Source organism: Pseudophryne corroboree, chromosome 10, assembly GCF_028390025.1.
Source record: "Pseudophryne corroboree isolate aPseCor3 chromosome 10, aPseCor3.hap2, whole genome shotgun sequence".
NCBI lineage: Eukaryota > Metazoa > Chordata > Amphibia > Anura > Myobatrachidae > Pseudophryne > Pseudophryne corroboree.
Window position 1 is genome coordinate 37,317,228 of NC_086453.1, and position 144,179 is coordinate 37,461,406.

The 144,179-nt window shown below is 44.9% G+C and overlaps 1 protein-coding gene across 1 annotated transcript; it reads right to left on the bottom strand.

Annotated features, from left to right (window-relative positions):
- Window positions 1-17,379: 17,379 nt before the first annotated feature.
- LOC134965148 (B-cell receptor CD22-like) lies at window positions 17,380-90,591 on the bottom strand. The gene is made up of 8 exons (XM_063941671.1): window positions 90,279-90,591; window positions 77,248-77,538; window positions 73,607-73,861; window positions 66,939-67,184; window positions 30,618-30,714; window positions 29,529-29,562; window positions 20,915-20,989; window positions 17,380-17,484 (listed from the first exon to the last, which is right to left on the bottom strand). Exons 1-8 carry the CDS (start codon window positions 90,589-90,591, stop codon window positions 17,419-17,421), a joined length of 1,377 nt encoding a protein of 458 aa, XP_063797741.1. The 3' UTR covers window positions 17,380-17,418.
- Between the last annotated feature and the right edge of the window lie 53,588 nt (window positions 90,592-144,179).

Here is a 144,179-nt window from a genome sequence, read left to right on the forward strand (position 1 = left end):
TAGATTTACGGATCTTTTCCTAGGCAGTAAGTAACCGTGCGGTGTTGTTAAACCTGGGGGACTTAAAACATTTATTCGACCTTTGTTAAGGGTTTGTAACGACATGGGCGATGTCACAGCGCCATCAGAGTCATCCTGCTTCTCAGCTTTTAATCGTTCTAAACACATTCTATTCCCCGCATTGGCTATGATGGTTGAGGGAATATTCAATTCAGACATTGCCCGCATAAATTCAGGCCAACCATTCGGTATATTACGGATCGACACACCGTTACTTTGCGTGATGCTTCTTATTAAATCTAACATGTTGGAACCAGGCACAGTGACGCCTTTGTACAGAAACTCCCCTTTACTGTTCCAGTCTGTGATGTGTTTAGAGCGTGTCATTTTACTCAATAGTATTTCACAGTTTTTCTTATACCGGTCATTAACACCGCTCAAAAGCTCATGATAAACAGCATCGGGGGCAATAGGCTGTGTCGTATTATTTGATTCATCAACAGATTTTGCAAAGGGTGATAAAAGAGCTAAAGTTGACATTTCACTATCAGCCTGCTTACTCAACACCAGGTATCTCTGCAACAACATTGTATATCGCTTTGCTTTTTCATATTCTGATAAATCATTATTCTGTAGTATTTTCACGATCTCTACATCTAGACCGTGCGTTGCTGTTTTACGTATGTCGTCGCTGTTCGGTTTATTATGTAAACGTTCTATCTGATTCTGAGGCACCAGATACATTTTCTCAGCGTACTCCATCAGCGATTAGACAATAGTCCTGTAATTAGCGGTATAGCAAAACCAAGCAGCGAACCGATAAAACCACCCGACTGTTTAACCAACCTCTTCTTTTTTCCAATGGCACATTTCTTATTACAAAGTGATTTTATAAGCGCACGCTTCTTTTTAAGGTAGTTCAGCTGCCGTTGAGACAGCGGTATTTTGCCTTTAAGCGTGTTGAGCGCTATCTCACAAATAGCCGTGACTAAATCGTTTGAAGCGTTGGATAAAATAGCATTTCTTTGGATTGGTGTTGCTTTAATTAACGTTTTTAAAAGCACCCAATTACGTCTTATCCGCCCCGACATGTTCACCGTTGTTAGAATGACAACAAATGACTAAAGGTTGTACTGTTATAGCTTTATAGAACCACGCTTCTTAATGACAAAAGCGACAGGCGTGTCTGGTGGGAATAAGCCGCTTCGTAAACGATAATCGTCAAGAGCGTTGTTTCTTAAATCAACCAGCAAATACCCATAAGGGGCCGCCGTTGCGGATTCATAGGATTCGAGAAAAAAACGATGTTTCGATGGGTACATTTGTCTAGCCAGAATGCCCACCTGCATTTTATCCCTGGGGTTTTTGAACAGGACCATATATTTTGTGTTTAAATGTATAGTTCTGCTCTTTTTACCTTGACAAAATATGTTTTGGACAAGGTACAGGATACTGAGATTACGATGATGTACATACTTTGTGAAAGCCTTCTCAACCTCAGAATTATTACTTGCCGCGTCCATCAAATCATCAATCACTGTTAAATTAACCTTATCAGGGGGAAAAAGTTGATCATCGCTAAAAGACTATGGTAACCCCTCTATAAAGCGCGTACCGGGGTAATCACGCAGAAGTTGGTCGTATATAGGTTGCCAACAGGTGTAAAACCAAACAACATTATCAGGTACATGAGTCATATGTGTTGCAGCGTGTTGCAACAGCGTTTTGACAAAATAACTTTTACCCGAATTGGACGGCCCCGCTAAAATACATGAGAAAGGGTGTTGAAATCTGGTGTCCATCTTAATAGCCGAACGGCAGTGTTGTGAAGTTGTCCGTAAGAGACCGTTTAGTATAAACACACCTTTGCGTCTTCTGCAAAGTACGCGTCTCTATCTGCCAGCACTTTTTCACACGTACTATACCGGGTTGACGGATCACAACCTTTTTCTGGTCATCGCCTTCGGGGTTTAAAGGATAATCTAAGACCAGTTCTTTCAGGCTGTCAAAGTTAACGTGCTGCGCATTATCAACATTGAGCGTTATACCTTTAACTTTTAAACAGGTCTTTCCGTTGTTTAGTCGATAGCCGTATGACTTGGGACCGGCTGAGACAAATTCTGTTATATGGGTGCCTGTGGGCAGTTCGCTGGTCAACTCACCTAAATAATCACCCAATGGCGGGCTCCAGTCACCGGGTCTACTGACAAAAATTACAGAATCGGTGTCGTGATAAAGACATCTATCTTGTAATCTATACAGTAGTTTGTACAGTTCAACACGTGCATAAGCCGTTGTAAAGATGGCTATAGTTACATTTGAAATTGCACCCCTGGTGTAATGATCTTTGGCATACTTCCAATTTACCATAACTGTATCATCGTCAATAAAATCCAAAGCGGACACGTCATAGTACGGTAAGAACGCGTATTCAAAAAGTTTGTCGGGGTCGGTCACTAGACACGTATTGGGCATGTTGCTACGTTGACCAAATTTACCCCATAAGGAATTTAAAAACAATTTTGAAATTTGTCTTTTAGCGGGGTTGATTTCTATGTGTTCGGGTCGTAAAGACACGCCTTCATTTTTTTGATAGGCGTCTATATACTCTTGGCGTTTCTCGGCGTCTGTACACCATTCGGGATAACCAGAGGCCTCTTGTTTATCCCTGAGGTGCGTTTTAATGTAGCCTGAAAACAATTTGTCAGATCTCTCATCAAAATGCCACACCTCATAGATTTTACATACCTTGTACCCCATTTCTACAGCCAAGTTTAGTTCCACGGTACACCATGTACCGATGAGCGCACGTTTTTCTGAATCATGAACGCACGGCTCAGTCTGTCCAGACTCAGCGCATGTGCGACATAATGGAAACATTAACTTGCCGCCCATTTTAACCTGCAGAACCGGAAAGAATAGGCCACGAGGTGGGTAAACTTTAACCCTGGCAAAACCGAAATACTTTGTGACATCACCAAAGTCCTTATAAATAATGCGTGGGTGCTGTATAGGATACGTTTTGGTTTTATTAACATACGGATAGAGGCTGGTGAAATCAAAATAGTGTATTTTTTCATCACAGCCTGTTTTGTGATACAGCTTTATGGCGTTTGTGCGCCCGCCATAAAGAGCATCACGTGGCTCCAAGGGTTCGGGTAATTCTTTACCCTTCAGAAAAGCCTGTAGATCCGCATCAGAATCTAGCATAGACTTCCATTCACAACCCCAGATTTCACGTATCTGAAATCCACAACGTTTAAGGTAGTGCAACTTTACCTGCGTCTTGTGGTGTAATTGACCGTAGGTCGTTTTAGTCAGTTTGTTTTTATCATCGGCGTTGTAACAAGCACCACAGCCGTGATAAAAACAACCTTGGAATTCAAATGCAGTGGGTGTTCCGTTAATCACGGCATAACCATCCAGGCTGTATTTACCAACTTTCTTCTCACCCCCTTGTAAAGCGTGTCTTATACTCACCCCTTCTTTGTGTTCTATGTACATTAACCACTGTATGGCGGGCGTTGAGTAACGCTTCTGCGTCTTGTGATAGTTATCACCCGGTACAAGCGCCAGTGTCTTTTCCTGTAAAAATTTACACCGGTACATGGCCATGCATACGCTCGCCAACGTAACTAATTGAAAAGCCTCGATGTGACGTTTAACCACAACCTTTTTTTTTTTCTTTGTTATTAGAAACTCCTGTTCTGTCATGGCTATAACAGCAGATCTGAAAGCATCACAAGCTTTTTGTAATATTTTCACATCGTCTTTACAATATCGTACGAGCTCTTTTTGAAAGTTAAACGGTTTGTGTACACACTGTTTATACCAAGCTGTAAACTCAGATAATTCATCAGGCATCATGTATTGTGGACCAAAATACTCTATTGACGGCATAGCTCCTATGTAATTTTGGTTATCAGCTGTGTTAAAAAAATGTGGGAAATAACCTTTGGTACCGTCAAATCCCATCGCCTTTGGTAACTTGCTAAGCCGCATGGGTAAAAAATTTAAAGAGTCGATAAATCTTATCTTCAAATCTTTTACCGTGATGCACATTATGTTGCCGCCTCTAGATAATAATTCCATCTTTAATTTCTCCTTAATCAGCTGGCGCAGCACAAAATACGCATCATAGCGACCCGCATTATGGGCTATGAATGTGTAATGCGCAAATTTTGGTTTCATGAACGTCTTTACAAAGTCTTCGATACACACAACACCCTTAAACTCCCAGTCTTTCTCCCCCGTTAATGTTAAAGCGTAACAGTAGTTTGGTATGTGCACACCCGTCTCCTGCATACACTCAAAATCATAAAAGATGTATTTCTTTGTGGGCTCTTCCGACTTGATGGTTTGTATATAGCACAAATGGTTCGAAAACCCATCAACGAATACCTTACAAATGGGGCACTTTAGGCCTCGGCAGTTATGATCTGTTCGCCTGTAGAGACAACACTTGTCACAATATACATGTTCAAGACAGGATATTTTGTGATCAAGAGCTAAAGCTTTGTGTTGCTCTAAACACTCGTTTGATCGACAAAATACCCTACACACCGAACACCTTAACGCCGTCACACCGTCGTCAATACAAGCCGGCCTGTGACAAGCCTTACAAAAGAAAAGACAATCGTGATTATTTCTATGATGGTAAGCGCTATGACAACGGACGCAATAATATCGGGCTCCAAGAAACGCTTTGATATCGAGTATCCCATAAAAGTGACAATCGTGATATAACACAAACAGTGTGTCTTTGTAACGTTTGTCCGTACAGTAATATTTCCAATCCCCTTGATTATAATAGAGGATATTGATAGAAGCGTTTAAATAATTTTCAAAAATTGCAACACGCTAAAGCTGACCGCTTTATCAAGCGGAAGATTCAAAGCTTTATGTAGTTGGATCGCTCTCTCCTGTATTACATGGTCATCGGCATTGTTGCCTTTATCCAGAAGTTTACAGACGCTAGCGGCCAAACACAGGTTATTACCTATGCTTCTGTAGTCATAGAGGTATCTCTTTCTCTTATTTATTATTAAACTTTGGGGCAGGCGTTGTAAACTCCTCCCAGTCAAGCCAGACCCTGCCCTGTTCCTAAAAATACTGATCACAAATCTTAAGCCTGTGGATAATAAGAATTCAGCGTTACTTTGAAGCGTGTTTGTAATCTGATTCAAAAAACTGGCAGCGTCTAATGTTTCTTGCGGCTTACGATGCGAATATATGGCATTGTGTAACCCACCACCCTCCAATCTAAGCTGAACACGGTCAGCAGGATCCGCACCTGCGAGGACGCCATCGAGCATGGACTGTATCGCAGTATGAATGGCTCGCACCCCCTCTACAAATGATGTAACCCTGTCCAAATTAACAAACCGATAGTGATTGTGGTACTCAACGGCTCTGAAATTCGGTCGTTGTCGTTCATAGCGGTTAATTGCTTCTAAGTATACATGTTGCCGACCTTCGTCATTACCGGGTGACTCAACACTGCCTGCATCATCATATATGGGGCTTGCATTGCGCTCAATATTGTCAGCCTGTGATTCGTCATTCGGTAATGCATGGGGTGGGGATTGATCTAAATCTACATGCCTCGCACTGTGCTGACCGCCTACCACATGTTCCCTGTGCCGCTTGCGCTTTCTCAATTGACCACCTACCGCATGTTCCCTGTGCCGCTTGCGCTTTCTCGATCTGGTTAATGTTGCTACAGCCTGTTTCACCTTTGCGCGTCGGAATAACTGTGAGATCTTGTATGTTAAACAAGGTTTAATTCGTGGTTTTTTTTTACAGGCATTTAAATTTAAAACACGTTTCAAACCATTGCCTAGCATGCCTAGTCACGGCTCAGTTTCATTTATTTCTGCAAAATGATGTATGTTGGCTTTAATAAATTCAGTTGTCTTAACCGACCGATCTATGTATTTTGACATGACATTCATATACGTCTCAACAACTTCTTTAACAATGTCTTGTTTACATTTACTACCGTGGCACACACCTTTAATGTGTTTTAACAAATATCCGGCTTTTACGCCCATGTTCTCAACATCTTCCCGTATCTTACCCAACAACGCGTAAAATTGTATTTCAGCGTCTTGGCCTAATTGTTCTGAATTTTGACATTCATCAACTATGTCGGGCGCTAGCCCTCGCGCCGGTACACAAGCATCAGCCGATGCGTGTACCAGGGCTGTCGTTGTAAAAATATTGGGCATTGATGTTACACAATCAACCGTTGTAGTATTACCAGGTATTCCTGCAACGGCTGATAATACTTCATCAGAACTATTCTGCGGATCTTGTGTCGTTGACTCTACACAGCTTGTAATAAGCTCTTGCCCATTTATGTCATCAATATCTGATATCACAGGATTACCAGCTATGTGTCTTGTTTCTGTTTCAGAGCAATCCTGTGTATCGGTAATAGTAATGACATCGGATTGCGACAATTGCTTAACATTACTTCTTGAGTCAATATTTGATAACAAACCAATGCCTGCTATGTGCCTTGTTTCTGTTTCAGAACAAACCTGTGTATCTGGAATTGTGATTACAGCTGATTGCGACAATTGCTTAACATTACTTCTTGAGAGACGCGATGCCCTCTTAACCTTTACAGTCTTTGTATTACCAGCGACATCCCGGTCTGCAGTGTTAAACGCTGTGTGTTTTGATGTTACAGCAACATCATTACTTACGCATGATACAGTTTGTAACGCGATCCTTCTCCGTTGCGGCTTATCATTTTCGGAATATGACCATTTTCTTTTCAGATCTGTAAATGCTGAATTATGACTTCTCTCATTCGTTCTTGGTCGAGCAGGCTTTCGTTTGTTCGGGTTGATACAACCGTTATGCACCGCCATAACTGATGACCTAGCAACGTCCTTATGTACAATTGCCGGCGTTACGAATTGATGGTTCTCCGCTTCAGCGGCGGTTGTGCGTTTTGATATTTTCCCGCTTGTACTAGGCCTGTGTATTTGCGCGACTGTATCACGGCCTGTTGGTATCAAAGGAGCATATCGTCTTGCTACAGCGTCATCTGTAATACATATATAATAAAATAAATATAAACGCCTCTGCCTGTAAATCAGTATTTAAATCACTGCATAACAATATACCATATAACAGTGTTTGATTACACACCTGCTGCTGCGAATTGATGGCTTTCCGTTTCAGCGGCGGTTGTGCGTTTTGATATTTTCCCGCTTGTACTAAGCCTGTGTATTTGCGCGACTGTATCACTGCCTGTTGGTATCGTAGGATCATATCGCCTTGCTACAGCGTCATCTGTAATACATATATTATAAAATAAATATAAACACCGCTCCCTATAAATCAGCATTTAAAACACAGCATAACAATATGCCATATAACAGTGTTTGATTACACACCTGCTGCTGCGAATTGATGGCTCTCCGTTTCAGCTGCGGTTGTGCGTTTTGATATTTTCCCGCTTGTACTAAGCCTGTGTATTTGCGCGACTGTATCACGGGCTGTTGGTATCGTAGGATCATATCGCCTTGCTACAGCGTCATCTGTAATACATATATTATAAAATAAATATAAACGACGCTGCCTGTAAATCAGCATTTAAATCACCGCATAACAATATACCATATAACAGTGCTTGATTACACACCAGCTTTATATTCAAATGTTTTAGCCCGACCCCCTGTCGCGTGTGGGAAAAACGGTTGCTCATCAACAACATTGCTGTTCTGTATAGAGGCGTTGTGACAATAATCAGGTTTGTTCAATATATCCCGTAGAATACCGTCAGCCGTCGCATCATCCATTTTTGTGGCATCTTTAGCCGGTGAAAAAATAAATATTACATACGGTATAAAATTAGAATAACATGAAAAAGCGATTCATTACTGAGAATATAAAGTGTGTACAGTTGACAACAATTCAGCACAACTGTACAAGGTTTATCTTTAATTCTTTAGCCGTGGAAAAATAAATAAATAAATAAAAAATAAATAAAAATAAATAAAGATATCATGTTACTCACAGTCTGGCGCCAATTCCAAAATATTAGTAAAATCGGGTATAATGCTGAAATCTAAACCAAATGGGCTATCTTCAACCGAATCGAAATTCTCTGTATTTGTGATTACTGTCAAATCGGGGGAAATAAAAATGAGAAAATAATAATTATTTAATAATTACTATTTAATAATTACTTATCAATGTATCCAGACTGTTGTACGTTCATACTATTTAAACTTTTAAAAATGAACAAATTGTAGACCTTGACTATAATTTCATACTATTTAAACTTGAAATATAAATAAAAACGTGTCAATGTCATTTATAGACATAGCTTACCATGAGACGTTTGATAACTTGGCAAAGCATCATCATCATCATCAGAAGAAGATCTGGTTCTAACCATGAAAGCGTCTTTGCTGTTGATGTTCTGCATTGTCTGTCTCTGAACCAATAATGAAAATGAGAGATGATTAATATCTATCAAACGAATTAGATGAAATACTGTGTCGGCGCATTCCCAAAATGAACCACTAGATGTCGCTATTACCACATATTTAAATAACCTTCAGACAGTCACATTAATTAAAAACCAAAAGAAAACCCTGGTGCTCGTATGATCAACTACCCTGCACGTTTTATCATACACAAAATTAATTAATTTAATCAATACTAAGCGGATCCCAATGGTGCTTCCTAACATTTTATACAACTTGTTTGCACTTTAATCACATTAATTCATAGCTATATGTTCTATGTGTTACAATGCATCGCTAAACAGCAACATCAATGTGGGTATACCCCCACAAAAAGAAGGAGTAAAAACGTAGCATTACACATATGAGTTCATACTGCGCTTTGCAACTGTCCAATAGGTTTGAAATATTAACATATTATGCATGTATGCCTAAAAACAAAGGATGCAATGGCAGGGCAGAATCGTGTAACAGTGTGTATATCGCGGCATAGAGTCCACATATTTAAACAGCCTTCAGAGCCATATTTGTAAAATAAAAAAATAAAAAAAAATAAAAAATAAAAAATGCAATATGTATAAATATTATAATAATAATAATAATAATAATAATAATAATTATGATAATAATATTAATAATAATAATAAAAAAGAATATCATATTTACCATTATGACTTCAAGTGTGTATAGCGGTACAGCTTCAGTTGAAATTTCTTCTCAGTGCACTTCAGTGATGTGTCCTGTTCTTATAGTCATGGCTGTGAGCCAAATGGCCCCCACCACTCTGTGCTATGCCGTCCCACATTTCCAATCTGCTGGGGCGGGACTTTTAAACATATAAACTCTAGTCTATAATTTAGTAATTGTGATAATTCTTTTCAGTTACAATAAAGATATAATCTTTTAGCTGGTTCTTAAATGTCATACACAGCGCATCAAACGCATACCAAATACATTTATATTATATATACAGAAGAAAAAAAAGAAAAAAAAAAATTCCTGAGTGGTCTAAACTACTTGTATAGATTGAACGGAAGTCCTTCCAAATGGGTATATCTTATACTGTAGAATATGAGGTTCATAAAAAGCTCATAAAATTATTTAATAATAAAATTAATTCATAAAAAGCATTATACAGAAGTTCTTATGAACTAATGTACATGAATACAAAATTATTTTATGATTCCATAAATATACACTCGCTTACTGATTTTGTAGCTAAAATTACTTTCAGGCTTTGTGTACATGTAACATAAATGAATTGTGTGAATGTAGACACAATTTGTTTAATGCACAAAGTTATAAAAAATATTGTCTAAAATTACTTTCAGGTTGTGTGTATAAGGCGCACATGCAATATAAATGCATTCTGTGCTTAGATTTAGGACCCCATCACCATGATATCTCATTATGGTATGTAATTAATCCAAAAGATGGAAAAATCCGATTTGAGTCAACACATAACCCTGTAGGTGGTGCTAATGTTCCTCTACAGAGATAACAATCGAAAATGGTCATGGTCAAATTGTACATCGTACTTCTGAGAGCTTCTGTGACATTTTAAAATGACCTGTGATGAACCCGAGCGTCTAAGAAATGGACATGGTCAAATTGCACATCGTACTTCAGAGAGCTTCTGTGACATTTTAAAATGACCTTTTAAATTAGTGCCATGTGTGATGATCCCGTGCGTCTAAGAAATGGACATGGTCAAATTGTACATCGTACTTCTGAGGGCTTCTGTGACATTTAAAATGACCTGTAATCATGCTTTTTAAATCTGTACCACGTGTACCAAGCTTGATGTTTAAACTGCTGGAATGTGTGATGTTTGAATGTGTACAGCCTAATCAAAATAGTGAAATAAGACTGCCTGGTTTTAACACTGTGTAATATGCATCTTTCATCCGCCTGATTTGACGCGCTGCGTTGCGTGACATTCTGCGACTGGTGTTACGCAACAATTTTTAATGCGGTTTAATATCGAACACTATAAATTTATATTAAATTTAATATTAAGCGATATAAAACACTATCATTTAATATTAAAAGGGGGTGGAGCCTAGGAGAAAGGGGGTGTGGTACCTGTCAAGTTTGACAGAAAGGTCTTTATCTACTTAGCTACACCCTGTATATAACACAAGGAACTGTGACAGGGAAGGTGGGCCCCTCTCTGCTCTGGTCCCCATAGCAGCTGCACTCCCAGCACCTATGGTAGCTACACCCTGTATATAACACATGTAACTGTGACAGGGAAGGTGGCTCCTCTCAGCTCTGGGCCCCATAGCAGCTGCACTCCCTGCACCTATGGTAGCTACACCCTGTATATAACACATGTAACTGTGACAGGGAAGGTGGCCCCTCTCAGCTCTGGAACCCATAGCAGCTGCACTGTCTGCACCTATGGTAGCTACGCCCTGTATATAACACATGTAACTGTGACAGGGAATGTGGCCCCTCTCAGCTCTGGGTGCCATAGCAGCGGCACTCCCTGCATCTATGGTAGCTATACCCTGTATATGACACATGTAACTGTGACAGGGAAGGTAGCCCCTCTCAGCTCTGGGTCCCATAGCAGCTGCACTCCCTGCACCTATGGTAGCTACACCCTATATATAACCCATGTAACTGTGACAGGGAAGGTGGCCCCTCTCAGCTCTGGGCCCCATAGCAGCTGCACTCCATGCACCTATGGTAGCTACACCATGTATATAACACATGTAACTGTGACAGGGAAGGTGGCCCCTCTCAGCTCTGGGCCCCATAGCAGCTGTACTCCATGCACCTATGGTAGCTACACCCTGTATACAACACATGTAACTGTGACAGGGAAGGAGGCCCTCTCAGCTCTCGGCCCCATAGCAGCTGCACTCCCTGCACCTATGGTAGCTACACCCTGTATATAACACATGTAACTGTGACAGGGAAGGTGGCTCCTCTCAGCTCTGGGCCCCATAGCAGCTGCACTCCCTGCACCTATGGTAGCTACACCCTGCATATAACACATGTAACTGTGACAGGGAAGGAGGCCCTCTCAGCTCTGGGCCCCATAGCAGCTGTACTTCATGCACCTATGGTAGCTACACCCTGTATATAACACATGTAACTGTGACAGGGAATGAGGCCCCTCTCAGCTCTGGGCCCCATAGCAGCTGCACTCCCTGCACCTATGGTAGCTACATCCTGTATACAACACATGTAACTGTGACAGGCAGGGCCGGATTGGCCACCACAACGACCGGGGAGATTACCGGTGGGCCGATGGGTGCGCGGGGCCGACTGTCATCTGTTTCCCCGCCCCCTTAGCGCATCACTCGGTCACATCTTTTGTGCATTACAGCCAGCCAGCGGGTGAGGTACGAAGGGGGCGGGGAAACAGATGACAGGCGGCCCCGCACACCAATCAAAGCTACTAGTGCGGCCGCAGTCAGCAGAAGAGGCCACCGCCAACCTGAAGGGAGGTACGAGCGCCACAACGCCAGCGAGTGACGTCACGTACCTCGGAGGAAGAGAGGCTGTGATCAGTTCTGCAGCCTGCACTGTGCTCCCCGGGCCGCCATCAGCTGCAACTTTCCAGACTGTGCAGCGAGGAAGGGGGGCAAAATGGGGAAAGTCGGGGCTGACAGGGAGATGTCCTCTGATTGCGCCGTTAATGGCTCCTGCTGCAGTTTGTTTTGAAAAAACCAACAATATTCATGCAGCTTTCAGCACATTTATTTTGAAAAGACTGTCAGGCTGCCTGCTGAGCTGTACTGGATGATAGGGAGAAATAGAGCTCAGCAGCAGTTCCAGGTGCAGGCAAGCTGGGTGCCGTCCAGGGCGCTGCGACCTGAATGAGCGGCCGCAGTCACCACACATGGCACTTGCCTGAACCCCAGCTGCAGCAGGCGCCATGGGCACCCCACTGCAGCTGATGCCATTGAGAGAAACACTACTTGATCTCTAGCAACTGGAGGAGAGAAAGGAGATAGACACTAGAGGTTGAGTAGGACCTCTAGCATCTGAGTGTTTCGTGCAATGGTATCGGCTGCAGCGGGACCCCATGTAGACCAGGGCACCTGCTGCAGAAGAAGTGCAGGGGAGCAAGTGGGTTGGGTGCATATAAACCCATTGCCAATGAGCATGAATCCCATGGCAGTGAGAATTAAACCCTTGGCATTGAGCATGAGACCATTGGCAGCGAGCTTGAGACCCCCTGGGAATGAGCATGAGACCTGGGAACAAGCATGAGACTGCTGGCAGTAAACATGAGACCCTTGGCAGCAAGCATGAGACCCCCTGGGAATAAGCATGAGACCCCCTGGGAGCAAGCATGAGGCCCCTGGCAACAAGCGAGAGACACTTGCCACTGTGCATGAGACCCTTGGCAATGAACATGAGACCCCTGGCAGCGAGCAGGTAATTAAAAAAGAATTAGATGCTGTGGGACATCATTTGTAAGAGATATTGTGTGTGGGGCGTAAAATGGAGTTGGGGGCATTACGGTGAGTGGCATAACGTGTAATGGGCATTACAGTGTATGGCGTAATGTGTAATGAACAGTACGGTGTGTTGCACAACAGTGTGTTGCGCAACGCGTAATCGGCATTACAATGTGTGGCGTAATGTGTAGTGGGCATTATGGTATGTGGCGTAACATGTAATCGGCATTATGGTGCGTGGCGTAATATGTAAAGGATATTACGGTGTGTTGCCAAATATGTTATAGACATTACTGTGTGTGCATAAGTTGAAATAGGTGGGTCGGTGTGTGGCATAATGTATAATAGGTATTATGGTGTGTGGCATAATATATAATGGGCATTACGGTGTGTGGCATAATGTGTCTATGGGGTACTACTGTGCGGTGTAATGTGACTGACGGACACTGTTGTGCGGTGTAATGTGACTGACGGATGCTACTATGCGGTGTAATGTGACTGACAGACGCTACTGTGCGGTGTAATGTGACTGACAGACGCTACTGTGCGGTGCAATGTGACTGACGGACACTACTGTGCGGTGTAATGTGACTGACGGACACTACTGTGCGGTGTAATGTGACTGACGGACGCTACTGTGCGGTGTAATGTGACTGACAGACACTACTGTGCGGTGTAATGTGACTGACGGACGCTACTATGCGGTGTAATGTGACTGACGGACGCTACTATGCGGAGTAATGTGACTGACAGACGCTACTGTGCGGTGTAATGTGACTGACAGACGCTACTGTGCAGTGTAATGTGACTGACAGACACTACTGTGCGGTGTATTGTGACTGACAGACACTACTTTGCGGTGTAATGTGACTGACGGACACTACTGTGCTGTGTAATGTGACTGACGGACGCTACTGTGCGGTGTAATGTGACTGACAGACACTACTGTGCGGTGTAATGTGACTGACAGACACTACTGTGCAGTGTAATGTGACTGACGGACGCTACTGTGCGGTGTAATGTGAACTGTTACTGTTCTATGGTAACGCCCCTTCCCTATGAAGCCAAATTTTCCTTGAGCACGCCTAAGTTTTTCCAACCACACCCTAAAAACGGTTAGTTGACACCCACAAACGCCTTCTTCCTGTCAATCTGCTTGCGAGTGTCTGTGCGAATGGATTCTTCGCACAAACCCATCGCTGAGCAGTGATCTGCTTTGTACCTGTGCGACGCGCCTGTGCACTGCAGTGCATACACATGCGCAGTTTAGACCTGATCGCAGGTTGTATGAAAATGCAGCATAGCAATCAGGTCTGAATTAGGCCCAATATGTTTTCGGTTAATCCAGTAAGGGTGTGTTGAGGAAAATGCAACCAAGACAGGGCTGAAAAACAGAAGCATATTTGTCTCTTGCTCAACCTACAGTATGCGTTAAAATATGATGATGATGATGATGATGTCCGGTGGGGGTGGTAGTGGTAGGTCGGGGGAAGTGTTAGGGGTGTTGGCATTCCTTGTTTTTTAATAGAGCATATTTTCTCAAACTCAGGACTCCAAACAGTGCATGTTTTCAGGTCTCCTCACAGAATGACAAATGAAATAATTAGCTCCACCTTTTAAAATGTGTTAGTGAGTAATGAAGACAGCTGCGCATCTGCTAGGTGACCTGGATAACATGAGCTGTTTGTGGTCTTGAGGACCAAGTTTGCGAATCACTGTAATAGAGTATAGCATAAAGTAGCTATAATTGCTTTAAAATGTATTTAGTGAGTGTGCACAGGATTAAATGTCACCTCAAGTTTAATTGCTTAACTACTTCTGCTACAATACAATACTTTCTAAATGTTTTAATGTGTTATATCCAGCTAATATGCCATGCTCTGCCTTTTGTTGGTGTAACTCCGCCTATATTACATTTTAAAGTAGTAATCCCGCCTACATTGGTATTGGTTCCGCCTACAGTTGATTTGGTGCCGCCCACATGAGGCCACTTCTAGAAATTTTTCCAGGGCCACTTTTATTTCCCAATCCGGCCCTGGTGACAGGGAAGGTAGCCCCTCTCAGCTCTGGCCCCTTAGCAGCTGCACTCCCTGCACCTATGGTAGCTACACCCTGTATATAACACATGTAACTGTGACAGGGAAGGTAGCCCCTCTCAGCTCTGGCCCCTTAGCAGCTGCACTCCATGCACCTATGGTAGCTACACCCTGTATATAACACATGTAACTGTGACAGGGAAGGTGGCCCCTCTCAGCTCTGGGCCCCATAGCATCTGCACTCCATGCACCTATGGTAGCTACACCCTTGCTGCAGTGTGATAGTCTTACCACCCTACTTGCTTGCATAAAGACACTTATGCCCCTTTCAGACTACCAAAATAGCCAGGGTTATTGCAGAGTTAACCCAAGTAGTGGCTCAGTCTAAAATAGTCTCAAAAAAATAATAGTCGAACGGCCCAGCAATCAAACACAGGCAGTGGCCAGGGTTGGACCCAGGAATGACTCAGGGTACGGGGCAGTGTAAACAGAAGACCCAGGTCATCCGTCCCAGGACCTATCTACTGCATAGAAAGAGCTGGCACACCTATGCTTGGAGATAATATCATCTACAAGGAGGAAGAGTTTACATTAAACAGGCTGACTCTGGAATAACCCAGGGTTTGAGACGCATTGTGAAAGTGGGTACGACCCAGATTGGAACCGTGTTCAAAATCTCGGGTCAAACACGGCATTTGTAATCTGAAAGATGTACTGTATAAAATTGATTAAAGAAAAAAAAAAAAAAAGATTCCTTAGTGCTATTAGAGGGAAATCCCAAATATGTGGTAATTATAATAAATATACATAATTTTAAATAAATATCTTATATGCCGCTTTTTCTTACATGTTGAATCGGCGACCAAATTCCATCACAATATTCCATCCAATTTATATCCAATGAAACAGCGCTAAAAACAATATAAAAAATTAAAAATATATGTGTACACCACAGGTATGGAAGGTAAGCCAGAACACAGTTAATAAATATAATTTATTTATTTATTAGCTGTGAATCAGCATAGACAATATTATCTGTATTCATATAAAAAAAAACCTCAATAAAAAATAATCAATGAAATAAAAAAACAAAAACGATACTGTATAATGTAAAACTTTACTATATCATCAATGTGTTTTAACCTTCCTCTTTTTCTGTGCAATATATTGGTAGCCACACCCACATTCCAGGAGGTAGTTTTCACCTTCCATTCACATGAGATGTGGTGCTCAATTTGATAAATCTTATTTGTTTGACTTGATTTAAATTCAGTTGTTAGTTTGGAACTTTTCTTTCCTAAGTTTTTGCAGACTGCAGACAATAATGGTGCCCTTTTGTTATGCCTGTTTTTTCGTGTTTTCATTGGTAATGTAACTTCTTACTAATTCTTGTTGAAGATTCTTGGCTTTTTTTATAAATAATTTTTGGCTTATTTGGGATGAACGTTTTGAGTTTATCACCTATTAATAATATGTTCCAATTTTTATTGTACGATTGGGTAGAAGTTTTTGTTTTATGTACAGATACTGTACATTGTAATCTCCTGAATTGTCTTTCAGGTATGTTTGCTATCCATTTTCTATGGTGGTTACTAGTTGTTTGTAATATGTTGTTCCCATCTACCTCTTTAATATAAGTTATTGTGTGTATTTTACCTTTATTAATGAATATCTTTAGATCAAGAAATAAGACTTATTCTTTGTTGTTTTTCAAATTTTAATTACTACTTGTTTGTTTTTGTTTTGTTTTCTCTCCAACTCACAAGTGCTTATACTGCCTTTTATCTATTAGAAATATAGCTTTTATATTTTAACTGGACATTAACAAAATTTTTATTTTTATTTTAGATTTTTGCCCATATATACACGGTTGACTCACATTATTATAACCACCTCCTACATTTGTTGTTGGCAGCATGTAGGCGATGAAGTAACACCTGCTGTGATTAAGTTTAATGCAATATTATAGTGTAAATACGAGATATTTTTCTGATTCATCTAGAAGCGTCCTCTGCTCCTTTCTGCCATATTAATCCAATAAAACTACACTATTAAGCGCAGATTCCCTCAGTTTCTTAAATTGAAGTTTGGTTTCTATAATAAGATTTGGTAAAAAAAAGAACACATGCAAATAATTATGTCATGTCATAGACAGAGAAGAAACAGAAAACGGTGACGTTCAAATGTTTGAATACATCAAAATTACATATTCCCAATAATTATATTTGCTTTGTATTCTAGAACAAACAACAAATTAAAAATCTATGGTATGTATCAAATAATGCAAAAAGGAAAAACAGGTGTATTGCACTAATGTAAGAGTATAAGGGAAAGAAGAGAATACAATGACATTTTTAATATCAGACAATGTGTTAGTTCCGGTGTGAGGGTTTCAAGTATATATGGATTGTGATAGACAACCTGTCCTCAGTATACTGTAGTTGTAAGAAACGTGTTTTATTTATTTATTTTTCAAACGTTGACATTTTCATATTCGGGAATTGTGGCTCTGATCCTTCCTGTGACTGTGATTACAGGCTGTAAGAGAAAATTAGAAATATTGGACTGTTTATTGTTTTTACTGCATCATGATGTCAGGTAGTAAAACATTTAAAGAACCATTTTTGTGTCATTTTGATGTTCATCTACAGATGTTACAGCACCTCACCTACAATGGTCCTCTATGCCCACTGCTGGGTTCAGCTAACACCATCCTGGGGAAGTATTCGCTTATGGTGAAATTCTAAACTTCATAAACTATGGCCACCTAACACAGAAGTCTATGGAGATGGCGGTAAGTGGAGTAATATGAGGTAGTGCAGAAATAAATAAATCAGTGATTGATTTGTGGTATACCTTATGTAATATTATATCACGCTCTGACATAGGGCCTGATTCAAAGCTGACATTATTGCGATGGCAGTAGTAGTGGGAGCGATAATATGCAAATGCTAATCTTAGCCTTTTCCTTGTGCGACAGAGAGTTAGAGGCATATTTGCTAATGTACATGTTTATAATAGTGGAGATGTTTGCCATGGCAACCAATCAGATTATAGCTATTATCTTCTAGATAGAAGGTGCTAGATAAATGCTAAGTATAATATGATTGGTTGCTATGGACAACATCTCCTCTTTAGTATACTCACGCTTTACTAAATATACCACTAAAAGTGCTGAGATGCCCATTTTTAGTGTCCATCATCACTTGCAACAGCCTATAGGATGCCAGACCCTTGATAAAGGTTGTTACACACCAAAACAGCTGTTGCGATGGGGATCTGACTACATGCGGTTCCCACTGCCTGTGCCTTGATGCTGATACATATTGTAATGATATGTTGTTATTGGATGGTGAAAGAGACAGCATTATGTTAAATCAGACATCAGCCATTTTGTATAATGGCAGCCATTCAAGATGTATTTCAAGCTCTTTTTTATAGGTTTATAAGTAATGCTGACATTAATATGATATATGCATGAGACCCTTAGCCCTAGCAACCTGTATAAGAAATATGCATTCCAACATATTGATAATGGTCAAAGATCAGCTCAGGTGCATATATGGGTTATTAATCCTACCTACCCCTTTAAGAGTTTATTAAGTGAATTTTTGTACTTGCATAAACAAAACTTATTGATAAGAAATAGTAGCTTGTTAGAAAGATAATTTTTAAGGGCAAGCAACTCCCTATTAGCTTGTTAGGCTAATAAGCCTAAAGAAATTCACTCCTGCAGATTTATAGTTGCTAGATAGTATTTTTTTTTGGCAAGATTCCCAGATATTGGCAAGACACCCAGAAAAAGACCTTCAAGAGTTTTGAAGGAATTAGAACAGTTTTAAATATAAAATCATCTTTATAACTGTTGTAAGCTTTGTATTTAATAACTAAAAGCATGTATAATGCTATATAATTTTCAACCCAATAAGCAGTTATGTGATTCTACGTTTCATAATTTGGTATTGATATTTGGTATAATTAATGAACATAGCCAGCTATATGTTAGTATATGTAATTTCCTTAAATTAATAACATAGATATTTCTGTGAGAAACTATTTGTTAAGAGCAATATGATTTCTCCAGCTGCAGTCACAAGGACATTTAGTTAACTCCCAGGCTAAGATAAAACTATAATTGCATGATGAGAACATTAAAGGAGTATGTTTTGGAATGTCCCGGTGACAATGGAAAGAAGGCTTTCAAGATTAATGTCCAGATAACGATAAGAGAAAGGCCTTCTCATTAAATTAATGAGCAAACAGTGATGAGAATATATATATACAGGAATGCTATAATTGGTTTCATTAAATCATTGTTTATCTTTGCACACGGTGTACTTTGATTGGCTAACACACTGCCATACCGTTATTCCTTTGTTCATTTGTGTATAAATAAAGGCTCCTAAAGCAATGAGTCAGATCAGAAATGATTTGCTGAGCTTCTATCTCCTGTGTGTTGTCCAATTATTTCTGGTCTCCAGCCGGCTGCTCAGTACAGAACCACTGACTGATGTTCAAGTGTATTAAACAGACGACCAAAGGATGTTGATATACGGAGTCTATCTCCCACAATGGCTTTGCTTGCCCATAATTAAAGGCATTGATAAGTTTTGGGATATATATTGGAGTGACAGTTTTTGCTTTCTCATGGGCCTCTGGTGGTGTTGATATTTTATTGGCCACCAAAAGATATTTTATCTACTGGAAACCATTTCTTTGTCAGTTTTGTAAGTTTCCAATCTGATGACGCAGGCTGTGACCCACAAAACACATAGTTTAGCTTAATTCCATGTAAACTGTCAATTTTATGATCTGATACCAGTGCAAAATTGGAGAAATGCATACAGTATTTCAGCATTGATCAGAGACTGATACATCAGCAAGGCTGTACCGGTGTGAGCAGTTTGGGAGGAAGTCACATAAGTTTTAGAGAGATTATTTAAAACAGTGTTTCCCAATATCAGTCCTCAAAGCACGCTAACCAGGAGCGTCACTTACCCCTATGACACCTGCTGCAGCGGTCAGTGATCTATGCGCGTGCCTGTAAAAAGGGTGTGTGGCTTCATGGGAGGGGGCATGGCTTCTCAGGCTGGGGCACGGCTTTAGATCCTGAACCCCTTTTTTATCACTCCGGGTATCCAGAAGATGCGGGTTGACTAAGGAGACTGCTGTGGCTGCAGTACCAGCTCCTACACAGTGACAGAAGCCGGGTGCTGCACGTAATGTGACGGTCACTGAGCAGGAGCTGGCATTTCGGTGTCAGCCCTTGGCAAGTGACAACTGGTTGCGGCCTGCACCCACATAGTGATGCCACTGACACTAGCACTCCATGTTTTAAGGATACTCATGCTTAAGTACAGATGCGTAAATCAAAATAAATGAGGTACAAATTAATTCACGTGTTCAAGTGTGGGTAAACTTAAAACTTGGCCTTATAGTGTCCCTTGAAGCTACACGCCCTGTTTGCAGGTGCATGCATAGATCACTTACAGCTGCACCAGGTGTCATAGGGTTAAGTGACGCCCCTGGTTAGTGTGCCTTGAGGACTGAGGTTCGGAAACACGGATTTAAATGCTATATGAAAATCTCCCTCTTAAACTTATGTAACTTCCTCCCATACTGCTCACACTGGTGCAGCCATACTGATGTATCAATGGGCAGAGGTTAAGAAGCACTGATTTAAAGACTTGAAGAGTGAAGTAGGATCTGCCACGCATGACAGGAATAACATGTTATCAGAGAATTGGCAGAAATGTTGTAGAAGCCAAACCGCAGGCACATCTAAGGGAGCACTACGACAAGAATGTTTAGATGAGGTTAATGATATATGATTATGTCCATGTATTACTATTAATTTTAATTAAATCGGTTTTCATTTGGAGATAATATAGTTTACCATTCAGCCAGCAAAACAAATAAGTATTACATATTTCCTGTACAATCATACAGCATCTAATGGTGTAATTACCTTTAAAGTGTCATAAGGAGCTGACATACCACTTTTCACTAGATCCGTGTATGTGGCTTCTTGGAGTTCTGTGGTCTAAAAAAATATTTAAATGTCAGAATAAAGTATTGGGAGAATTTGTTCTCAAAAGTACTGTAAATGAGCTAAAGAGCAAAGTAGGAGGGTAATTCCAAGTTTGTTCGCAGCAGGATTTTTGTTAGCAGTTGGGCAAAACCATGTGCACTGCAGGTGGGGCAGATGTTTGCAGAGAGAGATAGATTTGGGTGTGGTGTGTTCAATCTGCAATCTAAATTGCAGTGTAAAAATAAAGCAGCCAGTATTTACCCTGCACAGAAACAAAATAACCCACCCAAATCTAACTCTCTCTGCAAATGTTATATCTGCCCCCCGCCCCCCCCCCCCATCCTGCAGTGCACATGGTTTTGCCCAACAGCTAAAAAATTTCCTGCTGCGATCAACTCGGAATTAGCCCCTATGTACGGTACAATGCAAAAGGGACCTTTCAAGGTGATTGGTATTGGCCGACAGCAATATGTTCAAATCAATCTAAATAAAGTACCCTTTGCTATGCATGGAATACATTAACACCTCTCCACTTGCACAGAGCACTACTGTAATGACGAACCATTAACCAGAACTTATAGACACAATGGCCCAGATTTCTCAAGCCTTGGAGAGTGATAAATTGCATTGTAATAAAGTACCAGCCAATCAGCTCCTAACTGCCATGTGACAGGCTGTAATTGAAAAATGATTGGTTGGTGCTTTATCACTGTCACAACTGAGGGCCTGAGCTGACGGGAGGCAGCCTCAGTTGTAGGGGCTGAGATGTACCGGAACCTGGGAGGTTGTATCAGACCCCTGGACATGTAAGTAACATGAAGAATAACCGCCCGAAGGCGTGACCACGACAACTTGAGTAAAAGTCAATGATGTTTATTTATGACAAACTCCATGCATCACAGTAGCAGTAAAAGAAACATAAAATCAGCAGAGAAATAATACAGTTCCTGGGTACTACAGGGTGGCAGGGGCCACAGAGCTCTGGTGGTATGAGACAGTTCTTATTATCTGCAAGTTGGAAAGTCCTTACCAGGCCCGACTGTAGAAATGAGGAAAGCCCAGGATCGTACCAGCTGGTGTTCCAGGGAAAGCTGGACTGCTGCAAATAAAATAGCTGCTGTGGGTTCTGGTTGGCACCAGACAGATGTTGGCATGGAGTAGATACTGGCTGGAACCAGTTAATAATAAATGAAGCTTGAGAGCGATGCAATATGGATGAATTGTAGAGTTTGAGAGCGGAGAAATAATAATACCGGTGGAGAGTGGTAAACTGTAGAAAAGGACACCGGCCCTTTAAGAGAAGCTGTACTCTGCTGGAAGCTGGGCTGGAAGCAGGTAATGTTGTAGATGGTAACAGATGAATCCAAGAAGGATCGGAGAGTCAGGCTACACTGCAGGTGGAATGCTGGTGCAGGGCTCTATGATGGAAGTCTTGAGACAGGAGCTGGAACCTGGAAGACAATCACAGGAGAGAGACAAACAGGAACTAGGTTTGACAACCAAAGCACTGACGCCTTCCTTGCTCAGGCACAGTGTATTTATACCTGCAGCAAGGAAGGGATTGGCTAGGCAATTATGCAGATTATCAATACTGAAAACAGATTGGTGGAAATGATCAGCTGACAGAATCCAAGATGGCTGCGCCCATGCAGACACTTGGAGGGAAGTTTGGTTTGTAATCCATGTGGTAATGAAAACAGTAATGGCGGCGCCGGCCACCGGAGACGGGAGACGCCAGGCTGACAGGTGCACATCCAACCACGCGGACACAGTGGAGGCCGCGGCTGACGTCATCGCCACTCAGACACTCTGCATGCAGAAGCTCAGGGACGGCGGCGGAGGCCGCGGGAGACGCCATGCCAGGTGTAATATGGCGTTTACTGTGACAGCGTCTCAGAGTGACAGGAGAGGATACAGGAATGTATACATCAGGATAACAGATGGGATCCGGTCCTGGAGCGCTGAGCCAGCCTTAGGAGGCATCTGATGGGTAAGAAATGGCGTCCAGATACCCGGATCGTGACAGCACCCCCCCTTTAGGAGTGGCCCCAGGACACTTCTTTGGCTTTTGAGGAAACTTTGAATGGAAACTCCGGACCAAGGCAGGAGCATGGACATCAGAAGCATTGGTCTATGAACGTTCCTCAGGGCCATAACCCTTCCAGTCAATAAGATATTGTAGTTGACCGTAACGGTGACGAGAGTCCAGGATCTTGGCCACTTCATACTCAACGCCTCGTTGAGTTTGGACTTTCGGAGTTGGAGGAAGTGAGGAATGAAACCGATTCAAGATCAGCGGTTTCAACAGGGAAACATGGAATGTCCTGGGTATCTTTAAGAAGGGAGGCAACTGGAGTCTGTAAGCAACAGGATTGATGACTTGTTCAATCTTGAAAGGACCGATATAGCGAGGTGCAAACTTCATACTGGGAACTCTTAACCTCAAATTCTTTGTGGATAACCATACCCGATCACCCACCTTGAGAGCAGGGACTGCTCGACGCTTCTTATCCGCAAACTTCTTGTACCTGAACGATGCCTTGAGCAGAGCTGATCGTACGCTCTTCCAGATATTGGCAAACTGATGCAAGGTGATATCCACTGCGGGAACAGAAGTTGCTGGAAGCGGTTGGAACTCAGGGACTTTAGGGTGGAATCCAAAGTTAGTGAAGAATGGTGTTGAAGCAGATGAAGAATGATACTGGTTGTTATGACAGAACTCGTCCCAGGGAAGTAATTCAACCCAGTCATCTTGAGAGGAGGACACATAGATGCGGAGGAAGGCCTCCAAGTCCTGATTCACCCTCTCGGTTTGACCATTGGTCTGAGGATGGTAAGCCGTGGAAAACTTTAGCTTGACTTGGAGGACTTGACATAAACTTCGCCAGAATTTGGCTGTGAATTGAACTCCTCGATCTGAGATAATTTCTTCAGGAAGACCGTGGAGTCGGAAGATCTCTTGTATGAATATTTGAGCCAACTTGGAAGCTGACGGAAGACCGGTGAGAGGAATGAAGTGTGCCATCTTGGTGAACCGGTCAACTACCACCCAGATGGTATTGAACTTGTTGCACATGGGTAAATCTGTAATAAAATCCATTGACAAATGGGTCCATGGTCGACGGGGAACAGACAGTGGAACCAGTTGCCCCGCAGGCGACTGGCGGGATACCTTATGTTGGGCACACTTTGGGCAAGATGCAATGAACTCCAAGACGTCCTTTTTCAGAGTTGGCCACCAATAGGACCTAGAGATATACTCCAGGGTTTTTTGGATACCTGTATGTCCGGCAAAACGGGAAGCATGGGCCCAATGCATGAGCTTCTTCCTTAGCATCGGCTTCACAAAACTTTTCCCTGATGGGGGCGTAGAGTCCATCCCTACCGTGGAGAATACCAACGGATTTATAATAGGATGCTTGTCTGAAGACTCTGACTCATTTTCTTGCTCCCATGAGCGGGAAAGGGCATCGGCCTTGCGATTCTGAGAGCCCGGACAGAACTGGAGTTTAAAGTCAAATCTGGAAAAGAAAAGTGCCCATCTGGCCTGACGAGTGTTGAGACATTGTGCGCCCTTCAGATATAAAAGGTTCTTGTGGTCTGTAAGTATGGTGATTGAATGAGAAGCTCCCTCCAACAGATATCTCCACTCCTCTAGAGCGAGCTTGATGGCTAGCAACTCCTGGTCGCCAATGGCATAGTTGCGCTCCGCTGGGGAGAACTTCCGGGAGAAGAAACTGCAAGGATGTAAATGGCCATCTTTAGCCCTCTGAGATAACACCGCTCCTACTCCAACGGAGGAGGCATCCACCTCTAAGATGAAAGGAGAGTCGATGTCAGGCTGTTTCAGAACAGGTGCAGAGATGAACCTTTGTTTTAAAAGATGAAATGCTTGCATGGCTTCTTCAGACCACTTGGACGGGTTAGCACCCTTCTTGGTGAAAGCAGTAATAGGCGCCACAATGGTGGAAAAGTCTCGTATAAACTTTCGGTAATAGTTGGCGAACCCTAAGAACCTCTGGACCCCTTTGAGGGTTAAGGGTTCCGGACAATTTTGGATTGCTTGTAGTTTCTCAGGATCCATCTCTAGTCTGGAACCGGACACAATGTACCCTAGAAACGGAATGGACTTGACTTCAAAGACGCATTTCTCTAATTTGCAGTAGAGATGATTGACACGGAGACGGGACAGAACCTCTTTAACCCAAAAACGATGTTCCTCTAAATCGTTGGCAAAAATGAGGATATCGTCTAGATAAACCACGACATGACGGTATAGAATGTCTCTGAAGATCTCATTGACAAAATGCTGGAAGACAGCTGGAGCATTGCTCAATCCGAAGGGCATGACGAGGTACTCATAATGTCCGTCACGGGTGTTAAAGGCGGTCTTCCACTCGTCACCCTCACGGATCCGGATGAGATTGTATGCACCTCTCAAGTCCAGCTTTGTAAAGATGGTAGCTCCGCTAACTCTGTCAAAGAGCTCAGTAATCAGGGGTAAAGGATAACGGTTCTTGATGGTAATGTCGTTCAAACCTCTGTAGTCGATGCACGGCCGCAGACCACCATCTTTCTTCTTTACAAAAAAGAAGCCTGCGCCGGCTGGAGAAGAAGAAAGTCGAATGAACCCCTTTGCAAGGTTCTCTTTAATGTATTCCTCCATAGAATGCGTCTCAGGCAGAGACAACGGATAAGTTCGGCCTCGAGGTGGAACCTTCCCTGGAACGAGATCAATCGGACAATCCCATTCTCTATGAGGAGGAAGGATATCAGCAGAAGCTTTACTGAACACATCCGTGAAATCTTGATATGGAGGAGGTGGAACATCAGACGACCTGGGGGAGGAAGAACAGACAAGCAATACTTTAAACAAACATGTCTCAGCACAGGAGGAGCCCCATGCCAGGATTTGCGTAGTCGTCCAATCAATTGTAGGATTGTGAAGACGGAGCCATGGAAGGCCCAGGACCACAGGATGTGTGGCTCTTGGAATCACTAAAAAAGAAATTAGTTCGGAATGAAGAACTCCCACTCTCAGACGAACTGGTAGAGTCCTTAAAGAAATAACTGCATCAAAAATCTTGCTGCCATCCACGGCAGTTAAAGAAATGGACGAAGGAAGTCTCTCAGTGGGTAGGGACCACCGTTTAACATAGGCTTCAGAAATAAAGTTCCCAGCTGCTCCGGAATCAAGGAGGGCAATGACGTTCCGATAACGTTGAGCAACTTGAAGCGAGACTGGGAGATTACAATCTTGAGGAGATGGAGAGGAGATCATTACTCCTAGCCGGCCCTCTCCTTGGCGAGCTAGGATTTGGAGTTTCCCGAACGTTTGGGACAGGCATTAATGGTGAGACGGAGCTGCACAATACAGACAGAGAGACTCGGAGAGACGTCTTCGGCGCTCAGCAGGAGTTAAACGGGAACGGCCAATTTGCATGGGCTCATCTTTAGTTGGTGACAGTTGGCGAGGAGGAGGAGCAGAAGATTTTGGAGCAGATGATCTTCCACGCTCAGTTGCTCTCTCTAAAACGTAAGTCAACTTTCGTGCAGAGTGAGATTAGCTCATCTAACTTAGAGGGTAAGTCTCTAGTAGCTAACTCATCCTTAATACGCTCAGATAAGCCATGCCAGAATGCAGCATACAGGGCCTCGTCGTTCCATGCCAGTTCGGATGCCAGGATCTGGAACTGTATCAGATATTGTCCTACAGTACGTGATCCCTGGCGTAAACGGAGAATCTCGGATGAAGCTGAGGTTACCCGGCCTGGCTCGTCGAAGATGCGCCTGAATGTTGACACGAATGCAGTGTAAGAAGATAGCAGGGTGTCGGACCTCTCCCATAACGGTGATGCCCAATCGAGGGCTGAGCCACTGAGAAGAGAAATAATGTAGGCAATTTTTGTACGGTCACTGGGAAAATTGCCAGGTTGTAGCTCAAACTGAATCTCACACTGGTTGAGAAATCCCCTGCAGAATCTTGGAGATCCGTCAAATTTTGCTGGCGTTGGAAGATGAAGACGTGGAGCAGAAATGGGTAAGGTGGGTGGGGTTATAGCTGGAGTCACTGTGGTTGACGCACCGGACGCGCCTGATCCACGGAGAGTTGTCTGAATCCCATCCAGCCGAGTAGAGAGATCCTGGAGACAGCGGATGATGTGGCCCTGTGCAGCCTCCTGATGTTCAAGTCGGGCTGCCAGTTCTTGCATCGGCCTGGCCGCTTGATCCTGGTCTCCGGCTGGATTCATTAGGTCAGTGCTTACTGTCACAACTGAGGGCCTGAGCTGACGGGAGGCAGCCTCAGTTGTAGGGGCTGAGATGTACCGGAACCTGGGAGGTTGTATCAGACCCCTGGACATGTAAGTAACATGAAGAATAACCGCCCGAAGGCGTGACCACGACAACTTGAGTAAAAGTCAATGATGTTTATTTATGACAAACTCCATGCATCACAGTAGCAGTAAAAGAAACATAAAATCAGCAGAGAAATAATACAGTTCCTGGGTACTACAGGGTGGCAGGGGCCACAGAGCTCTGGTGGTATGAGACAGTTCTTATTATCTGCAAGTTGGAAAGTCCTTACCAGGCCCGACTGTAGAAATGAGGAAAGCCCAGGATCGTACCAGCTGGTGTTCCAGGGAAAGCTGGACTGCTGCAAATAAAATAGCTGCTGTGGGTTCTGGTTGGCACCAGACAGATGTTGGCATGGAGTAGATACTGGCTGGAACCAGTTAATAATAAATGAAGCTTGAGAGCGATGCAATATGGATGAATTGTAGAGTTTGAGAGCGGAGAAATAATAATACCGGTGGAGAGTGGTAAACTGTAGAAAAGGACACCGGCCCTTTAAGAGAAGCTGTACTCTGCTGGAAGCTGGGCTGGAAGCAGGTAATGTTGTAGATGGTAACAGATGAATCCAAGAAGGATCGGAGAGTCAGGCTACACCGCAGGTGGAATGCTGGTGCGGGTCTCTATGATGGAAGTCTTGAGACAGGAGCTGGAACCTGGAAGACAATCACAGGAGAGAGACAAACAGGAACTAGGTTTGACAACCAAAGCACTGACGCCTTCCTTGCTCAGGCACAGTGTATTTATACCTGCAGCAAGGAAGGGATTGGCTAGGCAATTATGCAGATTATCAATACTGAAAACAGATTGGTGGAAATGATCAGCTGACAGAATCCAAGATGGCTGCGCCCATGCAGACACTTGGAGGGAAGTTTGGTTTGTAATCCATGTGGTAATGAAAACAGTAATGGCGGCGCCGGCCACCGGAGACAGGAGACGCCAGGCTGACAGGTGCACATCCAACCACGCGGACACAGTGGAGGCCGCGGCTGACGTCATCGCCACTCAGACACTCTGCATGCAGAAGCTCAGGGACGGCGGCGGAGGCCGCGGGAGACGCCATGCCAGGTGTAATATGGCGTTTACTGTGACAGCGTCTCAGAGTGACAGGAGAGGATACAGGAATGTATACATCAGGATAACAGATGGGATCCGGTCCTGGAGCGCTGAGCCAGCCTTAGGAGGCATCTGATGGGTAAGAAATGGCGTCCAGATACCCGGATCGTGACAATCACCATGCAATTTATCACTCTCCAAACCTTGATAAATCTGGGCCAATGAATGGTCCACAATGTCCTCGGTTACCTACGGAAAATAATGACGAACTAAAGGTATAAACTGCATGGGAACATTGCTGCTGGGATTCTATTGTATTCCAAGCCTGACAAAAGTTGAAAACATTCTGTAAGACCATTGACTAAGTTGGTCTGTTAAAGGCCTATAAGCAAGATATTAAAGTGACCAACCAGATTACAGGAAAGAAACATATAATAAAACATACATATAATAAAACAAAGGTGCGTGGAGGTATGGAAATAAACTGAAACAAAAAGAAGAGAAGGAAAAGGAGTGAAGGGGAGGAGGAGGAAGTGATTATAGCCCACTACAAGTAAAACTCCTTGGTAGGCCTGCAGAGATCCAGGGAGGACTGAGAACATCATTCACACAATTTATGACATTTAGGCAGAGCCTTTCGGCTAGTGTAAACATATCGCTCATGGTGCTCGCCATTTATAAATATCTGGCGGATCAGAAGCACACCATGAGCAAGCAATATATAAAACTTTGGCTAAAGTGCACATGCCCAGGACATAGCGGTAGACAGAAGCATTGAATCATTCCTTAATATCCACGCTGAATAAGCACAATTTAACCTCCGCAGGTAGAAGCCTCAGGAGATAGGTTGTATAACCAACCGAACCAGCAGCTAGAAATTGTGAACCCCCCGCACACTCTGTACTCCCCCCTGCACACTTTGGACGGCGCTGGTAATTTATCACGCGATCTTGGGCTGTGTACAATATAAGCTTAACAGTTTGATGGTGCCAGCACCCGATTGGTCACAGGCATTTATTGCTTTGCTGCCAATAAATCAGATTTGAATGACTGAATGAGAAACACTACTGTTGTATTCATTGCTTCACAATTGTTTCATTATATCACAATAATGTATAAATGTTTGCTATCAGTAAGTACATACCTCATTGCTTGGTGACTGCTGACATTTGTTCTTTCTGTTAAAAAATATAACACGGTAAGTAAGGGAACATTGTATTGCATCTCATTAGGATAAATGTTTACCTGTCACCTACATACAGGGGTAACAGCCAGATTGTGGGGCACATCAGTATCATGGAAGCAGCATATATAGTCAATATAAATTAATAACCGCAATTAGACATGAACTCTGCAATCCTCTAACTATAAGTTTAGGCTACAAAATTCTGCTTCCTCCATGTTCAGTCAATGAATAAATAGTATGAATGGTCAAACAAGAATCTCCTACTGTATGATCATTCCTTTAGAATGTAAGCTCTCACGAGCAGGGTCCTCTTCCCTCATGTGCTTATCCTATTCTTACTTTAATAATCCTCAACTGCCTGCAAATTCTGCAGTTTTCGGCCACCCTGATACTTATTTCAGTGTCATCTTCTGATGAAGTTATATTTAGTTACCCTGTACTTGTCCTGTACTGTCTTCAACTGTGAGTCACTGTTTTCCTGTTTTGATTATGTGCATACAGTATGTACTCTGCAATTGGGTGCTGCGGAACCCTTGTGGTGCCATATAAATGAAGGATAATAATAATAATAATAATAATAATAATAACAATAATCAACACTTCTCAAAAATTACCAGACCTGTGAGGGCCACACATCAGGGTACCAATCACTGATCAAAAAAGCCAATTGTCAGCCAACAATGATTGGCATTCCATTGGGCACTGTATAAAATCCCAGATTTGCCTACTGTGACCATTATTTAGTCTGGATTGTCTAATCGTAGAATTCCAACATGCTGGTTGTAGTATGTACTGGTTCAGGACAAGAGAGGACAGTATCACTTTAATCATGTTAGCACAGGCAGCAGAACCTTGTTCCTTGTATGAATGTTCTAGCAGAGTATACACCACAGGGGGACACTCTCACCCTACAACTTCTCATTTCCAGAACCTGTGTCACATTCATTTGACATTCTGTTCGGGAAGTTTAAAATCTATGTTACAACTGGATACATCTGTCAATTCATATTATATCATATTATAATTAAAAAGAAAAAACTTTTTTACCTCCAACAAAAGTAGATAATGAGTAAAAACAGAAGAAGACAGATTATTCCAGATATTGCCAAATAAACAACAATGTTTGTCTGTTCTTCAGCCTTTCCTGTTGGAAATATAAACGGAGATTAAATGATTCAATATAAATTTGAAATGTGATACTAAAAGTGCTGTTCCAATATAAAGGAGGAATAGTAAGATGTGTTATTTTCTCATCAATGCAGGAAACATGAACAAAACTATTCCTGGAGGGGGGGGGGGTTATGGGGGATAAGCCCTTGTGTGATTTTCCCACACACACTTAGCAGTTAGTGTTGGGTAAATAATAAAAATAATAATAATAATAATAATAATAATAGTGCGGCATACCAAAATGTTGCATACCACAGTAACAATCTATGAGGACAAATCTGTAGTAATAGTTGCAGTATTGATCTTTACTGGCACACTACAGGTGAGTGCAAACCATGTGATGATCATGTTGTAGTTTAATTGGAAGATCTTACCTACTATAGGGGCTGGCAGACAGGTTAGTATGTGACTGAACATTGGAGGCACTTTCTGTTCTGCTAATCAAGCACTGGATAGAAAATCTGGGAATGGGGTGTTTTCTCCTCCTGGGACTAATAGTCTGAACCCCCGATTAGTAGAAAGCACTTCCATTGACTTTAGTGTTATCTGATGGCTTTCCTGTCAGAGTTAGTGCATGCCTCACGTTTACTGAGTGATAATACATTCTATTAGTCCTATAGTGTTTTGGAGATTAAATACATTGCATTATAATACTTTCTGATACAGGTCATCCTTGCCACATAAGGTGAAAGATGTCCCTAACGCAAGGGAAAATACTTATCTTAGTTGTATGTATGTAAACGCCAGAAGCATTACTGGTAAAAAGGGTGAACTAGAAATACTTGCAGCAAGCAAACAGTATGATATTATAGGCATTACTGAAACTTGGTGGGATGAATCTCATGATTGGACAGTCAATCTAGAGGGCTATACACTGTTTAGGAGAGACAGACTAAATAAAAAGGGTGGAGGGGTGTGTCTGTATGTAAAGCCGTTTTTAAAACCTAATATATGGGAAGATCGTCAGGAGGGGACTGTAGACACTGTTGAGACATTATGGGTAGAAATTGCATGCTGGGAAAAAGGAACAAAAAAGTTAGTATTGGGTGTATGCTATAGGCCGCCTGGTATCAACGCATCTGATGATGAATTGTCACTAAAGCAAATTGAAAAAGCAGCAGGAGTAGGAGACATAGTAGTGATGGGAGATTTTAACTATCCAGAGATAAACTGGAAAAACGATTCATGTGATACTGCTAGGGGCAGTATGTTTTTAAACACACTAAATGATAACTACCTAGTCCAACTAATTGAGGAACCAACTAGGTACAATGCAATCTTAGACCTGGTATTAACAAACAATCAGGATTTGGTATCGGGTATTATAGTAGGGGAACCCATAGGAAACAGCGACCACAATATGGTCACATTCAATATCAGTTTCTACAAACAGCCCTATACTGGCTCAACTAGGACTTTAAACTTTAGCAAAGCCAACTTTGAAATGATGAGGGTATTTTTCAGGGATATTGAATGGGAAGGTTTGTTTTTAGGAAAAAGTACTACGGAGAAATGGGAGGTACTAAAATTCCTGCTAGCTAAAAATACACTCAAATATATTCCTATGAGTAGCAAAAAAGGGAATAAAAATCATAAACCGATGTGGCTTAACAAAAAGATTAAGGAACTTATGGGCAAGAAAAGGCGAGCATTTAAAAAATACAAATCTGACGGGGATGCAGAGTCATTTCAGCAATATAAGGAATGTAACAAAAATTGCAAAAAGGAAATAAGAGCGGCTAAAGTAGAAACTGAAAAACTAGTAGCAAAGGAAAGCAAAGCGAATCCCAAAAAAATCTTTAAATACATTAATAGCAAGAGATTAAAAAAGGAGAGTATAGGCCCTTTGAAAGACAAGTTGGGAGTCTTAAGCAAAAATGATAATGACATAGCGGACACACTAAATGAGTTTTTTTCAACAGTATTCACTAGAGAGGACCCAATTCAGGGACTGACACACAATCTCAATAATGACAATATCACACTGATAGGTACTTATTTAAGCGAGGAAGTAGTCTTTGACCGATTAAAACATTTAAAGATTAATAAATCACCAGGGCCCGATGGTATTCATCCAAGGGTTCTAATGGAGCTTCACTCTGAACTGGCAAAACCACTATCTTTGATCTTTGAGGATTCAGTTATATCAGGTATGGTTCCCAAAGACTGGCGTATAGCGGAAGTAGTGCCTATATTCAAAAAGGGAAGTAAAGCTGAACCAGGTAATTATAGACCAGTTAGTCTTACATCTATAGTGGGGAAAGTATTGGAAGGTATTCTAAGAGATAGTATTCAGAAGTTCCTTGAAACCAATAAGGTCATTAAAAGGAATCAACATGGGTTTATGAAGGACAGATCCTGTCAAACCAACTTACTTGGCTTTTATGAAACAGTAAGCGCAAACCTAGATCAGGGTAAAGACGTGGATGTAATCTTTTTAGACTTTGCCAAAGCGTTCGATACTGTACCACACATGCGACTTATATACAAGCTACAAGAATCAGGGCTAGGAAGCACAATATGCACTTGGGTCAAAAACTGGTTAGATAATAGGAAGCAGCGCGTTGTGGTTAATGGATCTTTTTCAACTTGGACTGAAGTGCTAAGTGGTGTGCCGCAAGGCTCAGTATTAGGACCGCTATTGTTCAATATTTTCATTAACGACCTAACAGAAGGTCTAGAGAGCATGGTGTCAATTTTTGCAGATGATACCAAATTGTGTAAGGCTATAAATACAGAGGAGGATGCCGAGTCTCTTCAGAACGACTTAGTTAAATTAGAAGCATGGGCAGCCAAATGGAGAATGCGCTTCAACACAGACAAGTGTAAGGTAATGCACTGTGGTAACAAGAACAAAAATTACACCTACCTACTAAATGGGGTAAAATTAGGGGATTCTGTACTGGAAAAGGACTTAGGTGTCCTCATAGATAGCAAGCTAAGAAGTAGTATCCAAAGTAGGACTGCAGCAAAGAAGGCTAATAAGATATTAGCATGCATAAAACGGGGTATTGATGCTAGGGACGAGAGTATTATACTCCCGTTATATAAATCACTAGTGAGGCCACACCTTGAATACTGTGTACAGTTCTGGGCACCGTACTACAAAAAGGATATCCTGGAGCTTGAAAAGGTACAGAGGAGGGCGACCAAACTAATTAAGGGCATGGAGACGATGGAATACAAGGAAAGGCTTGAAAGACTAGGCATGTTTACATTGGAAAAGCGGAGACTAAGAGGGGATATGATCAACATCTACAAATATATATAAGGGGACAATACACAGAGCTTGCGCGGGACCTGTTTTTGGTTAGATCAACACAGAGGACTCGTGGACACTCGCTCAGGTTAGAGGAGAGGAGATTCCGCACAATACAGCGTAAAGGCTTTTTCACAGTAAGGACAATACGTGTTTGGAATTCCCTGCCCGAGGGAGTTGTAATGGCGGAATCTGTCAACACCTTTAAGAATGGGTTGGATAAATTCCTATTGGAAAAGGATATCCAGGGGTATGGTGCATAGTCATGCATTATAGTTACAATAAATAGGGATAAAATCAATGGCTGACAGCAGCATCAGTCAGAAATTTTAGTCAAATCATCATGCATAGGACACCACAAATAGGTTGAACTCGATGGACAATTGTCTTTTTTCAACCTCAGATATTATGATATGTTGTTTGTCTTTTTGGGAGTGTTTATCTCTACTGAATTAAAGTCCTGTGAGGAGTGTTACTGTAATGCATATTATTGCAATGTTTTGTTACATACTGCATATTTATAGTATCTTTATACTACAATAATAAAGCTGCACTGTATTTACAGATATCCTGGCTGCAATTTAATTACCAACATTTGTTTTATATACCACCTGAATCATGTATCTTTGTGTCTGTCGAAGGTACTGTTCTTACCTCTCTGCTGGGGTGTGGTACAAAACTAGTGAATCTCAGATGAGAAGCAGACCAAGGGGGTCATTCCGAGTTGTTCGCTCGTTATTTTTTTCTCGCAACGGAGCGATTAGTCGCTAATGCGCATGCGCAATGTCCGCAGTGCGACTTCGCCAAGTAAATTTGCTATGCAGTTAGGTATTTTACTCACGGCATTACAAGGTTTTTTCTTCGTTCTGGTGATCGTAATATGATTGACAGGAAGCAGGTGTTTCTGGGCGGAAACTGGCCGTTTTATGGGAGTGTTGGAGAAAACGCTACCGTTTCTGGGAAAAACGCGGGAGTGGCTGGAGAAACGGAGGAGTGCCTGGGCGAACGCTGGGTGCGTTTGTGACGTCAAACCAGGAACGACAAGCACTGAACTGATCGCAGATGCCGAGTAAGTCTGGAGCTACTCAGAAACTGCTAAGAAGTGTCTATTTGCAATTCTGCTAATTGTTCGTTCGCAATTTTGAAAAGCTAAGATTCACTCCCAGTAGGCGGCGGCTTAGCGTGTGCAAAGCTGCTAAAAGCGGCTTGCGAGCGAACAACTCGGAATGAGGGCCCAAGAACCAGGTATTACCAAGTTGTATGCAAGGCACCCACTACAGTACACCCTCACCACACTGGGGTGCCACATACAGTATACATAAAGTGTTATAGCTAAAACATTAGTTGATTGCATCTTCGTGGTTTTAGTTTGCTTGATTTCTCTCTGGTTGAGTCAACTTGTATTATTTCAATAACTTTGGTTTAATAGATTTATTTTTAGTGCTTTTGCTGTTTTTTTTTTTAATTATTATTAATTTCATGTTTCTTTACTTATAAAGTGTACCTGGCTGCTGTACTGTATATAGGGGGTAATTCCAAGTTGATCGCAGCATCAAGTTTGTTAGCAGTTGGGCAAAACCATGGCCCTCATTCCGAGTTGATCGGTCGCAATGCGAATTTAGCAGAGTTACACACGCTTAGTCTACGCCTACTGGGAGTGTATCTTAGCATCTTAAAAGTGCGAACGAAGTATACGCAATATTGCGAACAAAAAAAACTTAGCAGTTTTAGAGTAGCTCCAGACTTACTCTGCCTGTGCGATCAGTTCAGTGCTTGTCGTTCCTGGTTTGACGTCAGAAACACTCCCAGCGTTCGCCCAGACACTCCCCCGTTTCTCCGGCCACTCCTGCGTTTTTTCCGGAAACGGTAGCGTTTTCAGCCACACGCCCATAAAACGCAGTGTTTCCGCCCAGTAACACCCATTTCCTGTCAATCACACTACGTTCGCCGGTGCGAACAAAAAGCCGTGAGTAAAAATCCTTTCTTCATAGCAGAATTACTTAGCGCAGTCGCAGTGCGAACATTGCGCATGCGCTCTAAGCTGATTTTCACTGCAATGCGAAAAAAAAGAACGAGCGATCAACTCGGAATGAGGGCCCATGTGCAGTGCAGGGAGTACAAATGTAACATGTGCAGAGAGAGTTAGATCTGGGTGGGTTATTTTGTTTCTGTGCAGGGTAAATACTGGCTGCTTTATTTTTACAATGCAATTTAGATTTCAGTTTGAATACACCCCACCCAAATCTAACTCTCTCTACACATGTTACATCTGTCCCTCCTGCAGTGCACATAGGCCCTCATTCCGAGTTGTTCGCTCGCTAGCTGCTTTTAGCAGCATTGCACACGCTAGGCCGAGGCCCTCTGGGAGTGTATCTTAGCATAGCAGAATAGCGAATGAAAGAGTAGCAGAACTGCTAATAAATAATTCTTTGCAGTTTCTGAGTAGCTCCAGACCTACTCACAGATTGCGATCAGCTCAGTCCGTTTAGTTCCTGGTTTGACGTCACAAACACGCCCTGCGTTCGGCCAGCCACTCCCCCGTTTCTCCAGACACTCCCGCGTTTTCCCTTGACAAGCCTACGTTTTTTTATAGTGATGAGTGGGTTCGGTTCCTCGGAATCCGAACCCGCCCGAACTTCACCTTTTTTTACACGGGTCCGAGCGACTCGGATCCTCCCGCCTTGCTCGGTTAACCCGAGCGCGCCCGAACGTCATCATCCCGCTGTCGGATTCTCGCGAGACTCGGATTCTATATAAGGAGTTGCGCGTCGCCGCCATTTTCACACGTGCATTGAGATTGATAGGGAGAGGACGTGGCTGGCGTCCTCTCCGTTTAGATTAGAAGAGAGAGAGTGACATTTGATTTACTACTAATTTTGGGGAGCAGTTGTTAGGAGTACTCAGTACAGTGCAGACTTTTGCTGATAGTGACCACCAGTTTTATTTTAATCCGTTCTCTGCCTGAAAAAAATGCTCCATATACCATATCTGTGCTCAGCCTCAGTGTGCTGCATGATATATCTATGTATATCTGACTGTGCTGAGCGCTCATTGCTCACACAGCTTAATTGTGGGGGAGACTGGGGAGCAGTTATAGCAGGAGTACAGTGCACACTTTTGCTGCCAGTGACCACCAGTATAGTGTCTGCCTGAAAAAGTTAAACACTCCTGTGGTGTTTTTTTTTTTATTCTATAAACGCATTCTGCTGACAATGTCCAGCAGGTCCGTCATTATATTATATACCTACAGTAGTAATATATTTATTATATTATCTATACTAGCAGATGCAGTACGGTAGTCCACGGCTGTAGCTACCTCTGTGTCGTCAGTGCTCGTCCATAATTGTATACCTACCTGTGGTGGTTTTTTTTTTCTATCTTCTTCATACTAGTAGTTTAGCAGTCTGCTGACAGTATCCACCAGGTCCGTCATTATATTATATACCTACAGTAGTAATATATTTATTATATTATCTATACTAGCAGACGCAGTACGGTAGTCCACAGCTGTAGCTACCTCTGTGTCATCAGTGCTCGTCCATAATTGTATACCTACCTGTGGTGGGGTTTTTTTTCTATCTTCTTCATACTAGTAGTTTAGCAGTCTGCTGACAGTGTCCACCAGGTCCATCATTATATTATATACCTACAGTAGTAATATATTTATTATATTATCTATACTAGCAGACGCAGTACGGTAGTCCACGGCTGTAGCTACCTCTGTGTCGTCAGTGCTCGTCCATAATTGTATACCTACCTGCGGTGGGGTTTTTTTTTCTATCTTCTTCATACTAGTAGTTTAGCAGTCTGCTGACAGTGTCCACCAGGTCCGTCATTATATTATATACCTACAGTAGTAATATATTTATTATATTATCTATACTAGCAGACGCAGTACGGTAGGCCACGGCTGTACCTACCTCTGTGTCGACTTGTCGTCCATAAGTATAAGTAATACTATCCATCCATCTACATTATACCTGTGGTGGCTTTTAGTTGTGCACAAAATATGGAGAACAAAAATATGGAGGTTAAAAAAATAGGGAAAGATCAACTTCCCTTCCACCTCATGCTGAAGCTGCTGCCACTAGTCATGGCCGAGATGATGAAATGCCATCAACGTCGTCTGCCAAGGCCAATGCCCAATGTCATAGTACAGAGCATGTAAAATCCAAAACACAAAAGATCAGTAAAAAAATGACCCAAAAATCAAAATTAAAAGCGTCTGAGGAGAAGCGTAAACTTGCCAATATGCCATTTACGACACGGAGTGGCAAGGAACGGCTGAGGCCCTGGCCTATGTTCATGGCTAGTGGTTCAGCTTCATATGAGGATGGAAGCACTCATCCTCTCGCTAGAAAAAAGAAAAGACTTGCGGCAAAAGCACAGCAAAGAACTGTGCGTTCTTCGAAATCCCAAATCCCAAAGGAGAGTCCAATTGTGTCGGTTGCGATGCCTGACCTTCCCAACACTGGACGGGAAGAGCTTGCGCCTTCCACCATTTGCACGCCCCCTGCAAGTGTTGAAAGGAGCACCCGCAGTCCAGTTCCTAATAGTGAAATTGAAGATGTCAGTGTTGAAGTACACCAGGATGAGGATATGGGTGTTGCTTGGGCTGGGGAGGAAATTGACAAGGAGGATTCTGATGGTGAGGTGGTTTGTTTAAGTCAGGCACCCGGGGAGACACCTGTTGTCCGTGGGAGGAATATGGCCATTGACATGCCTGGTGAAAATACCAAAAAAATCAGCTCTTCGGTGTGGAAGTATTTCAACAGAAATGCTGACAACAGGTGTCAAGCCGTGTGTTGCCTTTGTCAAGCTGTAATAAGTAGGGGTAAGGACGTTAACCACCTCGGAACATACTCCCTTATACGTCACCTGCAGCGCATTCATAATAAGTCAGTGACAAGTTCAAAAACTTTTGGTGACAGCGGAAGCAGTCCACTGACCAGTAAATCCCTTCCTCTTGTAACCAAGCTCGCGCAAACCACACCACCAACTCCCTCAGTGTCAATTTCCTCCTTACCCAGGAAAGCCAATAGTCCTGCAGGCCATGTCACTGGCAAGTCTGACGAGTGCTCTCCTGCCTGGGATTCCTCCGATGCATCCTTGAGTGTAATGCCTACTGCTGCTGGCGCTGCTGTTGTTGCTGCTGGGAGTCGATGGTCATCCCAGAGGGGAAGTCGGAAGACCACTTGTACTACTTCCAGTAAGCAATTGACTGTCCAACAGTCCTTTGCGAGGAAGATGAAATATCACAGCAGTCATCCTGCTGCAAAGCGGATAACTGAGGCCTTGACAACTATGTTGGTGTTAGACGTGCGTCCGGTATCCGCCGTTAGTTCACAGGGAACTAGACAATTTATTGAGGCAGTGTACCCCCGTTACCAAATACCATCTAGGTTCCACTTCTCTAGGCAGGCGATACTGAGAATGTACACGGACGTCAGAAAAAGACTCACCAGTGTCCTAAAAAATGCAGTTGTACCCAATGTCCACTTAACCACTGACATGTGGACAAGTGGAGCAGGGCAGACTCAGGACTACATGATTGTGACAGCCCACTGGGTAGATGTATTGCCTCCCGCTGCAAGAACAGCAGCGGCGGCACCAGTAGCAGGATCTCGCAAACGCCAACTCGTTCCTAGGCAGGCTACGCTTTGTATCACCGCTTTCCAGAATACGCACACAGCTGAAAACCTCTTACGGCAACTGAGGAAGATCATCGCAGAATGGCTTACTCCAATTGGACTCTCCTGGGGATTTGTGATATCGGACAACGCCAGCAATATTTTGCGCGCATTACATCTGGGAAAATTCCAGCACGTCCCATGTTTTGCACATACCTTGAATTTGGTGGTGCAGAATTATTTAAAAAACGACAGGGGCGTGCAAGAGATGCTGTCGGTGGCCAGAAGAATTGCGGGCCACTTTCAGCGTGCAGGCACCGCGTACAGAAGACTGGAGCACCACCAAAAAAAACTGAACCTGCCCTGCCATCATCTGAAGCAGGAGGTGGTAACGAGGTGGAATTCAACTCTCTATATGCTTCAGAGGATGGAGGAGCAGCAAAAGGCCATTCAAGCCTATACATCTTCCCATGATATAGGCAAAGGAGGTGGAATGCACCTGTCTCACGCGCAGTGGAGAATGATTTCAACGTTGTGCAAGGTTCTGCTGCCCTTTGAACTTGCCACACGTGAAGTCAGTTCAGACACTGCCAGCCTGAGTCAGGTCATTCCCCTCATCAGGCTTTTGCAGAAGAAGCTGGAGGCATTGAAGGAGTAGCTAAAACAGAGCGATTCCGCTAGGCATGTGGGACTTGTGGATGGAGCCCTTCATTCGTTTAACCAGGATTCACGGGTGGTCATTCTGTTGAAATCAGAGCACTACATTTTTGCCACTGTGCTCGATCCTAGATTTAAAACCTACGTTGGATCTCTCTTTCCACAAGTCTGCAGGTGTTCAAAGAACTGCTGGTGAGAAAATTGTCAAGTCAAGCGGAACGCGACCTGTCAACATCTCCTCCTTCACATTCTCCCGCAACTGGGGGTGCGAGGAAAAGGCTACGAATTCCGAGCCCACCCACTGGCGGTGATGCAGGGCAGTCTGATGCTGACATCTGGTCCGGACTGAAGGACCTGCCAACGATTACTGACATGTCGTCTACTGTCACTGCCTATGATTCTCTCACCATTGAAAGAATGGTGGAGGATTATATGAGTGACCGCATCCAAGTAGGCACGTCAGACAGTCCGTACGTATACTGGCAGGGAAAAGAGGCAATTTGGAGGCCATTGCACAAACTGGCTTTATTCTACCTAAGTTGCCCTCCCTCCAGTGTGTACTCCGAAAGAGTGTTTAGTGCAGCCGCTCACCTTGTCAGCAATCGGCGTACGAGGCTTCTTCCAGAAAATGTGGAGAAGATGATATTCATTAAAATGAATTATAATCAATGACTCCTTGGAGACATTCCCCAGCAGCAATTGCCTCCAGAAAGTACACAGGGATCTGAGATGGTGGATTCCAGTGGGGACGAATTAATAATCTGTGAGGAGGGGGATGTACACAGTGAAAGGAGTGATGAATCGGATGATGATGATGAGGTGGACATCTTGCATCTGTAAAGCCAGTTTGTGCAAGGAGAGATTGATTGCTTCTTTTTTGGTGGGGGCCAAAACCAACCAGTCATTTCAGTCACAGTTGTGTGGCAGACCCTGTCGCTGAAATGATGGGTTGGTTAAAGTGTGCATGTCCTGTTTATACAACATAAGGGTGGGTGGGAGGGCCCAAGGACAATTCCATCTTGCACTTCTTTTTTCTTTCATTTTTCTTTGCGTCATGTACTGTTTGGGGAGTATTTTTTGGAAGGGCCATCCTGCGTGACACTGCAGTGCCACTCCTAGATGGGCCAGGTGTTTGTGTCGGCCACTAGGGTCGCTTAGTTTACTCACACAGCTACCTAATTGCGCCTCTTTTTTTTCTTCTTTGCGTCATGTGCTGTTTGGGGAGTAGTTTTTAGAAGGGCCATCCTGCGTGACACTGCAGTGCCACTCCTAGATGGGCCAGGTGTTTGTGTTGACCACTAGGGTCGCTTAGTTTACTCACACAGCTACCTCATTGCGCCTCTTTTTTTTCTTCTTTGCGTCATGTGCTGTTTGGGGAGTAGTTTTTGGAAGTGCCATCCTGCGTGACACTGCAGTGCCACTCCTAGATGGGCCAGGTGTTTGTGTCGGCCACTAGGGTCGCTTAGTTTACTCACACAGCTACCTCATTGCGCCTCTTTTTTTTCTTCTTTGCGTCATGTGCTGTTTGGGGAGTAGTTTTTTTGGAAGGGCCATCCTGCGTGACACTGCAGTGCCACTCCTAGATGGGCCAGGTGTTGTGTCGTCCACTAGGGTCGCTTAGTTTACTCACACAGCTACCTCATTGCGCCTCTTTTTTTCTTCTTTGCATCATGTGCTGTTTGGGGAGTATTTTTTGGAAGGGCCATCCTGCGTGACACTGCAGTGCCACTCCTAGATGGGCCAGGTGTTTGTGTCGCCACTAGGGTCGCTTAACTTACTCACACAGCTACCTCATTGCGCCTCTTTATTTCTTTGCGTCATGTGCTGTTTGGGGAGTATTTTTTGGAAGGGCCATCCTGCGTGACACTGCAGTGCCACTCCTAGATGGGCCAGGTGTTTGTGTCGCCACTAGGGTCGCTTAACTTACTCACACAGCTACCTCATTGCGCCTCTTTTTTTCTTTGCGTCATGTGCTGTTTGGGGAGTATTTTTTGGAAGGGCCATCCTGCGTGACACTGCAGTGCCACTCCTAGATGGGCCAGGTGTTTGTGTCGGCCACTAGGGTCGCTTAGCTTACTCACACAGCTACCTCATTGCGCCTCTTTTTTTCTTCTTTGTGTCATGTGCTGTTTGGGGAGTATTTTTTGGAAGGGCCATCCTGCGTGACACTGCAGTGCCACTCCTAGATGGGCCAGGAGTTTGTGTCGCCACTAGGGTCGCTTAACTTACTCACACAGCTACCTCATTGCGCCTCTTTTATTCTTTGCGTCATGTGCTGTTTGGGGAGTATTTTTTGGAAGGGCCATCCTGCGTGACACTGCAGTGCCACTCCTAGATGGGCCAGGTGTTTGTGTCGGCCACTAGGGTCGCTTAGTTTACTCACACAGCTACCTCATTGCGCCTCTTTTTTTTTCTTCTTTGCGTCATGTGCTGTTTGGGGAGTATTTTTTGGAAGGGCCATCCTGCGTGACACTGCAGTGCCACTCCTAGATGGGCCAGGTGTTTGTGTCGGCCACTAGGGTCGCTTAGCTTACTCACACAGCTACCTCATTGCGCCTCTTTATTTCTTTGCGTCATGTGCTGTTTGGGGAGTATTTTTTGGAAGGGCCATCCTGCGTGACACTGCAGTGCCACTCCTAGATGGGCCAGGTGTTTGTGTCACCACTACGGTCGCTTAACTTACTCACACAGCTACCTCATTGCGCCTCTTTATTTCTTTGCGTCATGTGCTGTTTTTGGAGTATTTTTTGGTAGGGCCATCCTGCGTGACACTGCAGTGCCACTCCTAGATGGGCCAGGTGTTTGTGTCGCCACTAGGGTCGCTTAACTTACTCACACAGCTACCTCATTGCGCCTCTTTTTTTCTTTGCGTCATGTGCTGTTTGGGGAGTATTTTTTGGAAGGGCCATCCTGCGTGACACTGCAGTGCCACTCCTAGATGGGCCAGGTGTTTGTGTCGGCCACTAGGGTCGCTTAGCTTACTCACACAGCTACCTCATTGCGCCTCTTTTTTTCTTCTTTGCGTCATGTGCTGTTTGGGGAGTATTTTTTGGAAGGGCCATCCTGCGTGACACTGCAGTGCCACTCCTAGATGGGCCAGGAGTTTGTGTCGCCACTAGGGTCGCTTAACTTACTCACACAGCTACCTCATTGCGCCTCTTTTTTTCTTTGCATCATATGCTGTTTGGGGAGTATTTCTTGGAAGGGCCATCCTGCGTGACACTGCAGTGCCACTCCTAGATGGGCCAGGTGTTTGTGTCGGCCACTAGGGTCGCTTAGTTTACTCACACAGCTACCTCATTGCGCCTCTTTTTTTTTCTTCTTTGCATCATGTGCTGTTTGGGGAGTAGTTTTTGGAAGGGCCATCCTGCGTGACACTGCAGTGCCACTCCTAGATGGGCCAGGTGTTTGTGTCGACCACTAGGGTCGCTTAGTTTACTCACACAGCTACCTCATTGCGCCTCTTTTTTTCTTCTTTGCGTCATGTGCTGTTTGGGGAGTAGTTTTTAGAAGGGCCATCCTGCGTGACACTGCAGTGCCACTCCTAGATGGGCCAGGTGTTTGTGTTGACCACTAGGGTCGCTTAGTTTACTCACACAGCTACCTCATTGCGCCTCTTATTTTCTTCTTTGCGTCATGTGCTGTTTGGGGAGTAGTTTTTTGGAATGGCCATCCTGCGTGACACTGCAGTGCCACTCCTAGATGGGCCAGATGTTTGTGTCGCCCACTAGGGTCGCTTAGTTTACTCACACAGCTACCTCATTGCGCCTCTTTTTTTCTTCTTTGCGTCATGTGCTGTTTGGGGAGTATTTTTTGGAAGGGCCATCCTGCGTGACACTGCAGTGCCACTCCTAGATGGGCCAGATGTTTGTGTCGCCCACTAGGGTTGCTTAGTTTACTCACACAGCTACCTCATTGCGCCTCTTTTTTTTCTTCTTTGCGTCATGTGCTGTTTCTGGAGTATTTTTTGGAAGGGCCATCCTGCGTGACACTGCAGTGACACTCCTAGATGGGCCAGGTGTTTGTGTCGCCCACTAGGGTCGCTTAGTTTACTCACACAGCTACCTCATTGCACCTCTTTTTTTCTTCTTTGCGTCATGTGCTGTTTGGGGAGTATTTTTTGGAAGGGCCATCCTGCGTGACACTGCAGTGCCACTCCTAGATGGGCCAGGTGTTTGTGTCGGCCACTAGGGTCGCTTAGCTTACTCACACAGCTACCTCATTGCGCCTCTTTATTTCTTTGCGTCATGTGCTGTTTGGGGAGTATTTTTTGGAAGGGCCATCCTGCGTGACACTGCAGTGCCACTCCTAGATGGGCCAGGTGTTTGTGTCGGCCACTAGGGTCGCTTAGTTTACTCACACAGCTACCTCATTGCGCCTCTTTTTTTTCTTCTTTGCATCATGTGCTGTTTGGGGAGTAGTTTTTGGAAGGGCCATCCTGCGTGACACTGCAGTGCCACTCCTAGATGGGCCAGGTGTTTGTGTCGACCACTAGGGTCGCTTAGTTTACTCACACAGCTACCTCATTGCGCCTCTTTTTTTTCTTCTTTGCGTCATGTGCTGTTTGGGGAGTAGTTTTTGGAAGTGCCATCCTGCGTGACACTGCAGTGCCACTCCTAGATGGGCCAGGTGTTTGTGTTGACCACTAGGGTCGCTTAGTTTACTCACACAGCTACCTCATTGCGCCTTTTTTTTTTCTTCTTTGCGTCATGTGCTGTTTGGGTAGTAGTTTTTGGAAGTGCCATCCTGCGTGACACTGCAGTGCCACTCCTAGATGGGCCAGGTGTTTGTGTCGGCCACTAGGGTCGCTTAGTTTACTCACACAGCTACCTCATTGCGCCTCTTTTTTTTCTTCTTTGCGTCATGTGCTGTTTGGGGAGTAGTTTTTTGGAAGGGCCATCCTGCGTGACACTGCAGTGCCACTCCTAGATGGGCCAGGTGTTTGTGTCGCCCACTAGGGTCGCTTAGTTTACTCACACAGCTACCTCATTGCGCCTCTTTTTTTCTTCTTTGCGTCATGTGCTGTTTGGGGAGTATTTTTTGGAAGGGCCATCCTGCGTGACACTGCAGTGCCACTCCTAGATGGGCCAGGTGTTTGTGTCGCCACTAGGGTCGCTTAACTTACTCACACAGCTACCTCATTGCGCCTCTTTTCTTCTTTACTTCATGTGCTGTTTTTGGAGTATTTTTTGGAAGGGCCATCCTGCGTGACACTGCAGTGCCACTCCTAGATGGGCCAGGTGTTTGTGTTGACCACTAGGGTCGCTTAATTTACTCACACAGCTACCTCATTGCGCCTTTTTTTTTCTTCTTTGCGTCATGTGCTGTTTGGGTAGTAGTTTTTGGAAGTGCCATCCTGCGTGACACTGCAGTGCCACTCCTAGATGGGCCAGGTGTTTGTGTCGGCAACTAGGGTCGCTTAGTTTACTCACACAGCTACCTCATTGCGCCTCTTTTTTTTCTTCTTTGCGTCATTTGCTGTTTGGGGAGTAGTTTTTTGGAAGGGCCATCCTGCGTGACACTGCAGTGCCACTCCTAGATGGGCCAGGTGTTTGTGTCGCCCACTAGGGTCGCTTAGTTTACTCACACAGCTACCTCATTGCGCCTCTTTTTTTCTTCTTTGCGTCATGTGCTGTTTGGGGAGTATTTTTTGGAAGGGCCATCCTGCGTGACACTGCAGTGCCACTCCTAGATGGGCCAGATGTTTGTGTCGCCACTAGGGTCGCTTAACTTACTCACACAGCTACCTCATTGCGCCTCTTTTTTTCTTTGCGTCATGTGCTGTTTTTGGAGTATTTTTTGGTAGGGCCATCCTGCGTGACACTGCAGTGCCACTCCTAGATGGGCCAGGTGTTTGTGTCGCCACTAGGGTCGCTTAACTTACTCACACAGCTACCTCATTGCGCCTCTTTTTTTCTTTGCGTCATGTGCTGTTTGGGGAGTATTTTTTGGAAGGGCCATCCTGCGTGACACTGCAGTGCCACTCCTAGATGGGCCAGGTGTTTGTGTCGGCCACTAGGGTCGCTTAGCTTACTCACACAGCTACCTCATTGCGCCTCTTTTTTTCTTTGCGTCATGTGCTGTTTGGGGAGTATTTTTTGGAAGGGCCATCCTGCGTGACACTGCAGTGCCACTCCTAGATGGGCCAGGAGTTTGTGTCGCCACTAGGGTCGCTTAACTTACTCACACAGCTACCTCATTGCGCCTCTTTTTTTCTTTGCGTCATATGCTGTTTAGGGAGTATTTTTTGGAAGGGCCATCCTGCGTGACACTGCAGTGCCACTCCTAGATGGGCCAGGTGTTTGTGTCGGCCACTAGGGTCGCTTAGTTTACTCACACAGCTACCTCATTGCGCCTCTTTTTTTCTTCTTTGCGTCATGTGCTGTTTGGGGAGTAGTTTTTAGAAGGGCCATCCTGCGTGACACTGCAGTGCCACTCCTAGATGGGCCAGGTGTTTGTGTTGACCACTAGGGTCGCTTAGTTTACTCACACAGCTACCTCATTGCGCCTCTTTTTTTTCTTCTTTGCGTCATGTGTTGTTTGGGGAGTAGTTTTCGGAAGTGCCATCCTGCGTGACACTGCAGTGCCACTCCTAGATGGGCCAGGTGTTTGTGTCGGCCACTTGGGTCGCTTAGTTTACTCACACAGCTACCTCATTGCGCCTCTTTTTTTCTTCTTTGCGTCATGTGTTGTTTGGGGAGTAGTTTTTTGGAAGGGCCATCCTGCGTGACACTGCAGTGCCACTCCTAGATGGGCCAGATGTTTGTGTCGCCCACTAGGGTCGCTTAGTTTACTCACACAGCTACCTCATTGCGCCTCTTTTTTTCTTCTTTGCGTCATGTGCTGTTTGGGGAGTATTTTTTACAACAAATAATTTTGACAATGGATGCGCTAGCACTGAAAAGCAGCCTATAAGAAAGAGTAGTGTCTCACAACTTCACCACAATAGTTTACAGTACAAAAAAATATTCTTTCTCACATTGGCGCATATCAGAAAAAGGTGTTTTTTCAAGAAAAGGTGTTTTTCAAAAAAGTTCTTACTCCAATTGTTTGAATTAGGAATCTATCACCTATACTGAGGAGAACTGACTTACTACACGATAAAAGAAGTTGTGGACCTAATTCAAACAATTGGAGTAAGAACTTTTTTGAAAAACACCTTTTCTTGAAAAAACACCTTTTTCTGATATGCGCCAATGTGAGAAAGAATATTTTTTTGTACTGTAAACTATTGTGGTGAAGTTGTGAGACACTACTCTTTCTTATAGGCTGCTTTTCAGTGCTAGCGCATCCATTGTCAAAATTATTTGTTGTATTATAATTGTTCACTAAGATTTTGGAAGCTGCTGGCAATGTTTACTTTTAGAGAGAAGAGGAGGGAATTGTTACCAAATTTGTTTAATAATGAACAAGGTGATGTTGAGATTATGGATGAGGATTTCACCTCATTACTCCATAAATTAGAGAATGTGGTTCTGAAAGAAAATAGAACGTGGTGGGAAATAATTGCACTTGAACGGTATGAAGCAGACCATCTTATTCCAAAGGGATTAAAAATACAAAAAGCCCCCTCTTTTAACTTAACAGATGATAATTTTATTAAAGAATGGAATTCAATTTTGAATCAATGTTCACTGAAACTGATAGGTCTTATATTAAAAGAACGTAGAAAAAATCTACAGTCTTTAACAGCAGAAATAGAGCGATTACAGACGCTTGTAGACCCAGCTAAAGATCTAGAAGATTTTAAGGAAGCTGAAATTGAGATACTTCGTAAGTTAAATAAAGAAACCAGAGATTTGAGGGAAAGGAAACAAAGGAAATACAATAGAGATATTAGGGAAAGAGATGAACAAAACACAAGTAATATTCAGAAAGAGGAAAAATTACCCCCAAGTAGTAAGAAGACCAATGATGATAAAAAACAAAAGTCATCAACCAATAAACAGTTTTCTAGATCCGAGACTAATAAAGGAACCTATAATCAACATAGAGACAATAATTGGATAACAGTAGGAAAGGATAAACGAGAAAGATACAATTATTTCAAATCTCCTTATCATATGCAAAATAATGACCAATATGATAACTACCATTTAAGAAGACCAAATTTTAAAAGACATGAGAATTGGAGGGAGAGAGAAAAGGATACACAGAGGGAATATGAACCAAGAAACAATTACATACCAGTTATGAGGAATAAATATGAGAACTTGCAACGTGAGGATGAAATATATTCACCTTTTTTAGACGTAAGACACAGAACAAGGAGGAGAGTTTGACAAAAAATAATAATAAAAAATCCCTAATTAAAAAAAGAAAGAGGGGGAAAAGAGGAGGTCAAAAGAGATTGAAACCAAGAGAGAATTCAGTGGCCACTATTTTGAGAGAAAAGGAAGCCACCAGAATATTTAATTTAAGTAAAAGAGACCTTACAGAATGTGAAATAATGGTTCTTAAGAAAGGACTAAAATTTTCCCCAACTAGTCAACTTGATCCCTTTGATTTTTATGTAGATCTAAATAAATTTGAGCGAAAACTCACAATAAAAAGATTTTTTGCTAATAAGGATAGTACAAATTGTGACTCAGAAGCTCCCTCTGGTTCTATATTCAAACCCAAATCGACCTTTTTCCCTACACATCAAAGAGGCAGTTTTATTGAATGCTTTAGCAAAGTAGTAAATAAGGAGGTAGAGTCACTTTTAAAGAAGAAAAGCAAAAGAAAATGCAATCTCACTAAGAGGGAATTTCAAGCACTGAGTTCCCTTAGGGATGATAAAAATCTTATTATTAAGCCGTCAGATAAGGGTGGAGGGGTGGTCCTAATGGACAAAGAGGCATATATGTTGGAGATTATGAAACAATTAGATAATGGGGACACTTATAAAAAACTTAAAAGTGACCCCACTCTTAGAATTATGAAGGAATTACAGATATTCCTGAATGAATCATTGCAAAATGGAGCAATTACAAAATCTGAATTCGAGTTCATGAATATAAAATCTCCATCAACCCCGACTATATATGTCCTCCCAAAAATCCATAAGGACCCCCTTCACCCTCCCGGAAGACCAATCATAGCCGGCATAAACAGTTTAACATCAAATTTATCTGCGGTAATTGATTTTTATCTCCAACCACTAGTGAAACAAACTAGGGCATTTTTAAAGGATACCAGAGACGTACTTAATATTGTAGAAAAAGTGGATTGGAAGGAAAGTTATTTTCTAATTAGTGGAGATGTGTCCACTCTGTATACAATTATTGATATGGACATTGGTATACGTGCTGTTACATATTTTTTGGAAAAATCCGACTTGTCTCTGGAAATTAAGGAATTTATTTTGAGGGGTATCAGATTTATTTTGAAAAATAATTATTTTAATTTTAATGGTATCTATTATGTCCAGAATGTGGGCACCGCCATGGGCACCAGGTTCGCCCCCAGCTATGCCAATTTATTTATGGCATTTTGGGAAGAATCTGTCATCTGGAAGGATGACCAGCTGGGGGCGGGCCTGGTGACATGGCGGAGGTACATAGACGATGTCTTGTTCATATGGAATGATACAGAAGACAGTCTTAGTAATTTTTGTAAATCTTTGAATAATAATGAAGTCAATATTAGACTGACTTTTGCAATTAGTCAGACAGAGATTAATTTTCTAGACCTCTCAATCTATAATCAGAATGGTACATTAAAAACAAGAACTTTTAGGAAAAGTACAGACTCCAATGCGTATATAGACAGAACAAGTATGCATCACGACAACTGGCTTGATGGGGTCCCTTATGGACAGTTCCTACGCATCAAGAGGAACTGTACGGATAGTGAAGTCTGTACACAACAATTTAATGAAATAGAATCACGATTTGAGGATAAGGGATATGATATAAAGAAAGTGAAAGCTGCACGTGAAAAGGCTGAAATGATGGAGAGAAGCCAACTTTTAGATACTAATCGAATTAAAGAACCTCGCAACACACAACAGTGGGCGTTTTTATGTAATTTTAGTAATCATCATAAAGAAATTGAGTATGTTTTTAGAAAACACTGGTATATTTTAAAAGAAGATCCCGTGTTAGTCAATCAATTGCCAGATAAACCTTCTTTTATTTATAGACGGGCCAAAACATTAAAAGACTCATTGGTCCACAGTGCAATAGAAGTTAATAAAAGAACAAGCACACGGACTCAGGGGTTCCACAGATGTGGGATATGTGTCATGTGTCGCAATGTGAAAGGGGAGTCCAAAATTAAGGAATTTGAGATCAACGGAATGAAGTACCCAATAAGGGACTTCATTACATGTAATACGAAAAACGTGGTTTATGTAATGGAGTGTAAATGTGGGATGTATTATGTTGGCAAAACCACGAGAAATTTAAAAACACGCCTTGCAGAACACATTTATAATGTAAAAAAGGGATTAGAGACCCATACTTTCTCTATGCACTTTAAATTAAAACACAATTGTAATCCGAATGAAATCAAATCATTTTTTGGTATACAGACCATTCAAACAAATTGGAAAGATAGGAACCTTGAATCCAAACTTGCTAAAACAGAAATGAGGTGGATTTTTAAATTAAATACTTTGGTCCCAAATGGTCTTAATGGGGAATTTGAAATAAAATGGTTTTTATGATTATTACTTTTAATATAAGTTTTTTTCTCTTTTTATATATTTATGGATTATTTATGGACTCTGTTGGACTTATTTACTGCTGGGAATGCACCGCACTTTAAAAACTATTGAAAACGAATGGAACACAACTGTCCACATTCCGTTTCTGCCGGAGAGTAGAAAACATAACATCCGGATTTGGAAAGAAGAGATTAGGTGGAACGCATGATTGGATCACGGATATGCTATGTGAAGACTAATGGAACGCATGCTTAACTTCCGGAACTAGCGCTGTGACGATACGTCACTACCGCCGGAAGTGAACGGAATGATCTCGGCCGTGGATAGCGGCTAATTGATAACAGGAAGTGAGGTGTTACTGATAGATGCGGTGCGGTTTGATGATGTCATTAAGTTCGGACGGGCGGGAAAATTAAGCCCAATTATTCATTTTAGAAGGGGTATAAATATAAGAGCCCAGTGTACTCTCACCATGCCTCTGAGGAAGGACGTTTGGTCCGAAAAGCTTTAGGTGCTGGTGAGACCATTTCCAGGGATCAATATCACGATATCCACCATTCTCCAGACGAGGTGAAAGAATCCCGGGCTTTCGGCCTCTGAACCCCAATACCATCTGGGACGGGTAATAGAGTGGAGTTTTGACATCTGTGATGATTCCTACCCACAAGTTGTGGTGATATGCTTGTATTTCATGTTTTTATGTGAGTTTAATGTAATAAATTTATCCTGCTATATTTTTGATCAGACAATATTGCACTAGACTCCTTCTTCTTTTTTTGGGTTTGAGAACTTGTTTCTCGGTCGCTGAACCCTGATTTGGGACGACTAATAGAAGGGGACCTGACATCTGTGACGATCCATACCCATTGATTATGGTGACAGGCTTGTTGATATGATTTCAATGTGAGTTTAATAATATATACTTTGCTCAATTGATCAGACAATATTGCACCAGATCTGTAATTTCTTCTCTTTGAGATTGAGAATCTATCACCTATACTGAGGAGAACTGACTTACTACACGATAAAAGAAGTTGTGGACCTAATTCAAACAATTGGAGTAAGAACTTTTTTGAAAAACACCTTTTCTTGAAAAAACACCTTTTTCTGATATGCGCCAATGTGAGAGAGAATATTTTTTTGTACTGGGGAGTATTTTTTGGAAGGGCCATCCTGCGTGACACTGCAGTGCCACTCCTAGATGGGCCAGGTGTTTGTGTCGGCCACTAGGGTCGCTTAGTTTACTCACACAGCTACCTCATTGCGCCTCTTTTTTTTCTTCTTTGCGTCATGTGCTGTTTGGGGAGTAGTTTTTTGGAAGGGCCATCCTGCGTGACACTGCAGTGCCACTCCTAGATGGGCCAGATGTTTGTGTCGCCCACTAGGGTCGCTTAGTTTACTCACACAGCTACCTCATTGCGCCTCTTTTTTTCTTCTTTGCGTCATGTGCTGTTTGGGGAGTATTTTTTGGAAGGGCCATCCTGCGTGACACTGCAGTGCCACTCCTAGATGGGCCAGGTGTTTGTGTCGCCACTAGGGTCGCTTAACTTACTCACACAGCTACATCATTGCGCCTCTTTTTTTCTTTGCGTCATGTGCATTTTCTGGAGTATTTTTTGGAAGGGCCATCCTGCGTGACACTGCAGTGCCACTCCTAGATGGGCCAGGTGTTTGTGTCGCCCACTAGGGTCGCTTAGTTTACTCACACAGCTACCTCATTGCGCCTCTTTTTTTTCTTCTTTGCGTCATGTGCTGTTTGGGGAGTAGTTTTTTGGAAGGGCCATCCTGCGTGACACTGCAGTGCCACTCCTAGATGGGCCAGATGTTTGTGTCGCCCACTAGGGTCGCTTAGTTTACTCACACAGCTACCTCATTGCGCCTCTTTTTTTCTTCTTTGCGTCATGTGCTGTTTGGGGAGTATTTTTTGGAAGGGCCATCCTGCGTGACACTGCAGTGCCACTCCTAGATGGGCCAGGTGTTTGTGTCGCCACTAGGGTCGCTTAACTTACTCACACAGCTACATCATTGCGCCTCTTTTTTTCTTTGCGTCATGTGCATTTTCTGGAGTATTTTTTGGAAGGGCCATCCTGCGTGACACTGCAGTGCCACTCCTAGATGGGCCAGGTGTTTGTGTCGGCCACTAGGGTCGCTTAGTTTACTCACACAGCTACCTCATTGCGCCTCTTTTTTTTCTTCTTTGCGTCATGTGCTGTTTGGGGAGTAGTTTTTTGGAAGGGCCATCCTGCGTGACACTGCAGTGCCACTCCTAGATGGGCCAGGTGTTTGTGTCGGCCACTAGGGTCGCTTAGTTTACTCACACAGCTACCTCATTGCGCCTCTTTTTTTTCTTCTTTGCGTCATGTGCTGTTTGGGGAGTATTTTTTGGAAGGGCCATCCTGCGTGACACTGCAGTGCCACTCCTAGATGGGCCAGGTGTTTGTGTTGACCACTAGGGTCGCTTAGTTTACTCACACAGCTACCTCATTGCGCCTTTTTTTTTTCTTCTTTGCGTCATGTGCTGTTTGGGTAGTAGTTTTTTGAAGTGCCATCCTGCGTGACACTGCAGTGCCACTCCTAGATGGGCCAGGTGTTTGTGTCGCCACTAGGGTTGCTTAACTTACTCACACAGCTACATCATTGCGCCTCTTTTTTTCTTTGCGTCATGTGCATTTTCTGGAGTATTTTTTGGAAGGGCCATCCTGCGTGACACTGCAGTGCCACTCCTAGATGGGCCAGGTGTTTGTGTCGGCCACTAGGGTCGCTTAGTTTACTCACACAGCTACCTCATTGCGCCTCTTTTTTTTCTTCTTTGCGTCATGTGCTGTTTGGGGAGTAGTTTTTTGGAAGGGCCATCCTGCGTGACACTGCAGTGCCACTCCTAGATGGGCCAGGTGTTTGTGTCGGCCACTAGGGTCGCTTAGTTTACTCACACAGCTACCTCATTGCGCCTCTTTTTTTTCTTCTTTGCGTCATGTGCTGTTTGGGGAGTATTTTTTGGAAGGGCCATCCTGCGTGACACTGCAGTGCCACTCCTAGATGGGCCAGGTGTTTGTGTTGACCACTAGGGTCGCTTAGTTTACTCACACAGCTACCTCATTGCGCCTTTTTTTTTTCTTCTTTGCGTCATGTGCTGTTTGGGTAGTAGTTTTTTGAAGTGCCATCCTGCGTGACACTGCAGTGCCACTCCTAGATGGGCCAGGTGTTTGTGTCGGCCACTAGGGTCGCTTAGTTTACTCACACAGCTACCTCATTGCGCCTCTTTTTTTTCTTCTTTGCGTCATGTGCTGTTTGGGGAGTAGTTTTTTGGAAGGGCCATCCTGCGTGACACTGCAGTGCCACTCCTAGATGGGCCAGGTGTTTGTGTCGCCCACTAGGGTCGCTTAGTTTACTCACACAGCTACCTCATTGCGCCTCTTTTTTTCTTCTTTGCGTCATGTGCTGTTTGGGGAGTATTTTTTGGAAGGGCCATCCTGCGTGACACTGCAGTGCCACTCCTAGATGGGCCAGGTGTTTGTGTCGCCACTAGGGTCGCTTAACTTACTCACACAGCTACCTCATTGCGCCTCTTTATTTCTTTGCGTCATGTGCTGTTTGGGGAGTATTTTTTGGAAGGGCCATCCTGCGTGACACTGCAGTGCCACTCCTAGATGGGCCAGGTGTTTGTGTCGCCCACTAGGGTCGCTTAGTTTACTCACACAGCTACCTCATTGCGCCTCTTTTTTTCTTCTTTGCGTCATGTGCTGTTTGGGGAGTATTTTTTGGAAGGGCCATCCTGCGTGACACTGCAGTGCCACTCCTAGATGGGCCAGGTGTTTGTGTTGACCACTAGGGTCGCTTAGTTTACTCACACAGCTACCTCATTGCGCCTTTTTTTTTTCTTCTTTGCGTCATGTGCTGTTTGGGTAGTAGTTTTTGGAAGGGCCATCCTGCGTGACACTGCAGTGCCACTCCTAGATGGGCCAGGTGTTTGTGTCGCCCACTAGGGTCGCTTAGTTTACTCACACAGCTACCTCATTGCGCCTCTTTTTTTCTTCTTTGCGTCATGTGCTGTTTGGGGAGTATTTTTTGGAAGGGCCATCCTGCGTGACACTGCAGTGCCACTCCTAGATGGGCCAGGTGTTTGTGTCGCCACTAGGGTCGCTTAACTTACTCACACAGCTACATCATTGCGCCTCTTTTTTTCTTTGCGTCATGTGCTGTTTCTGGAGTATTTTTTGGAAGGGCCATCCTGCGTGACACTGCAGTGCCACTCCTAGATGGGCCAGGTGTTTGTGTCGCCCACTAGGGTCGCTTAGTTTACTCACACAGCTACCTCATTGCGCCTCTTTTTTTCTTCTTTGCGTCATGTGCTGTTTGGGGAGTATTTTTTGGAAGGGCCATCCTGCGTGACACTGCAGTGCCACTCCTAGATGGGCCAGGTGTTTGTGTTGACCACTAGGGTCGCTTAGTTTACTCACACAGCTACCTCATTGCGCCTTTTTTTTTTCTTCTTTGCGTCATGTGCTGTTTGGGTAGTAGTTTTTGGAAGTGCCATCCTGCGTGACACTGCAGTGCCACTCCTAGATGGGCCAGGTGTTTGTGTCGCCCACTAGGGTCGCTTAGTTTACTCACACAGCTACCTCATTGCGCCTCTTTTTTTCTTCTTTGCGTCATGTGCTGTTTGGGGAGTATTTTTTGGAAGGGCCATCCTGCGTGACACTGCAGTGCCACTCCTAGATGGGCCAGGAGTTTGTGTCGCCACTAGGGTCGCTTAACTTACTCACACAGCTACCTCATTGCGCCTCTTTTTTTCTTTGCGTCATATGCTGTTTGGGGAGTATTTTTTGGAAGGGCCATCCTGCGTGACACTGCAGTGCCACTCCTAGATGGGCCAGGTGTTTGTGTCGGCCACTAGGGTCGCTTAGTTTACTCACACAGCTACCTCATTGCGCCTCTTTTTTTTCTTCTTTGCATCATGTGCTGTTTGGGGAGTAGTTTTTGGAAGGGCCATCCTGCGTGACACTGCAGTGCCACTCCTAGATGGGCCAGGTGTTTGTGTCGACCACTAGGGTCGCTTAGTTTACTCACACAGCTACCTCATTGCGCCTCTTTTTTTCTTCTTTGCGTCATGTGCTGTTTGGGGAGTAGTTTTTAGAAGGGCCATCCTGCGTGACACTGCAGTGCCACTCCTAGATGGGCCAGGTGTTTGTGTCGGCCACTTGGGTCGCTTAGCTTACTCACACAGCTACCTCATTGCACCTCTTTTTTTCTTCTTTGCGTCATGTGCTGTTTGGGGAGTATTTTTTGGAAGGGCCATCCTGCGTGACACTGCAGTGCCACTCCTAGATGGGCCAGGAGTTTGTGTCGCCACTAGGGTCGCTTAACTTACTCACACAGCTACCTCATTGCGCCTCTTTTTTTCTTTGCGTCATATGCTGTTTAGGGAGTATTTTTTGGAAGGGCCATCCTGCGTGACACTGCAGTGCCACTCCTAGATGGGCTAGGTGTTTGTCGGCCACTAGGGTCGCTTAGTTTACTCACACAGCTACCTCATTGCGCCTCTTTTTTTTCTTCTTTGCATCATGTGCTGTTTGGGGAGTAGTTTTTGGAAGGGCCATCCTGCGTGACACTGCAGTGCCACTCCTAGATGGGCCAGGTGTTTGTGTCGACCACTAGGGTCGCTTAGTTTACTCACACAGCTACCTCATTGCGCCTCTTTTTTTCTTCTTTGCGTCATGTGCTGTTTGGGGAGTAGTTTTTTGGAAGGGCCATCCTGCGTGACACTGCAGTGCCACTCCTAGATGGGCCAGATGTTTGTGTCGCCCACTAGGGTCGCTTAGTTTACTCACACAGCTACCTCATTGCGCCTCTTTTTTTCTTCTTTGCGTCATGTGCTGTTTGGGGGGTATTTTTTGGAAGGGCCATCCTGCGTGACACTGCAGTGCCACTCCTAGATGGGCCAGATGTTTTTGTCGCCCACTAGGGTTGCTTAGTTTACTCACACAGCTACCTCATTGCGCCTCTTTTTTTCTTCTTTGCGTCATGTGCTGTTTGGGGAGTATTTTTTGGAAGGGCCATCCTGCGTGACACTGCAGTGCCACTCCTAGATGGGCCTGGTGTTTGTGTCGGCCACTAGGGTCGCTTAGTTTACTCACACAGCTACCTCATTGCGCCTCTTTTTTTTCTTCTTTGCGTCATGTGCTGTATGGGGAGTAGTTTTTTGGAAGGGCCATCCTGCGTGACACTGCAGTGCCACTCCTAGATGGGCCAGATGTTTGTGTCGCCCACTAGGGTCGCTTAGTTTACTCACACAGCTACCTCATTGCGCCTCTTTTTTTCTTCTTTGCGTCATGTGCTGTTTGGGGAGTATTTTTTGGAAGGGCCATCCTGCGTGACACTGCAGTGCCACTCCTAGATGGGCCAGGTGTTTGTGTCGCCACTAGGGTCGCTTAACTTACTCACACAGCTACATCATTGCGCCTCTTTTTTTTCTTTGCGTCATGTGCTGTTTCTGGAGTATTTTTTGGAAGGGCCATCCTGCGTGACACTGCAGTGCCACTCCTAGATGGGCCAGGTGTTTGTGTCGCCCACTAGGGTCGCTTAGTTTACTCACACAGCTACCTCATTGCGCCTCTTTTTTTCTTCTTTGCGTCATGTGCTGTTTGGGGAGTATTTTTTGGAAGGGCCATCCTGCGTGACACTGCAGTGCCACTCCTAGATGGGCCAGGTGTTTGTGTTGACCACTAGGGTCGCTTAGTTTACTCACACAGCTACCTCATTGCGCCTCTTTTTTTTCTTCTTTGCGTCATGTGCTGTTTGGGGAGTATTTTTTGGAAGGGCCATCCTGCGTGACACTGCAGTGCCACTCCTAGATGGGCCAGGTGTTTGTGTCGCCACTAGGGTCGCTTAACTTACTCACACAGCTACCTCATTGCGCCTCTTTTTTTCTTTGCGTCATATGCTGTTTGGGGAGTATTTTTTGGAAGGGCCATCCTGCGTGACACTGCAGTGCCACTCCTAGATGGGCCAGATGTTTGTGTCGGCCACTAGGGTCGCTTAGTTTACTCACACAGCTACCTCATTGCGCCTCTTTTTTTCTTCTTTGCGTCATGTGCTGTTTGGGGAGTATTTTTTGGAAGGGCCATCCTGCGTGACACTGCAGTGCCACTCCTAGATGGGCCAGGTGTTTGTGTCGACCACTAGGGTCGCTTAGTTTACTCACACAGCTACCTCATTGCGCCTCTTTTTTTCTTCTTTGCGTCATGTGCTGTTTGGGGAGTAGTTTTTAGAAGGGCCATCCTGCGTGACACTGCAGTGCCACTCCTAGATGGGCCAGGTGTTTGTGTTGACCACTAGGGTCGCTTAGTTTACTCACACAGCTACCTCATTGTGCCTCTTTTTTTTCTTCTTTGCGTCATGTGCTGTTTGGGGAGTAGTTTTCGGAAGTGCCATCCTGCGTGACACTGCAGTGCCACTCCTAGATGGGCCAGGTGTTTGTGTCGGCCACTTGGGTCGCTTAGTTTACTCACACAGCTACCTCATTGCGCCTCTTTTTTTTCTTCTTTGCGTCATGTGCTGTTTGGGGAGTAGTTTTTTGGAAGGGCCATCCTGCGTGACACTGCAGTGCCACTCCTAGATGGGCCAGGTGTTTGTGTCGGCCACTAGGGTCGCTTAGTTTACTCACACAGCTACCTTATTGCGCCTCTTTTTTTTCTTCTTTGCGTCATGTGCTGTTTGGGGAGTAGTTTTTTGGAAGGGCCATCCTGCGTGACACTGCAGTGCCACTCCTAGATGGGCCAGATGTTTGTGTCGCCCACTAGGGTCGCTTAGTTTACTCACACAGCTACCTCATTGCGCCTCTTTTTTTCTTTGCGTCATGTGCTGTTTTTGGAGTATTTTTTGGAAGGGCCATCCTGCGTGACACTGCAGTGCCACTCCTAGATGGGCCAGGTGTTTGTGTCGGCCACTAGGGTCGCTTAGCTTACTCACACAGCTACCTCATTGCGCCTCTTTTTTTCTTCTTTGCGTCATGTGCTGTTTGGGGAGTATTTTTTGGAAGGGCCATCCTGCGTGACACTGCAGTGCCACTCCTAGATGGGCCAGGAGTTTGTGTCGCCACTAGGGTCGCTTAACTTACTCACACAGCTACCTCATTGCGCCTCTTTTTTTCTTTGCGTCATGTGCTGTTTTTGGGGTATTTTTTGGAAGGGCCATCCTGCGTGACACTGCAGTGCCACTCCTAGATGGGCCAGGTGTTTGTGTCGGCCACTAGGGTCGCTTAGCTTACTCACACAGCTACCTCATTGCGCCTCTTTTTTTCTTCTTTGCGTCATGTGCTGTTTGGGGAGTAGTTTTTAGAAGGGCCATCCTGCGTGACACTGCAGTGCCACTCCTAGATGGGCCAGGTGTTTGTGTTGACCACTAGGGTCGCTTAGTTTACTCACACAGCTACCTCATTGTGCCTCTTTTTTTTCTTCTTTGCGTCATGTGCTGTTTGGGGAGTAGTTTTCGGAAGTGCCATCCTGCGTGACACTGCAGTGCCACTCCTAGATGGGCCAGGTGTTTGTGTCGGCCACTTGGGTCGCTTAGTTTACTCACACAGCTACCTCATTGCGCCTCTTTTTTTTCTTCTTTGCGTCATGTGCTGTTTGGGGAGTAGTTTTTTGGAAGGGCCATCCTGCGTGACACTGCAGTGCCACTCCTAGATGGGCCAGATGTTTGTGTCGCCCACTAGGGTCGCTTAGTTTACTCACACAGCTACCTCATTGCGCCTCTTTTTTTCTTCTTTGCGTCATGTGCTGTTTGGGGAGTATTTTTTGGAAGGGCTATCCTGCGTGACACTGCAGTGCCACTCCTAGATGGGCCAGATGTTTGTGTCGCCCACTAGGGTTGCTTAGTTTACTCACACAGCTACCTCATTGCGCCTCTTTTTTTCTTCTTTGCGTCATGTGCTGTTTGGGGAGTATTTTTTGGAAGGGCCATCCTGCGTGACACTGCAGTGCCACTCCTAGATGGGCCAGGTGTTTGTGTCGGCCACTAGGGTCGCTTAGTTTACTCACACAGCTACCTCATTGCGCCTCTTTTTTTTCTTCTTTGCGTCATGTGCTGTTTGGGGAGTAGTTTTTTGGAAGGGCCATCCTGCGTGACACTGCAGTGCCACTCCTAGATGGGCCAGATGTTTGTGTCGCCCACTAGGGTCGCTTAGTTTACTCACACAGCTACCTCATTGCGCCTCTTTTTTTCTTCTTTGCGTCATGTGCTGTTTGGGGAGTATTTTTTGGAAGGGCCATCCTGCGTGACACTGCAGTGCCACTCCTAGATGGGCCAGGAGTTTGTGTCGCCACTAGGGTCGCTTAGTTTACTCACACAGCTACCTCATTGCGCCTCTTTTTTTCTTTGCGTCATGTGCTGTTTTTGGAGTATTTTTTGGAAGGGCCATCCTGCGTGACACTGCAGTGCCACTCCTAGATGGGCCAGGTGTTTGTGTCGGCCACTAGGGTCGCTTAGCTTACTCACACAACTACCTCATTGCGCCTCTTTTTTTCTTTGCGTCATGTGCTGTTTTTGGAGTATTTTTTGGAAGGGCCATCCTGCGTGACACTGCAGTGCCACTCCTAGATGGGCCAGGTGTTTGTGTCGCCACTAGGGTCGCTTATCTTACTCACACAGCTACCTCATTGCGCCTCCTTTTTTCTTTGCGTCATGTGCTTTTTGGGGAGTATTTTTTGGAAGGGCCATCCTGCGTGACACTGCAGTGCCACTCCTAGATGGGCCAGGTGTTTGTGTCGGCCACTAGGGTCGCTTAGCTTACTCTCACAGCTACCTCATTGCGCCTCTTTTTTTCTTCTTTGCGTCATGTGCTGTTTGGGGAGTATTTTTTGGAAGGGCCATCCTGCGTGACACTGCAGTGCCACTCCTAGATGGGCCAGGAGTTTGTGTCGCCACTAGGGTCGCTTAACTTACTCACACAGCTACCTCATTGCGCCTCTTTTTTTCTTTGCGTCATGTGCTGTTTTTGGGGTATTTTTTGGAAGGGCCATCCTGCGTGACACTGCAGTGCCACTCCTAGATGGGCCAGGTGTTTGTGTCGGCCACTAGGGTCGCTTAGCTTACTCACACAGCTACCTCATTGCGCCTCTTTTTTTCTTCTTTGCGTCATGTGCTGTTTGGGGAGTATTTTTTGGAAGGGCCATCCTGCGTGACACTGCAGTGCCACTCCTAGATGGGCCAGGAGTTTGTGTCGCCACTAGGGTCGCTTAACTTACTCACACAGCTACCTCGTTGCGCCTCTTTTTTTCTTTGCATCATGTGCTGTTTTTGGAGTATTTTTTGGAAGGGCCATCCTGCGTGACACTGCAGTGCCACTCCTAGATGGGCCAGGTGTTTGTGTCGCCACTAGGGTCGCTTATCTTACTCACACAGCTACCTCATTGCGCCTCTTTTTTTCTTTGCGTCATGTGCTTTTTGGGGAGTATTTTTTGGAAGGGCCATCCTGCGTGACACTGCAGTGCCACTCCTAGATGGGCCAGGTGTTTGTGTCGCCCACTAGGGTCGCTTAGTTTACTCACACAGCTACCTCATTGCGCCTCTTTTTTTCTTCTTTGCGTCATGTGCTGTTTGGGGAGTAGTTTTTAGAAGGGCCATCCTGCGTGACACTGCAGTGCCACTCCTAGATGGGCCAGGTGTTTGTGTTGACCACTAGGGTCGCTTAGTTTACTCACACAGCTACCTCATTGTGCCTCTTTTTTTTCTTCTTTGCGTCATGTGCTGTTTGGGGAGTAGTTTTCGGAAGTGCCATCCTGCGTGACACTGCAGTGCCACTCCTAGATGGGCCAGGTGTTTGTGTCGGCCACTTGGGTCGCTTAGTTTACTCACACAGCTACCTCATTGCGCCTCTTTTTTTTCTTCTTTGCGTCATGTGCTGTTTGGGGAGTAGTTTTTTGGAAGGGCCATCCTGCGTGACACTGCAGTGCCACTCCTAGATGGGCCAGATGTTTGTGTCGCCCACTAGGGTCGCTTAGTTTACTCACACAGCTACCTCATTGCGCCTCTTTTTTTCTTCTTTGCGTCATGTGCTGTTTGGGGAGTATTTTTTGGAAGGGCTATCCTGCGTGACACTGCAGTGCCACTCCTAGATGGGCCAGATGTTTGTGTCGCCCACTAGGGTTGCTTAGTTTACTCACACAGCTACCTCATTGCGCCTCTTTTTTTCTTCTTTGCGTCATGTGCTGTTTGGGGAGTATTTTTTGGAAGGGCCATCCTGCGTGACACTGCAGTGCCACTCCTAGATGGGCCAGGTGTTTGTGTCGGCCACTAGGGTCGCTTAGCTTACTCACACAGCTACCTCATTGCGCCTCTTTTTTTCTTCTTTGCGTCATGTGCTGTTTGGGGAGTATTTTTTGGAAGGGCCATCCTGCGTGACACTGCAGTGCCACTCCTAGATGGGCCAGGAGTTTGTGTCGCCACTAGGGTCGCTTAACTTACTCACACAGCTACCTCATTGCGCCTCTTTTTTTCTTTGCGTCATGTGCTGTTTTTGGGGTATTTTTTGGAAGGGCCATCCTGCGTGACACTGCAGTGCCACTCCTAGATGGGCCAGGTGTTTGTGTCGGCCACTAGGGTCGCTTAGCTTACTCACACAGCTACCTCATTGCGCCTCTTTTTTTCTTCTTTGCGTCATGTGCTGTTTGGGGAGTATTTTTTGGAAGGGCCATCCTGCGTGACACTGCAGTGCCACTCCTAGATGGGCCAGGAGTTTGTGTCGCCACTAGGGTCGCTTAACTTACTCACACAGCTACCTCGTTGCGCCTCTTTTTTTCTTTGCATCATGTGCTGTTTTTGGAGTATTTTTTGGAAGGGCCATCCTGCGTGACACTGCAGTGCCACTCCTAGATGGGCCAGGTGTTTGTGTCGCCACTAGGGTCGCTTATCTTACTCACACAGCTACCTCATTGCGCCTCTTTTTTTCTTTGCGTCATGTGCTTTTTGGGGAGTATTTTTTGGAAGGGCCATCCTGCGTGACACTGCAGTGCCACTCCTAGATGGGCCAGGTGTTTGTGTCGGCCACTAGGGTCGCTTAGCCTACTCACACAGCTACCTCATTGCGCCTCTTTTTTTCTTCTTTGCGTCATGTGCTGTTTGGGGAGTATTTTTTGGAAGGGCCATCCTGCGTGACACTGCAGTGCCACTCCTAGATGGGCCAGGAGTTTGTGTCGCCACTAGGGTCGCTTAACTTACTCACACAGCTACCTCATTGCGCCTCTTTTTTTCTTTGCGTCATGTGCTGTTTTTGGAGTATTTTTTGGAAGGGCCATCCTGCGTGACACTGCAGTGCCACTCCTAGATGGGCCAGGTGTTTGTGTCGCCACTAGGGTCGCTTATCTTACTCACACAGCTACCTCATTGCGCCTCCTTTTTTCTTTGCGTCATGTGCTTTTTGGGGAGTATTTTTTGGAAGGGCCATCCTGCGTGACACTGCAGTGCCACTCCTAGATAGGCCAGGTGTTTGTGTCGGCCACTTGTGTCTCTTAGCTTAGCCATCCAGCGACCTCGGTGCAAATTTTAGGACTAAAAATAATATTGTGAGGTGTGAGGTGTTCAGAATAGACTGTAAATGAGTGTAAATTATGGTTATTGAGGTTGATAATACTATGGGATCAAAATTACCCCCAAATTTAATGATTTAAGCTGTGTTTTAGTTTTTTTTTAAAAAAAACACCCGAATCCAAAACACACCCGAATCCGATAAAAATAATTCGGTGAGGTTTTGCCAAAACGCGTTCGAACCCAAAACACAGCCATGGAACCGAACCCCAAACCAAAACACAAAACCCGAAAAATTTCAGGTGCACATCCCTAGTTTTTTAGCACACTCCCGGAAAACGCTCAGTTACCTCCCAGAAACACCCCTTTCCTGTCAATCACACTCCGATTAGCAGTGCGACTGAAAAGCGCTGCAGGATCCACAGCAAAACTTCTAAGTTGTAAGTTAAATAACTAAGCGCATGCGCCCTGCGTGCCTTGCGCATGCGCAATTAGCAACAGATCGCAGCATAGCGAAAATCGGAATGACCCTCATGGTTTTTCCCAACTGCTAACAAACTTGCTGCTGCAATCAACTCAGAATTAGGCCCATAGTACAAAAGGTATCTTATTGGAATTATTGACTAACATCTGATCTACACCACCTCTGGGGATGAGGAAAATCAGATCATACTGTTAGTCTAAAAACAATATGGTTTCATTTAAATCACATTTTTTTTATGTTTAATCTTCATTTTGAGTTGGTTTTTCAATTTCTCTGTCTCTTTTGCCTCTTCCTAATAAACATTTTGGGGTTCATTTACTACAAGTGGACACTATTTGGCATGTTTAAGCCCTAAATATAAAACACAATGATTTTAAAATCCAAGAAGTTTTGAATTTAACAAACCACTTCTTGGCATTTAAACCCCTTCGTGGTCTAACAAAATGCTTTTGGAATTATTAGGCTAAATTGTGTCCATAAAATGTGTCACTTGCTTTCATAACAATTATGGCCCTCATTCCGAGTTGTTCGCTCGCAAGCTGCTTTTAGCAGCTTTGCACACGCTAAGCCGCCGCCTACTGGGAGTGAATCTTAGCTTATCAAAATTGCGACCGACGGATTCGCAATATTGCGAATAGACCTCTCTTAGCAGTTTCTGAGTAGCTCGAGACTTACTCTGCCATTGCGATCAGTTCAGTCAGTTTCGTTCCTGGTTTGACATCACAAATACGCCCAGCGTTCGCTCAGGCACTCCCCCGTTTCTCCAGCCACTCCCGCGTTTTTCCAAGAAACGTCAGCGTTTTTTCACACACACCCATAAAACGGCCTGTTTCCGCCCAGAAACACCCACTTCCTGTCAATCACATTATGATCACCAGAACGAAGAAAAAACCTTGTAATGCCGTGAGTAAAATACCTAACTGCATAGCAAATTTACTTGATGCAGTCGCACTGCTCCATTGTGAAAAAAAAATAATGAGCGAACAACTCGGAATGACCACCCATGTTAGTTAAAAGCTTGAATTGATTTAAGTCTTTCAACTCATTAGTATGGTGTGGTATATAATATACACACTGTCTAGATAGACAGTAATTAGTTTAACCAAATATGGTTGACATGCATTAGGTCAGCAGGGTTCATCAGGCAACCGGAAAGAAAACTGGAAGAAAGAAGGCAGGAGGACAGGGGCAGGAAAAGTTCTGAAGAAACTCATTGAGTTCCACCTAGGTGGGCACAGGAGCTGACATGGGTGTGCTGGGACTTTCCCCCTTCACTGGGTCACAGACTATCTCTTCCACCCCTTGATGTGGGATGTAGACTGTTCACCTGGGCCACCCAGGTAAGCAGCCTATGTCCTGGGGTGAGGGGGAGAAGCCTATAATGCGGAGGAGGGGGGAAGCCCAAGAGTGGCAGCCCAGTAGCGGTTCCTGTGCATGCTTATGTGCACAGATTGTCATTTACGCCCTAAAAAGTGCGGTAGAATATAACTTTTTCATGTTATTAGTCACAATTTGTTGTCGTTTTCTGCTAAAATGCAGTAGGCGAGGTGGATAATGTGCATTTTGCAACAACAATATCCTATGATGATAGTTAGGTAAAGTGAGGGATCCTTGCTGATATACTTCCACTTCAGTGTGAATAATGTATAAATTAATTTTGAACAGTAAGAGATAAACAACATAATGGGCCAATGAGAGCTGAGAGGGGCCTGGGTTACTGGTGGGGAGGTGTGTCCAAAGCCAGGAGGCATGTCCATGACCCCTCCAAGAAGAAAAGAAAAAAAATACTATGAGGCAGCGCTGCACAACATTTGTCCCCCTCAGCAGCTGACTATGGGGGTCATTCATATCTGATTGCTGCTGTGCGTTTTTGCACATCGGGCGATCGGATCCGAACCGCGCATGCATCTGAGCCGCAATGCGCACGCGTGTCGGGCAGCTATAATGGGCATCGGCTGTCAGCGACGGTACGGTGCGAAGGACCCATTTGCACAGGTGTTTGCAAGGGGATTGACAGGAAGAGGCCGTTTGTGAGTGGAAACTGTCTGTTTTCCGGAAAAACGCAACCGGGCTCAAGTGTTTTCAGGGAGGGTGTCTGACGTCAGCTTTGACCCCAATCAGTAGGATTCAATTGCACTGGAAGAGTAAGTCCGGGGCTGCGCAGAGACTGCACAAACTGATTTTGAGCAGCTCTGCTACACATAGGATCGCACACTTGCACAGCGATAATACACTCCCCCTGGACTATCTGATCGCAGGACTGCAAAAAACGCAGCCCAGCGTTCAGATCTGAATTAGGCCCTATGTCTCCTCCTGCAAGTATGAGTTTAGTGAATCAGTAGTACCCCAGCATTCCATCCCTCTTGGTGCCCGTGCTTGATACTAACCTTGAATGTAGAAATCTGCAGATGAGGAACTCCCTACATTGTTGTGTGCAATGCAGGAGAACATTCTATAGATCTCCTTAGCTTTGATTACAAACGTGCTTTGTCCAGTTTAAATTAGTAACAAAGTTTTGTCCTTCATCCAGTAGTGCCACTCCCTTGATTGGCTAAGTGTTACAGTGCTGCCAATCACCTGCTCCCAAACACTTCTAAGGTGAGAATTGTGGGAACGGCGGCTTTGTGGCTAACCACAAGGTTAATAGAGGTCAATCACAAGATTGAGCAAATCCTTCTGCACCGATTGTTGGGAGGAGTTGGTTAAATCAAGAGTTTCTTACTACTGAAATTTTACATTTTGTAAACCTCTAGTACACGTTCTTTCAATGAATCAGCTTTGAGATAACATTTATCAATTGCATTCTATAAAATGTTAGGTACAAGCTGGTTAGTTGCTATGAGCAACTTCTTCACTTGTCCGCTTTTACTTTATTTACTTTTATTTATTTTTTTATTTTTTTTATTCACTCCTGATACATCAGCCCCTTATTTTTTATGTTTTTTACAGTTGGTTCAAGCAATAGACATTCTCTGCATGCTCCTGGATTACTGACCTTCAATGTAGACCTCTTCAGAGGGGGAACTCCCAGCCCTGTTGTGTGCGATACAAGAGTAGATTCCATTATTCTTTTCCGTTTTGATTACCAGTAGGATCTGTCCGGTTTCATTTGGTAGCAAAGAGTTATTCTTCATCCAGCTGTAGTGCGTCACGTTGGGTCTGCTGCTCAGGAAATCACACTTCAGCTCAGTGACTCCGTCTTTGGGTTCAGATTGAATAATGTGAACTTTGATAGGAGCATCTACAGAGCAGAAACAGAGTTAAGGATATCACAAAACACAATCTAATTTAGAATACACAGAAGTTTTTAGTTGAAGATTTCTAATCTACATCAAGATATTGTAGAATTAAATTGTCCTCTTTCTACTTTATCATTATTTTTTATTTCACGTCTGCTGTCATCTCACCATGGGGGTCATTCCGAGTTGATCGCTAGCTGCATTTGTTCGCAGCGCAGCGATCAGGCTAGAAAATGGCAGTTCTGTGCATGCGTATGCGGCGCAATGCGCAGGCGCGACGTACTATTACAACGAACGATGTAGTTTTGCACATGGTCTAGCATTTTAGTTGCACTGGTTGCCGCAGAGTGATTGACATGAAGTGGGCGTTTCTGGGTGTCAACTGACCGTTTTCAGGGAGTGTTCCGAAAAACGCAGGTGTGCCAGGGAAAATGCAGGCGTGGCTGGGCGAACGCTGGGCGTGTCTGTGACGTCAAATCCGGAACTGAGTAGTTTGAAATGATCGCAAGCGCTGAGTAGGTTTTGAGCTACTCTGAAACTACACAAAAAGTTTTTGCAGGCGCTCTGTGATACAACTGTTCGCACTTCTGCTAAGCTAAAATACACTCCCAGTGGACAGCGGCATAGCGTTTGCACGGCTGCTAAAAACTGGTAGCGAGCGATCAACTCGGAATGACACCACATGTATGTTGTAAAAAGTGACCACCCCCTAAATGCCTGATGTCATGATGATGCACAAATGACATCATTATGTTACATAAAGGGGGCAAGGCAGGCAGTACTGGTAAGGGCAGCACCGACCGGGGTGTCTGCTGTATAGGCTGCAGCGTGCCTTTCTGGAGGGTCTAAAGGACGTTCTTGTGCTGCTGTAGCAGCAATCCTGGCTGCTGCATGCCTTTTTAGGCAACCTGCTAGCCAGAAGCAAGGGCTGTGGGTGGCAACAGTGCCGCGAACAGATCACTGCGCTTTTTGTGTTGAGATACTGGTCTCACACCCTAGTTATCGCCCTGATTGTAGAATGTGTTAATTAACAGAATACCAGCAGAGTTTTCATGCCACTAAGGATGCTTGTAGAGGATATCCTGTAGAACAGTACAAGGCCTACTTATCAAGAGTGACTGATTTAAAAAAATAAAGTTCTATCATGGCTTATCACAACTTATTACATCTATAGAACATTTTTTTTCAGCCCAATGCATTGATAGTCCTACCTGCCAGTCACAGACACTACAGGCAGTCCCATTGGGAGGTGTTTCCTCCTGCCGGGACTGCACGACCAGGCAGCGAATAGCAGACAGCTGGCTTCCTGCTGAAAGCCACTCCCTACCTTTTGTGAAGCCCAATCCGGCTTCTATGGGCTACATCTGATGCAGTCCACAGAAGCTGGGGTTTTGCGCATGCACAGTTGCACTGCAGCTTCTGCACATGCACACATCCCGGCACCTGCTAAATCCATTGAAATTCTTTCCTCACCGGGCACATGGGTTGCGACTATTAAAAGTAAACAGGAACTGCGTCTGGTAACTGACATAGCCAAACAATTTCATGACTGGAATAGGCTGCTCAAATGTCTTCAGCATCTGTTGAGAAAACAACTCACATTTGCTTTTATACTGGACCATGAGATTGGATTTTTCCCAAGTTTAAACAAGTAGCCGGTTGTTGATTTGTGATCCCTGTAAACACCTGCTTAATCTCCATCTATATATCCCTGTAATTCAACTTTACTCTCTACTGAGAATATCAGGTTCAAGTCCTACTTGTGTCCTGCAAACTGGTTAAATAAAAAATGTCGATCTTCTTGCTTTATGTGGATTACTAAGTAGTGTGTCACCTTTCCCAGGTCTTTAGTACCAATGGGGGTAATTCCGAGTTGATCGCAGCAGCAAGTTTGTTAGCAATTGGGCAAAACCATGTGCACTGCAGGGGGGGGGGGGGGAGCAGATATAACATTTGCAGAGAGAGTTAGATTTAGGTGGATTATATATTTCTGTGCAGAGTAAATACTGGCTGCTTTATTTTTACACTGCAATTTGAATTTCAGTTTTGAATACACCCCACCCAAATCTAACTCTCTCTGTATATGTTATATCTGCCCCTGCAGTGCACATGGTTTTGCCCAACTGCTAACAAATTTGCTGCTGCGATCAACTCAGAATTAGGCCCAATGTTTGAGTCTAGAACTTCTTAATGGGCAAAAATCAAATAATTCACATACAAAAACAGATACATTCATTGCCGTTGCTCAAACTTTGAGTATAGGCATGGATCAGCTTTTCTTCTTATAACTTTTTTCCCCCCAATAAAGCTTCCTTCATTTTACAATTCTGGGCTGTTGCCAATTGCTTAAGACCAAAGAGGGATTTTTTTGTCATTTGCAAACAAGGAATCTGACTTTTAATTACAATTACAATCATAATGATAAGTGCTATCATGGTGAGACTTCAAAAAGAAAGAATAATGCTGATGCATTCTCTATAGTACTAATCACTGCTATTATAATTATATATATAATGACCTCTACAATCTAGGTGCTTGGCATACTTTTTGGCCAAAAAATATGGGCCCACCAATCAGCATCCAAGTGACCTCATCTGTTGGGTCCCTAACACTAAGTTTAATTCCATGGTCTCGGACCCCACCAATCACTGGCATATCTATAATGGGTGCACACGGGACCCTGCGTCCAGAGGGGGCCCACACCCCACACACTGCACCCATGTCTTCTATACTTACCTTTACGGCATCCATCAGAGACTGTGTGTGGTCCCCCTCCTCTCCCGTAGTCGTCACTGTCGCTGATTGCACACTGAGCGCCAGAGACTCTGGCATAGTTCCAGAGTCTACAGCGCATGCGCAGGACTCCGTAAAAATGGCGCAGATCCATTTTTTGGAGTCCTGCGCATGCGCTGGAGACTCACGGTGACGGCTACGGGAGAGGAGGGGGCCCACACACGGAGTCTGCACACGGGTCCCTTGCTCTCTAGAAATGCCGCTGCCACCAATCCAGCAAAACCAAACTTCCCCAAGATACCACACTAGTAATAGGCTAAGGTGTTAGTAAGTGTTAATAAGAAAGAAGAAAAAGCTATGTGTTAAGGCAGGGCTGGCCAAACCAGTCCTCGAGATCTACCAACAGTACACATTTTCCAGACCACCTAGCTGGTGCACAGGTGTAGTCATTACTAATTAAGTTGTGCTGCATTCATTCCTAACTGACCATTCTACAGATCTCCAGGAGGCCTGGAAAACATGAACTGTTGGTAGATCTCGAGGACCGGTTTGGCCTGCCCTGTGTTAAGGAGTGTTACATAGGTTAGAGGTATTAATTTGAATGCTAATAAGTGTTATATTATAAAAAAAAAAAAAAAAAAAGGTGCTGAACCAAGTGTTACAATGTGACTCCCAAAAGTGGCCCAGCCACACAAACTCAGGGGGTCCTGTGCCCCAAACTCATCCATAAAACTGTCAAATTGTATACATTTATTCAGGACATACCAACATGTTGCCTTTCCCAATCTGCAGTCTGTGAATGTTAGTGATCGTTACTAATTAAAACACCTAGGACAGGTGGTCGGGGTGCCAATCCAAGCTGAAGGAGTCTCGGCCTTCAAATGTACTATGGTGGTGATCGCAGCTGGAAATTTTTTAGCAGTTGGGCAAAACCATGTGCACTGCAGGGGAGGCAGATATAACATGTGCAGAGAGAGTTAGATTTGGGTGAGTTATATTTTTTCTGTGCAGGGTAAATACTGGCTGCTTTATTTTACACTGCAAATTAGAGTGCAGATTGAACACACCCCACCCAAATCTAACTCTCTCTGCACATGGTATATCTGCCTCGCCTGCAGTGCACATGGTTTTGCCCAACTGCTAAAAAATGTCCTGCTGCAATCAACTTGGAATTACCCCCTATGTACACTATATAGAATATATGAGGGAGGGAGACATTGGGCTATACACCCTAACTGCAAACATAATGAAAGGTGCTATAATGCTGAGACTTGTAGTTCCACACAGACAGAAATAATAATGCAGATGTACACTCTACAGTACCAAGCATTGCTAATCAGAATAATTATAATGAACTCTGCAATCCAACATAGAGCAAATTTGAGGTGTTTGGCATACTGTACTTTAATTAATACATCTTTTTCGAATCTGCATATGCTTTTTGCGCAAACATGCCCTTCCTCAGCTTGGTATACATTGCATCGGCCCTGGCCCACGACAAAGCTAAGGGGTCTATTGACATTTTCCCGTACTTTTGTAGAAATTATGTATCAAGGCCATTCATTATAAAGGTAATACAGTGTCACGACTGAGGTTATTTGTGAACCCGGACTAGTACTGGACACTGGGTTTGGTCTTGAGCACAGTAGACAGAATTGGTCCGGCTTAGTGAATGATCCGCTCATCCAGACGTGGCAGTACTTTATGGGAAAGGTGACCAGCTATGGGTACTGGAACACTGGTGGTGGAAGCCACCAGTGCAATGGGTAGCTGGGTTGTCACCTAATGGAGAGTCACGTGACAACTGGTGAGTTGACGGAATGCTGGGAGGATCAGCAATGTAGGAAAGTCACAGATCGCTGGCTGGAACCAACGTGATAGCTGTCAATGAGGCTGAGGACAACAGCAGTACTTGAAGATGAAGCTGAGGATGTCAGCGATACTTGTACACAAAGCCGAGAATGTCGGTAATGCTTGTAGCAGAAGCTGAGGACGTCAGCATTACTTTAACCAAAGCTGAGAATGTCAGCAACACAGTTTTCCAGATGCTGGGGAGCTGAGGTAGTGCAATGGGGATTCCATATGCTGTACAGTGCAGTGTCGGCACGGCTGGTTTCCCAGTAGCTGTGATGTGGTGGTTCTGCACAATGGATACTGCAATGTTGTAGGCAGCAGTGGCAGGTTTTCCAGATACTATGGTGCGCTACATTGCGCAGCAGAGAACTGGAAGCTGGCAAGAACCAGCAAAGTCTCTAAGGCTGCTAGGGATATAGGACTGTCCCTCTGGTTCTCTGGAGGACTTCCAGTGAGTCTGGAGATGCCAGAATGTAGTGGCAGCAATGGCCCTTTAAATCAACCAGGGAGTCAGGCAGTGCACGACATGACAATTACAAATGTTACTAGGGATATAGGATAGTCCCTCTGGATCACTGGAGGACTTCCAGTGAATCTGGAGCTGCCGGGATATAGTGGCATCGATGGCACTTTAAATCATCCAGGAAGTCCGGCAGTGCGGGGGATGGTAACTTGCACAGAGTCTATTACCAGCAGGAGATTCTGGAGCTCACTCCAGGCTGAGAGACACCAAAGCACTGACAGCTTGCTAGTGCATGAGACCTGGAACTTATACCCAGTGTTTACAGCTGAGTGGATGAGCGGCTCACTTGATGCGGAAGTGAATCCAGATTGGACCCTAGAAGGTCAGCTGACCAGAAACTGTCATGGCGACGTCCATAGCTGGTTTTGGAGGGAACTCTGGCATGGTGTGTGCATAGACAGGCAATAATGACCACAGGTCCTGAGAGCACAGGAAGGCATATCTGGTAACCACGGGACTTGTAGATGCTGGCACGGAAGTATAGGACAGCATGAGAATCCTCAATAATTGCTATGCAGGCGCACCATGCAGAGACTTGCTGAGTTCTGAATTCACACAGAAGGTTAATCAATACAGATGCACTCGTTAGCAGAGAGTGAGCTCAGCACACAAAGAACTCATCCTACTGGTGAGCTGTTTATCCCAGACAGCAGAAAACATGCAGGTTACAGGACAGATGGCAGAGGTAAGTCACCAAATGATATGATTTTAATCAGGATTGTGACATACAGGAGATATCATGGATATCTCCTGCTTACCTTTTTGGACAGTTCTGACCCAGTGCCCCCCATACTATTGTACGAGGACCTACATTTTCAGGTCTCTCCACCCCTGTTTGGTTCCCTCTGATGACCATCAGGAGCTTAGTGTGCATACATAAACCCTAGTTCACACATGTATTAGCACTGCTGAGTCAGACTCAGCAGTGTAAACATTCACTGCTATGGAATTAGTAGAAGTGATAGGGATCGTAGGGGCGGCTTATGTTTGGATCAACTGACTCAGCACCAGAGCAATGTTGAGTTGTTCCAGCGTTTTAGTATCCACCGATGCTATTTGCAGCAAGTTGGATTCTAAATTAGCATGTTAGTGCTTAATGATAGTCCCCAAAATGATGTACTACTCCCCATAGTTGCAAAAATAGATAGCTGCATAAAAAAATCAAAAACAGTACAATAAATGATTAAATGCAAAGATGCCAACTGATAAAAAAAAGTATTAATACCTACAACAGAATTACACAAAATTATGTCTGCTGTATAATTATAGTATATATACTGAATATGTATGTAAGTGCTGATTTTGTATACGTACATTGCACAGGAATCTCTGTTAGCGCAGACTCTCCACTACCCACGTCATTTATTGCAGTACAGGAATAGGGCTCCATGTCCCATGTCACATTCTTCACTATGAGTATTTGTTGCCGGACTTGTAATTTAGCTTTATTCTTCCCTCTGTACCATTCATATTTAGATACGGCTGGCTTGGAGTTTCTGCTTCCGCATGATAAATGCGCATCACCTCCTGGTGTTAGAACAGATGTGACAGTCACACCTTTTGGTGGGACTGTGAACAAAAAAGAAACACCTTAAACTGTGCTATCACAACAGTAACAAAGTCATTATGATGTTACATGAATTTAAGAATTATCCTCACAATATCAATTTAATATTTGTCCTTTATTTTTCATAAAACATCTTCTACCACAAATACTGCAGGTCTATTTCTGACAGAGAACAGGGGGTTATGGGTCGATGTAGATGGACATATGATTTCTTTATTTTTATTATTTCGATTGATAAATGGATTTATGTAGCACATAAATTATTAATTAATCCTGCTCTTTGCAGAAGGGAACAAGTCAGGCCCTCTCACTTATTGCAGACATGCAGCAGCCACATGTCAATATTCCTAGGACACACCCATTTTTAATAGAACTCCACCCACCGCAAAGGACAGCTCTTATAGGGAGAGATGTCCTCTGCTGGCATCTTCATGCATACAGCAATTAATAAATGCTGATATACATGCGATGAGTGGCGGGATCCATTGCTTTGATACTTTGATGCATCCCACCCAAGAAGAGATACAGAACACAATCTCTGTGCTGCGACCAACTTCAAAAACAGCTCTCTCCTTTTCTCATGCCAGTTACCATCATCTTCTCTTTGTCAACATGTCCTACTACCCATGCTATTCACATATCCCCTAAGGCCTCTCTTGCTAATTATAAGCCTTAAGCACTTGACTCTCTCAGTTTCTCCTCTTTGTTCACCATTACCACCATCTCCTGCCTTCCCATTGTCTACCTCTACAATTGTGCTCTCACCACTTCCCTGGTTTTTGCTGCACTATACAGTAAGTCACCATTAGATCAAGAAGGTCCCCTCCTCAACCTTGGCACCCAACCCTGACCCACTTTCTCCAAAATTTCTAATTCACAACTGAGTGTCTCTGGAAAAAGTGTCACTCCCTCACTACTTTAAGTCTCTCATCTTGTCATAGCACATCAGACACTGGCATTCACTTACCGGGTCTGGCAGTGCTAGGGTCCTGGGTGGTGGCAAGTAGTGGACAGGAAGTCCCTGATGCCCACTGCTGAGGTCTCTGATCCAGGATCCCCTCCTCTGGCTTATTTTCCGGTATGCGGCAATGCCTCCCACAGGGACACGCGCGTGTCGCTGTACCAGATTTAATGGGATAGGCGCGCCAAATGTCACATTGTGCTTGGTTCGAATTTTGAGTCTCTGAGCACTGAACAGTGCCAGAGTGTAGGCTCTAATACCTTGCTCCAATGTTGTCTTGTGCTACCCAGCGTTCTACCTTCCTGTGCTCCATTCCTGCCTCCTTAGTGCCTTGTTCCAGCTATCTGCCTTCCTTCCCTCTGCTCCGTTCTCAGTTCCTGCCATCCTAGTGTCTGCTACTGATCTACCCATCCAGCATTGACCATGTCTGTGTCAGTTATCTTCATGTTTAACAACTCACAGTAAATTATTATACAAGCTTCATACTTGGGAAACCAGGCAGAGTTCTGCATCCTGTGTTTTGGTGCAGAAAAGCTGAAATCACCTTGCGGGGGTCCCTGGTGAACATCACTAGCATGTTAGACTCCGCACCTCTGTATTGGGTCTCTGCCAATACCTAAAGTATGGGTTGCATCCTCAAACCACCAGAGAGTTTGTGACACATCTCCACCCAATCATCCAACCTAGTCCACCTTTGTTTGCCACCTTCACCTCCCTCCCGATTCCTTGTACCCTCTCTACACTTGACTTTTCCACCCACATAACCACCAAAATAGATTCCATTCACTGTGGCATCTCCACTTCTGCCTCCCACCCCCTCAATAACAGCAATCCTTATCTACATTTTCTTCTTCAAGCTCTTCTCCTCTCCTTCCACCTGCCTTCTTGACTGTAAGCCCTCTCACCAGATCCTCACTCTCGATGCCTGCTCATCCATCACCCACCAGCTTACTCTATCCCTCACATATGGAACATTATCCTCTTCTTTCAAACATGGCCCAGTCTCTCCCATCCTCTCCCTTTTTTTTAAATACTGCCCATCTCTCTTCTCCACTACACCTCCAAACTTCTTGAGTAGGGTTATATATAAATGACTCACTTTGTTCCTCTCATTCCATTGCTTCCTTGGCCCTCTTCAATCAAGTTTTTGAACTATGTATTCAACCAATACTGCCATCACTATTACTGCATTTGAATCCCCTCCTATTACAAATACTTCACTCTGTTGGTCTTCATGAGTCAATACTTTCATTGTTCACCTCCAACTTGGTCAAATGCTCCTTCTCTGTCTCCACACCCGCCTCCACCTCCTCTGCTCTTCCAGTAGTATCCCCAAATCTCTGTGCTTGACCCCTTTCTCTTCTTTCTCTACAAATGTTTCCTCTGTGAGCGTCTCAGTTCTTTATTAAAAAACAGTAATGCAAATACATTCTAAAAGTTTGGGAATCATATAAATAATCACAAAATTACTTGATCCAGAACTATATATTATCCAAAACAATAGATCCTAATATTTTTATATTGGGCCTGATATAGGGGGTAATTCAGAACTGATCGTAGATGTGCTAAATTTAGCACATCTATGATCAGTTTCTCTGACATGCGGTGGGACACCAAGCACAGGGCTAGTCCACCCTGCATGTCAGGCCATACCCCCCCCCCCCCCACAAGGGTGCAAAAGCATCGCACATCGGCTACGCTTTTGGCCCCGACGAGTAGCTCCCTGCCTGCGCAGCATAGCTGTGCTGTCAGGCGGCTACCCAGCATGTGCCGGGCCCGCCCCCACAATGGTTTGGACATACCTGCGTTGTTCGGACCGCGCCCCCGTAGCTCTTCCGTTGGCATGCCCCCTCCCACCCCGCGGCCGCCTTTGCCTGTGAATCAGGCAGAGGCGATCGCAGCCCTGAGATGCTGTTAGCACTCCACAAAGGGCTTCAGACTGCGGCCGCTGCAGTGATCCAGTCTGAACTACCCACTTAGAGGTGTGGGCAATTCCAATGCTGGGCATTCCTGGGTAGTGACTGGGAGGTGGCTAAATGATACTAGTTTTGCTGACAGCTAACCTTCACCTACCATAGAGCAGCTCTGATAGTGTGAATGTTGGTGGCATCTAAAGACGTACCAGGCCATAGTATGGACAGTCCTTGCATATTCATTTGCACGGATGTACACAAGAGAAGGACTTTGTAGCTGCAATTTCATAAAGTCACAGACGGATGACTGCTATAAGATGCGCCCATATCTTCCTTCACCTCTGTGAATCAGGCCCAGCATGTTCAAACTGTGTTTTTGTCATAATTTACCCATAATACGTGCATTTTATGTTCAATATGATTTTTGCCTGGGATCTGCTATCACTGAGTAAATATACAGAACCCCATCATGTTTAAAATGTCAATTATCTTAATTTAGCCATAAAATACCTACATTTGATGATCAATACAGCTTCATTCTGGATTCTTAGTCCATTAGGATAGGTGGCGGTGCATTGAACGATTGCCCCATCGTCCACATATGTAGGAATATAAGTAAGTTCTGATACTTCTCTCCAGTTCCCTCCAGATAATGTTACTGATTGTCTATTGGTCGGTCCAGGTTTGTTCCATTCTAGAGAAGGAGGGTTGCTGGCACACGTGTGATCTGCATAGCAACGGATAATGGTGGCAATTCCTTCCGTCATATCGCCAGACCCGCGTAGTACAGGCTTTGCTGGGGAATCTGAGAAATATTAATATAAATGTTAGAGCTAATTTCTCACAACTATTTATTTTTTAATTTTATTTAAATAAAAAAAAAATTAATCCTCTGTTACCAATAGTAACTCTTTTCTCCAGGGAACCCACCATATGATGTACATATTCATCATTATACTGACTAGCATACTGTATAGCCTGAAGCTTTGCTGTTCTCTTCCAGTGTTGTGTGTTGTCACTATAGTAGGAAAGAATGAATGCTGGAGTTCTGGCTGAAAGATTGGAGCTATGTCAGATATCCCATTTCAGCCAATTAAGTATGACGGCTTCACTTGTGCCTACATTCTATTTGCACTTTTATGGCATTGCATATAACCAGCATAGGCGTGCGCAGCACATTTTATTAGGGGGTGCACCGTTGGAGGGGCGTGTCTAGCACCATCTATTGACGGTCAACGCAATATAAAATATCCACCCTTGTACTAATCCTAATAAAGCAGATACATTGTCAGATTTTGTGGTGTGCACCAAACAAACACCCCTGATGGCACTCACTGCAATTACACTACTCCTCCTCAGCCTGGTCTGGCTCCCCCTCTCTTTCCCCTGCAAGCTGCAGCAGCTTACTTACAAGTCAGTCACTCACTGACACTGACAGTCGCAGACTAGTACTGCTGCTGTCGGAAAAACTAGTGACGTGCCAATGCTGCTGCGGACAGCCTGCCAGTATTGAATTTGTCTTCCTAAGAGGAACGCTGGCTGCATGCTGATCATCATCAGTGGCTGGTGTTGGCATAGCATAGAAGGAGAGAGGTGGGCGAGTGTGACGGGTGGGCGTGCTAGCAGCATGACGTAATCACGTCACATCACGCTGTTTTTGTACATGGAGGTGGAGCCGGGAGTTTGAAAGCCGGTGGCAGTGGCACCCTTGATTAACCCAGGTGTCCGGTCAGTACTGCAGTCCTGACAGGGTGCAGCGCAGAGGGGACAGTAATCAGCCTGCTTGGCGATCACTGCATCAGGCATGTGAGATCGGGGTGCCGGACATTAGGGGGTGCCTGTGCGCACCAGGCACCCCCCCTGCGCACACCTATGATAACCAGAGGCAGCTCTAGACCCTGGGCTGCAGCGCTGACTACATACAGTAGTATTGGGGGAACCGGTAAGCACATATAAACATACATGCAGAGATATATGTAACATATGTGCTGGCAGCGGGTCTCCAGGGATCAGCAGCGCTGTGTCTATCACAGGTGTCGTGCAGCACACTGGACTCAGCATTCGGCATAACTCTCCTTTTAAGTCCACCCCCAGACTCCCATTGGCTAGGTTTCAATAGAGTCTGGGGGCGGGCTTTGAAGGAGAGTGAAGTCGAATGCTGTGTCCCGGGGCAGTGGCGACTGTGATAGACACAGCGATTCTGCTCCCTGGTGAACTGCCGCCACTAACTGGATCCCTCCCTGCATTATGCATACCTCCCAACGTGACCCTCTCCAGGAGGGACAGAATGCTCTGCTCCTGGACTTCCCTCTTAATTTGTTATTGCCATCACCTGTGCTGTAACACCTTTCTTATCCATTAACCTGTTCAACACAGATGCCAGCAATCACAGAGAAATGGAAAAGTACAGAAGTAGAGCAACGTGTCCCTCCTGGAGAGGGTCATGTTGGGAGGTATGATTATGTAGTTGGCGCTGCAGCCACCGTGGAATATAACCACCTCTGAACCCAATTGAATAATAACACAACACACCATAGCTGGCGGTAAGAAGGTCCAGATAGTGATGAGCGAGTTCGGTTCCTCGGAATCCGAACCCGCCCGAACTTCAGCTTTTTTACACGGGGCCGAGCAGGCTCGGATCCTCCCGCCTTGCTCGGTTAACCCGAGCGCGCCCGAACGTCATCATCCCGCTGTCGGATTCTCGCGAGGCTCGGATTCTATCGCGAGACTCGGATTCTATATAAGGAGCCGCGCGTCGCCGCCATTTTCACACGTGCATTGAGATTGATAGGGAGAGGACGTGGCTGGCTTCCTCTCCGTTTATAGAGAAGAGAGTAGAGAGTTAGAGTCTGAGACACTTTACTAATTTTGGGGAGCATATTAGGACTGGAGTACTACTACTTGCTGATAGTGTGACCAGTGACCACCAGTTTAATTAATCCGTTCTCTGCCTGAAAAAAAACGATACACAGTGTGACACAGTCACATACCATATCTGTGCTCAGCTTCAGTGTGCTGCATCATATGTAATACTGTATATCTGACTGTGCTGAGTGCTCACTGCTCACACAGCTGAATTGTGGGGGAGACTGGGGAGCAGTTATAGCAGGAGTACATATTTTAAGTACAGTGCACACTTTTGCTGCCAGAGTGCCACTGCCAGTGTGACTGACCAGTGACCACTGACCACCAGTATATTGTGATTGTCTGCTGACCACCAGTATATTGTGATTGTCTGCCTGAAAAAGTTAAACACTCGTCGTGTGGTGTTTTTATAAACGCATTCTGCAGACAGTGTCTAGCAGGTCCGTCATTACATTATATACCTGTCCGGCTGCAGTACTAGTGTGATATATATATATTTTAATTTTATCTCATTATCATCCAGTCTATACTAGCAGCAGACACAGTACGGTAGTCCACGGCTGTAGCTACCTCTGTGTCGGCAGTCGCTCGTCCATCCATAATTGTATACCACCTACCCGTGTTTTTTTTTTTTTCTTCTTGATACTAGTAGCTTACTTTAGGAGTCTGCAGTGCTGACAGACAGTGTCCAGCAGGTCTGTCATTATCATTATATATACCTGTCCGGCTGCAGTAGTGATATATATATATATATATATATATTTATATATATTTTGAATCATTATCATCCAGTCTATACTAGCAGCAGACACAGTACGGTAGTCCACGGCTGTAGCTACCTCTGTGTCGGCAGTCGCTCGTCCATCCATAATTGTATAACACCTACCCGTGTTTTTTTTTTTTCTATCTTCTTGATACTACTAGCTTACTTTAGGAGTCTGCAGTGCTGACAGACAGTGACCAGCAGGTCCGTCATTATCATTATATACTGGATTCCAGTGGGGACGAATTGATAATCTGTGAGGAGGTGGATGTACACGGTGATATATCGGAGGATGATGATGAGGTGGACATCTTGCCTCTGTAGAGCCAGTTTGTGCAAGGAGAGATTAATTGCTTCTTTTTAGGTGGGGGTCCAAACCAACCCGTCATTTCAGTCACAGTCGTGTGGCAGACCCTGTCACTGAAATGATGGGTTGGTTAAAGTGTGCATGTCCTGTTTATACAACATAAGGGTGGGTGGGAGGGCCCAAGGACAATTCCATCTTGCACCTCTTTTTTCTTTAATTTTTCTTTGCGTCATGTGCAGTTTGGGGAGTATTTTTTTGAAGGGCCATCCTGCGTGACACTGCAGTGACACTCCTAGATGGGCCAGGTGTTTGTGTCGGCCACTAGGGTCGCTTAGGTTACTCACACAGCTACCTCATTGCGCCTCTTTTTTTTCTTTTTTGCGTCATGTGCTGTTTGGGGAGTAGTTTTTTGAAGGGCCAGCCTGCGTGACACTGCAGTGCCACTTCTAGATGGGCCAGGTGTTTGTGTCGGCCACTATGGTCGCTTAGGTTACTCACACAGCTACCTCATTGCGCCTCTTTTTTTTCTTCTTTGCATCATGTGCTGTTTGGGGAGTCATTTTTTGAAGGGCCAGCCTGCGTGACACTGCTGTGCCACTCCTAGATGGGCCAGGTGTTTGTGTCGGCCACTAGGGTCGCTTAGCTTACTCACACAGCTACCTCATTGCGCCAATTTTTTTCTTCTTTGCGTCATGTGCTGTTTGGGGAGTCATTTTTTGAAGGGCCAGCCTGCGTGACACTGCAGTGCCACTCCTAGAGGGGCCAGGTGTTTGTGTCGGCCACTAGGGTCGCTTAGGTTACTCACACAGCTACCTCATTGCGCCTCTTTTTTTCTTCTTTGCGTCATGTGCTGTTTGGGGAGTAGTTTTTTGAAAGGCCAGCCTGCGTGACACTGCAGTGCCACTCCTAGATGGGCCAGGTGTTTGTGTCGGCCACTAGGGTCGCTTAGCTTACTCACACAGCTACCTCATTGCGCCTCTTTTTTTCTTTGCGTCATGTGCTGTTTGGGGAGTATTTTTTTGAAGGGCCATCCTGCGTGACACTGCAGTGCCACTCCTAGATGGGCCAGGTGTTTGTGTCGGCCACTAGGGTCGCTTAGCTTACTCACACAGCTACCTCATTGCGCTTATTTTTTTTCTTCTTTGCGTCATGTGCTGTTTGGGGAGTAGTTTTTTGAAGGGCCAGCCTGCGTGACACTGCTGTGCCACTCCTAGATGGGCCAGGTGTTTGTGTCGGCCACTAGGGTCGCTTAGCTTACTCACACAGCTACCTCATTGCGCCTCTTTTTTTCTTTGCGTCATGTGCTGTTTGGGGAGTAGTTTTTTGAAGGGCCAGCCTGCGTGACACTGCAGTGCCACTCCTAGATGGGCAAGGTGTTTGTGTCGGCCACTAGGGTCGCTTAGCTTACTCACACAGCTACCCCATTGCGCCTCTTTTTTTCTTTGCGTCATGTGCTGTTTGGGGGGTGTTTTTTGGAAGGGCCATCCTGCGTGACACTGCAGTGCCACTCCTAGATGGGCCAGGTGTTTGTGTCGGCCACTTGGGTCACTTAGCTTAGCCATCCAGCGACCTCGGTGCAAATTTTAGGACTAAAAATAATATTGTGAGGTGTTCAGAATAGACTGGAAATGAGTGGAAATTATGGTTATTGAGGTTAATAATACTATGGCATCAAAATGACCCCCAAATTCTATGATTTAAGCTGTTTTTAGGTTTTTTTTTAAAAAAACACCCAAATCCAAAACACACCCGAATCCGACAAAAAAAATTAGGTGAGGTTTTGCCAAAACGCGTTCGAACCCAAAACACGGCCGCAGAACCGAACCCAAAACCAAAACACAAAACCCAAAAAATTTCAAGTGCACATCCCTAGGTCCAGATTGTATTTATCACTTCCACATTGCTGAAGGCCCAAGATAAACAATTCCAAACATACTATTCTGTTTGGTAATTGGGGTGTGGTACACCTACCCATCCCATCCACAGGTAGCCACTGATGGGCACACCCAATTCAATGGACTGAGTTCTTCAATCCTACTCATCATGAAGTCACATGCGGTCACTCCTCCCTCTCTAGCAAGTCATCCTCCCATCACAGTGTTAACAAGGCGATTTGGGTATGTCTAGTTTGCAAAATGCATTTCCTGCTACAGCTAGGACCTTCCCCAGGACCCAGCCCACCACCAACTAGCTCATACCGCCCTAACCCATGTAATAAGTCCTCAACAAACCAAACAACATTCATTACAAAGAGAAAGCACATTCCTGAACATTACAGTTTCTTTTCACAAGTCGTCCCCTTCCAGGTCTCCTCCTCTTTGGACCTCCTGTCTCTTTTGAGTAACTTTTAAACCTGCACTGTCTGGTCCATGCCCCCCTGCTCCTGCAGTAACACACGTCCTTGCTGTGACAAAAGCTATTCCTCAGACTAACCCAAGCTTCTACCCCCATTAATACATTGCATATCTACATTGAGACCAGATAGCAGGTCCTCATCTCACATTATCTACAGACGAAAAGCAATAATAAAGGCAAGGATCTTTGCTATGTACTCAGTGGCGCTGAGAGAGGACGGGAGAGGGTACAAATTACCTGGGCCCGGGTCTGATGGAGGGGCTCAGTGGGGGCTCCTGGTCCTGTCCCCCCCCCCTTACCTGAAAGCAGCTTTTCTGCTCAGCCCCAGGGACGTGCAGTCAGGGGAGGCAGGGGGGGCAGTGCCTCATCTTTCATGCTCTCTATCATGCTTAGAGTTCTCATTATAAAAATGATTGGTAGAACACAAAGAAGATATTTATAACTTATAAGCATCTTCTTAGTATTAATGCAATATAGATACAATTTACCAGAGTTGTATGGCTCCTTTAATTGCAGAGAGAGATAGAGATGAGGCAGTGGCAGCCAGAGGCGGATTGGCCATAGAGTTTACAGGGAAGATTCCCGGTGGGCCGACGTACCTGTGGGGCCTGTTTTGTTTGAGGACATGTGGTCCTATTTATAGACATAATGAATAAGATGCAAAATAATTTGCATATATGAAAATTACTGCCACTTAGCCTGTGATTGCAGATGATCTAGTGTATGCTCTGTCTGCCTGCTTGGCTGACATATAAGATTGAGTGAATAGTGATTGGGATATGCGGTTGGTGTAATAAGCAAGAAAATACATTTTTCTAAAGAATGATATAGTTTCCTAAATTCTGAAGGTGTATCATATAATGTGCTCATAATATTTAATTTTATTTATTTGTAACTTCCCCCTTGATGCTGGAAATGCCCACTATCTGGAAAGTCTTGGGGGGAGGGTGCTGCTGCCATGGCCCATGGCTAGACCTTACACCTCTGGTGCTGCCCATGTGGGGCTACTAGTACAAATTTTTCCAGGGCCGCTTTTTGTTCCCAATCCGCCCCTGGTGGCAGCTCAGCCTCATCTCTCACACTGTCAGACACTGCCTGTACAGATGGCCGGGGCTACACAGCGGCCAATCAGAACAGAGAAATGTGAGGCATGCCTCACAGTTGGGGAGTGTGTGAGCTCTGATGGGCAGCTCGGATTGGTCATGTGACCAATGCAGGAAGTGAAGGAAGACAGACCCCGCGCTGAGCAGAGTGGCAGGGGAGGAGGGAAATGGAGACCCGCCGTGTCAGCAGCAGCCATCCGTGCACAGTGACTGGGGTGCGTAGCTGCCAGAACCTGGATTCTGTGTGTGTGTGTGTGTGTGTGTGTGTCATCTGCAGTGTGTGTGTAACATTTGTAGTGAGTGGGGGGACAGGACTGTGTGTGTGTGTGTGTGTGTGTGTGTGTGTGTGTGTCATCTGTAGTGTATGTGTAACATTTGTAGTGAGTGGGGGGACAGGACTGTGTGTGTGTGTGTGTGTGTGGTATCTGTAGTGAGTGTATGGACAGGACTCTATATGTGGGGCGCCTGTAGTGAGTGTGGGGACAGTGTGTGTGTCATCTGTAGTGAGTGAGGGGACAGGACTGTGCGTGTGTGTGTGTGTGTGTGTGTGTGTAGTGAGTGCGGCAACAGGTGTTTGTGAGTGTGGCATCTGTAGTGAGTGTGTGGACAGGTGTGTGTATGTGGCATCTGTAGTGAGTGAGGGGACATGACTGTGTGTGTGTGTGTGTGTGTGTGTGTGTGTGTGCGTGTGAAGGAGAGGGGGCTGCTTCAGCGGCGCCTCCACCAATTATATAGCACTTCTGCGGCTCCAGTCCCCCTCCCTCCTCCTCCTTCTCTGCTGCCCGGGAATGGATCTGCTTACACGAGGAGTCTGACTGCCAGAGGGGAGAGATGGTAAGTATCTCTCTCTCTCTCTCTCTCTCTCTTCCTCTCACTTTCTCTCTCTCTCTCTTCTGTCTGCCACAATGTGTAAAAAGGGGGGTTGGCTGCCGTAATGTGTAAAAAGGGGGATGCTGGCTGCCGTAATGTGTAAAAAGGGGGATGCAGGCTGCTGTAATGTGTAAAAAGGAAGACGCTGTCTGCCGTAATGTGTAAAAAGGGGGACTGTCTGCCATAATGTGTAAAAAGGGGGACGTTGCCGCCTGCTGTAATGTGTAAAAAGGGGGACTGTCTGCCGTAACGTGTAAAAAGGGAACGCTGCATGCTGTAATGTGTAAAAAGGGGGACTGTCTGTGCTGTAATGTGTAAAAGGGGCTCTACCTGGTGTAGTGGCGCTACTGTGCAGCGTAATTTGAATAATGGAGACTACTGTGCACCGTAGTACGAATTTGTATTATTTTGTGGCCACGCCCTTTCCCCATGAAGTCACGCCCCTATATAGTTTCCACGTGCCTGCGGCGTGCACTGCCCCTATCTTGCATAGGGGGTGGGGTCGCCAACGCCGTTTCTTGCACACAGCGCTAAAATGCCTAGTTATGGCACTGGCTGTGACCTGGCTATTACTGTATGTATATTCTCCCTGTGTTTGCATGGATGCAGTGCAGGGACGTAAGAGTTTAATTGTGTAGGGGTGAGACAGGCTCCTGGCACTGAAAGCCACCACCATTTGTCCTCTCCAGCCTCTGACCTCTCCGCACGTCACTGCTCAGCCCAGCACACGCTGCTGTGTGCTGGGCTGCAGTGTGGCCAGGGAAGTGCTTGAAAAAAAAATCTGTCTTTTTTTCTGAGGATGCATGGCCACACCTCCTGTGATTAGGCCATGCCCCCCCTGAAAAGTACCTGGACCCAGCCAGGCTTTCTACTGCCCCGGCTGGGAGGCATGCAATGCTCCTGTGAGTGGGTGCTTCTCATGTGCTAGACACCCCCCCAAAGAGGTGTGACTATGCCCCCAGCATACTGTGGTCACACCCCCTCCAGTGGGAACGCGGGGTCCAGGAAGTTGTTGTACCGAGGCCCATGATTTCTCTTGGCAGCCCTGTATGTACTGTATAAGAGTAAATCTTGGGACCCAGTACAGTGATATCTCCGGGGCCCCTCAGATATATATATTTATACATACATATATATATATATATATATATATATATATATATATATTAAAGCACAACAGAATTTGCTGAGCTATAAGAAACTTTTAATAAATATATGTATATCTCTCCTTTCTCCCCCGCACACACCAGTGTCTCCCTCTCTTCTTCTTCCCACAGACCCATGGCCGCACTGCCCATCTGGCACTTCTGGCAAATGGCAGATGGGTCGATGGGCTTGTGGGCCGGTCCTGTCAGGCAGAGAGCTTACCAGCTCTCTGGCCGCTCCCCCGCCTACCCTCCCGTCTGACTCACAGCACACCCCTGAATTTAGTGCCCACACGCCTCCATACACCGTACACGTCCTTGGCACACGCAACCCACACCGCCTACACTGCACTGCCCTATTTAAACAAGAGGGCACACATCCTTGCCGGGAACTAGGTGGCATTTCCTTGGGGCCCCTCTGATCCTTGGGGCCAGGTACAGGTGTCCCTTTGACCTGCCCTCTCGCCGGCTCTGGCTGCTTAATAGGGGATGTAGTCACCATCCCAGCGGTCGGAATCTCAGAGGTGGGCATATTAACGTCGGGATCTTGGCCGCCAGAATGCCGGCAGGGGGCCCATGACTATTCACACTCATGGGTGTCCACAACACACATAGAGAGGGCATAGAACCTGTGGTGAGTGCAGCGATCCACTGAGCCCAAAAGAGGCTTTATTGCGCTCACCCCCCCCCCAGCCACCATTCCGGCGGCCAGGATACAAACGTCAGTATGACCGTCGGGATCCCGGCTGCCAGTCACATCTACCCAACGCCTTAATAGAGTGTATGTGGGATTCCCACTAGAAGGCCCAGCACCAAAGTAGTATTGTTGTTAGTGTAGAGTATTTAGTATAAGGGGCCTAATTCAGACCTGACCAAAATTTTTCTCGAATCTGCAAAACCATGTGCACTGCAGGGGGGGGCAGATGTAACATGTGCAGAGAGAGTTCGATTTGGGTGGGGTGTGTTCAAACTGAAATCTGAATTGCAGTGTAAAAATAAAGCAGCCGGTATTTACCCTGCACAGAAATAATATAACCCACCCAAATCTAACTCTCTCTGCACATGTTACATCTGCCGCACCTGCAGTGCACATGGGCCCTCATTCCGAGTTGATCGCTCGCAAGGCGAATTTAGCAGAGTTGCACACGCTAAGCCGCCGCCTACTGGGAGTGAATCTTAGCATCTTAAAATTGCGAACGATGTATTCGCAATATTGCGATCACAAACTACTTAGCAGTTTTAGAGTAGCTCCACACTTACTCTGCCTGTGCGATCAGTTCAGTGCTTGTCGTTCCTGGTTTGACGTCATAAACACACCCACTCCTGCGTTTTTTCCGGAAACGGTAGCGTTTTCTTCCACACGCCCATAAAACGCCGTGTTTCCGCCCAGTAACACCCATTTCCTGTCAATCACACTACGATCGCCGGAGCGAAGAAAAAGCCGTGAGTAAAAATACTATCTTCATAGCAAAGTTACTTGGCGCAGTCGCAGTGCGAATATTGCGCATGCGCATTAAGCGAAATTTCACTGCGATGCGATGAAAAATAACGAGCGAACGACTCGGAATGAGGGCCATGGTTTTGCCCATTAGAGAAAGATTTTGGTTTTGCGATCAGGTCTGAATTAGGCCTGAGATTCAGTTGATGTACGAGAAACCCCTTTAACTTAGTTATTGATTATATTAGAATATAGTTAATAGTTTAAAAAGTGTAGATATTGAATCAGTGTTAGTTTTTACTCTACATTAGAATTAAGGGTAAATTAAATTTATTAAAGCTTCTAAAAATTAAAAGTGGTGATGTTGCCCATAGCAACCAATCAGATTATGGCCCTCATTCCGAGTTGTTTGCTCGTTATTTTTTTCTCGCAACGGAGCGATTAGTCGCTAATGCGCATGCGCAATGTCCGCACTGCGACTGCGCCAAGTAAATTTGCTATGCAGTTAGGTATTTTACTCACGTTTTTTTCATCGTTCTGGTGATCGTAATGTGATTGACAGGAAGTAGGTGTTTCTGGGCGGAAACAGGCCGTTTTATGGGAGTGTGCGAAAAAACGCTACCATTTCCGGGGAAAAAGCGGGAGTGGCTGAAGAAACGGGGGAGTGTCTGGGCGAACGCTGGGTGTGTTTGTGACGTCAAACCAGGAACTAAACGGACTGAACTGATCGCAGATGGCGAGTAAGTCTGGAGCTACTCAGAAACTGCTAAGAAGTGTCTAATCGCATTTTTGAGAATCGTTCGTTCGCAATTTTGATAAGCTAAGATACACTCCCAGTAGGCGGTGGCTTAGCGTGTGCAATGTTGCTAAAAGCAGCTTGCGAGCGAACAACTCGGAATGAGGGCCTATGTCTATCATTTTCTAGTATGCAACAGAGAAATGATAAACAGAATCTGATTGGTTGCTATGGGCAACATCACCACTTTTCATTTTTAGAAGATTTAGTAAATTTACCTCTTACTTGAGGACAGTACTTATGTTAACTTTTTTCACAACATTCCGCATGTGGGGGGTCATTCCGAGTTGATCGCTAGCTGTAAATGTTCGATGCGCAGCGATGATGCAAAAAAAAAAAGGCACTTCTGCGCATGCGTATGCGGTGCAATGCGCACGTGTGACGTACTTTCAAAACGGCCGATGTAGTTTCACACAAGGTCTAGCGAAGCTTTTCAGTCGCACTGCTGGCCGCAGAGTGATTGACATGAAGGGGGCGTTTCTGGGTGTCAACTGACCGTTTTCAGGGAGTGTTTGGAAAAACTCAGCCATGCCAGGGAAAACGCAGGCGTGGCTGGCCGAACGCAGGATGTGTTTGTGACGTCAAATCAGGAACTGAATGGTCTGAAGTGATCGCAAGCTAGGAGTATGTCTGGAGGTACTCTGAAACTGCACAAAAATTCTTTTGCAGCCGCTGTGCGATCCTTTCGTTCGCACTTCTGCTAAACTAAAATACACTCCCAGTGGGCGGCGGCATAGTGTTTGCACGGCTGCTAAAAACTTCTAGCGAGCGATCTACTCGGAATGACCACCATGGTCTAAGAGCCATGCAGGTGTAAAGCTACAAACACAGGGAGTAATTCCAAGTTGATCGCAGCAGGATTTTTGATAGCAACTGGGCAAAACCATGTGCACTGCAGGGGAGGCAGATATAACATGTGCAGAAAGAGTTAGATTTGGGTGGGTTATTTTATTTCTGTGCAGGGTAAATACTGGCTGCTTTATTTTTATACTGCAAATTAATTGCAGATTGAACACACCACACCCAAATCTAACTCTCTCTGCACATGTTATATCTGCCTCCCCTGCAGTGCACATGGTTTTGCCCAGTTGCTATCAAAAATCTTGCTGCGATCAACTTGGAATTACCCCCACAATGCAGTATATTTACTAAGGTGTGAGTTTTTTTAGAGGTAGAGATGTTTTCCGTAGCAACTAATCAGACTCTACTTAACATTTATCTTGCAGCTTCCGAAAGATAATAGCAAGAATCTTATTGGTTGCTATGGGCAACATCTCCACGTCTAAATAACTCACACCTTAGTAAATATACCCAGATATAAGAAATGCATTTATTACTGTTTAGGGATAGAAAAAGAAGGTTCATTATGAAACATACTGTAAAATATGTTATGCCCAGAAATAATGCTATTTTTTTCTTTCTGTGATGTTATATCTTTATTTATTTGGTTGTTCCCTTTTCAACATGTAAGTGCTTAAGTTAGTACTTCATGATGATGCGAATTAAGAGGTGTTACCAATAGAAATAATTATGTTTTCCCCTAGTGAATGGACCCAGCATATACCAGGTCTCCTCAGCTCCCCCCATCCCGTCCCATCTCACCCCTCCGTCTGCTTTTTATACTTTCCTCCTGTCCCTGATCATCTTCCCTCAGTGGTCTGTTTTGTTGCTGCGCTGAGAGCTGTTAAAGGGTTGAGTGCATACAGTATGTCAGAGATGGGTAGATATTAGCCAATTATTCTATTGATATTTGATCATTTTTTAAATGCATTAAGAAATTGATAGTTGGGATCTACATTATAATTAGTTGCTATGGGCACCACTATTTACTTCCTGTACCAATGTTTAAACATACAGTGTCACTAAAAGCTGCTAGATATGGATTATGCAAATAAACATTTACCTGTGACAGCGAGGTAAATAGTCCTATTATACATGCTGTATGCATTCTTGCTGTTACTTCCTGCTACTCCTGGATAATAGTGACCTTCATCTTCTCTTCTCACTGGGTCTATCCTCAGAGTGCAGCTTCCTCCGGGTACCAATGAGGTTCGGCGTCTGTAGTCATTTCTTACTGACGAGGATGTTCTGCTGTTAAATATCTCTATATAATATAGTCTATCATGTAAATACCATACAATACTGGATTTCTCAGACTCCCTGATAGGAAAATAAGTGCAGGGGATCTCCACACAGGAACCAATCGGAGCGACCATATTGGAAGGGAAATCCCATCTCTGACACAAGGAAACCGAGTAGAAGCCTGAAAGATACAATTTCCTTATACGTAGATATTCATCATTATATATTTGGTGTGGTATATTACAGTATATCAATGTTAGAAAAAAAGCATTTGTTTCCCCCAGAACCCTGAATGATAACCGTAACCAGATATAAATTCCACATGATAACAGAATTCAGAGATCTTCGTTAAACATATTTGCTCAAATGTGTGAATAAGCCCCAAAGCCGCATCAAGGCCTCTCTGTATATTTGGGGTCCCTAGCGCTATATCTAGGTGCAGGGTGTGGCACCCCAAAACACCAGCATAAGCCAGAAAGCCCAGCGTAGCATACCTGTGAAAAAACTATAGTGTTAATAAATTTATATTTAGGAAGCAGAAGCTATAGAGAAAGTGATACAAAATGAAATGCAATTAAAATAGAAAAATAGTGTTAAGAAATTAATAAGGGAAAAGTGTTAATAGAATGTAAAGATATGCCACACTAAGGCCATCCAGCTCAGCCAGTTCAGAGGCACCACACCTCACACCTCCATAACCCCAATCTGGGTCTAAGATTAACCAGCAAGGAGCCACATGATAATGGCTCCTTACTACAATATGTCTAATCTTAGACCCAGATTGGGGTAATGGAGGTGTGAGGTGTGGTGCCTCTGGACTGGCTGAACTGGATGGCCTTAGTCTTTTAGCCTTCTTCTCTCCCTGGGCGGGGTGTACTAAAGGAAAAATGCGGTAAACCCTCCGTTTCTGGAGGATTTACCGCATTTTCAAATGTACTAACCCCCGGCCGCCCCCGTATTGATGCTGAGGGTATCGTCATCTTTATATGGCGAGACCCAATAGAAACCTATGGGCTTCTTTCAGCATCCCGTCTTACCCCCTGCCCAGCGCCGCCTCCGCTGCCCCACGGCACTCATGCTGACCCCCCTCACCTGTGTCCTGTCAGCCTCCAGTGCAGCTCCACGATGCCCCAACCGCCTCCTCCCGCGCAACCCAGCCATTTCTCCTTCCGCCTGCAGGGAGGAGGAGCCCAAGGACTCACTGCACACGTCCCTCATTATCCACAGCATGATTGAAATGCTTTGGCCTTTAGGGAGAGGAGTGGGCGTCCAGAGCTTTGACCATCGCAACTGATGGTTGTAATGGTGATCTGATAATGCATCCTCGGACACAGCAATCGGGTCACGTCACAGGTGCTGCCGGAAGGCTTTTTTTTCCTACAGAGACTTCCTGCTGCATTTGTGTTTTAGTTGTACCACCTGCCTCGGGCTGTGCAATACCTAACAGATCGGAATCATGCCCTTAGTGACTGCCTGCCAAATATACTGTACATAGTTATTCTAACACATTAATTGGTTTTACCTTGGAAAAGGGTGAATAGAAAAGCCTTCGTAATGCTCATCTTTTGCTATGCTTTGCAATGGCTTACACTGCCACTTTTGACCTACATACATTTCCTGTTTGTAAGAAAACACAAACAATTATTATAATTTTTTTTTTGCACAATGATACAGTATCTGCATTCAAATATTTTTTTCTCTAACGTCCTAGTGGATGCTGGAGTCCATTTAGTACCATGGGGTATAGACGGATCCGCAGGAGCCTTCGGCACTTTAAGACTTTTTACCGTGTGAACTGGCTCCTCCCTCTATGCCCCTCCTCCAGACCTCAGTGTAAAAAATGTGCCCAGGAGACTGGCTGCGCATCAGTGAAGCTCTACTGAGTTCTGCTGGAAGAGACTTTATTAGGTTTTTTTATTTTACAGGGAAGCTGCTGGCACCAGCTTCCCTGCTTCGTGGGACTTAGGGGAGGAAATAGGAACCAACTTCTCATTAAGTTTCATGGCCCTGCTTCCGCTGACACCATAAGCTCCTGAAGGGTACTGAACTTAGCCCAAGCCTGGCTAGCGCACACTCCCACAGCACTGCCGTCACCTCCTAACACAGCCAGAAGTCTGAAGAGACCTACAAGAGAGGGGCCCTCCAGTCATCGTTGGCGGCAAAAAAGGTACAGCGCAGCAGCGGGACAGGGTGCAGGGCACGTGGGGGGGGGGGGGTTTACAAACCCCAGCCAGTATAAAAATCATTGTTTGGGTGTACTGTGAATTTGGATCTCCAGTATATAACGAACTTACAGGGAGATGGGTTAGTAAATAAGCCGAAACCGGGCTATGGTGTGTTGGGATTTCATAATGAAACATAACCAGGTCCCCGATAAATTAATATAGTATGTCCGTCAATGTGTAAATGTACATTGTGGGTATTTCCCTACATTTCAAATTCTGTGCTGTGGGAAAGAGGAGGATAAAAATTTCCACAAAATAGATTTTAGCTACAAATGATTCAGAGTCTGTCTATATTTTATAACTTTGATGTCTAATTTCATATATCCCTGCTTATGATAATATACGTTAGTATTAGATATAAAATACTGGATGGTCGATCCAAGTGGAAAATATTTATTCCATTGATTTGTTTTTTCATTCAATTTATTTTATTTTTATGTGATGTAGAGGATGTCTTATAGTGTGTGTGTCAGCTGTGAAAAAGCAGATCTTATATAGTTTGATATTAGGGATGTTTAATTACTGTGTAGGTTTTTAGGATCAATACTTGAAGGTTGCTATTAGTAACTATAGGTCTAAGAATGGATTCTAAAAGTGAAAGGGTTAATGAACATAAGATGTTGATTGATACCTCACTGAGGATAAAAGCAGTGAATAGGAAGGGGAGTACATTCTTCTGAGGAAACAGCCAAAGATATACGGCTGAGAAACGCGTCAAGAGTGCTCCTTGCATGTGTGGACTTAATCCTGAAAACAGCTCATGAGTTCCCCCTTGTCAGTAAGGCACCTGGTAAAATCTCGGGAACTGTGAAAACAGCGCGCAATCGCTGACAGATACCGCCGGAGCAAAGTAGTCCGACAGGCTGCATCATCAAGGGCTTTTTGCAGCACTGTTATAGGAGAGGCGGGCCGTGAGATCTTCGGCGCAAGTGAAGCAGCTGTGTTCTGCCTATGACACCGACGGACGCCCGGTGGGAGCAGTAGCCGAGGCTAACAGGGGTGAGACTAGCCGTGTATGCGGCATCCATTTACTGAACAAGATTCTATGAATAAACTGTGAAGCATGCTTATTATCTAACAGGAGCTCTACTGTATTTAAATTCTCATCACCAGACGGGGACGCCCGTCAGAACTGTCTATTAATTCAGTTTCAGTAGCCTCCAATTAAGAGACTGTATTACGAAAAGTTGGCAACTGTATCTCTTATAACTCAGGTATTGCGTGCTTCAAATCTGTGCTTTTGGATGGATTATTGTCCCAGCGGGAGGATATATATAAATATTCTGTAAAATTAATTCAGATATGTCTGGGACTGTGAACATTTAAATCTTTCCAATTATTCCTATTTTGTAGGAGGCTGCTTAAAGGAGATAATTACCTGGAAAAACACGGAGTGGAGTAATATATAATATCTGATACAATTGTTTCACTTGGAATAGAGTGTGTCAATTTAATGCAAGTGTATCCACTATGTTTAAACTGTTTCACTATTAGGTACCACTGAAAAATAGTTACGGTCCGCAATATGCTTTGATGTCTAACTTTTAGATCAGTATTGATTAGTGATTATATGTGAACTAGTGATTTTATAACTTTTTAACAAAATAAAAAAACTCTTTTATTGTGGACAGCGCTTTCAACCTTTTGTCTTTTGATTTATATAATAACTATTGGGATTCAACTACCCATTATTGAAAGCAGCAGTGCACAGTTGGGAGGAGGTGTATTTTAATATTAAGGAGCTGTACAGCTGACACACATAAGAGCTTAACGCTTTCTAAGTTTGAGGTTGCTTTTTAAAAATCATTGTTGCTGAGGCAGGAGGGCGGGGCTTCTCCTCAGACCTGCCAGACACTCACTCAGTGCCATTTTCTCCTGCACACAGAGAGAAGCTGACAGACGCTGTTTCCTCCTCATAACAACGCTGAAACAAGTACCAGAGTGTTATAGAGAGGGGTGGGGAGTGTTTATTACATTGGGTGAGCGTTCCTAATGTTGAAATAAAGCACTGAAGGTTTTGTATAATATATACATATACAATTATCTTCATGTAGGGCGCAGTGTGTGAGCTGGCAAATCTCTCTGAGTTTCTCTGACAGATTTTAGTGTGGGTCTGTCACCAATAGCTCCCCTGTGTAATTGTGGTGTGAAAGTGCATGTTTGTGACATGTTAGGCAATGGAGAGAGCTCTTCCCCTGAGAAAGGGTAGTACGGATGGTGTAATGGTTAGCATTACTGCCTCACAGCACTGAGGTCATGGGTTCGATACCAACCATGGCTGTAACTGTGTGGAGTTTGTATATTCTCCCCATACTTGTGTGGGTTGCCTCCGGGTACTCCGGTTTCCTCCCACCACAATCCAAAAATATACTGGTAGGTTAATTGGATCCCAACAAAATTAACCTTAGCGTGAATGTGTGTACGTGTACATGTGGTAGGGAATAGATGGGAGTCACCCCCCCCCATGGTAGACACCTCAGTTTCTAGGTTGTCTAAAAAAATAATTTTGTCTGCCCCCGGGGTCGGCTTCATTAAAGGAGTCTACTGACCGTAAATTAGAGACAACCTTAAAATCTCTTTATATGGCTACCGGAACGTTACTCAGGCCCACCAATGCTTGTGCATGGGTAGGTAACGCTATTGAAAAATGGTCAGACAACTTGCTAACAAATATAGACACACTTGATAAGGATGATATGGTCTTAACTCTCGGTTACATAAAGGATTCTGCAGGATACTTGGTGGAAGCTATGAAGGATATTGGTTTATTAGGATCAAAACCCTCAGCTATGGCAATTTCAGCTCGCAGAGCACTGTGGATTCGCCAATGGAATGCAGATGCAGAATCAAAAAGGAATATTGAAGCCCTCCCCTACTAGGGTGAGGCGCTATTTGGGGACCAGCTGGATGCCATGATTTCAATGACTACCTCAGGTAAATCAGCATTTCTTCCTTATGCAGCGGCACCTGCAAAGAAAGCATATCATTCGCATCCAATGCAGTCCTTTTGGCCCAACAAACACAAAAAAGCCAAAGGTACCCCCTTCTTTGCAGGAAGAGGGCGGGGAAGAAGGAGGAAACCTACAACAGCATCAGGATCGCAGGAGCAGAAGGCAGCCGCTGCTTCTGCTAAAACCACAGCATGACGCTGGGGCTTCCCTGTGGGAGTCCGCTCAGCTGGGGGCGCGTCTAAAACTCTTCAGTCAGATCTGGGTACAATCAGATCTGGATCCTTGGATACTACAAATAGTATCCCAAGGTTATAAGTTAGAGTTTCAAGATCTCCCCCTATGCCGATTTTTCAAATCAGCCTTACTAGTTTCTGTTCAAGACAGAAGAGATATAATGGAAGCAATACAGAAATTATGTCAGGACGAGGTAATTACCTTAGTCCCTTGGCTACAACAAGAAAAAGGATTTTAATCAAGCCTGTTTGTGGTACCGAAGTTGGACGGCTCGGTCAGACCGATTTTAAATCTAAAATCGTTGAATCTTTACCTAAAAAGATTAAAATTCAAGATGGAGTCCCTGTGAGCAGTAATCTCCAGCTTGGAGGAGAAGGACATCAAGGTTCTTACTTGCAAGTTCCCATTTACCCTCCACATCAAGCATACCAGAGGTTTGCGTTTCTGGACTGCCACTACCAGACCCAGACATTGCCATTCGGGCTCTCCACAGCACTGAGAGTATTCACCAAGGTGATGGCAGAGATGATGGCTCTCCTTCGCAAGAAAGGAGTCAACATAATTCCTTATCTGGACGATCTCCTGATAAAAGCGAGATCCAGGGAGAAGTTAGAGCAGAACATTGCACTATCCCTGATGGTGCTTCAACAGCATGGTTGGATCATAAACTTTCCAAAATCACAGTTGGAACTAACAATGAGATTATCATTTCTGGGAATGATACTGGACACTGAGGTACAGAAAGTATTTCTTCCGGTAGAAAAGGCTCTGGAAATCCAGAAGATGGTCAAACAAATTTTGAAACCAGCACGTGTGTCGATTCATCAGTCCATCCACCTGCTGGGGAAGATAGTAGCAGCCTATGTGGCCCTACAGTATGGCCGATTCCATGCCAGGGTGTTCCAGTGGGATCTACTGGTCAAGTGGTCCGGATCACATCTACACATGCACCAGAGGATACTCCTGTTGACAAAAGCCAGAATCTCGCTCCTTTGGTGCGTACGCAGTTCTCACCTTCTATAGGGACGCAAGTTCGGGATTCAAGCCTGAATCCTAGAGACTACGGATGCAAGTCTCCGAGGTTGGGTAGCAGTCATGCAAGGAGAAAGCTTCCAAGGAAGATAGTCAAGTCAAGAAACACTTCTTCACATAAACATTCTGGAGTTGAGAGCCATTTACAACAGCCTTTTACAAGCGGCACATCTTCAAGATCGTCCCATACAGATCCAGTCAGACAATGTAACAGCAGTGGCTTACATAAACCGTCAGGGCGGAACGAAAAGCAGAGCGGCAATGGCAGAGGTGACAAAAATACTTCTCTGGGCAGAAAGACATGCAAGAGCTCTGTCAACAATCTTCATTCCGGGAGTAGACAACTGGGAAGCGGACTTCCTCAGCAGACACGATCTCCATCCAGGAGAATGGGGTCTCCACCAAGAAGTCTTTGCAGAGGTAGCAAGTCATTGGGGCGTTCCTCAAGTAGACATGATGGCATCTCATCTCAACAAGAAGCTTCAGAAATATTGTTCAAGGTTGAGAGACCCACAAGCAATATCAGTGGATGCACTGGTGACCCAGTGGGAGTTCCAGTAGATGTATGTGTTACCTCCACTTCCACTAATACCAAAAATTCTCAAGATCATAAAAAGGGAAAAGGTTCAGGCAATCCTCATTGTCCCAGACTGGCCAAGGAGGGCTTGGTATCCAGATCTTCAGGAGTTACTGATAGAAGATTCTCTACCTCTTCCACTTTGCGAGGACCTGCTTCAGCAGGGGCCATTTGTTTCTCAAGACTTACCACGGCTACGTTTTATGGCATGGCTGTTGAGTGCCAGATCCTAGCCCGAAAGGGTATTCCCAACAAAGTCATTCCCACACTTATTCAGGTCAGGAAAAGAGTAATGTCTAGCCATTACCATCGTATTTGGAGAAAATATGTATCTTGGTGTGAATTCTCCAACGGTGGAGTTTCAATTAGGACGTCTTCTCCTATTTCTACAGGCTGGTGTGGATGCAGGCTTAAGGTTGGGCTCTATCAAGGTCCAAATTTCAGCCTTGTCCATTTTCTTTCAGAAACAGTTGGCTTCCCTTCCTCAGGTTCAAACGTTTGTGAAGGAGGTTCTGCGCATCCAACCACCATTTGTGCCTCCTACGGCACCATGGCATCTTAACGTGGTGTTGCAGTTCCTTCAATCAGATTGGTTTGAACCTCTGCAAGAGGTTGAGTTAAAGTTTCTCACTTGGAAAGGGGTCATGCTGTTGGCCTTAGCATCCACAAGGCGGGTGTCTTAGTTAGGGGCCTTGTCTCACAAGAGCCCTTATTTGATCTTTCATGAAGATAAGGCTGAACTAAGAAAGCATCAGCAATTTCTTCCAAAGGTTGTGTCTCCTTTCCATATGAACCAACCTATTGTGGTGCCAGTGGCTACTGACACCTCAGCTGTTTCAAAGTCCTTGGATGTGATCAAAGCTTTGAAGACTTATGTCACGAGAACAGTTTGTATAAGGAAAACAGAAGCATTGTTTATCCTGTATGATCCCAACAAGATTGGGTGTCCTGCTTCTAAGCAGACGATTACACGCTGGATCAGCTGTACGATTCAGCATGCTCATTCCACGGCAGGATTGCCGATACCGAGTTTGGTAAAGGCCCACTCTACGTGTAAAGACGCTTAGCTGCATTGGGAGAGGAATCAGCAGCAGAAAGAAAGAAGTAATAATGCCACTGTATAGGTCATTGGTACAGCCTCATCAAGAATACTGTATTCAGTTCTGGAGGCCATATCTTCAAAAGGATATTAATACATTAGAAACTGTACAAAGGAGGGCAACTAAAATGGTGCATGGCCTACATCACAAAACATACCCAGAAAGACTAAGAAATCTGAATATGTATAGTTTGGAGCAGAGAAGGGAAAGGGGGGACATGATAGAAACTTTCAAATATATCAAGGGTTTTAACAAAGTCCAGGAGGGAAACATTCTCCAAATGTAGAGAAGCAATAGGACATGAGGACATGCACTGAGACTGGAAGGGGGGAGGTTCAGGGGAAATTTACAGAAAAATGATTTCACAGAAAGGGTAGTGGACAAGTTGAATAGCCTCCCATCAGAGGTGGTAGAGGCTAAGACAGGAGTGCAATTTAAACATGCATGGGATAGACATAAGGATATCCTTACAAAGAAATAAGGATCAAATAAGGTTAGAGATAAAAATAATGTAAAAAAAAAAAGGGGCAGACTAGATGGGCCAAGTGGTTCTTATCTGCTGACAAATTCTAAAGTGGGTTCTTCCTGGGCGGCTGCCCGGAGTATCTCAGCTTTACAGATTTGCCGAGCAGCTACTTGGTCAGGGGCAAACACGTTTGCTAAGTTTTAAAAGTTTGACACCTTGGCTGTTGACGACCTTAAATTTGGTCAGTCAGTTCTGCAGGAACATCCACACTCTCCCGCCCATACTGGGAGCTTTGGTACATCCCCATGGTACTAAATGGATCCCAGCATCCTCTAGGACGTTAGAGAAAATGGGATTTTAATATACCTACCGGTAAATCCTTTTCTTGTAGTCCGTAGAGGATGGTGGGCGCCCGCTCAGTGCTCCTTTTTCCTGCATTATATTTTTTCTTCTTACACAAGTTATCACGTGTTAAGTTGTTATTTAGCAGTTGCTGTAAAGTTATTCATGCTCGTTGGCATGTTTGAGTTGTATGCCATGTTGTACGGCATGGTTGAACGGTGTGAGCTGGGGTGAATCTTGCCACTAGCTTAAAGTAAATCCTTCTCTCGAAGTTTGTCTGTCTCCTCGGGCACAGTTCCTATACTGAGGTCTGGAGGAGGGGCATAGAGGGAGGAGCCAGTTCACAATGTAAAAAAGTCTTAAAGTGCTGAAGGCTTCTGCGGACCCATCTATAACCCATGGTACTAAATGGACCCCAGCATCCTCTACGGACTACGAGAAAATAATTTACCGGTAGGTATATTAAAATCCTATTATTTGTGCTGACATCCACTATTTTCTTTAACCACTTAACTGATGTTTTTAATTTCCCCAAAAACCGCTCAGAAATTGTTGGGTTTTTTTATGAGTGAACATAAATTTAACCCTATCCAAAATTATTTTAGTTAAAAAAAAAATAAAAAAAATAGTTTTCTATTTTTTTTATTTTATTTTTATTTTTCTTAAACATCGGATCATTGGTCAGGAAGATTGGTAACATCAGAACATCGGTAGCATCACGACCATCATGTTACTTTTTACACCGAAGACAGCCACCAGGTACATGGGGGTGGGGGGTCTTGGGGGATTGTTTTACACTTCCCCAGGAGCTGCTATTGTCTGACAGCAGCGGCGGAGGGACTCTGCAACCAGGTTAGATGAAACACTTGCTAGCATGGTCGCATCTGATGCCACCATGCCAGGCAAGTGTTAAAGAGGAGTATACCAGCTGTAAGATAAACCAATGGAGTTGTTTGCCCGTTGCCGATTTTTGCTATGCTGTGATTTGTTGCTAAATGCGCATGCGCATGGTACACACAGTAGCGGATTTTGCAACAGGCAAGCAGGACTTTTGCCCGGGGCGCCGCCTTCCGGAGGGCGCCGGCTCCGGAGGGTGCCGCACCATGGCAAGATCCACCACTGTGCGCTCCGCAGTGCCCCCCTCCCCCCACACCGTGAAGAGAACCAGACGCTACGCATCTAGTTTCCCTTCGTAGAGAGGACCTTTGCTGTGCGGTGCGCGATGATGTCATCGCGCACCGCACAGCATTGTGGCACAGACGCTAGGGGTCATAATTGACCTCTAGTGTCTATGCATCCGAGGAGAGGAGCAGCGCTGGTGGAGGTCTGCAGCGGTCTGGAATCAGGAGCGGGGATGTAAGTATACTTTTTTTTTAAACTTTTCTTTCAGCGGTGCTACAAATGGGGGCATACATGACCACACACCCGTATTTTGCCACGTCCCTAATGTTTTGCCCGGGGTGCCACAAGGGCAAGAGCTGGCCCTGGGTACACAGCTCGCACGCGCTAAGTTATTTAACTAAAAACTTAGCAGTTTTGCTGTTGTTCGTGCGCCGCTTTTCAGTCGCACTGCTGATCGGAGTGTGATTGACAGGAAAGGGGCGTTTCTGGGTGGTAACTGAGCGTTTTCCAGGAGTGTGCTAAAAAACGCAGGCGTGTCAGTGAAAAACGCGGGAGTGGCTGGAGAAACGGGGGAGTGGCTGGCCGAACGCAGGGTGTGTTTGTGACGTCAAACCAGGAACTAAACGGAGTGAGGTGTTCGCAGTGTAGGAGTAGGTCTGGAGCTACTCAGAAACTGCAAGAAAATATTTAGTAGCAATTCTGCTAATTTTTTGTTCGCTATTCTGCTAAGCTAAGATACACTCCCAGAGGGCGGTGGCCTAGCGTGTGCAATGCTGCTAAAAGCAGCTAGCGAGCGAACAACTCGGAATGACCACCAATGTGCAGTGGAACATTTATAATGGGTGCAGTGTGTGCAATGCACAAAGGCCCCTGGGTCCATGGGGCTCACACCACACACCCTCCATCCATGTTCTTCATACTTACCTCTCAAGTGACCCACGTCGGTGGTGACCATTTGTCTTGCAAATTTCGCATGTGCTATAGAAAAATCCCCCAGAAACTTGCCACAGCACCATCTGCAGATAAGAGGGGTCTGTATACACCCTGGGTGCTGGACTAAGACATTACACATAGAGCTGAAAATATGTGTATATTGAATCATACTGATACAGGGGTGTACCTATAATAGGTGCAAGCTACTGGGTCCAGGGGTGCCTACGTCCCCATATTTTCATTACTGATCTCTCCAGAGTCCCATGTCAGCAGTAGGGTGGCCAATCCCAGGATTGGGATCGGCGGGATACCAGTATATAGGCCTAAAATTGTCCGAGATCTAATCTTGGGATTGGAGTTTCCAGTCCCGGGGATTTCGGGATTAGAAAGCCCCCTTGTTTTTTCAATGCCGGGCATCAGGAGGCTCAGACGCTGCCCAACTTCCTTCTCCTGGCTCCTCCTGCCCCCGGCTGTGTCACTTTGCAGCGTGATATGAACTTCGAGGTCACACTGCGCAGTCTGACACCAGCCGCAGTCTGACACCAGCCGCCCACGCTGCCAGGACCACACCTCGCTGTCCACAGCCTGCAGCAAGTGTACCCGTCTGCACTCTGGGGATGGTGAGTAGTTCTGTGGGCTGGACGGGTCCGGGAAGGGAGGGTGGGTGCACTGAAGATTATAATTTGAAAATCTTCAACCCAATCCCGGAACTGATCATTTTTCAATCCCAATACCCGGGATTGAAAAAAAAGACCTGCGTTTGACCTCTCTCGCCGACAGCAGCACTGCACAAATCACTTGCAAAATTGCATGTTGGACATTTTTACTGCATTTTGTGCATTGCTCAGACAGGAAATCACATGGTACCTTTTGCTTGAGCTGCTTGGGTACCCTAACACTACTCATTATTGTCATGTGAACATGTGTCACTGATTGCCATTCTGAAGTGCACGGTACAATTAGGGGAGTTATACTGCACAATGGGGGTCATTCCGAGTTGTTCGCTCGCATGCTGCTTTTAGCAGCTTTGCACACGCTAAGCCGCCGCCTACTGGGAGTAAATCTTAGCTTATCAAAATTGCGAACGAAAGATTAGCAGAATTGCGAATAGACACTTCTTAGAAGTTTCTGAGTAGCTCCACACTAACTCGGCATCTGCGATCAGTTCAATCAGTTTCGTTCCTGGTTTGACGTCACAAACACACCCAGCGTTCGCCCAGACACTCCTTCGTTTCTCCAGCCACTCCCGCGTTTTTCCCAGAAACGGTAGCGTTTTTTCGCACACACCCATAAAACGGCCAGTTTCCGCCCAGAAACGCCCACTTCCTGTCAATCACACTCCGATCACCAGAACGAAGAAAAATCCTCGTAATGCCGTGAGTAAAATACCTAACTGCATAGCAAATTTACTTGGCGCAGTTGCACTGCGGACATTGCGCATTCGCATTAGCGACTAATCGCTCCGTTGCGAGAAAAAAATACAGAGCGAACAACTCGGAATGACCACCATTGTAATCTCTTGCTTCAACTCAAAAACAACATTAATGGCCTAATTCAGCATGGATCGCACAAGCAAAATGTTTCTCTAATGGGCAAAACCATGTGCACTGCAGGTGGGGCAGATATAGCATGTGCAGAGAGAGTTAGATTTGGGTGGGTTATATTGTTTCTGTGCAGGGTAAATACTGGCTGCTTCATTTTTACACTGCAATTTAGATTTCAGTTTGAACACACAAATATTAACAACGGGTCATCTGAGGCAGCCATATACTTTAAATGCCCTGAAGCTGTCATTTCCATTGACTGGGCCACGAGCTGCAACATTTTCTCATCTGTCCTCTGATGAGAGACTAAGAGCTATAACACACGCGTCAATTTCTCCCGGATGGCAAAAAGCCGGACAAACTTTGACTGGCTTTTTTGCCATCCGGGAGGGTCTTGCACACACAACAGCTTTGAGCCATGTGTGATGCTGTGAAAATGCGCAGCATTAGACACGGCTTGAAAGAAAAAACGTTGTGTGTGAAAGCTCCCCTTCACACACACGGTTCTCTGCCTGCAAAGACGGCACGGCCCCGGCCCGGCAACCGGACCTTCCAGTGGATACTTCCGGCTGCAACCCGGCAGCGGGGCCATGCAGTGTGAAAGGACCCTACCCCTCAAACTGTTAATTACAATACCGGCACAGGAAAAAGCCGGAGCGTGTGTTTATGCCCTAACAATCATTCAGAAAACTTCCTCCATTGTTGCTCTGAGGGTTTATGCAAAAATGTAGGCGCTTTTAACTAAGGACAACCAGTGTTTGGGCTATTCGTAATGGTTTAAATGGCAAAGTTCAGAAATACGAATGAATAGACCATCGGTCAAACGCGGTTGTTATTTCATACAACACGGGTATTCACTATTCATTCGTATTTGGGTGTTAGTCTCTGAGTGCTCAAGTGCGGGTGTATTATTTTGTGATTCGGTAAAAAAAGCAGCAAAAAAATAGACCTGCTCTTTCCAGGCAAATTTGGATAACCATGCATGGATCAGTGAGATCTGCGCATGGTTATCTATGGGAAAGGGTCTGTTTAGTGTAAAAACTGGAAAAAAAATTGCGTAGGGTCCCCCCTCCTAAGCATAACCAGCCTCTGGCTCTTTGAGCCGGTCCTAGTTGTAAAAATATGGGAGAAATTTTGACAGGGGATCCCCCATATTTAAACATCCAGCACCGAGCTCTGCGCCTGGTCCTGGTGCCTAAAATATGGGGGACAAAAAGCGTAGGGGTCCCCCGTATTTTTAACACCAGCACCGGGCTCCACTAGTCAGAGAGATAATGCCACAGCCAGGGGACACTTTTATATAGGTCCCTGCGGCCCTGGCATTAAACCACTAACTAGTCACCCCTGGCCGGGGTACCCTGGAGGAGTGGGGACCCCTTAAATCAAGGGGTCCCCCCCTCCAGCCACCCAAGGGCCAGGGGTGAAGCCTGAGGCTGTCCCCTCCATCCAAGGGCGGCGGATGGGGGGCTGATAGCCAAGTGTAAAAATAAGAATATTGTTTTTTGTAGCAGTACTACAAGTCCCAGTAAGCCTCCCCCGCAAGCTGGTACTTGGAGAATCACAAGTACCAGCATACAGGGGAAAAACGGGCCCACTGGTACCTATAGTACTACTACAAAAAAAATATCCAACAAAAAACAGAACACACACACCGTGACAGTAAAACTTTATTACATACATGCACACCTACATACACACATACTTACCTATGTTTACACGAGGCTCGGTCCACTTCTCCATGTAGAATCCACGGGGTACCTGTGAATAAAATTATACTCACACAATCCAGTGTAGCTCTGTCCTCTTTGTAATCCACGTACTTGGCAAAAAAAAAGGTCAGTTTTTATATTTTTGTCAATTGTACCCCACCAGAAAGCCTCAGAAGTTCTCCCTGCACCCCCCACATCCATATTTGTCTTTACACATTTCCCTCACACACACACACACACACACACACACACACACACACACCCTGACTGCTGTCAAATAATTCAAGTTGTCGGTGTTGTACACACATTACTGTACATTCTACACACTTCTATTAGACAATGTTCAGCACCAGAGATGGATTAAGGCTAGTGGGGGGCCCCCGGAAAACAAAGGTGTGGGAGCCCCCACCAATAGCATTGACTATGCCCCTTAGCAGCATAGGAGAGAGAGTGAGGGGAGTGAGAGACAAAAAGGGTGTCAGCAGTGGCAAACGCAGAATCTCTAGAGGGAAGTTTCCAAATGCAGTCCACAATCTCCCACTCTACGGAAAACGGAAAAAGTGCGGGAGTCTGGGGAGCGGTAGACAGTATCGGACTGGGACATGAAGGGCCCACCAGGAGAATGCAGTGTTAGGGGCCCATGTTTAGGGGTGTGACCACTGGGTCCCTTTATAAATATATATAGTAAATAGAAAGGCGTGAAAAGACTGATTATGCTCAAATAGGCGCCTCTTATTCTGGTGCTACCATCACATATATAAAAAAATAAATGATAAATTTATACATTCCTTAGGATTGTCCCATGAATATTTTCATCCACATCGAGTTTTTGCTGATTATTCACTCCACATGTGGGAAAGAAAGCATAAAATTTCATGTGTAGCACAGTAAAATTTAATAACAATTAACATAAGTTGACAGGAATTAAAAACAAGAATTAGAAACAATAAAATCCAATTTTCAATATTCCCTGGTGGTGTCCAAAAGGGGACTGAACAATTACCAGAAACGAAGGAGAACTGGAGATAAACAGTTCTCAAACACAGCTCTTAAATTTGATCCAAAGGAGGTCCACCCGGGTAGGCCCAACTCTGGAAAGAATGGATCGTTCTGGCCTCCTTTCAGCGCCTCAGGGACAGCTCCAGGAATCCAAAACACTGCCTTGAAAAAGACCCAGAAGGGTTGAAACGCGTCGGTCCATTGCGTCAGAGGATTTGGATTCCTGGAGCTGTCCCTGAGGCGCTGAACGGAAATATTCATGGGACAATCCTAAGGAATGTATAAATTTATCATTAATTTTTTATATATGTGATGGTAGCACCAGAATAAGAGGCGCCTATTTGAGCATAATCAGTCTTTTCACGCCTTTCTGTACAGTTTAAAGTGTTTTGAAGAGTCACTTTGTTCTGATTTTTGCTCTACACGGCTGCCTACATTTACTTGCGCAGGGATTTATCGCCTAAATATTTTCGTATCTACATATATAGTAAATAGTTCTAGTGCATGCATGCTAATGTACCAGATTAATAACAGCAATGCACCACAGAAAATTCACCATTGTCCTGTGCATAATGTATAATTCAAGTAGACAGTCTAGATCTTGATCCCTCAAAGAGGAGGTGGGGCCCCAGGCAGTGGGCCAATCTAACCCTGGCGGTAGAAGAACCTACTAACGACCCTGTACACTAATGTAAATATTGGTCTATTTATACACTGAATACTGTATGGAATACAGCATTAACATTTAACACTATAGTTGGTCTACAGCAGTGGTTCTCAAACTGTGTGCCTAAGGTCCCTAGAGTGCCTCAGGGTACTTGCAGGGGTGCTTTGGATTGGTTGTCCAGGACCAATTCAACTTATTTATGGTCAATGTTATAGCCAAAAACAGTGTTGGTGGCTATCACTCATAAAGTATGTTGACAAACAGAAGCAAATCCTCTCACTTACCACATAACTGAATCTATGAATGACATATAAACATCTTAGTGATATTTGGTGGACCCCCTTCTTTAAAGTAAACCTTCATTACCTTCACAACCAGAAATAAAGACACGGAGACTTGAATTTTGGCAGAAAAATTGCTAGCTATTTATTTGTCCCTAACCAATAGCAAACCTGTAAATAGAAAATTTTATTAAGATGCCGATCCAGCCGGCATATGGTGGCAGCAAAAAGAACGGCTCTATTAACCTAAATTAACCTTAAATTACTAAAACTTCGAAACGATCCTAATTTTAATACAACCATCACACACCGGTAATAGGTGACAACTCAACCCCCACAGTGACTACCCACCGCTCCTGGGTGCCCTGCCGCTGCCTTCCCGGACGGGTGGTCAAGCGGCCAATAAGTCGATGGAGGTGAGTGCACCTAAACCATACTAAACTGTAAAACACTACAGTTTACCATACAAATAGAAAACTGCCGTTCTTTTCCGCCAATAAATAGCCAACGATAAAACCAGCCAACAACTTAACGCCAAGGCACCACGTTCCAGCATCTCTGACCACAAGGGCGGGAGGGTGGGAAGGCAAAATCCCCACAAGAGAGATCTAAAATGGCCTCACCTTTCTTATATATCACAAACCCTCCCCTTCAAAAAAGGCTGTACTTTCCTCACAGCTAGGTCCACCCCTCACCAGATGTTTAACTCTTTCCTTTCCTATGCAGTCAATTCTCTCTCCTAAACACAATTTACTTAATTTACTATTTCTTTCTAAATTTCTCAACAAGAAACTTTTGGCCTAGGGGTACATGAAAAAAATTCTTATACTCTAGGGAACCGTGATTTAAAAAGTTGGGAACCTCTGGTATATAGTATAGGCTGTATCAAACATTTAGATAATAGAAATACGTGGTCAGGAAAAGGTTAAATACTGTATACCATAATAAATATATACACAAACATAATAGAACCAGTAAAACTAAGCACACATTCTCCCACCTCATGGTAAGGCTCCTGTCTCTTCTTCCTGGTAGCTACACTCTGGTCCAGTGCACTGATTGAGAACTCAGATCCATACACACACACAGCAAACTTGGTAGAAGAAGCTGCTACCAGTGGGCATGTGCAGCTGCTCTGCTCTGTTCCTTACTCTGCATGATGTGGCAACAGCTCTAGTAACCATATTTTCTCTAACGTTCTAGTGGATGCTGGGGACTCCGTAAGGACCATGGGGAATAGACGGGCTCCACAGGAGACTGGGCACTCTAAGAAAGATTTAGGACTACCTGGTGTGCACTGGCTTCTCCCCCTATGACCCTCTCCAAGGCTCAGTTAGATTTATGTGCCCGGCTGAGCTGGATGCACACTAGGGGCTCTCCTGAGCTCCTAGAAGAAAGTATAGTTTAGGTTTTTTTATTTTCAGTGAGACCTGCTGGCAACAGGCTCACTGCATCGAGGGACTAAGGGGAGAAGAAGCGAACCTACCTAAGTGGTGGTAGCTTGGGCTTCTTAGGCTACTGGACACCATTAGCTCCAGAGGGTTCGAACACAGGCACCGATCTTGTCGTCCATTCCCGGAGCCGCGCCGCCGTCCCCTTTACAGAGCCAGAAGCAAGAAGAGGTCCAGAAACTCGGCGGCTGAAGACTTCTGTCTTCTCCAAGGTAGGGTACAGCACTGCAGCTGTGCGCCATTGCTCCTCATGCACACCACACACTTCGGTCACTGATGGGTGCAGGGCGCTGGGGGGGCGCCCTGAGCAGCAATATTTACACCTTGGCTGGCAAATTAACACCATATATAGCCCCAGGGGCTATATAGGTGTATATTAACCCCTGCCAGATACATTAAAATAGCGGGAGATAGCCCGCCGAAAAAGGGGCGGGGCCTTCTCCCTCAGCACACTGGTGCCATTTTTCCCTCACAGCTCCGCTGGAAGGAAGCTCCCTGGCTCTCCCCTGCAGTCCTGCACTACAGAAAAGGGTAAAAAAGAGAGGGGGGCACAAATTAGGCGCAGTATAAGTACATGCAGCTATAAGGGGAAAACACACTTTTATAGGTGATATCCCTGTGATATATAGCGCTCTGGTGTGTGCTGGCATACTCTCCCTCTGTCTCCCCAAAGGGCTTTGTGGGGTCCTGTCCTCTGTAAGAGCATTCCCTGTGTGTCTGCTGTGTGTCGGTACTGCGGTGTCGACATGTATGAGGAGGAAAATTGTGTGGAGGCAAAGCAAATGCCTGTGAATGTGCTGTCACCCCCTGAGGGGTCGACACCGGTGTGGTTGGACTTATGGAAGGAATTGCGTGAAAGTGTCAACTCCTTGCACAAAATGTTTGACGACATAGGACAGCCGGCTACACAGCTTGTGCCTGTTCCAGCGTCAAATGTCATCAGGGGCCTTAAAACGCCCGCTACCTCAGGTGACAGATACAGACGTCAACATGGATACTGACTCCAGTGTCGACGGTGATGAGACTAGTGTACCCTCCAATAGGTCCACCCGTTACATGATTGAGGCAATGAAAAATGTTTTACACATTTCTGATAATACCCCAGGTACCACAAAAAAGGGTATTATGTTCGGTGAGAAAAAACTACCTGTAGTTTTTCCTGCATCTGAGGAATTAAATGAGGTGTGTGAGGAAGCGTGGACTTCCCCTGATAAGAAATTGATAATTTCAAAACGATTATTGGCAGCGTACCCTTTCCCGCTAGAGGATAGGTCACGTTGGGAAACACCCCCTAGGGTAGACAAGGCGCTGACACGCTTGTCAAAGAAGGTGGCACTACCGTCTCCGGATACGGCCGCCCTGAAGGAACCTGCTGATAGAAAGCAGGAGAATACCCTAAAGGCTATTTACACACACTCAGGCATTATATTGCGACCAGCGATTGCATCAGCTTGGATGTGCAGTGCTGCTGCTGCGTGGTCAGATTCCCTTTTGGATAATATTGATACCATGGATAGGGACAATATTTTGGTGACGCTTGAACATATAAAAGACGCAGTCTTATACATGCGTGATGCACAGAGGGATATTTGCCGGCTGACATCACGAGTAAGCGCTATGTCCATTGCCGCCAGACGGGGGTTATGGACTAGGCAATGGTCCGGTGATGCCGACTCAAAGCGGCACATGGAAGTTTTACCCTATAAAGGGGTGGAACTGTTTGGGGATGGTCTTTCGGACCTCGTGTCCACAGCTACGGCTGGGAAATCAACCTTTTTGCCACAGACTGCGCCACAGCAAAAGAAAGCACCGTATTATCAGGTACAGTCCTTTCGACCCCAGAAACACAAGAGGGCTAGAGGCTCCTCCTTTCTGCCGAGAGGCAGAGGTAGAGGAAAAAAGCTGCAACACACAGCTAGTTCCCAGGAGCAGAAGTCCTCCCCTGCGTCCGGTAAGTCCACAGCATGACGCTGGGGCTGCTCAGGTGGACCCGGGCACGGTGGGGGCCCATCTCAGAAATTTCAGCGCACAGTGGGTTCTCTCACAGGTAGATCCCTGGGTCCTTCAAGTAGTACTTCAGGGGTATAGGCTGGAATTCGAGACGTCTCCCCCCCGCCGTTTCCTAAAGTCTGCCTTACCGGCAACTCCTTCTGCCAGGGAGGCAGTGTTGGTGGCTATTCAGAAACTGTATTCACAGCACGTGATTGTCAAGGTACCCCTCCTTCAACAAGGAAAGGGTTACTATTCCACACTGTTTGTGGTACCGAAACCGGACAGTTCGGTGAGACCCATCTTAAATCTAAAATCCTTGAACATTTATATCAAAAGGTTCAAGTTCAAGATGGAATCGCTCAGAGCGGTTATTGCGAGCCTGGAGGAGGGGGACTACATGGTCTCCCTGGACATCAAAGATGCGTATCTTCATGTCCCCATTTACCCTCCTCACCAGGAGTACCTCAGATTTGTGGTACAGGACTGTCACTATCAGTTCCAGACGCTGCCGTTTGGGTTATCCACGGCGCCGAGGGTCTTTACCAAGGTAATGGCCGAAATGATGATACTCCTTCGCAAGAAAGGTGTTTCAATTATCCCGTACTTGGACGATCTTCTGATAAAGGCGAGGTCCAAGGAACAGTTGGTAGTGGGGGTAGCACTTTCTCAGGAAGTGCTACAACAGCACGGCTGGATTCTCAATATTCCAAAGTCGCAGCTGGTTCCGACGACACGTCTTCTGTTCCTGGGAATGATTCTGGACACAGACCAGAAAAGAGTGTTTCTTCCAGTGGAAAAGCAGAGGAATTGTCATCTCTGGTCAGAGACATCCTAAACCCAGGAAAAGTGTCGGTACATCAATGCACACGAGTCCTTGGAAAAATGGTAGCTTCATACGAAGCAATTCCATTCGGAAGGTTCCACACAAGGACGTTCCAGTGGGACCTGTTGGACAAATGGTCCGGGTCCCATCTCCAGATGCAACAGCGGATAACCCTGTCGGCAAGGACCAGGGTGTCGCTGTTATGGTGGCTGCAGAGGGCTCATCTACTAGAGGGCCGCAGATTCGGAATACAGGACTGGGTCCTGGTGACCACGGATGCCAGCCTTCGGGGCTGGGGGGCAGTCACACAGGGCAGAAATTTCCAGGGGCTGTGGTCAGCTCAGGAGATATCGCTGCACATAAATATTCTGGAGCTAAGGGCCATTTACAATGCCCTAACTCAAGCAAGACCCCTGCTTCAGTACCGGCCGGTGCTGATCCAGTCAGACAACATCACGGCGGTCGCCCATGTAAACAGACAGGGTGGCACAAGAAGCAGGAGGGCAATGGCAGAAGCCACAAGAATTCTCCAATGGGCAGAGAATCATGTGCTAGCACTGACAGCAGTGTTCATTCTGGGAGTGGACAACTGGGAAGCAGACTTCCTCAGCAGGCACGACCTCCACCCGGGAGAATGGGGACTTCATCCAGAAGTCTTCCAGATGCTGGTAAACCATTGGGAAAAACCACAGGTGGACATGATGGCGTACCGCCTCAACAAAAAGCTAAAAAGGTATTGAGCCAGGTCAAGGGACCCTCAGGCGATCGCTGTGGACGCTCTAGTGACACCGTGTGTGTACCAGTCGGTTTATGTTTTTCCTCCTCTACCTCTCATACCCAAGGTATTGAGAATAATAAGAAGGCGAGGAGTGAGAACTATTCTCGTGGCTCCGGATTGGCCAAGAAGAGCTTGGTACCCGGAACTTCAAGAGATGCTTGCAGAAGACCCTTGGCCTCTGCCGCTCAGACAAGACCTGCTGCAGCAGGGACCCTGTCTGTTCCAAGACTTACCGCGGCTGCGTTTGATGGCATGGCGGTTGAACGCCGGATCCTAAAGGAAAAAGCCATTCCGGAGGAAGTCATCCCTACCCTGATCAAGGCAAGGAAGGATGTCACCGTAAAGCATTATCACCGCATTTGGCGGAAGTATGTTGCTTGGTGTGAGGCCAAGAAGGCCCCAACGGAGGAATTTCAACTGGATCGATTACTACATTTCCTGCAAGCAGGTGTGACTTTGGGCCTCAAATTGGGGTCCATTAAAGTCCAGATCTCGGCCCTGTCAATTTTCTTCCAAAAAGAACTGGCTTCACTGCCTGAAGTTCAGACTTTTGTCAAGGGAGTTCTGCATGTTCAGCCTCCTTTTGTGTCCCTAGTGGCACCTTGGGATCTCAATGTGCTCTTGGAATTTCTAAAATCACATTGGTTTGAGCCACTTAAGACTGTGGATTTAAAATATCTCACGTGGAAAGTGGTGATGTTGTTGGCTCTCGCTTCGGCCAGACGTGTGTCAGAACTGGTGGCTTTGTCCTGTAAAAGCCCCTAACTGATTTTCCATATGGAAAGGGCAGAATTGAGGACATGTCCTCAGTTTCTCCCGAAGATGGTATCAGCTTTTTACTTGAACCAACCTATTGTGGTGCCTGCGGCTACTAGGGACTTGGAGGATTCCAAGTTACTGGACGTGGTCAGGGCCCTGAAAATATATGTTTCCAGGACGGCTGGAGTCAGGAAGACTGACTTGCTGTTTATCCTGTATGCACCCAACAAGCTGGGTGCTCCTGCTTCTAAGCAGACTATCGCGCGCTGGATTTGTTGCACTATTCATCTGGCGCATTCTACGGTAGGATTACCGCAGCCTAAATCAGTAAAAGCCCATTCCACAAGGAAGGTGGGCTCATCTTGGGCGGCTGCCCGAGGGGTCTCGGCTTTACAACTTTGCCGAGCTGCTACTTGGTCAGGGGCAAATTGTTAGGGTCTCCTGCCCTGTGCTGCCACGTCATCATGGCAACCGGGAGACAAGTGCTAGCGGAGTAACCTGAGCGCAGCTGATACTCCGGTTCGGGTCTTTTGTTGTGCAGTGGTTACAGGCTCTGTGCACGGCAGGGGATCCGATGCTGGTTTTTGTGCTCACAGTCTGTGAGGTCTGAGTGGGGCATGGACAGCACCTGCTATATGAGGCCTCTTCTCAGGTTAAGCAGATGCTGCTGAATCTTTGTTGGTTAGTCAGTTCCTGAAAGTTAGCCAGTACTGTGTAGCTTTGTATTTGTTGTTGCTTACTGCAAATAGGCCTGGGGATTTGGTACTACACTCTGCCAATCCAGACCTAGCAGTAAGACTGGAGTCAGTTGTTTAGCTTGCTGGGGTTCTTTTACTACTCTGTGAACTTAGCAAGTTTGCGGCTGTATTCTAAGACTTGCCTGCCTAAATCCTGTCTCACTGTGCAAGGTGTTCAGGTGTCAGTTTAGTGGCAGTAAGCTGAACCTGTGCACTGCAAGTGAGGATTAGGATTTTGGAGACACTCCTTGTGTCTATCATTCCATCTCTGACCAAGGTGTTTACTGCCACACCCGTTGGTAACCCTTTAGGGTTTTGCTGTTGCCCTTAGCAACAGCATTTCGGGTTCTCTACGTATTAAAACACAACATCTTGCTTTTTCCATCTGAGCATTACTAATACTAGGGAGACACCCAGTTTCTTAGCCTCTGGGCTTCTCTGTTCACTTTGTGTTTATTTTGTTACCCTATCACCTTCTGTGTACGTAATGTCATATTCCCCAGTCTGTCTGTGAGTTCATTTGTTTTGCATCCCTATCCGTTCAGACACCAGTACATTCCTGCAGGCACTGGTGTGCATAACAGTTCAAACACCAGTACATTCCTGCAGGCACTGGTGTGCATAACAGTTCAGACACCAGTACATTCCTGCAGGCACTGGTGTGCATAACATATTCAGCAGCCTAATACTCCTGTTGAAATTTTGTGGGAATATGGAGCATACCCCTCAAAATACGTTGCAACAGGTGGTCGATCAGGTGCAGGTCCTGACTCGACAATTTAATGATTTGTCCATTAAAATGCACACCTCCCAGGCCGCTGGCGGAGCTCCCGCAGCAGCAGAACCTTCAGGGGTTAAGGAGCCGAAAGTAAATCTCCCGGATCGTTTTTCTGGAGATCGCTTGCAGTTCTTTTGTTTCAAGGAGAGCTGCAAGCTATACTTCCGGCTTAGGCCTCAGTCTTCAGGGTCGGAGATTCAGCGGGTGGGCATAGTGATTTCCTTGCTACAAGGAGACCCACAGGTCTGGGCATATGGGTTGCAGCCTGACTGTCCATCGCTTAAAAGTGTTGTTGCTTTTTTAACGGCACTGGGCATGTTGTATGATGACCCTGACAAGACGGCCTCAGCCGAGGCTCAGATTTCGATCCTTAAGCAAGGGCGAAGGCCAGTTGAGGTTTACTGTACGGAGTTTCGGAGGTTGGCACATGATACCCAGTGGAATGACCCAGCCCTGAGACACCAGTACCGAAGAGGTCTTTCTAACCAGATAAAAGACCAACTGGTACAATATCCCTTGCCTGATAGCTTGGATCAGCTCATGCAGTTATCCATCCGGGTGGATAGACGGCTGAGAGAGCGTAGGCTTGAAAGGGAGACTGAGGTTTCCTTCTTTCCCAAGGGAACCTCAGACTCTGATGAATTTTCCGAGGAGCCTATGCAGATTGGGGCTATCCGCCTCTCCTGGCGGGTTTCCGCACATACTTCTGTTTTTGTTAGTTAGCTTGTTGCCCCTGGCCTGTTGTCAGTCAGAGGTCCTCTTGTTATCATCCTGCCTCGGATTTCCCTTTGTCTCTCACTAAGACCGGGGGGCACCGGAGTTGGGCAGACATAATCCGCCCTTCAAACGTGGCTGCCAGGGGCTCAAGAAACCATAGTCTCGCAGGGGATTTCCGATGGCACGGGTGAGACAATAGAGTTAGGGCGCCAGGGGCAACTAGTCTTCCCTGCTCCCGTTACCTGCATTCCATTCCAGCGCTCTGGTCCTTGTCATAAAATCTCCTCCGGTCAGGAGTGCTGGAATCATAACATTAAGGATGCACTCGAGGAGTGGAGACACTGGCTTGAGGGGGCTAAGTTTGTGGTCTCAATTCTCACCGACCATAAGAATCTGGCATATTTAGAGTCAGCGAAGCGTCTCAATGCCAGGCAGGCACGATGGGCTTTGTTTTTTGCTCGCTTTAATTTTTTTATAACATATCGCCCTCGGTCAAAAAACATCAAGGCTGATGCGCTCTCGCGGAATTTTGCTCCAATCCAGGAGACCACGAGGAGCCGTTGCCCATTGTGTCCCCATCATGTATTAAAGTGGGCATTACCCAGGACCTCTTATCATTAGTCCTTAGAGCACAGGAGCAGGCTCCTCCAGACCTTCCGGTAGGTCTTTTGTTTGTGCCTCCTAGGTTAAGACAGCGAGTGTTCCTGGAATTCCATGCCAAGAAGTCGGCAGGTCACCCGGGTATTGCCAGAACTCGGGAGTTGCTATCTAGGGCGGTGTGGTGGCCCTCGGTGGCTAAGGATGTGGATCAGTGGGTTCGGGCATGTGACATCTGTGCCCGAAATAAGACTCCTAGAGGGGTTCCTGTTGGCCCATTACATCCACTCTCTATCCCATCTAAGCCATGGACCCACATTTCAATGGATTTTGTGGTGGACTTGCCCAAATCCTCGGGGATGACAGCCATCTGGGTTGTCGTTGACAGGTTTTCGAAGATGGCGCACTTCGTTCCACTGGTTGGGCTGCCATCGGCCAGACGCCTGTCTGAATTATTTATGCTGCATGTTGTGCGTCTCCACGGGTTGCCACTTGATGTGGTCTCTGACCGCGGATCCCAGTTTGTGGCCAAATTCTGGAGGGCATTTTGTTCCGATCTCCAGATTTCTGTCAGCTTGTCGTCAGGCTACCATCCGCAGTCTAATGGGCAGACTGAAAGGGTGAACCAGTCCTTGGAGCAGTTCCTCAGGTGTTATGTCTCCAAGTGTCAGACTGACTGGGTTGCTCATCTGTCCATGGCGGAGTTTGCCTATAACAACGCGGCTCACTCTGCTACAGGGATCTCTCCCTTCCTTTGTGTGTATGGGCATCATCCTAAGGCCAATTCTTTTGACCCCCTGGACTCCACGCCTGGTGGTTCCTCTGTGGTTTCAGTCCTTAGAGGTATTTGGCGGAAAGTGAAGAAAGCCCTTGTGTCTGTGTCATTAGTGACCAAAAGGGTTTTTGATAAGCGGAAAAGACCCTGCAGCTTCAAATTAGGAGACTTTGTCTGGTTGTCTACCAAGAATTTTAAGTTGAGACAGCCATCTCATAAGTTAGGCTCCCGGTTCATCGGCCCTTATAAGATCACCAGGGTTATCAATCCGGTGGCATTTCAGTTAGATCTGCCCCGTTCTTTGGGTATCAATAAAACATTTCATTGTTCCCTTTTAAAACGGGCGATTAGTAATCCTTCTTCCAGTGGAAGACCTTCCCCTCTTCTGATACGTGGCCAGAGGGAGTTTGTTGTTGAAAGGATTCTTGACTCCAAGATGGTTCGGGGTCGGCTGTCATTTTTGGTGCACTGGAAGGGGTATGGCGCGGGGGAGCGGTCGTGGGTCCGCAGTTGTGATCTTCATGCCCCCAGACTGATACGCTCTTTCTTCTCGCAGTTCCCTGATAAACCCGGTGGTAGGGGTTCTTTGACCCCTCGTCAGAGGGGGGGCACTGTTAGGGTCTCCTGCCCTGTGCTGCCACGTCGTCATGGCAACCGGGAGACAAGTGCTAGCAGAGTAACCTGAGCGCAGCTGATACTCCGGTTCGGGTCTTTTGCTGTGCAGTGGTTACAGGCTCTGTGGATGGCAGGGGATCCGGTGCTGGTTTTTGTGCACACAGTCTGTGAGGTCTGAGTGGGGCGTGGACAGCACCTGCTATATAAGGCCTTTTCTCAGGTTAAGCAGATGCTGCTGAATCTTTGTTGGTTAGTCAGTTCCTGAAAGTTAGCCAGTACTGTGTAGCTTTGTATTTGTTGTTGCTTACTGCAAATAGGCCTGGGGATTTGGTACTACACTCTGCCAATCCAGACCTAGCAGTAAGACTGGAGTCAGTCGTTTAGCTTGCTGGGGTTCTTTTACTACTCTGTGAACTTAGCAAGTTTGCGGCTGTATTCTAAGACTTGCCTGCCTAAATCCTGTCTCACTGTGCAAGGTGTTCAGGTGTCAGTTTAGTGGCAGTAAGCTGAACCTGTGCACTGCAAGTGAGGATTAGGATTGTGGAGACTCTCCTTGTGTCTATCATTCCATCTCTGACCAAGGAGTTTACTGCCACACCCATTGGTAACCCTTTAGGGTTTTGCTGTTGCCCTTAGCAACAGCATTTCAGGTTCTCTACGTATTAAAACACAACATCTTGCTTTTTCCATCTGAGCATTACTAATACTAGGGAGACACCCAGTTTCTTAGCCTCTGGGCTTCTCTGTTCACTTTGTGTTTATTTTGTTACCCTATCAAATTCTGTGTACGTAATGTCATATTCCCCAGTCTGTCTGTGAGTTCATTTGTTTTGCATCCCTATCCGTTCAGACACCAGTACATTCCTGCAGGCACTGGTGTGCATAACAGTTCAAACACCAGTACATTCCTGCAGGCACTGGTGTGCATAACAGTTCAGACACCAGTACATTCCTGCAGGCACTGGTGTGCATAACACAAATACATTTGCAAAATTCTATAAATTTGACACCCTGGCTGAGGAGGACCTGGAGTTCTCTCATTCGGTGCTGCAGAGTCATCCGCACTCTCCCGCCCGTTTGGGAGCTTTGGTATAATCCCCATGGTCCTTACGGAGTCCCCAGCATCCACTAGGATGTTAGAGAAAATAAGAATTTACTCACCGGTAATTCTATTTCTCGTAGTCCGTAGTGGATGCTGGGCGCCCATCCCAAGTGCGGATTGTCTGCAATACCTGTACATAGTTATTGTTACAAAAATCGGGTTTTGTTGGGAGCCATCTCTTCAGAGGCTCCATTTGTTATCATACTGTTAACCGGGGTTCCTATCACGAGTTATATGGTGTGATTGGTGTGGCTGGTATGAGTCTTACCCGGGATTCAAAAATCCTTCCTTATTGTGTCAGCTCTTCCGGGCACAGTGTCCTAACTGAGGCTTGGAGGAGGATCATAGGGGGAGGAGCCAGTGCACACCAGGTAGTCCTAAATCTTTCTTAGAGTGCCCAGTCTCCTGCGGAGCCCGTCTATTCCCCATGGTCCTTACGGAGTCCCAAGCATCCACTATGGACTACGAGAAATAGAATTACCGGTGAGTAAATTCTTATTATATACTATTGTTGTCATAAATTGAGACACTTGCAAAGAGGTTTCTGGGTAAATGGAAACCCCCCCCCCCTCGCCCCTTCCCCCTGGGTTTACCTATGCGGTGTCAGGGAGACAAAAAGAGGGAGGGGGGAACGAGGGAGACATAGAGTGGGAAGAATGAGTGAGAAGGGGGGTCAGGGAGAGAGAGGGTGTCAGAGAGAGAGAGAGAGAGGGTGTCAGGGAAAGAGAAGGAATGAAAGAAAAAGGTTGTCAGGGAGAGAAAGAATGGGGGGAGTGGGTGAAATATTAAGAAGGTGTCAGGGAGAGAGAGACAAAGAGGACCAAGAGAGAGAGAAGGAGAGAGAAAGAGGATGTCAGAGAGGGAGGGAAAGTCAGAGATAGAGAGAGGGAGGAGCAAGACAGAGAGGGAGAGAGTTAGGAAGACAGAGAGAGGGAGGTGGAGCGAGCAGGAGAGAGTCAGGGAGGGAAAGAGAGACAGAGTGAGGGGGGGTACAAGAGAGAAAGAAAGAGTAAGAGGCTGTCAGGGAGGTAGAGACAGTGAGAGTGAGGAGAAAAAGAGAGGGAGAGAGTCTGGAAGACAGATGAGAGAGAGAGAGAGAGAGAGAGAGAGAGAGAGAGGAGGGGGGACCAAGTGGGAGAGAGAGAGGATGTCAATGAGGGGGAGAGAGAGGGGAGAGAAAGAGAGAGGGAGAGAGTTAGGAAGATAGAGGGGGACCAAGTCGGAGAGAGAGAAAGAGAGAGTGTCAGTGACGAAGAGAGAGAAGGGACAAAGAGAGGGAGTCATGAAGACAGAGGGGGAGAAGGACCAAGCAGGAGATGGAGAGGGAGGGAGGAAAAAAGCAGGAGTAACACTACCAGTACCTGTTAGGCTACAGAAACAGGTCACTAATGGGGGCGGGCACTTCACAACATTAGGCCTGGCCCAGTTGCCCATACTCACGCGAATTGTGGCATTATGTCCATGAGCGGGCAGGGCTTACTGTAGAGACAGAGATAAAACTGTCTGCGGCTCAAAGAGGTAAAATTTTTCCGTGCTGCTGGAACTCGAAGCTGGCTAGGAAGGGTGCAGGGGGGCCAGACCGGGGTCAATGTTTACCGGATTGTGGGGGCCTCCAATGTGTGGGGGCTATTGGATGACCGCCCCATCTGCCCCACCTATGATCTGGTTCTGGTCTTCACCTACATCATCAACCTTAATAGTTTTTTTAGATTCTTTTGATACTCACTCCTGGGCCACTTTGAATACATTGATTGAACTGTATTGATTTATTACTAATAAAATGGTGGCAGTTAGTGACTATTTTTTAGGTTTCTCTCTGATGTCTAGATGTAATACCTTCTCCGGGCCAGATTAAGGTTTTAGGAGGCCCCTGAGGCAGCTAGGTTGTGGGGACCACCACCAGCAAATTTTATCCTATTTACCTGCTACAACAAGCACACACATTGGCCCTCATTCCGAGTGATCGCTGCGTAGATACTTTTAGCAGTCATGCAAACGCATAGTCGCCGCCCACAGAGAGTGTATTTTCGCTTTGCAGGAGTGCGAACGCCTTTGTAGCGGAGCGGCAGAAAACACATTTTGTGCAGAACAAGACCAGCCCTGTAGTTACTTATTCTGTGCGATGATTGCTGCAACGAATGACATGGTAATGACGTCAGATACCCACCCAGCAAACGCCCGGCCACGCCTGCGTTTTTCCAAACATTCCCACAAAACGCTCAGTTGCCACCCAGAAACTCCCACTTCCTGTCAATCTCCCTGCATTCGGCAGTGCGACTGGAAGCATCGCTAGAACCTGTGTAAAACCACGAAACTCTTTGTACTCGTACGACGCGCGTGCGCATTGCAGTGCATATGCATGCGCAGATTAGCCCCATTCTGTCATTATTGCTGCACTGAAAACATCCGTAATGAGCAATCAACTTGGAATGATCCCCTATGATCGATCGCAGCTTTGACTCAGGCAAGGAACAATGGTGGTCATTCCGAGTTGTTCGCTAGCTGCTTTCGGTCGCTGTGCAGCGATTAGGCAAAAAAAGGCAATTCTGCGCATGCATATGTGGCGCAATGCGCACGCGCGACGTACTTTAACAACGGTCATTGCAGTTTCACACAAGGTCTAGCGACGCTTTTCAAACGCACTGCTGGCTACAGAGTGATTGACAGGAAGTGGGTGTTTCTGGGAGGTAACTGAACGTTTTCGGGGAGTGTGTGTAAAAATGCAGGTGTGACAGATACAAACGCAGGCATGCCTGGGGAAACGCGGGCGTGGCTGGCCGATCGCAGGGCATGTTTGTGACGTCAAAACAGGAACTAAACAGTCTGCAGTGATCGCAAGGTAGGAGTAGGTCTGGAGCTACTCTGAAGCTACACAATCTTTTTTTGTAGCCGCGCTGCGATCCTTTCGTTCGCACTTCTGTTAAGCTAAGATACACTCCCAGAGGGCGGCGGCTTAGCGTTTGCACGGCTGTTAAAAGCAGCTAGCGAGCGAACAACTCGGAATGAGGGCCAATGTGTGGCGGGCCCTGCGTGACATATCACCTAGTCACAATCCACTGTTGCTGTTCACACCACCTGCGGCAGTATACAATAGGCCCTTAATAAACTACCTTCCAGGCTCATGTGGTCCTTCTCTAAACAGAAGGTTGCTTATCTGCACACTAGGAAGATGATTCCCCTATACTTTAAACAGAATGTTTCAATATAGTGCTGTACTCTATGTTATAGGGGTGCTGCAAACTACAGTCAGATTATAATTATTAGACCAGAAGAAAAAGAAAAGTACTGTATCCAGGGAATAAAAGGTGAAAACTTAACTTTTAATATTCTCGTATGGATGAAATATTGTGATGTATGATCTAGGGAGGTCATTCCGAGTTGTTCGCTCGCAAGGCGATTTTAGCAGAGTTGCTCACGCTAAGCCTACGCCTACTGGGAGTGAATCTTAGCATCTTAAAATTGCGACCGATGTATTCGCAATATTGCGATTACAAACTACTTAGCAGTTTCAGAGTAGCTCCACACTTACTCGGCATCTGCGATCAGTTCAGTGCTTGTCGTTCCTGGTTTGACGTCACAAACACACCCAGCGTTCGCCCAGACACTCCCCCGTTTCTCCGGCCACTCCTGCGTTTTTTCCGGAAACAGTAGCATTTTTCCCCACACGCCCATTAAACGGCCTGTTTCCGCCCAGTAACACCCATTTCCTGTCAATCACACTACGATCGCCGGAGCGATGAAAAAGCCGTGAGTAAAAATACTATCTTCATAGCAAATTAACTTGGCGCAGTCGCAGTGCGGACATTGCGCATGCGCACTAAGCGGAAAATCGCTGCAATGAAATTTACCGAGCGAACGACTCGGAATGAGGGCCTAGATGTAGTCAAGTATGCCAGTGAAAATTAGTGGTTAAAATCTGACTCACAAAAACAAACAAATGTGCACTAATCAAATCAGGATGCAATTATAGACTGTGAGGTGTTTCCGATACTTAAATTAAAAAGCTTGACTGAACTATTTGAAAATTGCTTGGAACAACTTACTGGAGAAAAGACAAAAGCACACTCGACTCGTATCAAAGACAGACTACTTAAGGACATTCCTGAAGTGACAGCTTTTAACAAAGACCGAGATGTTCTGATCACTATGAAGGAAGGTATGGGCGAAGCAGTGCATAAAACTTGCGAGTTTCATGCAGAAGTTGACATCATGAATGCTGCTAAATTGATCAGAAAAATACGATCACATAATACGGATGCGCAAACAAAGTTTGTCCAATATTGGATGAAACATCCCAAGTAACAAGTAGTTCCCCTATGTTATTGGTAAAAAATGCTTTTGTATGGCCCGAATAGTCAACAGCAGTTTGTGTAACAGTGGTCAACAAGAGGTGGTAACAGTAGCACAACTTATCCGCTACAACATGAGCAAGAATGCCCCTACGGGTGATAGCGTGCTTCATGATCGCTGCAGAGAAACACCTTTTCCCATGTACAGATCCATGTTGTTACATTCTAAAACAAGAAAAAAGGAACTAGTTGACATGTTACATATGTTTGGAGTAGGAATATCATATGATAGGGTTTTGAAAATTTCATCTGATCTGAGTCAGTCTGCTTGTGAGTATTGTGAAGAAGTAGGCGTTGTCTGGTTTCCGCCACTTCAAAGAGGGATATTTACAACAGGAGCGGTTGACAACATAGACCATAACCCTTCTTCCACAACGTGAATCAGTTCATTTCACGGAACAGCAATAACTCTCTAACAGCTTTTTATATTGGGTGAAGGTGATATAGAAAGGTCACAAAAGGTCTCCCTGAAGAAAATGTTGATCAGCACATAACGAAATGCGCATTGGTACCCATGTACAATGCTTTGTCAATGTACTAACTGTCAAAATGAAAATGAAAGCTCTAAAGTTAACACCGGTGTTGATAGCACGGAAAGCACTGCTGATGGCACTGAAAACTTACTGTTTGTTTTGTTGCATTGTGACAACTCTTGTTTTAATCGTAGAGGTTTTTACTCTTAAATCATTTTAGTATGTGTACTGTACTACCATAAAAATACAATTAGAAGCAATTGGTATTTAACTTGTAATAGTGTAAGCATAGCAAACTTGTTTTGACAAAAAAATATTCAATCAGTAGCTCCCATAATCCTTATTTTCACACTATTTTAACAAAATAACCGCCATTTTCAAAAAGGCGATCATGATATTTGGGCCCTACCTAAAAAATTATTTGCAAACAAGTGTAGAAAAAGTGAGGAAAGTATCATGCTTTCTTCCAGAAATTCACAATTGTAACAGTTTTACCCACTTAATCACTGTACTACTGGCATACTTGACTACATCTTGATCAATCATCACAAAATTTCATCCATACAAGTATATTAAAAGTTACATTTTAACCATGTGGTCCTTAATCTGACACTGATGCACAAACTTTACATTCCTCTCCCTTGGAGGGAGCTGATCCCTGATGACTATAGGCAATTCTGCTGAGAAACAACTCCTCTCACCACAAGATACAGTATATATATATATATATACACATACATGCACAAACACGTGCACACACCCCATATATGTTTTCACTTTCTTTAGGGGTTCACCAAACTCCAACTAGCCTCTGGGTGAGAGGGATGAACTTACGCCCCTGAGCACATCTATGAAAACATTGCCACACAGCAGTTTATTAAGCTATATGACCCCATAGAAACTGAGAATGTTTTCTTTTGTCAAGAACTAGATCAGAGGCAAGAGGGCAGTACAGGGAATATAAGGTTGAATACAGTATGTATGTAGTGGAAGGAAGGTAAAGGAAGGAAGGATTTATTTTTCAATGTAATTGTTTGATTGACTAAGAAAATGTATGAGGGAGGAGGGGGCAGTATGGCCAGCAGGCCAGCCTCCTAATATTTGTGTTTTCATTCTTTAACCCTTGTCAGGAATATCCTTGTCTATTACCACTGCTTTTTAGCTGTTGTTGTGAATCCTTTGTTCTTAGCATTGCTCATTACCCCTTGTTCGGAATCCTTAGCTATTAATATTGCGTTTTAACCCTTTTTCGGGAATCCTTAGCTACTAATAATGTTCTTCAACCCTTGTCAGAAATCTTTGGCTATTAACATTTCTCTTCAACCCTTGTTAGGAATCCTAGGCTATTGTATTAACATTGTATTCCATTCAGGTTAAAAAATGTGTTTCAAATTTGTCATGTAATATAGCAATAACCAATAAAATATTTTTCTATGCAAAATGGCCATCCGTAATGCCCTCAAAATACAGCCCATTGTGAAAAGAAAAATAATGCAAGATGGAAAAATCCTTGGGCCCTCCCACACACCTGTATTTTGTATATTAAAAAGGACATGCACAGTGTAACAAACCAAGCACTTCAGCAACAGGGACTGACACTTTTGTTTCTGAAGTGCTTGGTTTGTTTGGGCCCCAACAAAACAATTTTTTGGAAGAACTAACCCCCAATACACTACCCCCCCAATCATTAATGAGGAGGTTGATGATGAGGGTGTTGGCAGTGGAGATTCCATGTGCTGGTCCAAACTGCACATATTTTATTTTAGCACTGAAGTAAGTGACAGTGGTACCTACTGAACATTGTTTTTTAAGTACAGTGCCTGAATCTTTTCTGAACATACACATTTCATTTTTTCTGATTTTCCTAACACTTACACAGTCACAGTGCTGCAGCTCACAGCCCTTCACTAATGACCCTGAGTCTGAGGGTGACACAGAGTCCCACTGCCCTTAATCACAGTCAAAGTATTATTTACAGGTACAGTAGCCCTTAATCACACTGCAGCCCACACAGAGGCATCACCGGGTCTGGTGACACCTGGTGCGCACTTTGTCGCCCCCCTCATGGCCGAAAAGTGTCATGGACTACATTAAGGGGTGTGGCCTCAGCAGGAATCCTGGTGACATTACTCAGGGGGCAGCCCAGTATCCCCAGAGATGCTGGACAGCCCCCATAGATAAGCACCTGCAGTGTCGGCTTCCCCTCTATGGCATGAGCTGCAGGAGAATGTCACATTGCAGCACCCAGCTCCTATCACTGTGGCAAAGCTGGCATTTTGGTGTCACCCTCAGGGGTGCACCCCCTTTTGATGCAACTGAGCCCACAGCCATTCACTGATGACACGGAGTCGGAGGGTGACAGTTACCCTCTGCCCTTTAATCACAGACACAGTAGATCTTAGTAAACACTCAGTAGCCCTTAATCATGCTGCAACCCATCCCACACCCTCTCCCTGTGGTATTCTGTGTGAAATGGCACCCAAACCACGACTAAGGGACATTTATTGAATCCAAACCACGCATGAGATCCGACGCCGGGAGAATAACATTTTGCTTCATTTTTGGATCCAAGCTTGGTGGGAAATACCAGTTCAGGGCTCCGAGATACTTGGAAATGGAAAGTTCAGTGATTTTGGTTTCCAAGGAAACCGAACCGCATATCTCTAATAACAATTAAGGGTATTGTAAATGATTAATGTGTGCAGTACAGAAAAAAAATAGAGTACGAATCGCAGAAAGTCTTATTTCTGCAACACACTACTATTACTAGCATACACCAGAGCTGAGATCAGCACAATAGATTCATGCCAACGACAGTTACATCCATGATACCAGAGGCTGCGCTATGGGTAGTATAGAAGCCTCAAAGCAGTCACAGCCACATGCCCAACATAGCCCATCTTTCTGTGTCCAGCATAGCCTACAAAGTTCTATACCTCACACACACATACACACATACACACACACACACACATACACCATAATATGCCTCATGTCAATTATTATTATTATTACTACTACCACCATAATATGCCTCATGTCAATTATTATTATTATTACTACTACCAGCTATTTATATAGCGCACACATATTCCGCAGCGCTTTACAGAGATTAATCAGCCATTCACATCAGTCCCTGCCCCAGTGGAGCTTACAATCTATATTCCCTATCACATGTACACACGCACACACATTCGCACATGGGTTAATTTTGTTGGGAGCCAATTGACCTACCAGTATATTTTTGGATTGTGGGAGGAAACCGGAGTACCCGGAGGAAACCCACACAAGTACGGGGAGAATATACAAACTCCACACAGTTAGGGCCATGGTGGGAATTGAACCCATGACCTCAGTGCTGTGAGGCAGTAATGCTAACCATTACACCATCCATGCTGCCAATGCCCTGTGCCCAGTCCAATGCCCTGTGGTTATGAAATCAGCTGATTTCCAGATTACGTTAAAATCCTTTCACGAATACTCACATCTAACACAATTCTTTTTAAATGTAAATCAGATCCTAGTGGTTTTTAGGACTTTCAGAAGATGCCATAAAAAAATAAGTATTTATCTTAAAAACAAGCATAAAAACTGTTACAAGTTGCCACTCTGAAAAGTCTTGATAGTTTAAAAATTAATTTGTAACAATTTTAATATGATAAGATCTGACTTCAGGATACAGTACTAACCATATACTGTACAGTATTAAATATTTCGTTTCTTTAAACTTCAAAGATAAAAATAAATGAATTACTTACATTTTTTTACCCCTCTGTCTCTGTGGACGTTATTTTGCATAAATAAAGAACATAAGTTAAAATTGCCATATATTGTATTTCAGGGAAGTGATCTGCACTTTTACTTATTAAAATAAGCAACATCCTGTTTTGTAAATTGTGAAAAACAGTTTGTAGTCATTAGTTTTCACAGGAATTAGATTGCTAACCATCTTTGTCACACTGTTCTAGCTAGCTGAGAAATAATTTCCAGATTTATGGTTTAGACCAGCGGTTCTCAAATTGTGAGCTGTGGCACCCTGGGGTGCCCCCAGTAGCGGATCTTGCCACGGGCAAGCAGGACTTGGCATTTTAATGTAAAAAAGGTATCAGTGTGCATGGGAATTGTCAGATCCGAGTATTTGTCTGATCTGCAGAATATATCTGTCACGATTTTATGCACATTGGGGCAGATGTATTTAGCCTGGAGAAGTGATAAAGCAGTGATAAGTGCAAGATGATAATGCACCAGCCAATCAGCTGCAATATGTAAACTGACAGTTAGATGCTGATTGGCTGGTGCGTTATTATCTTCCACTTATTACTGATTTATCACTTCTCCAGGCTTAATACATTTGCCCCAATGTTACCTGTTTCAGGTAATGGCTGGAGTCCACCGTCTCAACTTGTGGCTGGAATGGAGAAGGCATTAATATTTGATGTTACTATTACTGTTTTTTTAAGTCTATTGACATTATCTACTAATGCCTTTGATTATCTTGTATTAGGACATCCAGTTTTAGTATCTGTGTTATTTTTATGCAAAGAATACTTTTTCCTGTCGCGTCTCTGTTACCATGGTGATAGGCTCACACCGTCACTTCCCGGCGCTACGCTTGTACGGGGTGTCAAAGTCAGAAAAATATCACTCCACACGTTGCCATATTTGCACCTCATACGTGTCCGCGCTGCGCATGCGTGCGCTCTCCCGTGCATGCGCATACTCGCTGTTGCGTGCACCCGCAGGCGCACGGTATGCGCATTTACGGTAGAGTTTATGTGCGCCTAGCGTGCGACTCGATCATTGCATATTTTAACCATATAATGTATTTCATAGATTATGGTCCCTTTGATAGAATCTGAAAGTTTAGTTAATGTAGCATGTTCATAGACAAAGAGATCCCTCTTTGTTTGATACGAAGGGTCAGACAGGGGTTACACAGTGGTGTTTAGTATCCATCGGAAGAGTATTTAATTAGCAATATTCCGGTGTTGGTTTGAAGCAGATTAATCGCTCGTGCGAATAGTTATGGACATAAGAAGTTTATGGACTTTTACTATTATTTGCACTTTATTATCCATGCGGCGGGAAACCTAGTTTCCCACCCACCTGAGCAGTTGGAAATAGTCACAGCCCACCTGTATGACCCAACCTATGACCTTTTGTTATAATGCAGAGACGAATTCCTGTGTCCAATGAACAATGAGATTGTAGGGACCATTGTATTGTATTGTGTGTGGTATATATATAGAAAAGCTGATCTGATCCAGCTCCACTCTACTCTCTTCAACGGTTCTCATCACTGATAATCGGGAGCTGGATATTCAGAAAGGCGCATGCGATTGTTCCCCTTGTGCGTAAGTTTCTCCGCGACCATATTGCCTTTATTGTTATTGTGAGTCATATCTCTCTCTCCTCTCCCCTTTCTCTCTCTTTTCCTCTTAAAGTGTTATTGTACTGTTATTGTGTTTTATGTGTAGTTATTCGGTTAGGTGATCTATGTTATTTTGGTAGTGTATGACTTGTATTGTATTATTCTTTGCAAATAGAACGTTCATATAAGGTGTTAGAACCTAAGACCGGTATCTGTGTATTCATTATATTTCTAAGTATTCTCAGAGCGTCGGAGACGCTCGTACAGCTTTTAAGTTAATAAGGTTACACTGTGTTGCATTTACACCCTATCACTGCACCAAGGTTTACTGCATAATACATTGTTTTTTGTATAGTTATAAAAGTTTAACATTGTGAACATCAGCGCCGCTTGTGATCTCCTCGTGGTCCCAAGCGTCCGCTACGCTAATAGCATATCATTACGTTAGTCGGCAGCCTATAGCGTGCCTGCCTGTGATCTCTTGGCCGTGAGCGAACGTGACGCTTGAGCGTCTCGGCTACGGCTAAGTGATTGTTACGCAACGTGCGTACCCTTACGGTATACCATACGCCAATAGCGTACTGTGTTCTTCGACCTTTTAGAGGGTTTTAAGTAAGATAAATATTAGGCTTTATCAATTGGTGGCTCGTCCGTCCTTCACATATCTGTACTAGGTAATTTCAGCAGACATTATCCATCAGCAAAGGGCGGGAGGTCATATTCCTCGTCGTGCTGACCGGATAAGCGTCTGCTTCGCTTAGTAAAGGTTGCTGAAGGAATCCGGAACCGGAGGTAAGAACAACACGCTAGTGTCTTTTAAAACTGTTTTACTTCTGTCTTGCGTACGTACGCACGCACGCATATATCTGCATTTCTTTTCATTCGTGTATTTTCATATCACTCTCCTGTTTGCCATTTCACAATTGATAACATGCTAAGAAATATTTGTTGCTATTAGTAGTTAAAGAGTAAAAGTAATACATTTAAGGGGTAATTTGTAAAGCACGCACACAGCTTTGCCTAAAGATACAAGGAGAGATCTGTGTGGTGCTCGGTAAATGATTGAGGATCACATACATTGATAAACGTGTAAATTGTGTTCCGGTGGATATCTGCCTTGCGTACACGTGTCTCTAACAAAAGGCTGAGACTCACGTACGCAACCCAAAGGCCGACGCTCGTGGCGTGTATTACGCAACGGAGCGTCTGGGTACGCCCACGTAACTCAAATCACACAATAGTATTATTTTAACAGGCGAAAAGGTGGCAACGTGATAAATAGCGCAAGTCAATTTTAGTGTCCGAAATTTAAGCTAATAGATCCTTCTCCAATTTGCGACTCATCTGGTCTAAAGGAAAGAAATTTCTGCGCAGAAATAGAAACAAAAGTAAAGTGTACATGTGGTGAGTGAGTGTTTGTATATTTAAGTTCCTACAATTTTTGTTTGAACCACAAGAAGTCGAGTTCTCGTGAGGTACATACATGTAAGTGACGTGCATGGTGGCTTGGGAGGCATCCCTTGTTAAACATAAAATTTGAGCATTAGAGTATAGCAGACCAGGAGGTCTACTGTAGCACAGACCAGGAGGTCCAGAACTGACCAGAAGGTCCAGGTACAGCAGACAAGGAAGTCCGCTATAAATAGAGAAAAGAGCACAACCCAGGGGGTTGGTGCAGAACCCATATAGGCCATTAAAGCTCTGGCTGAAGGAATTCGCAACCATAATTTTTGATTCCGTTGGTCGCTCCGCACATAAGATTAGTTGCTTATGTGCTGAACGATTGTACCGCACGTAATTGTGTGCATTAGTTAGTAATCTGACCCAGTGCCATTTGCGTACGAAAGGGGTCATAAACGCTATTTGTACATTCTAACGTGATTTGTGTAATTTTTTTATTTTAAGGGAGGTTCGCTGGTCACTCAGGGACTATCCAGCAACCAATAGTTACTGGAAAGGGTTAAGTGCTCTGCGGATCACACTCGCATGTTCCAGTAAATAGCGGTTCAGGTCGCAGGGGCCCTGGGTCGAGTACCCCAGCGCTAAGGCAGTGTGTGGGCGTATTGGTCGGCGTGGGCGAGTGAGTGGGGTACTCAGTAAACCGCCACCGTCAGCCTATCTTGAACATCTTGGTTTTTGTAAGGGTTCGCTGAAGACCCTGATTAAGGTCAGAGGTAGTGAAAGCAACACCTGCAAGTTATGGGGGCCAGTTGTTCAGGTAGGGGGCGATCAACCTCGGTTCGGGTTGATTCAGTAAACCAACCAATCGGGTCGGCAAGGTATGTAATGTGTGAAAAATACGGTTCACACACAGAGGTTTTATGTGATGAATGGGAAAGAATGACTGTACATGACGGGGAGAAGTTCCCAAGAGTAGGCAGCTTTAGCCCAGATGTGTTACTAAATCTAAGGAGAAGGATATGTCTCATTAAATCAGCAAAGAGATGGATCAAACATTATGATTATTTACAGTTATGGCAACAGGAGGGTGAAATACAGAGAGGATTGGCTCAGGCGGCGGGATCCAACTCTATCAGGAAACTGATAGCCACGGCACCACCGCCACCATATATATCAGGCGAGAAGTTGGTTGCGGAGAATGACGCACTAGTGTGTAATAAACAGGCACTTAGTAACTGTATAAATGTTAAGGATAATGTGAATAAGATAATCAATGCAAATATTAACCCGTGCAAGTTGTTCCCTGTTTTAAACTTTCCCCAGGAGTGTGATCAAGAGGACGAATCGGCAACAATATCGGCGCTCTCTCTAGCAGCCACCATATCAGAAACAGCAGTAGGCACGTCCCAACCCCCGAGAGTAGTATCAAAGGCCCCTAGCGGAGGGACAGGTGAGGTCGTATCAACGGGTAAGTACTGCACCATACACTATGCTGAAACCATTTCACCACAGGCTGTAGAATCTACTCAGAATGACGTTATTAAACTTAATCCCGTTAGGGTAATAGCAGTACCAAATGGGAAAACGGACACTTCAGGAGTCACTCCTGTCAGAAACATTGCCATGCACTGCCCGTTTACCCGAATGGAATTAAGAGCAATAGTGTCTGAATTCCCTGATCCTAGGAAAGATCTAGTTGCTAGTCAGAAATACATCAGAGACCTAGGGAACACTGTAGAGCCCAATAACAAAGACTGGCAGATATTGCTGAGGGCATGTTTACCCTCCAATGTCGATCCAGAAAGGTTTTTAGCTGACTGTAAATTAGACGGAGATGTACCGCTTACGGATGTGTACAACCAAGACAATGTAAAGAGAATAAATTTACAGTTAAAAGAGTATTTTCCAGCTGTAGCCAAATGGAACAGAATTTTCTCCATTAAACAAAAGGAGTCAGAAACAGCTGCTGAGTATTTTCATCGGGCACTACTAGAAATGGCCAAATACACAGGCATAGAAGACATTAAGACCAATGTAAATCATAGAGAAGTAGCAGTATCTGTGTTGATGGATGGGTTAAAGGAGGTATTGAAGACAAGGGTACAGACCACGCAACCATATTGGCGAGGTCTGTCGGTGGCTACTTTGAGAGAGGCTGCTATTGATCATGATCGAAATATCACCAGACACAGGGAGTCACAAAGTGATAAGTTAATGGGCGTAAGTATACAGGCCCTGACCACAAGGCAACCTTTGTATAAACCTCCAAACCCTGTGGTCAAATGTGGTAACTTGTTATTCCTGTCATAGAGAGGGACATTTTGCACGAGACTGTAGAGTGAAAAATACACAAAAATCATATTAACCCCCTAGACAACGACATGACACACGAAATTGGGATCAGGGTCCACAGAAACGGAGTTATGAGCCACATACAGGGGAAACAAAAAGGTATCCCCCAAAAAGAGACTAGCAAGCCTCTGGTAGTTCCCATTTGACCCCTTCTCAAGTAGTTGCTGCCAGCGGGATTCAGGGAGGTCACCATACCCAATAGGGGTGTGGCCACACCTGTAATCTGCAGCCAGTAAAATTGATTGCAAGTCTTGGAAGTGAACCCGAAATTGCAATTGATGTAGCTGGTAAATCATTAAACTTTCTTGTAGACACGGGGGCGGCCAAATCAGTGATAAATTCGACAGTGGGCATGAGAACCACTGGTAAGACAATTCCAGCCATGGGAGTAACGGGAGTAGTCCAGCACTACCCTGTTAGCAAACCAGCCGAGATACAATAGGGCCTTTGCATACCAAGCATTCCTTTCTGTTGGCTGCATCGGCACCGACTAATCTCCTGGGAAGAGATTTATTGTGTAAAATGGGGTGCGTCATTTAATGTACTCCTGAAGGTGTATTCTTAGACATACCTGAGAATAACGCTCAGGAAGTGCGAGACATGTTAGACTCCCCATCAAAATTAATGACACATACTGTTATGATAAATAGGAATCCATCCCAGATAGAAGAAATGACATCCCAAATACCAGAGTCACTTTGGACTAAAGATGGACAAGACACTGGATTAATGGCAAACGTAGCTCCGGTAGTTGTACAAGTAAAAGATGGTAGGATAGCTCCAAAAATCCCACAATACCCTCTGAAGCCAGAGGTGGAGTTAGGAGTATATCCCGTAATAGAGCGCTTGCTACAACAGGGCATTCTGGTAAGAACATCCAGCACTGCCAATAGTCCCATCTTCCCTGTGAAAAAGAGTGGGGGGAGGTGTTACAGGCTAGTGCAGGATCTAAGGGGGATTAACAAAATAGTTGAGAGTCAGTTCCCCGTAGTGCCAAATCCAGCTGTCATCCTTATGCAGATCCCTCCCACTGCGAAATTTTTCACTGTTATTGACCTCTGCTCCGCTTTCTTCTCGGTACCTCTGCACCCTGACAGCCAATATTTGTTTGCATTCACATACAGAGGAGTCCAATACACATGGACTCGATTACCACAAGGTTTCATAGACAGTCCAAGTATATTTTCCCAGGCTTTGCATGATTGTTTACAGTCTTTCCAACCAGAGAGTGGATCAATATTGATACAGTACGTGGATGATTTACTACTGTGTTCAGAATCATTGGAAACGTCCCTGAAGGATACGAAACAGCTCCTGTTTCATCTTTCAGACACAGGACACAAGGTTTCCAAAGACAAGTTGCAATTATGCCAAACTAAAGTAAAATATTTAGGACACTGTCTAACACAAGGACTGAGACACCTAACCGCTGATAGAATCCAAGCAATTAGAGACATGACTCTGCCACAAACCCAGCAACAGATCAGAACGTTTTTAGGAATGTGTGGGTATTGCCGTAACTGGATCCCAGGGTTTTCCATTCTAGCATTACCTTTGCAGGAGATGGTCTCATCAAACAAACCTTATCGGATTTCGCATACAGACGAATCCGAGATGGCATTTGAGAGACTTAAACAGTGCCTAACGCAGGTGCCAGCATTCGGTATGCCAGACTATGGGAAACCCTTTGAGCTGTACGGAACAGAAAGTGCTGGTTGCGCGGCAGGCATCCTAACCCAGAAGCACGATGATGCCAGCAGGCCGGTAGCATACTACAGCGCTCAGCTAGATACGGTAGGGCGATCCCTCCCCACATGCTTGCGAAGTGTTGCTGCCATAGCATTGCTAGTAACGAAAAGCGAAGATGTAGTGCTAGGTCACAACCTCACAATTCATACACCACGTGCAGTGTCAGCCTTGCTAAATTCTTCCCAAACCAGGCACGTCTCATCAGCGCGGTTTACAAGATGGGAATTGGCATTAATGGCCCCCGTAAACATCACCATAAGGAGATGCAGTGCATTAAATCCTGCAACATATCTCCCAGGTGTGCCTGGACAGGCACAAAGGGTGGAGGATGAGAGTGATGGGGAAGGAGGATTTAATACAAAGGAGGACACACATGATTGTATGGAATATTTGACCCAAAATTTCACAGCAAGGCCTGACATCAGTGACAACCCACTGGAAGATGTAGATTTTACTTTCTACACTGACGGCAGTTGTCACAGACAGACGGACTCGGGAGACTTGTGTACTGGATACGCAGTCGTAGATGACCAAGGCACCATAGAAGCAGAACCGCTAGGCCCACCTCACTCAGCCCAGGTTGCTGAACTGGTTGCCCTAACCAGAGCATGTGAATTGGCTAAGGGCAAGTCAGCCAATATCTACACCGATTCTAGATACGCCTTCGGGGTAGTCCATGATTTCGGAGCCCTATGGCGCCTCAGAAATTTCATGACGGCAGCTGGTACACCGATAGCGCATGCAGCTCACATCAAAAGGCTTCTAACAGCAATACAGGAACCCGACAGAGTGGCTGTTATCAAGTGTAAAGCACACACATATAGCCAGGACCCAGTATCACTTGGTAACAGCCGAGCAGACGAAGCTGCTAAGTTAGCAGCTGGTACCCCCAGACAGACAGACACCACACAACTGATGGTATTTAATACCATCAACACACAGAAGTTGTGTGAAATGCTGAATTTGTGTTCCACACAGGAAAAGGCAGTCTGGAAGGCAAAAGGATATGGCCAGGAGTCCTCAGGACTCTGGACAGATGGACAGGGTAAACCAGTGGCCCCCAGAGCATATCTTCCATGTTTAGCTGAAGCAGCACATGGGCTGACTCATCTGGGCAAGGAAGGAATGTGCAAGTTGGTAAGAGCATATTGGTGCGCCCCAGGATTTTCATCCCATGCAGGAAAGAGAGCAATGTCATGCCTTACCTGCTTGAGGAAGAATATCGGAAAGGCAATACCAACAGAACCATCTCATATCCCACCTACAGGCGGACCTTTTCAGGTAATACAGATTGACTTTATACAATTACTCCCTTGTCGAAATTTGAAATATGTACTTGTTTGTATAGATGTATTCTCAAATTGGGTCGAAGCATTTCCTGCGGCCACAAATACCGCAATGTTTACTGCTAAGAAAATTGTACAGGAATTTGTGTGTAGATATGGTATCCCTAGAATAATTGAAAGTGATAGGGGAACCCATTTTACAGGTGATGCCTTTCAAGGAATGTGTAAGTTGATGGGAATTGATAGCAAGCTGCACACTCCATACCGTCCCCAGGTGAGTGCGAAGGTGGAAAGAGTGAACAGCACTATTAAAAATAAACTGAGCAAAGTTATGGCAGAAACGGGATTGACATGGCCAGAAGCTTTACCCATTGTACTATACTGCATCAGAACCACTCCCAGGTCCCCTCTTAATCTGTCCCCCTTTGAAATCTTGTTTGGTCGACAACCGCATGTTATGATTAACCCTCAGGATGATTTGAAGTGTAACAATGAAGTGACTGTAAAATACCTGGTTAACATGAGTAAACAGCTAAGGAATCAAAATGATAATTTGAAGTTGGTGATTCCTGATTTACCAGATAGTAATTGTCATGACATTGAACCTGGGGATTATGTAATGATACGGAATTTTCTACGCTCAGGTTGCCTTATTGACAGATGGGAAGGACCATACCAAGTCTTATTGACTAGCACTACAGCATTGAAGGTTGCCGAGAGAGAGACTTGGGTTCATTCGTCCCATTGTAAGAAGGTTGCTGATCCAGAGAGGTCCCGTGATAAAGAACAGACGGTAGAGGAAGTTGTATCACTGGAGTGTCTGTTCCAGGAGGACTGAGGCGGCACCTGAGCATTGAAAATCATAAGATCGGAAGCAGTTGTCGATTCCCTGATCCCTTTTATTGTTTTTCTCCACTTCCCATCCCATCTCCCTCAATTATTTTTTCCCCCTTCTCATTCTTCTCCGTTTCCTCCTATAAGATGGACTTGCCCCAAGAGACTGTGATCCGGATTTTCCTGTTGACCATGATGTTGACCAGAGCAGTCTGTTCCGGCGAGAGTACCATGGAGGTCGAGAGAGGTTCTGGAATGGGTTCTGATGACAGAGATGGAGGCGTAGTTTTCCAAGAACAACTTAATCAACAAGTAAAGGCGAGTATCAGAAAACGATCCGATAGCATTGACAATAGAAGGAATTGTGAAGGATTGTTAGCTGAAGAAAACTGTATCTGTAGACTCTGTGACAATGTAGTTGAGGATGGGTGCATCAAGAAATGTCAGTCCAGTTTTAATATCCACATGGACCGGCATCCATTGAGTGACTATCACTCCTTAGTGGGTAATGTGTTGAATCAGACAGTTTGTTGGGTATGCTCTCAAGTACCTCAAGGCCATAGCAAATCAGGATTAGTACCATTCCCTTTAACGGTAGGGGAGGTACTTGAGCTAAAGGGTGGGAGACCGGTGGACAGGAGGTTTAATATCTCCAGTCCTCCTAGTTTGAATCTCCATCAATATCATGTGGATAGATCCCTAATATGTTTTAACATTTCCAATCCCCGAAAGCCGGGAAATTGGGAAGTGTCATGGAATAACCAAACCATGACCTTTTCATATAGAGCAGATAGAATGCCTACAGATACAGAGCTTATACGCCACATAGCCGGTAGTGGAAAATCTTTCCGATATAGGTATACCCTAGGAAGTAGGATTATGAGAGTTGGAGAGGTATCACCAGGATACTGTGCACATATCATACAAACAGATACGTGTACTAGACAGATGGGAGAATTAGGGTTAGGAGATTTCACATGGAAGATGTGTAATATGGTTATGTCCTACTCTGTCCCATATGTTCTCCCCGATGATGCATATTTCATATGCGGGAGGAAGGCGTATAAGTGGCTTGCCCCAAACTCTGAAGGATTGTGTTATATTGGAAAAGTACTGCCTGAGGTAATGACTGTATCGCATACCAAAATGAAAGATATTCACTGTGGTGCCCAAGCTCCTTATACTCACACTCATTATGAGCACGTAGTTAAAAGGCAACTGACAGAAAGGACAGAGCATCCGGCCTCTGATCTGATCCATGAATCCACCGGGATTCAGGTTCTACTCGCGTAAGATTTCACTCGCACCGCTAGAGGAGTGTTGAATTATAGATATATATCTGCGCTTGCAAATTTATTAGACAATATCACTGAAATGTATGACGACACTTTAAGGTATACTGGAAGGGAGCTCCAAGCTTATAAAACAGAACTGGTTCAGCATAGGATGGTTCTTAATTATCCCACGGCAGTGACAGGTGGATATTGTGTCACACTGGCAACGCAGTACGGCGTGAAATGCTGCACTTATATTACGAATAGTACAGAGGACCCGGTCGAGGTCATAGACCAAAAGATGGACGATATTCTCCAATTAAAGTGGGAATTTCGCAGGAGACACAATCTCACCCTTGCTGCTGTGGGTAATGAGCTGACCGGTTGGGTGTCATGGTTGAACCCGCGAAATTGGTTCTCTGGTTTAAGAGAATGGGCTCAAGGAGTTATAATGGATGTAGGGAAGTTTCTTCTATGTATCCTGGGTGTTGTCATATCGATTGGCTTGATATTTAGATGCGGTCAAGCTTTAACGAAGTGTAAACGTAGTACCAGGGTAATGAGTCTAAGGAGTGAGGAAATTGTAATTCCAATGGATTTGATTTATGACCCAACGATAGAGACAATGATGTGATGAAAATGTGATTCTACGGTCCGTTTCTTTCACCCGTTTCTCCTTTGTTTTTCTCCAAGGTAAAAAGACCCGCTTGGAAGAAGAATTTGACGACCTTGTATACAAACAACAGATGGACTAAAGAAGAAGTTTGACAACCTTGTACACAGACAACAGATGGACTATGCCATCGACCCCCAGTTTCCCTAGAAATTTGAAATTTACGCTAGCCCAACACTTTTTGTAAGTCTATGGACATTGACAAAGCTTTTTGCATACCGTTAATAGCAAAAGCCCAAAGGAGACTACAGACAACATGTACATCGAGACAAGACACCAGACAAGACTTCAATCGACAAATGTCTATTAACCTCACATAGAATACCACTGCATTTACCATAATTGTTTCTTATCTTCACCTCTACAACCTTCAGGTAATGACACACATAGTCGATAGGGAATACCGGCACAGATATCAGCAATCACATATTACCCCATTCATGTATCATCAACTAAAATGTGCTCGCCCATTTTGTTGCAACTAAAAGCCGAAAAGAGCTCGGTAAAGTTTGACAGCCCATCCACAGACCCTTAATACGGGATAAGAAGGAATTCAAATGTATACTTCGCAATACCTCGAAGCTTGATATAAAACACGTACGGCACGATGATACATGACCCCCCAAACATGGATTCATACACACATGCTTCTGCTATCTCACTAGGTCATACCCTTTTCACACCTTCTTCTCTCCTCCCCTACCCAACCATGGAAATGTATTTACACATGACATATATTTTTCTCTTTTTGAAATGTTTTAGGAAGTGGCAGTTATTGGTGACTACCAAAGGGTGGACTGTCAAAGTCAGAAAAATATCACTCCACACATTGCCATATTTGCACCTCATACGTGTCCGCGCTGCGCATGCGTGCGCTCTCCCGTGCGTGCGCATACTCGCTGTTGCGTGCACCCGCAGGCGCACGGTATGCGCATTTACGGTAGAGTTTATGTGCGCCTAGCGTGCGACTCGATCATTGCATATTTTAACCATATAATGTATTTCGTAGATTATGGTCCCTTTGATAGAATCTGAAAGTTTAGTTAATGTAGCATGTTCATAGACAAAGAGATCCCTCTTTGTTTGATACGAAGGGTCAGACAGGGGTTACACAGTGGTGTTTAGTATCCATCGGAAGAGTATTTAATTAGCAATATTCCGGTGTTGGTTTGATGCAGATTAATCGCTTGTGCGAATAGTTATGGACATAAGAAGTTTATGGACTTTTACTATTATTTGCACTTTATTATCCATGCGGCGGGAAACCTAGTTTCCCACCCACCTGAGCAGTTGGAAATAGTCACAGCCCACCTGTATGAACCAACCTATGACCTTTTGTTATAATGCAGAAACGAATTCCTGTGTCCAATGAACAATGAGATTGTAGGGACCATTGTATTGTATTGTGTGTGGTGTATATATAGACAAGCCGATCTGATCCAGCTCCACTCTACTCTCTTCAACGGTTCTCATCACTGATAATCGGGAGCTGGATATTCAGAAAGGCGCATGTGATTGTTCCCCTTGTGCGTAAGTTTCTCCGCAACCATATTGCCTTTATTGTTATTGTGAGCCATATCTCTCTCTCTCTCTCCTCTCCCCTTTCTCTCTCTTTTCCTCTTAAAGTGTTATTGTACTGTTATTGTGTTTTATGTGTAGTTATTCGGTTAGGTGATCTATGTTATTTTGGTAGTGTATGACTTGTATTGTATTATTCTTTTGCAAATAGGACGTTCATATAAGGTGTTAGAACCTAAGACCGGTATCTGTGTATTCATTATATTTCTAAGTATTCTCAGAGCGTCGGAGATGCTCGTACAGCTTTTAAGTTAATAAGGTTACACTGTGTTGCATTTACACCCTATCACTGCACCAAGGTTTACTGCATAATACATTGTTTTTTGTATAGTTATAAAAGTTTAACATTGTGAACATCAGCGCCGCTTGTGATCTCCTCGTGGTCCCAAGCGTCCGCTACGCTAATAGCATATCATTACGTTAGTCGGCAGCCTATAGCGTGCCTGCCTGTGATCTCTTGGCCGTGAGCGAATGTGACGCTCGAGCGTCTCGACTACTGCTAAGCGATTGTTACGCAACGTGCGTACCCTTACGGTATACCATACGCCAATAGCGTACTGTGTTCTTCGACCTTTTAGAGGGTTTTAAGTAAGATAAATATTAGGCTTTATCAGGGGTGACGTCATCGGCATGAGACACTGAACGGGCGTGTAGTCGCGGAATTCGGTGAGGCCACACACAGGGAGATGGTAGAAAGGTTGTTTTGATTATCCTGACGATAGTGTTAAATAACACCGAAACGTTGATATACTGTATCTGTCGTTTATCTGATTGTTTTTTGTGTTGAGTGCCATACCTCTGGATGTATATGCTTTACTTGTGTAGGCACCACTAAAGGTATCTACTTGTGCCGGACCTATGGTGAATATATATATATATATATATATACACTCACACATCTGCTGTGATATATTTTAATGCAATATTGCATATTTGATATAATACTATAACCTATTAAACACAAGATATTTTTCTGATTCATCCAGAAGTGTCCTCTGCTCCTCTCTGCCATATTAATTCAATAAGATCACTCTATTAAGCACAAATCCCCTCAGTTTCTTGGTATTGATGTTTGGTTTCTTTAATAAGATTCGGCATAAAACAGAACACATGCAAATATTTATGTCATGTTATACACCGAGAAGAAACAGAATACATTCAAATTAGGGTGGCCAATCCTGTGCATTTTTCAACCCCCCCCCCCCACCGCCCTGCCCCGTCCGCATAATTTACCTTCATCCGGATGGGAGGAAAGGTGAGTCCACCTCCTGCAAGGAGGTGAGGTGCGGGCGAGTGCAGGTGCTTAAGTCTGGGCGGCTGGCTGCGCAGTGTGACCTCTGACTTCATGTCACACTACGCGCAGCCGGGAGCAGGTATACAGGGAGCCGGGAAGCATCCGAGTCTCCCGAGGATGCTTAAAGACGCCCGGCATTGAAAAAACAAAGGGGTTTACTAATCCCAGAATCCCTGGAATGAGAAACCCCAATCCCGGGAGAATGAATAACGGACAATTTTTGCACAAAATCCTGGGATTCCGCCAATTCTGATTCCGGGATTGGCCACCATAGTTCAAATGACTGAATTCATCAAAATTACAAACAGTATGGTTTCCCAATTATATCTGCTTTGTATTTTAGATCAAAAAGCAAATTAAAAATCTATAGTATGTATCAAATTATGCAAAAAGACAAAACATTGCGCTTATGTAAGGGTATAAAGGAAAGATGAGACTATAATGACATTTTCCTATTAGACAATGTATTAGTTCCGGTGTGAGGTCCTCAAGTATATATGGCAGGTGATAGACAACCTGTAAGTGTTTTATTTATTTATTTTTCAAACGTTGACATTTTCATATTCTGGAATTGCGGCTCCGATTCTTCCTGTGACTGTGATTACAGGCTGTAAGAAAACATTAGAAATGTTGAACTGAACGGTATTTTTACTGCACGATGATGTGAGATAGTAAAACATTTACGGAACCATTTCTTGTGTAATTTTTAGTTTTATCTATAGATGTTACAGCACCTACAATGGTCCTCTATACCAACTGCTGGGTTAAACTATCACAATCCTGGGAACGTGTTAGCTTACAGTGAAAATTTAAGCTTGGTAACCTAATGCCACCTAACATAGAAATCTATGCAGATGCCGGTAGTAAGTGGTGTACTATGAGGTACTGAATGAGAAATCAGTGATGTATTTGTGGTAAACCTCATGCTAAATCATACAAAGCACTGATGTACGGCCTGATTTAGGGGTGGACAGTACTGCAATGTCAATAGGAGACGTCAGTAGAGCAGTAGGAGTGATAATATCCAAATGCTTTTCTTAGCCTTTTCTTTGTGAAACAGAGAATAAGGGGCATATTTACTAATGTGTGATTTACAAATGTGGGGATGTTTCCCACAGCAATACATCAGATTATAGCTATTTACTTCTAGAAGGTGCTAGATAAAGCAGAATCTGATTAGTTGCTATGGGCAACATCTTCACTTTTGTAAACCCACACTTTAGTAAATATACCCCTACAAGTACTTCAATATGAGGTACTACAGGATAAATTCGTGATTGATTGTTTTAAACCTCACGCTAAACTATACAAAGCACTGACATACAGCCTAATTCAGAGGTGGAGAGTACTGTGATGGCAATAGCAGTGGGAGTGATAATATGCATATCTTATCTTAGCCTTTCCCTTGTGTGTCAGCGTGCAACAGGGACTACAAGTGCTGAGATGTCCATTATTAATATCCATCAACACTATCAACAGCCTATGGGCTCCTAGACAATGGGTACCTACTTTGACCTGCGAGAGCAAACATATTTTTAGGGTTCTAGGAAGAACATACCATTTGGAAGGAAAATAGATTAATTAATAATATCGTAATGTGGTATAGGTTTATAGATGATATTTTATTTATATGGGAAGGAGAAAATACAGAGTTATACCACTTTTAGACCTACTGAAGCGGTTGCAGTTAGGAGCCTGATATGGGAGCTACCCGGCTGCGACCCGCGTCACCCGCCCCCCATTTAGACCAGAGTCACCAACCTGAAATATTGCCGGGTTGGTGACGTTGCCAGTGACACAACGGGGGCTGCGCTTGGAGGTCATGTGATCTCCAAGCGCCGCCCGCTCATACACTGTAAACGGGAAGCCGGGTCATGCACGTTCATGTGCAATAACCCGTGTTATATGCTGCCGGTGTAAAAGGGGTATTATGCACATTTTGTGAAGCATTAAATTATTTTTTTTTGAATCAATAGTTTCTATTGAAAAGATAAACATTTTTATGGGGTACAGAACGAAGAAAAAAGGGGGGGTGATACATCAACACAGTGTAAGGGTCGGTATGGTAGGGATGTAGAAGAAAGAGGGGGGGGGGGGGGAAATAGGGGTCCAGACTAGAATTGGAGGAGTGTTACATCGGAGCCTTGTATACATAATACATCAGAGAACAGAGAAGTTGGGACATATAGAAAAACTATACATTGCAGTAAGGTAGTAGTGGCCTAATCCTGTTGGGCAGAAGTTATAGGTATGCTTTAGAAGATGGTATTGGGGGGAGACCTAGTAGGGGTCGACTCTTAACAGGGAGGGGAAGGTGTAACTGCCTAGGTAATGGGGGGTGTGATGATAGGTGTTGTATTTTAGATCCCGAATGGGCTAAGTGGGGGTGAGGTGGATTTATGAAGATATTGAGACCCTTCAATCGAGGAAATAAAGGTTTGCCACGCGAGCCAGCGCGTTTTGAGGGAAGAGAAGTTGAGGGAGGAGGAAGCTGAATCTCTCTCCATATGGAAATGGTGGTTTATCTTATGTATAACTCTTAGCAGGGTAGGGGGAGTGGATTGTTTCCACATTTGGGCTAGGTTTGCTCGAGCGGCTATCAGGATGTGGCCCAGGACATATCTGGCAGATAATGTTATTGAAGCGGGGACGACTTGTAGTAATGCTAGAGTTGGGTCTGGAGCTAGGTGGGTGGACAGAACTTTGTTTATTAGCTCAAATACATCTAACCAGTATTTAGTGATCTTTGGGCACGTCCAGAATATGTGGAAGACATGTCCTACCGAGCCACATAGTCTCCAGCATTTATTACTGTGAGAGGGCCAGAATTTATGTATTCAGTCCGGGGTTTGGTATAGTCTGTTCACTAGTTTAATATGCATTTCAGTGTGGTTTAGGCACTGGGACATGGAGTGCGAGGTTAAAAAGACTTGACGCCAGTCGTTTGGAGATAGGGTTTTTCCGAGGTCCTGTTCCCATTTCTTTTGGGCGTTTGACTTGGAAGGAGAGGTAGGGGTAATCCGAAGTTTATACCAGTATGTGATGTCGCCTTTGGAATCTGGTAAGGAGAGACGAGAAAAGAGAGTATGTGAGGATGTGTGGAGCGTTGCGTAGGTAGGAGGAATCGTCTTCCACCAGTGTGCTACTTGCACATAGTGGAAGAGTTCTGTAGCTGGAAGAGAGTAATGTGACTGGAGAGTAGAAAAAGATTTTAGAGAAAGTCCATCGAGGAGGTCTCCTAGGGATAATACTCCTGCGCGTCTCCATTTGGATAGGTTGAGATGTGGAATCATCGATGCTAATGTGGTGATGGATATCTGGGAAATATGGGAAATGGGCGATGTTAGGGAGGTCGATAGGGAGTCCCAGGTTTGCAGAGCAGCTTGCGTGGATGGAAGGAGGGAAGTTTGCGTAGGTCGGAGCGATTTTGGGATACGGAAAAGGTCAGCTAGGGGGATTGGGTTTGATCGAATTTGCTCCAGCTCCATCCAACCAGTGTGCAATTGGGTTGAGAAATAGTATTTAATGGGGGCTAGGAGGGAGGCTTTTTGGTATAGAAGAATATTAGGTATATTAAGACCCCCAAACGCTCTTGGCAAGGTCATTCTTGAAAGAGCCATTGAGGGTGGTTTTGCAGACCAGATATACTTAGTCATGATAGAGGAACAGGTTTGGATGGCTTTCTTTGGGAAGGGGTATGGTATAGTTCGGAAGAGATACATTAGTTTAGGGAGTAGGGACATTTTAAATGCCGCCATTCGTCCTAGCCAAGAGACCTCATA

Bases quoted from the DNA above. Each gene is read 5' to 3' on its own strand.
- LOC134965148 (XM_063941671.1), bottom strand. From the start codon at position 90,591: ATGGTCGCTCCGATTGGTTCCTGTGTGGAGATCCCCTGCACTTATTTT. The intron at 29,563-30,617 runs GTAAAAAAGTTT...ATTTTTTAACAG, and splicing joins ATTATCTACTTTTGTTGGAG to AAAGAACAAATGTCAGCAGT. The intron at 20,990-29,528 runs GTATGTACTTAC...ATATTTTTTTAG, and splicing joins AGCAGTCACCAAGCAATGAG to ACCACAGAACTCCAAGAAGC.